The sequence below is a fragment of the Nuphar pumila genome, chromosome 2, assembly GCF_984573655.1.
Source record: "Nuphar pumila chromosome 2, dmNupPumi1.hap1.1, whole genome shotgun sequence".
NCBI lineage: Eukaryota > Viridiplantae > Streptophyta > Magnoliopsida > Nymphaeales > Nymphaeaceae > Nuphar > Nuphar pumila.
In genome coordinates this window covers 79194597-79333519 of record NC_143250.1, presented here as the reverse complement: position 1 = coordinate 79333519, position 138923 = coordinate 79194597, and the positions used below count along the sequence as shown (strand labels likewise).

Below are 138923 nucleotides of genomic sequence, written 5' to 3'. Positions count from 1 at the left end.
GGGACTCTATGGGCATCCTATTTTTATGATTTAATCAAATAAAGCCTCAAATGAATTCTAAAATTCACAAAAATTAACATGGATACTTATAATAACCCTAAAATTAAAGTGCAATAAAAAACATATATTTTTGGTATTATTTTGATATAAAAATTGAATAAATACCTAAAAATATGTGATTTTGCCTATAGGCACGTACCTGTCACAATATCAGACATGAATCGGGTATCAAACCACCATAGAAATTTATGAAGAGATATTAGATAGATAAACAAAAATTCCCATTTTTACAGATCGAAAAAATCATCTTCAGTTAGGGAGATATCGTTCCGGCAATATATGTTTGATTCTGGCTTATACATAGCAAGTTAAAATAAATAGATCCAATTTCGGGTGCAGAGAAATATAGAAAACTGTGTTAAAAAATTATAAAATTTTTGCAGATGACAGTAAACACAAGATTAATCTACTCCTTTTTACGGATCATCGATCGAATCTCTGATTAGAGGGATACAATCTGCCCAAGTTGATCTAGGGTTTAAACGAGGCATAACGGGCTCTGTAAAACCAATTCTGATTTCTGACAAAGGTAAAATAGCAAACAAATATATAAAAAACTAAAAAATTTACAGAAAATACTAGACAGGATAACAAATACACTACAACTTATGGATCATCGGTCGAATCTTCAAAAAGGGAGATATAGCATCGACAAGTCATTCCTGAATCCACACAGCGTTTTCACGATTCAAAAGGCATAGTTTAGTTTTTGATTTTTTTGACAAGGTTACAGAACCCAAAATAATCTAATTTTTTAATGAAAAATCACTAACAAATGCATGGATCAACCCTAAAAAAATTGTATTTTTTTGACAAAAAATCAAACATAAAATAACATGGTACTCGCATGCCCAGGATCAAGATTTACAAATTATCGATAAAACATAAATAACCTAATCAAAACATGAAAAATAATAAAGGAAAAGCAATAAATAATCCAACAAATTTAGATTTGATGCTTGATCACATAAAATAAACATTAATATGATGAAATAAAAAAAATCAAGGAAAGCATGGTTGGGATTTGATTTAGCCTCTAAAAGAGGGATTCGACCATCGAAGGGTTGAATCTCGATCTTTTTCGAGCGTTTAGCATAATGAACCCATCAAAAACGATTTCAATGGATCAAAAACATGTAAATGATCATAGGTAATCTGTAGATCACTTTATTGAATCATTTACATGGTTCTTGAACAAAAAAAAATGATAAAAATCATGCATAGAGGGGTGGCTATGGTGAAAAATACCAAATAAAATAATAAAACTAAAAAAATAATGAAAAAGAGTTAGAAGTTTTACCTTGGGGCTGCTGCAACAATGGAGGAACTTGAGAGAGGAATTGCTGGAGGAGAGAGAAGGAGAAAGAAAGAGGAGAGATCCTAATGAGGAGGTCGATCCCCTGATTCTGTTTTTTATAGGCATTAATTAGGGTTAGTTTGACTTTTAAAATTTTTATCTAATAAAACTAATTAAAGGTGGCAATTTTGGGATAGACTTCTAACTTAACTAAAACCCTAATTACTATCCTAATTGAGTCCTGATTGTTTAAAATAAATCTCAAATGTGGCGCCACCTCCTGTGGGTCCCACTTGTTTTTTGGAAAATGATTTTAAAACTTTTAAGACAAATGGGTTAAAAACATTTTTTCCTTTAGAAACTTCAAAAGGAAAACTAACTAATATATATTTTTTATATATATATATATTAATATGAAAGATGTAAAATGAAATAAAATTGAAAATTAGGGTTTTGCACCCCTGTAGGGTGGGCCCCGTTGAAGAAAGTTTGAAAACTGATTTGAAAATCAAGCTTTTGAAATAAAGGGTTTTAAAAAGAAAAGTTTTTTAAAAGAAAGTTTGAAAATAAAATTGAGGTTCTAAATCAACCAGAGTCCTAAATGGACTAAAACTCTTTCAAATGTGGCACCAACTGTGTGGGCCCCACATTAGGGTTTTGAAAAAATTGAAATAAAGGCTGAAATGGGTTTTGAAACAGAGTTGAAATCACCAGATGAGAAACAAAAGTTTGAAAACAGAGTTCTAAACTCACTAAAACTCTGGGATAGAGTCATAAAATTTTGAAGCTCTTAAATTTGGGTTTTTGAAAGACAAACAAAGAGATTTTGAAAGACCTTCTCAGGAATCAAGATCAGAGTCCTAATCAACTAGGACTCTAGGATAGAGTCCCAAAAATTTGAAACTCTGAGAACTGAATCTGTTTTTGAAAAACAAGTGAAATAAAAGTAAAAAGAGAAAATTAGAGTAGAGTTTTGGACCGATTGAAACTCTGGGGTAAAGTCATAAAATTTTGAAACTCCACAACGAAGTCCTGAAATTTTGAAATTTGATTGCTTTGAAAGATAAATAAAGAAATGAAGTCAGGATTACAGTCCTAATCCAACTGGGACTCTAGAACAGAGTCCTGATCCGACTAAAACTCTAAAATTTAGACTTCTTTTAAAAGATTTTTTTTAAAACGGGTATAAATAACAATGAAAGATAGAGTCCTAGTACAACTAAAACTCTAAAATTTTGACCCAAATGAAATATTTTGATAGATTTTGTTGAAAACAAGTAAAAATAGTGATGAAAGACAGAGTCCTAGTCCAACTGAAACTCTGTGATAGAGTCCTAGTTCGACTGAAACTCTAAAATTTTTATCTTTTTGAAAGTCAGATGATAAGGTTTTTGAAAATAAGTGAAAAACATGAATAAATGATCAAGTTGGGATAGAGTCCTAATCTGACTAAAACTCTAAGACAGAGTCCTAGTCCAACTGAAACTATAAAATTTTGGCCAAAATGAAAGATTTCGAAAGGTTTTTTCAAAAATAGATAAAAGAAGAATTGAATGGTAAAGTCCTGATCTGACTGAAACTCTGAAATAGGATCCTAATCCGACTGAAACTCTAAGATTTTGGCCAAAATGGAGGAATGAACAAGGGGTAGGACTACTTCTAGTTTAAAACAGAAATGGGATTTTGAAAAAGGCTTAAAAAGGTGAAAAGAAAGAGTCCTAATTCAACTAAAACTCTAAAATTTGAGAAATTTGATAAATGAAAGAGTCCAAAAGTGACACCACCTAGATGGGTCTCATCTGAGAATTGAGACCAGTTAAAATTGAGTTTAAAACGAATCTAGATCGCTTTCTAAGAAAAATATTTTGAAATATAAGATCACGGGGGTTGACAAAAGGCAAATATTGATCTAAAACCCAGGTTTTTGAAGTTGATTTCGAAATAGGGTTTTAAAACTCAAATCTGGATTGAAAGATTTTGAAAAAGCCAGAGTGTTGGATCTCGAAAATGTCATGCAATGCAATGAAATGACATAAAATGATATGAAATGATATGGAATGTTATGAAATGATTGCAAAAGGCAAACCCTGGATAAGGGATTTGAAGTCCCGGACCCCTGGCAGAGATAAAGATTTGAACATTTTTGTTCGAAGGCAAAAATTGATGATTAAAATTGGGCCAAAATGGAGATTGAATTTTGATTGCGAGATGAAATATTTGGATTTTTATGTAAAACTTAGTTCCCGAATAGCCCTGGTTTAGATGACAACCAATTGGTCGTCTGAAGGCATCAGAGAGTGGGCCCTAGTGGCAGAAGGCAGGTGTTTGTGAATGAAGGTAAAAATTTGGGGTGTTTACACTCTCCTACCAACATGGTATACTCATTATCATCGATATCATCCGATTTTGCAGAGTCAACATGATCGATGTTATCACTAATTGACTATTTGATTATACCAATTATATCAAAACTCATTGTATCTATCGCTTCATCTGCTTTCATGCATTTCCAACATTCAAGATTAATCATCAAAATATCGCAATCGTCATCACACCTACATTTCAAACATAAATTACATCAAAATTATAACTTGTGCCTAGCATTGTTTTATGCCCGAAAAGGCTGCATGTCATTCAAATTATTGTGATGGAGATCACTAGCACTTTTTTCCCCACGTAGTTTCATATCCTTCGCAATGATTCGTTGATCATGTATAACATCAGTGTCGTCTACTGTTTGAGACAGTTGGCTAATCAGCAAAGGACTCAGATCGATAGATGGTGCCTGAGATATATGCACATTCTTCATGAGATTTACATCATTCTATTGATCAACTACCCCTTATTTAACTACTCTATTAACTTTTCATACTTTCAAGTAAACATCACCACTAAATAACATCGATTTTACATCATTATCATCATCATCTACCCACATTTGTTGGTTGTTTGGAGAATAATTGTATTAGAGGGTCAAAGCCGCATATCTCATTTTACGCAACATCAAATCCATAAATTTTCTTAAAGGTAATGTTTTTGGAGACCACTATAGATTTTTAATTAGTGTAATCATACCTACGATAATGTACTTTCGACGTTTTAGACACCATCATTGACTACCTACAACAATTATGATAGTATACTTTAGCCCTTTTAATGCTTGTGCACAATGAACACTAACCCCATTACATTAAAACAAGAACAACAAATATTATCTGAAGGACAAGCAAACAATCATAAATAATCTACAATAATATATATTTTTATAAAAAAAAGCCATAAACATAGTAAACCTTAAACAGAAGTTTATCACAAGAATGATACCACAACCTCCTAGAAAATATGCATGGAGATACACAGGTATATATTGTATGAAACTCACCTTTTGAACTTGTAGATGGGTAAGTCGATCACAAGTAAGATACTGTGACCTCCTCAGAATGTAGGAATCGCCGCAAGGGTTTTACAGAAAAGTTCTTTGAAGACACAAACGAGAAGAAGAAACCCTACAATAAAAACAAGTATATATATGATTCGATAAAATCACAACTATTAAGAAAAATCGCATATAATAAAAATTATATATAAGTAGCATATTTGTGATTTTGTTGGTTCTCTTTAAGTGGAGTTTTGAACATAAATTTTTGTAATTTCAATATATATATGCAAAAAAGTATATTATTTGTGAAAGATGTTACGACAATGAAGCCATACATGATACTTCAAGTACAAGGTTTTGACGATGAGCAAGTGGAATCAACTGCATTTCAGCCAAGGCTATGAAGAAATCGAAGAATTCGATGAAGAATCTTTGAAGACTAGTGTGCAAATGTTTAATTCATTAAAAGTCTTAGATTCTTGTAAGAGCCTTACTTAGAGTGCATATTTAGGTTGCATTTCACCTTAAAAGTCTTTAGAAAAACTTTTCTAAAAGAAACCCTCTTGAAAATCTTTTTAGAAAACTCTTTTCTTAAATTTTCATGTTTATTAGTCGACCAATAGACTTACCAGTCGACTAATCCTTTCGCGCCATATTTTCTAAAAAGTCATTTTTGTCAAATTAGTCGACCGAAGGTTTTATCAGTCGACTGGACAGAATGTCTGTTTTCTGGAAAATTAGCAGCAGTCGACTAATGGTTTTATCAGTCGACTGAACAGAACATGTGTTTTCTGAAAATTTAGCAGCAGTCGACTAATGCTTTTATCAGTCGACCGAACAGAATGTTTGTTTTTCAGAAGAATTTTTAGCAGCAATCGACTAAAAGGTTTTTCAGTCTACTGATGATATTATCAGTCGACTAACTTTTCTCAAGTCGACTAAGTTTCAAAAGTTCAGATTTTCAAACGGCTCGATTAATAGATCAGTCGACCGACGATAACTGTCAGTCTACTAATAACTAACTATTAGTCGACTAACTGATGTTTCAGTCGACTAATTTTGTTGTTTTCCTGAAACTTTAAAAAAAAGGCGTGTCTTTTCATTTTTCAAACGTTTTGATCGTTCGAAATGGACAGTTTTGATACCCTTTCATACTCTCAACGTATGGAATCTTTGAACTATAAATATGAGTGCATTGTACACTCAAAAACAATAAGAATTCAATCGATTTGAATCATTTACTTATTGCTTTTCACTCCTATTCATTCAAGTATTTGTTTTCTCACTCACTTGATATTTTCACTTCAGTTTTTCACTCAAATCCCTTTGAGAGATAGTGAATTCGTGAGTAGAGTATTTCAACAACCTCAAAAGCCAATTGCATCTCATTTGCATTCAAAAGAAAGGCTCATAGGTTGTATTGTAAGTTGTTACTTATTTTTCTGTAAAAAAAAGGACTCCTTGGTTTAAAGGAGTTGTTTGCTTTCAGTAGGGTTGTTACTGAAAGTGGGACCGGTTTTGGTCTGTGTGATCTTATAGTTAACAAGGTTGATAGTGGAAATCTCAAGCGGGTTTTGCTTGGGGACTGGATGTAGGTCGGGTTAGACCGAACCAGGATAAAATCTTGTGTTCTTTGTGTGTTTGCTTTGAGATTTGTAAAATCATTAAATATTCTGCAGACAATTTTTTAAAAACACTATTCACCCCCCCCCTCTAGTGCTCGTTGCCTAGATCCTAGTGCACTTTCATTTGGTATCAGAGCACAGGTTTGCTATTACTTTGATTTGACCATCATCTAGCATGGCAACTACAACATCTCAGCACAAAGAAGGAAGCTCCTCTGTTCGTCATCCTCTCTTCGACGGAACAAACTATGGATACTAGAAAGTAAGAATGACAATATTCTTGCAATCCATGGATCTCGATATCTGGAGAGTTGTTTCAGAAAAGTACCAAACTCCATCAACTGATTTCAGCCAATGGACCAATGATAAAAAGAAGACTGCTTCACTGAATGCCAAAGCCATGAATGCATTGTACTGTGTCGTTGACAAGGTAGAGTTCAATCGCATCTCTTAATGCTCTACAACAAATAAAATATGGCATACTCTTCTCGTGACACACGAAGGTACGTCAAAGGTAAAGGAATCTAAAATTGCTTCTTTAGTTTATAAATTTGAATTGTTCAAAATAAAGCAAAATGAATCTATATCGGACATGGTAACTAGAATGACCAATATAACTAATACTTTGAAATCACTTGGAAAAGAATATTCATAAGTGGATTTAGTCAGAAAGATTCTAAGGTGTTTAACTCCTGAATGGGAGAGAAAAACTACTGCTATTGAAGAAGCAAATGATCTCAATACTCTTACTCTGGAAGATTTAGTTGGTAACCTTATGGCATATGAAGTTCAACTTCAAGACAGACAAGAAGAAGAGCCCAAAAAGAAGTCTCTTGCTTTTAAGGCTACTTCTGACTCAGAAAATTCAGAAGAAGATGAAGATATTGCCTTCATCACAAGGCAATTCAGAAGATTCATCAAAAAGGAAAGATTTCAAAGAAAGGTAAAGAAAGCAAATTCTTCAAATCCCAATGAAGTCAAATGCTTTAACTGCAAAAAGGAAGGACATATCAAGAAAGATTGTCCTCTTCTCAAAATCAAGCCCAAGGACCAATTCAAGAAGAAAAAGGCATTTCAAGCATGTTGGGATGATAGTGACTCCTCTTCCGATGAAGAATCAAATGAAGAAGTTGCTAACATGTGTTTTGTAGCAAAAGAAGATTCGGTAAGTCAATTTGACTATGATGATTTATATGCTAAATTTAAGAGTCTAAGTTCTAAAAATAAAGAGTTAAAAACTGAAAATTTAACTCTTGGCTCTCAAAATAAAGTGTTACTTCAAGAGATAGAAGATCTCAAGAAGGAAAACTCTTGCCAAGCATTTGAGATAAAAGAAATTGGAGTTAGAACCAATCTCTTACAAAAAGAAATATCTAGTCTTAAAGAAAAATCAAATGATCTTCTTTCTATAGTGACCAAATTCACAAATGGACAAGAGAATCTAGAAAAACTTTTTGGTTCTCAAAGATGCTTGGTTAATAAAGCCGGATTGGGATATAGCTTTTTCGATACTCAAAATAGACCAAACTATGTGGTGAAAAATCAAAGACATTATTCTCAACCATTTGTTCATAGAACTAAACTTTCTAGTTCTAATAGAAATGCATCTAATCATGGAAACTATAATGCTTATTATTCCAGACATGATTATCCTAGACATGATTATTCTAGACATGATTATTCTAGACATGATAAATCCTTTTATAGAAAGAATATTTATTATCAAAGGAAACCAAAATCCAAATGGATATGGGTTCCTAAGACTAACTCTCATGGACCCGAAAATAGAAAGGGGTCAAATGCTCTGTTTTCTAATTTTGTTGTAGGTACACAACATAAGGAGCAAATGGATATTGGACAGCGGTTGTTCCAAACATATGACTGGAAGGCCGGAGTTATTTTTCACCCTCCAAAATAAGGATGGAGGAACCGTCACCTTTGGTGACAATAACAAGGGAAAAGTAATAGGTATTGGTAATCCAAAATTTTCCTTGATAGAAAATGTTATTTTAGTAGATGGTTTAATGCATAATTTAATATCTATTAGTCAATTATGTGATAAAGGTTTTCATGTTTCTTTTGAAAATGATTTATGCTTAATTTCTGATTTTCAATCTAAAAATATCATTTTTAAAGGTAAAAAAAGGAACAATGTGTATGAACTATATCTAGATGAATTATCCACTTTTAATGAAAAATGTCATTGTTTCAAATGAAATTCAATGGTTATGGCACAAGAGACTTGGACATGTTAACTTTAAAATTATTTCAAAGTTATCCAAGAATGATCTTGTAAGAGGCCTACCTAGAATACCATATAAGAAAGATCACTTATGTGATGTTTGCCAAAGGGGTAAACAAATCAAGAGTTCTTTTAAAGCAAAATATATAGTTTCAACAAAACGTCCTCTTGAACTTTTACATTTAGATCTATTTGGACCATCTAGAATTCAAAGTTTGAATGGTAGCAAGTATGCTTTTGTTATAGTAGATGATTACTCTCGGTTTACATGGGTAATTTTTCTAAAAAGCAAAAATGATGCTTTTTCGGAATTTTCTAAACTTTGTAGGAGAATTACAAATGAAAAAGTTACATCTATTATTAAAATTCGTAGTGATCATGGTGGTGAATTTGAAAATGAATCTTTTCTAAATTTTTGTGATTTACATGGTATATCTCACAACTTTGCTTTTCCTAGAGCGGCTCCTCAAAATGGAGTTGTTGAAAGAAAGAATAGAACTTTGCAAGAATGTACTAGAATCATGCTTCAAGATAAAAATTTACCAAAATACTTTTGGGCTGAAGCAATTAATACAGCATGTTATGTTCTAAACTGTGTTCTTATTCGACCAATTTTACATAAAACATGTTTTGAATTGTATTATGATCGTATACCAAAGATCTCATATTTCAAAATTTTTGGTAGTAAATGTTTCTTGTTAAATACCAAAGATAATCTTGATAAGTTTGATTCAAAATCAGATGAATCAATATTTCTTGGATATTCTTCTAGAAGTAAAGCTTATCGTATTTTCAATAAAGGACATCTTGTATTGAAGAATCTTTACATGTTGCATTTGATGAGAATTGTGAGCAGGTTATACCTCTAAGCGAAGGAGAAGAAGTAATACTTCAAGAAGAACCCTTGATAGAGAGTACTTCTCAAGAAAATATTCCTCTTCAACCGGTTTGGAAAGAAGTTCCTAATCATCCACATGAACAAGTTATTGGTGAAATAAAGAGTGGTGTCCAAACTAGAAGGCAATTAGAAAAATATATTGCAAATATTGCTTTTATATCTAAATTAGAACCAAAGAATATCAATGAGGCTTGTGATGATGAATTTTGGCTTTTGGCTATGTCTGAAAAACTTAACCAATTTACTAGGAATGATGTTTGGGATCTAGTTGATAGACTAAAGGATCATCCAGTAATTGGAACAAGATGGGTCTTCCAAAATAAGCTGGACGAAAATGGTGAAGTCATTCGTAACAAAGCAAGGCTAGTAGCACAAGGCTATAATCAAGAAGAAGGCATAGATTTTGATGAAACCTATGCACCAGTGGCTCGATTAGAGTCAATTTGAATGATGCTTGCTTTTGCTAGTTACATGAACTTCAAGTTATATCAAATTGATGTTAAGAGTGCATTCTTAAATGGACACATCAATGAAGAAGTTTATGTAAAGCAACCTCCAGGCTTTGAAAATGAGAAATATCTAGAAAAAGTCTACAAATTGAAAAGAGCTTTGTATGGACTCAAACAAGCACCAAGAGCGTGGTATGAAAGACTACGAAATTTTCTAGAACAATCTAGTTTTTCCATTGGTCGGGTAGACTCCACTTTATTTATTAAAAATCTTAATTCAGATATTCTTATTGTGCAAATTTATGTTGATGACATAATATTTGGTTCTACTAATGATTCTCTTTGTAAAGAATTTGCTAAAGCTATGCAGGAAGAGTTTGAAATGAGCTTGATGGGCGAATTAAACTACTTCCCTGGACTTCAAATAAAGCAAACTGAAGAAGGAATCTTCATCAATCAGGCTAAGTATACAAAAGAACTTCTCAAGAGATTTGGGATGGACTCATCGAAATCAAGAAGGAATCCTATGAGTACAACTACTTCTCTTGATAAAGATGAAAATGGTAAAAGTGTAGATACTAAGCTCTACAGAGGTATGATCGGATCTCTATTATACTTAACTGCTAATCGACCTGATATTATGTTTAGTGTGTGTATGTGTGCAAGATTTCAAGCTAATCCAAAGGAATCTCATTTAACTGTCGTAAAACAAATTCTTCATTATTTGAAAGATACTTCAAATTTTGGTTTGTTTTACCCAAAATCATCTTCCTTTGATTTAGTTTCATATAGTGATGCAGATTTTGCATGAAGTAAATCTGATCGCAAGAGTACTAGTGGAACTTGTCATTTCTTAGGAAATTCCTTAGTCTTTTGGTTTAGTAAAAAGCAAAATTCAGTATCACTCTCAACAACTGAAGCTGAATATATAGCGGCTAGTTTAGCATGTTCACAAGTACTTTGGATGAAACAGACCTTAAAAGATTTTGGTTTGAATTACTCCACAACAACTATTTATTGTGATAACACTAGTGCTATAAATCTTTCGAAAAATCCTATTCAGCACTCAAGAACTAAGCATATTGAAGTTAGACATCATTTTTTAAGAGATCATGTGTTAAAAGGAGATATTTCGTTAAATTTTATTTCCATAAAGAACAACATGCTGATATCTTCACTAAACCTCTTAAGAATGAAGATTTTATGAGAATTAGGAGAGAACTAGGTATTTGCTCGTTTTTAGATTTGTAAAAATGTTGTTTTTTGAACAAAATCTCAAAATCGCACTTTATTAGTCGACCGATAAAATTCTAGTCGACTGATGTTTTAAAATTTTAGAATGAATCGCACCATATTAGTCGACCGATATATTTCTAGTCGACTGATGAGATTTTTAGAATGAGTCGCACATTTTTTAGTCGACCGATAAAGTTTTAGTCGACTAAAACTTTTAAAATTTTTAAAAAAATTTAAATGAAGGGACCTGATACCGCTTGGATTTTTTTTTACCCGTTCTTTTTAAAATAGGCATCGTTTCACTTCGTTTTCGTACCTTTTCGTTTTTCTTAAAAACGAAACCCTTAAAACGAAAACCCTCTTTCTCTTTTGCCTCTCTCTCTTCCGGAAAACCTTCGGAGTGTCATTCGAACCCATCTTCGCCGGGATTTTCTTGTCGTGACAAGGAGACGCCGGAGTCTTCTGGCCGTGATCTTGAAACGCCGGAATCCTCTTGCAGTAACTGACGCATCTTCAAAACACGTCGGAACTCTCTTGCCGTGACAGTGTATTTTCCGTCATTGCCGGAATCCCCTTTGTGGCAGCCTTCACACTCATCGTTAGCCATCGTATTATCCTTCGTTTCTGAACGCCGGACAGCATTTTCCTCTACCGGAAATCGTTTGGAAGCCAACATTTTTTTGGTAAATCTGTTTTTTAATCATGCCTCGTACGAAGTCTGCATCTGCAAAAGGTTTAGGTTCTCCTCCTCCTACACCTACTTCAAGACATGATTTTTCACTCAGATTACTCTGAAATCCTCTTTTATATGATACTTTTGGATCAATTTCTGCACTACCTATTTTACCAGGCTGAAATGTTCTATTTCACTTATTTTCTTGTTACAACATAAGAGAATTATTTCCTGGAATTTCACATCTCTTTGATGCTTGTGCAGATACTCTTCACTATCCTTTTCTTATTCACTTGTTTTACACAAATCTACAAATGGATCATGAAACTGGAATTTTTTCCTCTCTTGTTCATGATGTTGAAATCGAGTTTGATTCTAAACTACTTGGAGAAATTCTTGAAATTCCACCTTCAGACACTCTTTTCAACACTATTGAATTAAATGATGAAAGAGTTTTTGAACAAATTCTTCTTCCAGGTGCACCTCACTACCCTCCTTTCAAAAATACTAATCTTCAAACTTGTGCACGCATTGCTGGACGAATCCTTGCCCACAATGTTCTACCTAAAACTGGTTCTTTTGATTATTATTCCACAGATCTATCTACGGCTCTTTATGTTTTATTTGGAAATATTTCTGTCAACTGGGCCAATGTGTGTTTTACAAACTTGTGGAAACAAAAACCATTTCTTCCTTATGGTTGTCTTTTAACCCGTATTTTTAGACATTTCAAAGTTCCTTTAACAAATGAAAAATACATTGAGCAAAAAGAGTTCTTTGATCAAACAATTTTTAAAAGAATGAAAATTAAATATCTGCCTTCGTTAAATGTTGATCAAACTGAACCATCTGATCCTAATGAACCATCAATTTCTGAACCTTCACCTTCTGCGACACCTTCATCTCATGCAAAAAGAAAGAAATTTTCGACAAGTCAAGACCATGATGAAGTTATGCAGAGACTGGAAGCTTTAGAGCTGCATCAACATACTTTTCGTGAAGATGTGACTCAACAACTATCTTCGATTCAGAAAGAGATTACTTCAATCAAGGATTTGCTTAACTCACTTTTCTAATCTTTGTTGTCTGAACTTTCATACTTTATGGGTTGTAATATTTTAAACTTGTATCTCTATTTTGCTTATGCTATTTCTGCCCTTACTCTTTTTTATTCTGACAAAGGGGGAGAAAAAGATGATAGCAATTACATTGAAATTGCAAGAGATCTTGCATGAGAAATGCAAAATTAAGAGAAAAAGAAAGCTTTGAATGAATGTATTTCTAAATGCATGAAGAAATGATGAATGGAAAATGTATTTCTAAATGCATGAAGAAATGATGAATGGAAATGCAAACCAATCAATATGTGATATATGTGCTTTAAATGTGCTAATTTTTAATGTTTTGCAGCATATTGATAGGGGGAGTAAAATCTCCATCTATGCATCTAAATGCTTCATCTTTGATTAAGTTTGTCATCATCAAAAAGGGGGAGATTGTTACGACAATGAAGCCATACATGATACTTCAAGTACAAGGTTTTGATGATGAGCAAGTGGAATCAACTGCATTTCAGCCAAGGCTATGAAGAAATCGAAGAATTCGATGAAGAATCTTTGAAGACTAGTGTGCAAATGTTTAATTCATTAAAAGTCTTAGATTCTTGTAAGAGCCTTACTTAGAGTGCATATTTAGGTTGCATTTCACCTTAAAAGTCTTTAGAAAAACTTTTCTAAAAGAAACCCTCTTGAAAATCTTTTTAGAAAACTCTTTTCTTAAATTTTCATGTTTATTAGTCGACCAATAGACTTACCAGTCGACTAATCCTTTCGCGCCATATTTTTTAAAAAGTCATTTTTGTCAAATTAGTCGACCGAAGGTTTTATCAGTCGACTGGACAGAATGTCTGTTTTCTGGAAAATTAGCAGCAGTCGACTAATGGTTTTATCAGTCGACTGAACAGAACATGTGTTTTCTGAAAATTTAGCAGCAGTCGACTAATGCTTTTATCAGTCGACCAAACAGAAAAGATTTTTTAGCAGTAGTTGACTAAAAGGTTTTTCAGTCTACTGATGATATTATCAGTCGACTAACTTTTCTCAAGTCGACTAAGTTTCAAAAGTTCAGATTTTTAAACGGCTCGATTAATAGATCAGTCGACCGACGATAACTGTCAGTCTACTAATAACTAACTATTAGTCAACTAACTGATGTTTCAGTCGACTAATTTTGCTGTTTTCCTGAAACTTCAAAAAAAAGGCATGTCTTTTCATTTTTCAAACGTTTTGATCGTTCGAAATGGACAGTTTTGATACCCTTTCATACTCTCAACGTATGGAATCTTTGAACTATAAATATGAGTGCATTGTACACTCAAAAACAATAAGAATTCAATCGATTTGAATTATTTACTTATTGCTTTTCACTCTTATTCATTCAAGTATTTGTTTTCTCACTCACTTGATATTTTCACTTCAGTTTTTCACTCAAATCCCTTTGAGAGATAGTGAATTCGTGAGTAGAGTATTTCAACAACCTCAAAAGCCAATTGCATCTCATTTGCATTCAAAAGAAAGGCTCATAGGTTGTATTGTAAGTTGTTACTTATTTTTCTGTAAAAAAAAGGACTCCTTGGTTTAAAGGAGTTGTTTGCTTTCAGTAGGGTTGTTACTGAAAGTGGGACCGGTTTTGGTCTGTGTGATCTTATAGTTAACAAGGTTGATAGTGGAAATCTCAAGCGGGTTTTGCTTGGGGACTGGATGTAGGTCGGGTTAGACCGAACCAAGATAAAATCTTGTGTTCTTTGTATGTTTGCTTTGAGATTTGCAAAATCATTAAATATTCCACAGACAATTTTTTAAAAGCACTATTCACCCCTCCTCTAGTGCTCGTTGCCTAGATCCTAGTGCACTTTCAAAAGATGCTTCACAAATATTTTTATGCAAGATTTTTTATTACATGTGAAACAATATGATATTTGTGATTTGGTGGTTTCAATTTTAGATAGATTTCACAAATAAATTTATGTGAGTTCATGAGCTCTTAATTCACATAAAAAATGTGATTCCGGATTTAAGTGGATGTTGGACATATTCGACAGGCAATATAATTTTATCGCAAAAATGCCTAAATTCGTAATTGCAAAGAAAAAAAGGTCCCGACGATGTCAGATATTTACGCTTTTGGGCATCGAGAGAATATAAAAAATTGTAAGCTTTTCAGGGAATCGGGTCGAATTACCCATACAGTATGATCATTTTCTGAATTTAGTTTCTGTACAATGGAAGTTGTGCTTGAACCACAATCTCTATTAGAAGGGAGAGACTTGTTTATATTCATATATGGTTATTTTCTCCAACATAAGCAGTTTGAAAACCCGTTGCTTAGATTTTGAGAGTGGTTTGCAGGTTTACTTCACACTAGAAATGTGCTGAAGCTCAGCAAAAATACAAAGAGAATGAGATGTTCAAGAATTTAAAGGAGCTTTTTAGAGAAACTCAGTTTTAGAAGATAGTGAACATGGTGTTTGGCCAAACAAAGAGAGGGGGGTATTAACTTTCTATTCTAGTCTCATGATCCCAACATTAGTGAACCATCATCAAATAAAGAAAAAAAAGCAATCACATTTCCAAGCAGCCACTAAAGACCCACGAATTGGAAATTTTTTAAGGAAGCACAAAAAAAATTGTAGAGAAAAAAGACTAAAGAGGACTCACAAACAGAGTTGCCCACATGGAATCCATTTTGTGATGTCCACTTCTTATACATATCCATATAATTCCCAATGGGCGAGATCCATCCTCTCAACCAACCGAAGTGAGAGGATTTGGGTGTCGAAAGCTAAAAGAGAAGAATGTTAAAGTGCAGTTGGCGAATGAATCAAAATAAAAAGAAGGTAGTCTTGAGGAGTTTTAAATATTTTTTTGGAGGCAACAAGTGATTACATTTAAGGTGCCTTTGAAGGCATCAAAACTTTATTTATTTTTTGAAAAGTGGCATCAAAACTTTATCCCAAGCAGAGACACTTTTGTTTTCTGTTTAGGTACAACACATGAAAGTTTATCTGCCTTCTTTGGGTGGTTATTCTCTACCTTTTCACCTTAAAACATGGACAAAAAGTAAGGGGCAGGACGTCAAACTTTTTCTCTATGAGTTCACCAAGACAAGTTATCTGTGATAATTTCTACAGAAAATTATCATAATGTATGGCTAATTTTACACGTTTTCTAAAATGCTTTTTAATTTTTTATATTCTTTTCATGTCCAAAATCATAAATATCAAGATTTGAAAAGACCTCTTTGTTCTTCGTACATGCAAACTTCCTCTTAAATGTGTATTTTTTTTGCAAAACAGTCTTTTTTCTCATATTTGTATCTCTCTTATCTGACATTGAAAATTTGTGTTTTTATAATCGTTGAAATTTTGAGACATAGTACTATAACTTTCATGTTTTGAGTTAGAACCAAAAAGCCCACTAGGGTTCATGTTTCTGAGTTCCAAAACCGGAATGAAAACATACTCTACATACTGGAATAACCAAATAATTTATCTTTAGAGGATGTTTCGACTAATAAAATAAAAGAATTCAGAAAAATACCAAAAACAAAAAAGAATCTAAACAGAAATACATTTCCAACGACACCTGATTTGCTGAAAAATAATGAACTGAGATATAACCTCGACAACATTCCTAAAACAAGAGATGAACATGCACAATTGTGCCTTTTTTGTATGTTTTATGATATTTTTTGGCTACCTGTGTCAAAAATCTAAAAAATAGCAAAAATAAAAAAAAATATATCAGGAGGTTAGCTTTCCAACGTCACCAAGATCACTTTGATCTGATAAGCGATTAGGGAAAAACATTCATTGAACAGTAGACCATTCAATATAGGCAAGGATGAGGAAGTCCGCATAAAATATACGCAAGGATGAAAAATTTTGCATAAAATATACGTGAGCATGAAGAAGTTTGTATAAAATAAGAAAGTTCACACAAAATATAAGCATAAAATGAGGAAGTTTGCATAAAAGTAAGTACAAACATCCTATTAAACTCAAACCTCGAAACTTCACAAATATCTGACTAAGTTTGCTACCTCAGAAATTTGCATAAAAAAAAGTGTGAACATCTTGTTAAACTTAGAAAGTCATATGTATTTAATAAAAAATTGCATGTTTAAGAGAAAAATCATATATATAGGAGAAACTCTGCATATATTTAAGAGAAAATCACATATATAAGAGGAACTTCACATATATTTAGGAGAAAATTGCATATTTAAGAGGGAAGTCACATATATAGAAGAAAAATCATATATATTATGTAGTTCAGTATTTGTTCTTATATATGTGTTTCTCTAATATGATGTCAAAAACCTGCATTCTTATAGTCGTTGGAAAGCTAAGATACATGCCTCTAATTTTTTTTATTTTGAGTCAAAGCTGAAAACCCCTCTAAAGTTCTTGTTTTTTTGTTTTAAAACTGGAATAAAAGCATGTTTTGCATACTAGAATAGTTGAAGTCTATCTTGCATATAAAGTTTCTCCCCAAGAGTTCACCACATTAAGATGATCTTGGTGGTATTGAAAAGTTTACTCCTCGATCGATCTCTTTTCTTTTTTAATTTTCTTCATTTTTATCGCAGGTGGCCAGAAAATAACATAAAACATATAGAAAAGGCACTGTCGTGCCTGTTTCAATCTGTAGAACATATTTCTATTCCGATTTTGGAACTCAAAAATAGGAACCCTAGAGAGGTTTTCAGTTCTGACTCAAATAAGGAAAGTTAAAAGCATGTCTCAAATTTTCAACGACTATAAAGATGTAAGTTTTCAATGTCAGATCAAAGAGAGAGATATCTAAAAATAGAGACTTTTATGCCAAAAATAGTTACATATTTGAGAGAAAATTCACATATATTTATGAAGTTCGCATGTGCGAAGGGTAGTAAGAATTTTTTAAAACTAAATATTTGTGATTTTAGACATGAGGAGATTAGCAAAATTGTGAAGCATTTTGAAAAATATGTCAAATTAGTCGTACAATACAATCATTTTCTGTAATTTTTACCCATAGTCAAATACACCCTAAAGGGAGAGAGAGAGAGAGAGAGAGACGTGTTTTGATAGGTGCATGTCTTAATGCAATTAGGCTTGGAGTAAGGGTAGCAACAAATGAAAAATTGCTACTTTAGATGTCTTAGGCTTTGGTGCATATGTGCAACACATACGTTATCAATGATCTGCCTCATCTCATGCATTTTCAAATGGATCGGACTATAGCGATGGGCTTGCCAATGTTTATTTAGTATATGTCATGTATTTAGTCTTAGAAATTTTGGATGTGAAAATATTTTTTCTTATTGTTATATTTTGGGCAATCCAGGCCATTTATTTCTATACTTCATTTACATATATTTTAGCATTCAAATGTATTAATTCAAGGTGTGTTCTAAAGTAAATTTCTGCATTCACACCTTTATATATAGGCGTAACCTCCGTCGTCCCTTTGGCATCCTCGATTCCTCATGGATACCATCGCGAGCAGGTCCATTGATTTTCGAACGTTTATGTTGATTGTTCTTTGTATTTGACCAAAGTTGTGACATATATGATCCTTTAGTGTTGAACATCCATTAGATTAAGAGTTTTTTGTACGAATAAAGATTTTTAATGGAATATAAAAACCAAACGGTTTACAATGAACCAAAGTTCTTCAAAAAGGAAAGTTAATTTTCACATAAAAAATGATTATTTTCCAAAAACATATTTCTTACTGGACAGTCCAAGACAAACATCTGATGGAGATTTTGACCACTCATTAGTATTATATCCCAACAATTTCTTTACTTCTTTTTAGTAAAGGCCTAAGTGAAAGTATTTGGTATCTTCTGGGCTCTCACTTGCACACAAAAGAATTGCTCAAGATATAAGCGCATAACCTCAATTTATTGGATAATACTCTTTACTCATACTCAAATTACATAACTCATAGGTATATATAAAATTGGGGGCCCTTTCTACATAGTGCTCATGCATAAATGATAGGGGCTTTCACTGGCACACAAAGGAAATGCTTAAGATATAAGCACACAAGAACATCAATTTATTAAATAATACTCTTTACTTGTACTCAAATTACATAGCTCTAATTGGGGACCTTTTCTACCAACTGCTCATGCATAAATGATAGCTTTTGAGCTTCCTTTTTATCTTTCATGGGCTCCATCATTAACTACAAAATTCTGATTTAATGACTCACTAATTACAAGACAAATTCAACATTTGAATTTGACTCACAATTGGAACTTATATTGGGAGGTTTTTTTGACCTAATCTAACCCCATGGATCTATTTGGCATGATCAAAATGGTAGCAATTCTTGGATCATATTTTTTGGGCGTAAAAATATAATTTTAATCGTACATTATAGGCCATTGATTTTTCAACTCTAATAAAATCTTACATGCACATTGGAATAATATGATTCAAGCACTGATTTTTACTCACCCGTGCACATCTGAAGGGACAAACATGCAAAAATACATTTTACATCTTTTTTACTAGGGAGTTCTTTACTATATGATTAGTTGGTTTGCTTAGTAAAAAGCATATTTATGTTGCCCAAATGTTTTGCATGTTCTTATCGAAAAACTGTATTGCATATGCAGGCTATTTCAGAGGTTTATAAACCAACTGTCTACAATGTGCCAAAATGTTACAATTGAAAAATCATAATTTTTATGTTGAAACTATTTGATTCACAGTACAATTACTATTAAATAAATGGATCATGTTGAACACATCCTGGGGCCAGCTGGTAAGACAAAGTTGACATCTATAACGTATGCAACAAAGGAGTCGAAATATGTGTAGACGGACTTAGGTGCAAATTGCATATAAATAGGGGACATTTGTTTGTTTGTTTGTTTTTTCTTTTTCAAATATAACCATGTATATGCATTCACCATGGTCTGTTTGATAGGAAAATGCTAGAATTATGTTTCTCAATGAAACAATATAATGTTTTGAGCCTCGAATATTTATGAAAATTTTGGCAATTGACTTTTAAATCCCTATAAAAACTTATCTATCTTCAAATCATACAATCTAAGAATCAACTTTTATAAACCAAGCATGTAGATCACATCTGTATAGTTAGATCTCGAAAAATGATGAAAAAACCTCAAAAATTCACTGTTCATATGTAGTTATCACTACACCCTACTCCACATGTATACCGGTTTGGTGTGAATTTGATTTAACGACATTGGTATTTTGTTGTCAGTGTAGGGGTATTTGAAGCTTTCTAAAGAATCTAGTGCACGTTAGTGGCATGTTTGCAATGCCATGTGATTCTTGGATCTTGTGTTTGTAAATCACAATCGCCATACTTTCTCAAGGTTAGTGAAACATGAAAAAGTGCAAGCAGTGATTGTGATTGTCAACTGTGATTGTTTTTGCCATAAATCTTGTTAAACATGGACAGATCTGGACCTGTTGATATCTAGTCCAGATTTGCTGATTTATAATTATTATCAAATTGTGCATAAGACTGCCATTAAAAAATAAAATTTGTTTCCATACATGCTGAAAATCGTGGGCTGTTGACAGTTTTGGGGTTCATGCACATGGCCAGAACACACACATTATATATATATATATATATATATATATATATATATATATATATATATATATATATATATATATATATATATATATATATATATATGTATGGTTCTACTGGCTGCATCACAACCCTGGTTTGGGATCATATCTGACCCAAACCAGGTTTGTCACAAGCCCTAATTATATATAGATATTTATATATGTGTGTGTGCGCGCATGGGACTGACCATGCCAGATCTGATCCAGACCAGACCTGTTGCAGTTTCAAGCATGTTGTCACGACTGATTGGACTGTACAAAAATTTATTTACGAATGTTGTTTCTGTTTAACATATATCAAGTATGCAAATTTAGATTTATTGCAAATGTAGTCCATGTTTATCATGTATCGATTTAATGGATATGCATGATTGTTTATGAGAATTATATATGCATGTTAGTCTATTTGAACTGAACATGCATGATTAGTTTTTTAGAGTGATAATCATGTCCAGATTTGAATGCATATGAAGCTTTAATATTTCTTTTATCATGCCCCATTTCTATTAATGAAACATGTTTGGATTTACATACTTATGCAGTTTCTGATTTTATCATGTATTGTATCCATTAAGGAAGCATTTCGGGTCTAAATACATATAAAATTTCTGATTTGGATCTGCCAAGTAGTAGTACATGCAGATCTGGTCCAGATTTGTGGTGTACTCACTCTTTGGTTGAACTGGACCTACTGAACACATGTACACGCAGATCTGGTCCAGATATGTCGTGCACCTCTGTTTTGTCTATGATATGACTGTCTTGAAGTTGTTTGATGTTGCCATATAGGTGGGCATCGAAACAGTCTTGAGATTTTGATTTTTGATCTATGTTAGCACTATGTCAGAAACACTTTTCTGCATGTTGCCCTAATTTGACTGATTTTTGTTTTGTTTTTATTGCTGCCATATGATCTATTATCATGTTGTTAAACATGTGATATGAGTGTGTTATGTGGGTTGTTGTAAGACAGGGTAGCGTTGCACACTTATGTGCAAAATTGTCTATTGTCCATTGCTTTGGCTGCATGCTTATGCATGAGAAACATATTGTCAATAGCATGCTAGTGTTGTCCTGTGTACGAGGGTAGAATAACTTTGGCTCGATAGTTATGATATGCATCCCGAGCATGCCCGAATTGGGAAAATTGTTTGTTGTTTACATATGCTCATGAAATTGAATATTATGTTGGCATAAATATGCATATCATGAACACGTAAATTCTAAAGTTATTTTAATGTTGCATTAACATGATCATGTGCATGTTTAGATCTTATACATGAGATGAATCATTAAAGAAAAATGCATGTTGCAAGCAAGTGTTCATATACATATACAAATTGTTTTATATATACATTCTTGTTGTGTATGAATGAATGTGCATTGTGGACATGTTTGAATAATTGTGTGATTACATGTTCATTAAAGATTTTTGCATAAGATGCATCGGTGGTCAGATGTGAACCACTATAGGCCATGTGGGACACGAGCATGTGTTACTCTAAAATTTGTGTATATGCATTACAAAATCCAGTTTGAAATTATTGGCTTTCTAAATTAATTGCATTGTTGAATTATAACGGGCCAAGGTCTCGTGTTGTGTTTTGCATTTGATTTACAAAATGATTCTTTTGGTAAAGAATTTGATTATTGTTAAAAAGATAAAAGAGATAAACAATATAATTAATAATTCTCTTCTTGCATATCCCTTCCATAATATGGAAATCCTGGATGGTAGTTTTGGGGAAACCGTGAAGATACTAAAACTTCGTGTGTGATTGTGCACCTGAACCCGATATGATGATTCGTCTCCCGGCCACGGTTTTAGAGAGTTTTCCGCCACTTTGCTTGGGGGTGGTGTTGTAGACACAGTTGTTGTTAATGGTGTACTAAGAAAGTGGTATCAGTGGATGTTGATTTTTATGGTATCCGAACATTAGATAGTGATTTCTAATGTTCTGATGGATCGTGTTGATTACTGATATCGGTCGAGGAATAAGTGTGAAACCCAATAATAAAATACAAATTATGTGTTAAGCTATAATTGAAAACCTATCTTGGACTTCAAAAATTTTTGTGCCTGTTTTGAGTATCTGTGGGTTTTAATGAAAAGTGAAACTAAACTTGTGTGTATTTAATAGGGACATGTATGTAAAAGAGAACTCTGATAATAACTTAATAAATTGTTCATGCATGTGCATTGAATCATGCATATTTATTGTTCTGTATTAGTTCATGCATTCTTACTTTATGTTTCATGTGAGATATTGTTGTTGCATGATAATTGTTGTTAAATACATGAATGGCTAATTGAATTATGAGATTGTTGTAGTTATGTTCCTCTGAAAACTTGCATGAATTTGATTTATGCTTTTTCTTTCCTATTTAAATTTTTAGAAGAATTCTTACTCAGTACTTCCTATGTTTTTTTCACAGGATCCGAAAGTCAGTGATGAGGACGACTGCACAGGAATCCTACGAGATTATGTCTGTTATTTTTTTATAGTGTGGCTCTATGATTTTAAATTTTAATTTTATTTTATTTTCAAACTTTGATTTTTTATTAATAAAGTTAGTTATTTTGTTTGGATGGTTCAATGTAGAGATCCCTTGCGGTTTGAAAGTTGTTAAGTCTATGAGGCTCCAGATCCTTGAGTTTTGGTTTCCGTAATTGTTTAAAAAAAATCATTTTTTAATGGGAATGAGTTGGGGTTGTTACTTTATCGGCCGTCGTCGGAGTGTCTTCTCCTTCCTTCTTGCTCGGATGATACCACCACCACTGGAGTATCTGCTCCCTCCTCTCTCTGCGATCTCCTGCCGTCGGGCAGCCCTCCTCTCCTCCTCCTACTGCAAGTACAGGTATCTCTCTCTCCTCTTCTTCCTCCTCTTCTCTTTCTTCTTCTTCTTCTTCTTCTTCTTCTTCTTCTTCCATCTCCTTCCTCCTTGCCCCGTAGCCACAGGTATGGAACCCAACACAAAGGGTTGGGTTCGGTTTTGTCAAACCCAACCCTACTAGGCTAGGTTCAGCTCTGTCTCGGACAGAAAGCGGAGAAAGTGGATTGAATGTCCAACCCTACTATGAATCAATGGATGTCACACATTTTTAGATATGTTATAGAAAATGGGGTTTGATGCATGATTCAATATTGGGATCATATTCAAGTCCATCTTGTAAAGATCCATAAAATATGTGGTCTTGTCTTTGAATCTGGTGGGTGCTTTTTTATTTTCTTTTTCTTTTTGGGAATTTTATGGTAGTAGTTACATTTCGCATGTTTGTGATCCTCTTCCTCAAGTTTATTAGTGGTTTTGAAGTACAGTTGGTGGAAGAATATACCCTGATCATCTCTGCAATGTGTGATCATCTATGGAACATCCAGTCATTGACACTATTAGAAATTAGAATTCTCATTTTATGATATTTAGGAGGAAAAGGCCGATTCGGTATACCAATATTACTTTTAAAAGAAGTCTTGGCTCGATCCAAATCGCTGTGGAGAGTTGCATTGGCGAAAGAGTAGGGATTTGGATTCACTTTTCTTCCAACATGCTATTTCATTGATGTGTTGGTGGTATTAGCATGTTTGAAGTCGTTATGTTTTTATATATTGCTAATTTATGTTTAAGTTGTTGTGGTATGACCTCTATTGTCACTTAATATTGTTGATATAAATTGACGACATCGTAATAATTTGGTGATGAATTTTCATATTTTGATTGAAGACCTATTTAATAAATTCATTTAATTTGGCCATGTGATTATGCATTAACATCATTTTTCATGTGAATTTTCATATCTTGGTGGATTCAAATTTTATAGGGCCATATCCAAACTGAATTTCCACCGAGATATGAAAATTCACATGAGAAATAATGTCAATGCATAATCACGTGTTGGAATTTGGCATTTGATAGAAGTTGGGGGTTATATACAAAGTGTGTATGATGCAAGTGGTTATATATATTGAGCAAACTTGCCATATCCAAACTGATTGGTTTGATAAGAGGCACATACGTAAGGACCAATACTAATCAGAGGATAATTGATAAATATTTTGATGAGTTGAACATCATTTTATTATGAGAACTTTTGTGGACATCCAAGTTTGTTCTAATTCTTATGATCATATACATATTTTCGGTATTAAGACAACTCTATGCTATACCAAATTTTGTGAATCTGAGTATCACATTCATGATTTACCAGTAATAGTGCATGTTATATATAGATCTTCTATCGTATGATATGGTGATGTGATCTACAATTGTTTGGATCTATCTGAGCATTCTAAATCTAATGTGTGGTCCAACTTGACCCATATATATAAGATAAGACTATATAATGTATTCAATAAAAGATATAGTTGATTACATGTCAATCATCACAATCTATTTGTAGATGTTTTGTTTTATTTTTAAATTCTTACTGTATAGATGTTGTCAAAAAGTCCTAATTGTTTGGACTCATGGCTAGACCCAGAAATTGATATAAGTACAATTGAACATCTACCTATTAAAGAGTTAAAAAAACATCTAGGGTCATAAAGGAAGTGTAATATAAGTGCCTTTGTATTCTTTTTTTCTCTTGAAAACAAGTTTAAAATTGTATATGGCCCTTGTTTATATTTCATAATTGTGTGTTATCTTAACTCTATGATCTTGTTATTGTTGTTCATTTGATTTAATGTTGTTCTTGTAACATAGTGAATATTCTTGTAACATAGTGAATATTCTTGTATAATTCAATTTTGTACAGAGTAGTTTGAGTTAATATTATTTGCCACTGCAGCTCTAGAGCCATCCACATCGGCCTTAGAAAGTATTTCTTTAGTATAATTAAAATTTATTATTTTCATATTAATATTTGTTTCTTACAATAAATTTACAAATGCGGAATCTTCTCAACGCAAACATGGGAAGAACAAATGTGTAGTCTACCAGAAGCAAATCAAGCAACAAAAGGCTAGGATGCAAGGAGTCGTGGGTGCAAGCTTGCGAGGCAAAGAGTCGTGGGTGAGGTTGCATATATATTCTCTAGGAGGCTTTTGTGCATTGCCAGAGAGCGGGCCAACATCACTCACAATTCATGGATAGAGGTCCCAGATGATGAGAAGATGGTATTGCGTGAGGCAATTTATGTAAGTATATTGCCTAACTATATTTTTATAAACAGATTAATCCATAAAAAAAAAATTACTAACTGTATTTTAATAATTTGGTGCAAGCCGAGTTTGATTTAGACAATGATATAGGATAAACAACTTCAGTTATCATACTCAAGGGTGCGAGAAGGTTTTTACAAGCATTAAAAGATATTTAAAAACCATGGCGAAGCAGGAAAACATCCTTCTAAGGAAGTCAACTCTAAAGTGTGGAAAGGGATTTGCAATTTTTTTACCGGAGACTATTGGATGATAAATATTGGATATATATTCATAAGTAAATAAATGTTCAAATTTTTAGATTTTAGTGAACTAATTAATCTTTCTTTGGTTAACAATGGACATCGGAGAAAAAAATTGTGAATAAAGTAAAATAGACAGTCCAACATACTAGTAGATCGTCTTTATATATCCAGAGGTTTTATACGAGGGTAAGTTTCTTAGTTTCTAAGTTTATTTTTTTCATATAATAGTATAGTGCTAAATATATTTTATTTAATAGATTCTAAATTTGTTATTTGCAAACTGAAATGAAAGAGCACAAACTGATAGCGAGTTAGTTATACAAAGAGATGCACACACATTCAGATTGCACGACATTTATCTGCAACGAAGCAGAAGACACCTTTGTAAGTAACTCACACTTTGTAGCAGTGAAGCAGAAACCATATTTATTCATCCTATTTTATATATTATCATTAGTTATTGATAACCAAATATTAATGTCGTGCAAAACAAGTTGCACTCTATGGAGATTGAAAGTGATGAAACATGCTCTTCACAAGGAGGCCAATCGATGTCACAACGAGACATCTTTGCCAAAGTTTTCGAAGAGTGATCTGGACATGTGAGAGGGATGGGTGCATTTGTTATTCTATCTAAAGGCAATGTCTGTATTTCAGAGCTATTTTTTTAATTTGAGGTGACACAGTCAGAGCTCCAACAACTAAGAGAAGAACAAATGATGGACGACCTCAACGAGAGCGAAAGAGAAGAACATGAGCGACTCCTTTAGCAACTAGAGCGAGAGAGAAGTCCGGAAGCAAGAGAGAAGAAACTAGGAAGCTCAAAAAACATATGCAGACCTTCATAGATTTTCTTAAACAGAACCCTCCATCCTAGATCTCTCTTATTTTTTCGTAGATAATACCGCCAAATGTCTATTTATTGGATGAACATGTCATAGTTTTTTATGTCATGTTATGTTCTAAGGACACATGTTTGTTTATATCTTGTTTTTCTGTTTGGCTTGTATTAATTTTTACTATAATGAGATATTGTACTTAGTGTGAAACTGATTATATATATATATATATATATATATATATATATATATAAACTGATATTTATATCTATATATATTTATTGAATTGAAGTTAGCATCCTCTTGAATGTGAAAAGATGTTTTGCTAAGGTTATCTTTATGCTTTTTCAGATTCTCATGGAAGTCATGAAAAGACGAAAGCATTATCGAGTCTTCAATCGTAATGTGATTAAAATATATGTAAGTTATCAGACTGAATTCTCATACTACTATCATCATCATTAACATTGTCATAATTGGTTTTTTTTTTAATTATTAGATTATACTCATTCTTGAAGTGTGTTTGTTGTAGGTTTAGAGAGGATGTAGGAGAGGATGAATATTTGTTTTTTAAAGTGTGTTTGTTGCAGGTTTAGAGAAAATATAGGGGAGGGTTGGAGAGGATGTATGTTTGTTTTTTGAAGTATGTTTGTTGCAGGTTTGAAGAGGATATAGGGGAGGGAGTTGAAGAGGATATATGTTTGTTTTTTAAAGTGTGTTTATTTTTTGAAGTATATGTTTATATTCGAATGTATGTTTGAAGTTGAATATTTGAGAGGGTTGGAGAGGTTGAATGTTTGAGGAAGTTGGAAAAGTGTATATTTATATTTAAATGTATGTTTCAGAATATATAAATACTAGTGTATGTCTATATTTGAATTGATGTTTGAAGTGTATGTTTATATTTGAATGGATGTATGTTTGAAGTATATATTTGAATTGTATTTGTCATTTTTTTAATATAATATAAAAAATTTAAAACTAATATAAAAAAATTAATTTTGTAGGTTTAAGACCTATGTCATTGTTACAACCTATAATGGCGACTAAATTGTTGCCTTCATAGCCTATAACAATGGCTTACTTCTCGCCATTATGCCATTATCGACTATAATGGTGAGTTAATTCTTTCCATTACAGGCTATAAAGGTGACACATAAATATCACCATTATAGATGGGTCACTGCTATTGGAGTTTATAAAGTTCACATAAAAAAATGTGTGATTCTAGATTCAAGTGGGAGTTTGCACTAGCCAACGAGTAGTACAATTTTATTGCAATAACCCATCAATTTGTAATTGTGAAGGGTAAAAAGGTTCAAACAAAGTTGGGTATTTACAATTTTAGACAACATAAGAATAACAAAATTGTAAGATTTTTAAGGAAATGTGTCAAATTAGACTTAAAGTACAATTATTTTTTGTATAAAATATTTGTGAATTCATTATCATAAGAAGGTTCACAAAACTTGTTTTGGCACGCTTCATGAAAGCCATAAAAAAATAGGTGTGAACATACACTTAAGTGATGGTTAAAGAAAAGAGAGCATGATTTTTCATGATTTTGGTATAAAATATGTGATTTTATTAAGGTATTTGCAATTTTACGATTAACAGAAAATACCACATAAATAACACAATTTTTGCACGCTTCTTAAAGACCGCAAAAAAAATATATGCAAATATACATTTAAGTGAAGTTTTGCCTTAGCCAATGCACAAAACAATATATCGTGCAAACTTCATGATGTTGGCTTGTGCGAAGGGTAGAAATATCCTATTTGCCGTTTTGAACAGCGGGCGGATTTAAAAAAAAATTAAGACATTTAGAGAAACACATCATTTTTGTCACAATACAGTCTTCTTTCGATAACAAATTGACCACTAATTGCTCAAGCCATGAATCGCTAAAAAAACATAGGTCAGCAACATAGGGGTAGTGAAAAGCTCACACTCAATTAAACTCTCATGATCAGCTTGCTAAAGGGTTTGCTTTGGGTTTACGTGTTGAATACACGACCCAAGCTCGAGCTTAAATAAAAAAGCCTTTTTGATTGAACATATCGAACTCAAGCCCAAACAAAAGCTCATTTAAATTAAGAAATTAGAATATGCTTATCTATGACACACACAGGTTATTTTATCACAACAGCCATCATGCATCAGTAAGCTACAGGCAGGCCGAGGTCAAGCTCAGTTAGTCTCAACCGAGCATTGCTTGAGCCAAGATCCAACTCAAAATACCATTTCTGAACCAAGACAGTATCAGCCTCGTGTACAGCCCCATCCACACCGGATAGTAACCCATCCTTGGGGATATCATATGACGTATCAAGCAAGGTAAGCACATTGGACGAGTACCAAACTGCCAGGGTTGAATGAGATCAATAACTGAGGGGTCTCGGGTTCAAATCCCATGGGTGCTATGCCCCAGCTTGACTGAAAAGAAAACAAAAGGAAAGAAAATCGTGCCACACCCCCTTGTCGGTTACCCATACGCTGCTTCCTCAGATCCTACCATGTAAGCCCTCATTCCAATCTTTCATCTTGAGTTGGCTTCAGTTTTGAATTGGAAATGATTAAACTAGAAACATGGCATTTGGTATTAGCACCAGTTTTCAAATTTGTAACCACTGGTCTAGTAAATACAATGACAAGCATCTTAAGTTTTCAAATATTAGGGTGCAAGCAGAACTTAGACATGTTTCTTCAAACTCAGGTCAGCTATGTATTATTTCCATCTTATCTTCAGACATGAAAGACGTAAGGTTTCTTTCAGACAGGAGGGGGTCATATCATGTAACATAATGCACTTCAAGCTTTTCTCCAAACGTGAATTTTGATTCATATCATACAGGGAAGCTAAAAGCTGTATATCTTCATAACATAGCAAAAAGTTCGAACTAGTGATATTTAGACTTGTTAAGCACACTAAATGAATCACTAATTTCTCTATTTATGATTGCATTTACATCATGACAGGATAGCTACAATAACATCTTGGACATGCTGCTGGTTTCTGATGAAGAGTCTCTTGCAGCTACTTTCTTCTCCCCAATAGCCTGACTATAAGAAAAACAGAACGACCTTCCTAAGTTCCTCTCCTATTGTTAAGCAAAGATTTACAAGGTGAGGCTCATGATATTAAAATAAATAAATTTAAAAAAAAAAATCAAAAAAAGTTTATCCAGAAAATTTGTAAATTCGAGAGAGAATGACATACCATCACGTGGATTTTCAGGTGTAGAATGGACACTCATTACAATACATGAAATCTTCCCTCCATTTTATATCATCAAAGTCCCCAAGCACGTATTTGACCACCATAACCATAGTCTCTAAGCAGTCCTTCATCCTGCCGCCAGTTTCCCTTCACCTTTACTTCCACCTGCTTAAAAACTCTACGAACTCAGTCAAAGCAGCAAGCATGGCATAGCAGTTTTTCTCTTTATTTCTTGCAACAAAATACACAATAATCTCCAAAAGAATAATTGGTCTTGAAACCATAACCATAAGTTTGTTCATTGAATCTCTTATTAAGCATTTTGATGCGGACTTATCTCATACTTCTCAGCCAGGCTTATGATAAAAAAGACTTAGAAGTCAACGGACAAGTTTTCTGATTTGTTCAAATTTCATTGTTCCTTCTCTGATCTGATGCTGATGTTCATCCCATCTTTAAAAAAATAGGTGTCACCTGCAAGAGATAAGCCCCTTGATTTTCCAATAGAAGTTCATCCTTTTTTTCTGATTTCATTTTCACGTGGATCATTCTTTCTGACCAATTTATGATAAAAATGAACAAAGTTCTTTTATTAATTTAGGGAATTGAACTCTCTCTCTCTCTCAAATCTATAGTTTCAGCATGAGCACACAAAACAAAAGAAAAGAAGTTTGAAGTAGCAAGAACACCCACATGGGAAATGAAATCCAATGGCATTATGGTGGTTTTACCTTTGGACATCCTTACAGTGTCATGATTCTAATTCATGACACATTTGCTAATTGTTGTGTAATAAGTAGACGAGGGTAAGTTAATGTTCCTGTTTCTTGCTAGCCAAGTATTGTCCCTCAATAAATAATACGATGGGACACCCTTGTTGGCAGCTTCCATTCCTTGGTCTCTCTCTCTCTCTCTCTCTCTCTCTCTCTCTCTCTCTCTCTCTCTCTCTCTCTCTCTCTCTCTCTCTCTCAAAACTAGTATTGAGTATTGGTGTCATAGCACTAAGCTCTTGAGAGACGCGATGATGATCCAATCTTGGTTCCTAAGGAAAGCCTCTTCTTTCATCTTTTCAGGTTATCCTTTCTTCAATCCCCCATCTCATCTATCTCCTATAAATACTTTTCCAATCTTCCCATCTATCCCTTTTTTCTTCTACCTTCTCTTTCTTCCTATTCTCATTCCAAAAAGGAGTATTGACACCGGTCCTAATTCGGTTTCTTTCTTCCCTCCATACCTTTTGTTTGCCAGGTTGTTTCACCATTATTAGGTATCCATGGCTTTCAACAACAATACCATATTCTCTATAAATCAGTCATTGTTCTTGACTCTACCTTTTCCCAAGAAATTGGATTTAACCAATTTCTTGTGGAAAAAACATATTGTTCCTTTTATGCAAGGCCACAACCTAATGGGCATACTACTGGGTCTGAACCTCACCCACTAGAGTATTTGGTTATAAATGAGCAAGATAAGAAAGGGGGGACCCGCTAATCACTAGTCGGAGCCCTGAATATGTTGCTTGGCAAATGCAAAATCAATAGTTGGTGGCATACATTACATCCACTCTATCCCAAAGGGTTCTTTTACAAGCACCATCAGATTATACTGCAGTGGAGCTGTGGAATCACTTGCATAAAAGATACATGCAAGTGTCTAGTCCTGATCTTATGCATCTCAAGACCTCCTTGTAAGCTTTCAAGAGAAAGAGTGCTCTGCAAAAGAGTTCTTTTGCAACATTCGTGTTGTTTTCGATCAGCTTTGATTCCATAAATCATGCAGTACCAGATGAAGACCTTATTTGCATTGTGCTGAATGGCCTTGGAGAAGAATACCAGAGTAATGTAGCATCCTCAATGGCACATGATCTTCTGCAATCTTTTAATCAGTTGCCTATTCTATTACGATTAATGTTGTAGAAAGTGTCAGAGCCTACATTGGCTGAGCTCAAAATAGGACATAATATGGTATTGTAAAAAAAACTTTTTTTAATAAAAATAAAAAATCAGGAAATTTTCTAAAAAGTTCGTAACAAAAGAAGCATTCATGAATTGCAAAAGATAAAACCATAGTATCACATATCAAACAATTATGATCTGCATAAGACATCAAACATCCAATACTAAAGACAATATATGCTATGAATGAAGCATATCAACATGAAAATGCAAATTATGAAATAATATAAATATTAAACAGCTATCATGTCACAAGATTCATTCATACAAAGTGTTTTTTAAATTCCAATACCTAAAGTTTTACAAAAGTCTTCATTCTTGTGCCCTTAACACTAGTCACTAATAACTAAATTACTACAAATACTTCAATTGTGGCAGTAGATATGCAACATTTTCTTTGTGGCAACTAAAGGATCCTCTTGCAACGGGTGTTATAATGTTGATGGACCTTCATCGTTCTTTTTTTTTTTATCATGTCATTTTCATCCTCAAAATGTAGGATGATTATGTCATTTTCATCCTCAGAATCTAAGATGATTATGGCATGCTCCATAGGTTGTAGCTCTCGAGCATGCGATACTCCCTTCATCTAGATACTAGTAAACCTTTCCTTATTTCATCCCTACCACTCTTTAGAAGAAGCGAAGAAGGACATCCTCTTGTGAGATAGCATTTAAAATTGTTGATTTTATCAATGATCTTGAGATCACAATTGTAACGACCCCAACTCGTACCCATGAAAAAGTGGCAAAAAAAAAATCTCAAGTGCAAAAACATTCCTAAAAACCTCAGTTGCAACACATCCACAACCACGAGGGATCTTATACTCATCTTTCAAACTAAACCAAACTTTATTTATTAAAGTGCATATAGTCTGAGACATAAGCAAATAAAATATAAATAAGGCAGAAAAAAGAGTCACGTTGTCCAAAAAGAATCTGTCAAGCAGTCGTGTGGTTCCCTCGTAGCCCCCTCGAAAGCAAGTCGCCTCACTGGGCCTTTGAGGCTATAAAAACACAAAAGTAGGGGTGTCAGTCAGAATCCAAAGAATTTTGTTTACGAATGTAACGCCCCAAAATTTTAACCCAAATTTAAGAGGATTTTTTTTTAACAGCGAAAACAAGTAATAATATGGGGTTAAACATTCTAGAACATTACCGTGGAGATAAAACCCAAAACATTCATTTTATTTCAATATCAATGAAAATTAACATTAGAGTTTTAAATGATATGAACAGTTAAAAATTACAATAAACCCAAGCGATCCCTGGAACAATAAATCCAAAAATCTCGATCTGATGCCTCATCCTGCAGCCGCTCATAAACCATATTCTTTATCTGAAAAATAGTAAATTGATTGGAATTAGACTACCACGTCTAAGTAGGAAAACTGTAATTTTTCTTGCAGGTATATCATGTATCAAGTATGTGATGTGAGTGTCAAGTGTGAATCTTTAGCATATACCAAAGCGCGTAAAGCAGACTATGCAATAGCAATAACAGACATACATCTAAGTAAGTAAGCAGGTTATACAATAGCTATAATTAAGCAAGTAAAGCTTTTATGCAACAAGAATAACAGTAACATGCACAACTTTCAAGTAATGATCACAATATGAATTCAATTACTTCATATCCACACATTTCAGGATTTGCATTTCATCACAATTACTTCATATCCACACATTTCAGGATTTGCATTTCATCACATGCTCAGAACATAAAGCATGCTAGAAAGAATATGAAATTGTCTCTTTAGTAACTCCACTCACTGGGATACCTAGCTATTCTAATTGTTTATCTTTTCTTATCCCGTGGGTACACACAGGCCAAGGCAATCATCACAGAAGAGAACGTTCGGGGGTATATTATTCAAAGTTGTTTTATTAACCCGAACATTCTAACTAAGACTGAAAATCCTAAGGGAGCGGTCAGTGACCGAGAGAACCTCCCAAAGGCCAAAACCAAAAACAGGATGCATCCCTAACTTCTGTAGAAGAACAAAGAGCTACCACCTAGGACACATTGGTAGTCTGGGTCCCTCCAACTCCGAGGACTGGGGACCAACGAGTCACTTTAGCTCAAAACAGATAAACATGTCCCCAGAGTTTTGTACCACCTACCCTCTCCAAGATAAGCCCAAATCTGAGTGGGTTAATCTTTTCATTTAATTTATTTCCCGAAATACAGGACATTTCCCCAACTTCTTTCTACTACCACAGCAGTAGAATTCCCAACCTTAGTCATTTTATCAAGGTGTATAGAACAGTCCCAATCCTTTGTCATATTGATTGCATAACCCACTCAAAGTGCTTCGGTGCCTTTAAACCAGTCAAGCACGAATGCCCCGGTGCCTTTAAACCAGTCGGGCAACAATATTATATTTTCATTTTCATGTGGATTCACATCATAACTTCGATGGTCTATGCATGACCCTCAACACACTGGCTTGACATTCATATGTCCACAACAAACCGACCCATAGGTTCGGTTATCAGATCATCATTCATCATCATTATTATTATTTATTTATTCTTCAATAGCAAATTGCCACAACGTACCATTAGGTTTTGACTTGTAACATTCCAACACAAGGTGGCATGTATTAAAAGCTCCCCAAACAAACAAAGACATTGTTGGTGTCCTTTATTAAGCATGCAGTGTAATCCTAGAGATTTGATAATACAACTAGATACTTTTCTCTAAACACATTCTCATTTGAACATTCCACAAGATATACAGCTTAGTTGGCATTTGATACTTTCAGCAAATATGTAGTGTTAGGCAATAGTACTTCAGAAAGATATACAACTTAACATGCATAAGAACATTGGAGAATAAACATCTTAATGGCCATTTGAACCTTCTAGATGATATACACTTAATATGCATTTGAACATACTAAATTATGCAGCTTAATTTGAACAATAAAGATTTTGTCACTTAATATGCAATTGAACAAACTTATCATCAGCTAAGTACACACATAAGGTATGGCTTAATATACAATCGAACATCAACCTTATATGTGATTAAATCTCCGGATTTGAAAATCACATATTTCCCCATGGTGACCACAAGGATTGATTTTACTGAAAACGTACCTGTATCAGTCGTGGCTTTACCAATAAGATCCATTTTTTATATATATATATATGTCCTATGACAACCACAAAATACAATACTATGCATTTAAACCAATATTTCCACGTGTGTAATGTTCTTACAATCTGATCAGAGATTTACCTATTTATGAATGCGGAGTATTTTTTGCATTTTCTCTATAGAAGCAGAGTATTGTATTTAAAGTATGTATTATCTGTGTATTCATAATGTAGGTGCAACCCATGACCCTTTGGGGAAGGCCACTGCATCTTGCCATATACCAGCACCAACACCTATATGATGCAGATACTTGCTGCATCATCTCTATTACCGTACTGACTCACTGTATTCACACAAACGCCAGCTTTGAACACTTTCCATGTGGAGAGGTAGCTTGACCACAATCTAGGTACCCAGATTTATTTGGCAAGATTTTGTGAAACAATATACCCGATTATAGGTCATGCACGTCTATTAAACCAACAGTCCACAGAATCAAAAGACATCCTCTAGGTTGAGTTGTCACTTAATGGAATGGAAAAGTATGCAAAGTACCCAACATAACATAGTAACACCGTTACAACATAGCCTTGAGCACTTAGAAGATATAACCGGAATCGAGATCCTATATGCAAATCATTTATGAAAATATCTTTCCATGACAAACAATAATCTGTCGGACAGAGGCATACGACCTGCAATTTCAGGATATATAAGAATATATATATATATATATATATATATATATATATTCCATTAACATGCATGATTAATAGTATTGAATACACAGAACCAGAGTCATGAATAGCATTAGACAAACGTAACACTCAATCATATGCACCAGACTTACATCAGGGGACTTATTCATACTCGAGGACCTATATAATACTGTTTTCAGAAACATCCAGGTTCATAAACAGGGTGTATACCAGGAATGCAGAGGAAATCCTATCATTCCAAACCAAAACCTTCATTCACAGCACTAGGCATATAAAGTACCAAAAAAAAAATGACACAACAGGGATTTCCCCTAAGATCCATACTTACTGAAAAGTAAATTTGGGTAGAGCATGCTTACAGAACCAATCACACAACTTACGTTATGCAGAAAATAGCAATTTGAGAAATTAAAACTTTTAAGAGAGACGTATATACAGACTCGGTCACGCCGATTGGTTGTGCAACAACCCATTCCATTATTTGCAACATAATATACTACAGAATCATTTAAACCCCCCCCCCTTTTTTTTTATAGCCGTTAATGAAACCCTATAGCAGGAATCGAAAACCCCTTCCCCCCCCCCCCCCTTTTTTCAGAAAAGGGGAAACCCACCCTTAACAGCAAATCCGAAAACTGAGCAAAAGGAGGAACTCGATTTGGGGTTTTCCGCGGTAATCTAAATCCCCAACTTGATGGATTTGGGGGTCCGGCCAACCCATATAGCATGCATGACCCCATATTATACTAGAAAGAAAAATACAGTACCCTACCTCTTTTTGAAGCATTTCTCCCTTTTCGTCGACTTTCCTATCATTGTGCTATCGATCAGCCATGACTCCGCAAAGCCTCTTCCTTGAATCGTGAAAGAGAGAGATAACGAGAGTACACGAGTGAAGGGGAAATGGCAGCGATGTTGCTGGCGGCTGGAAAGGAAACAGGAGGGGAAGCGAGGGTGTTGGCTGAGGCCATCGGTGAGCGAGAGGGCAGAGAGTGCAAGGGTGAAGGCCTCCCCTCACCCTTGCGTGATTTTAAGGGTGCGGGAGGGTGTTGATCAGGAAACCCCAGCAGAAAGAGGAAGAGGGAGAGCGGTGCAGGGGGAAGTTTTGAAAGAAACCCCTGGCCATGCGAGTTTTAACCCTAATGGGTTGGCAGATCCAGGTCGGATCCGGATCTGACCCGGGTCCAAATGTGTGTGTGTGTGTGTGTGTGTGTTTTTCTTTACTTAATGCACCAGTGGGGTGCGGGCTCAGTTCGACTGGGTCCGCAACCCACGAACCCCATGCATTTGGGCCCATACGGGTCCAACCGCAGATCTAGATGTATATATATTATTACTATGTTTTTATTATTATTATCATTTATTTTATATTATATATATATAGAGAGAGAGAGAGATATTAACACTCCCAATTTGGGTACTGTTTTGGTTTGGCCACACTCATGGCCCTCAACCCAAATCTTTTAATGAAACCACCTAGTTGGGCAATTTGGATCCGTCTGAGGATTCAATATATTACACGCTTTAAAATACTATATTCTTAATACAATTGGTTTATTTTTCGATACGATCTTATGGGTCTTTCATAGGTTAATATAGATCCATTTACGTTATCCAAAAATTAACATAATTTAATATGGATCCAAGATCCATTGTGCTTCGTCAATCCTTTTAATAAATTCGGATCCAGAAATCCGAAGTTTTGATCATACTCTGATTTAGAACTAGGGATCCAAATGAATTATTATGGATCCAGCTAAATGTATGTTGATCTTTATGGTTTCAATACAAGGATCCAGATTAATATTGAAATTGTGATATCGAAGATCCAAATGCAATATTGTGGATCCGAACATCGCCTTAAGCTATACCAATTCCCACTAAAGTGTTGTAGAAATTTTCTCATTAAAATCCGATTTACTTCAATGATCCAAATAGGTTATCCAAGATCCAATTACGAATAAATAATTAAAACAATAAAATATTTGTGTATCACCTTAATGACTTAAAATCTAAATTTATTTATCTGATAAAAATCATGGGTATTACAACGAATCCCTCTAATGAAACAAATAAGTAAAAAGAATATAAATAAGATTCATACAATATTTTAGAGATGCAATTATGACAAATTCATAACTCAATTGACTATTCATGCAATAGAGAATAATTATAGGACATGAGAGAACAATTTAATAAACAACAGAGACCACAAGTTAAGCAATAAAACATTTAACATGCATTAGGGAACAAACATCATGCATTCACCAATATATAACAATTAAGGGAATAAGTAAATATGTATGATCTAATGCATAGCATGAATATGCATGATTTCTATGCATATACATGAATAAATTATTATCTTTTATCAGAGTTTTCTTTGCATATGCATATTGTAATAACCATAATTTTTAAGCATTTATTTTAAATATATTATGATATATGGGTGATTTGGGCCTGGGATCCAGTTTCGGATCCAAGACCCATAGAGGGGTATTTATGCTTAAATAATGGAGTTATATTAAAATAATATTAATATTAGTAATAAAATAGAAATATACATATATATATGTATATATATTAAGCGAATTCGAGGATCCACAGTTGGATCCACTTGGATCCAACTTGCGGATCCATATTGATGGGGGTTAAAATTTTATGTATAATGTGAAATTCAAATTTAATGAAATTTTATTTTTAAAAACTTATCCGAGGATCCACAGTTGAATCCATTCGGATCCAACTTGTGGATCCATATAGATTGGGGCCGGGTTACGGGTCTCGGGTTCGGACCCGAGCCCCACCCCATGTAACAACCCTTTTAAAGAAAAGGGCAACCCGATAAGGGTTGCCCGATAGTGTGTAACAGAAATAGAAGGAGGCAGGGGGGGGGGGTTACGCAAGGCGTAACCGATCTCCCCCCATCTCGGCATGGAAGGGGGGGTCTTGGCCGATAAAAGGGAGTGGAGAGGGGGGCCCTCTTCACTCGTCTCTCTCCCTCGTCTCTCTCTCTGTCTGCGTGCGCATCGGAGGAATAGGGCACGCCGGAAAAAAAGTTGCGGCAACCCACAGCCACCGCAGCTCCAGCGAGCACCCCTCTCCACGGCAGTGAAGAAGAGCGACACCGCAGCCCCGTACGCACAATCTGCAGCTTCCGATCGCCGGAAAGATCGCCGGAAAAATCTTCAAGAGGTATGGTGCTTCTAACGAATTTGGGTGAGGGATCGAACATGGGTTCGATCCCGTGTGAGGGGTTTGAGGGGAGCATCCAAGGAAGGTTGTCGATGGAGGTATTCCCTATTTTCAAAAAAAAAAAGGGGAAGAAAGTTTTGTTAAACCCTAGATATGCGATTAGGGGTTTCTTATTTTTATGCAAGAAGGGGAAATCTGAATATGGAGGTTCTTAAATGATGTTTTTTTTTTATAACCCTAACCTGCCGAGTTCCCAAATCAACCCGATTTGGGTTTTCTTGATTTGGAATTGAGGCATGATACATGTTAAATTCTGTTTGGGGATATCGTTCTGGGTGAAATCCCAAACCCAGAATAGCAGTAAGACCTTACTGCATATTTTGTCACTATGCTACTCTGCTTAAAAAAAAAACTGATTGTTTGCTAAGTGGGACTTTAAATGAGAACTCTATGGACCGATCCCTTCTTTTAGAAAGAAAAAAATTTCTGTGCAAGTTAATGAGCCCAACCTAGTTTTTGCTCATGTTGAAATCTATGCATTTGATTTGCTTTTGCTCTTGCTGTTTCCATTTGGGGTTATCAAGCCTCAGAAATCTATTTCAATTTTTGTTTTGCCATGTCATATTGTGATGTGCCAAATAGAAGGACAAAATTATTAGGTACACATAGCCGACCTCCACTCTTTTGTACAGTCCCCCATTCATATTCGGCATATCATGTAAACAGGGCACATTTGTTATCATTAGTTCACTGAATTTTTGTTTGTTGCAAGATCTTATTGAAAGTTCGACTGTTTTCAGTAATGTGTTCTAAGTTATCCATTTAAGGAAGTATTGGTTATCCGCACTGATATTTCAGGTTATTCATTAACGGAATCTTGAATGGGTTCATTAGTATTTTATTTCTGTCAGGCAATCTATTGATAGAAATTGGAATTTCTTCACTGTACTTTTCATTTTCACATTGACAGAATGTTTCACCTCAATCTAATATCTTGTAGCTTGAGGGTTATTAGTGGTGTTATCCCAACACCATTGTCGTTGGGATCATCTTTGTATCTCTGATCTGCAACATTTGGGAAGTCATTGATGACATTGACCGTGCGGTTTCAGCATGATCGATGGATTCGTATTCGGCTGGGTCAAAATGATTTTTATTGCACCATTATGAATTTCTTTCACAGCTCTGATTTTCTTGAAACAGTAGGGATTGACTTCAATTGATTAAAGTAATACTGACTATTGGTTTTTGTATTAGGTTACACCGATCGTTTACTTTTCCCTAATTATGAATATTTAAGATACCTTCTCTTGAATGTATCGTTCTGTTATTGCAAAATTGGTTGGTGGAGGTGCATACATGATAGGAATGCGTGCATCCCTTAAATATAAATTTCTAGATCCGGTTTATGTGCATGGGTGTGGATGATAACTCATGTTATGAATGGAAGGTTTCATGTATCTACATTATAGGACATGTTTAATTATCATGCATGTATGATTTGGTTTCAAGTGCATGTGCATATATGGGATCGAAGTCTATTGGCATGTATAATCATGCATAAATATTCTCATATACTTATGAAACTATGGACAAATGCATGTGTGTTAAGTGATTACATGAAAGCACTTACACATGGATGGTTACACATGCATATGACTGTGGAAGCTCATGCACATTGTTAAAATGGTATGAATGAATGTGCATTTTTAATTATGTTGGTATTATTGCATGCATTGTAAGTTATGATTTTGGTTGTGGGATGCACCGATGGCCTAATTGGACCATCATCGGCCTGGAGAGTCGTGGGTTTGGTTTTCTTTCACATATGTTTTTAACTACATCACTTGAACCACATAAGATGGTTTGACACTTTACTACACTGTTCTATGTGTTTACATAGGCTGGAGTCCCGAATGGGTCCCCGCAAGGGAGGATGCGGGTTTTCACTTTACTTTTGTATATGGTGTTGCAAACTTAAAGAATCAACTTTAATAAAGATATAATAAGAACAGTGTAATATACATTCTGGGATATCTCATCTGGAGTATGAGAATCTTAGATATCCGGTCTTGGGGAGACTGTGAGGATACAAAAACTCTGTGTGCTGTAATTTGGTCTCCTGAACCCGATATTTAGGTTCCTTCTCCTGGCCACGGTTTTAGGGAGAGTCCGCCACTTTACCCGGGAGTGGTGTGTTTGACACAGCTGTTGTTTATGGTGCCAAAAAAGTGACACTTGTGGGCGTGGGCTGTCCCTTGTGTTCCCGACATTAGATGTGGAGGTCTAATGTTCCGATAGATGGTGTTGTTTCCTGATATCGGTCGAGGGCTAAGTTGGAACCCAGTAATAAAATACAAATTGTGTGTTAAGCTACCCTGAGAACCTACTTGACCTCGAGGTTTGTACATGTTTGGTGTATCCGCGGGCCACGGTAATTAAAAAGAGGAACTTAAGGATGTGTGCATTTAATAGGGCATGCATATGGAAAAGATGAGACTTAAATGAAAAATAATAGAAGAAATCATGCATTGCACATAATCATGCATTTTTATGTTATGCATGTTTGAAATATTATCTATATCATGACATGAGTTGGTGGTAGCATAGGATTTTCTTATTGAAATCATGCTGTAAGATTTGGAAATTTAGTTCTTGATATATGGTACTGAGTTACTGTTCTTGATTGGTGAGCATATGCAATTATTGGTAGTCATGGATATTTGAATGTTGTATATTTTACATCTGCACTCACTCAAATCATTGCATGAAATCTTATTCATGTTCTTTCTCTCACCTGGTTTCTTTAGAAGTAGTTGTGCTCAGAATTTCGGTTCTGACACCCTACTTTATTGGTTTTTCACATGTTATGGTGAACAGTGAAGTTGGACATGCATCTGGGGATGGATGAGAGTCATACTTGAGCCTGACCGCTTCAACAGAGAACAGAGTGGCTCTTTCTTAAATTCTTCTTTCTTCTTTCTAGTTGTCGCTTTATTTTCAGTTGAATAAAACTTTGTCTTTGAAATTTTCTTACTCATTAATAAAAGAATTTTAGATGGTTGATATGGATGATGATTGCAACTTCGTTTGTGGTGGTTGGGCTATCCAATGGAAAGTGGAACTGTGAGGACCCCAGATCTCTGGGAAGGTTTCCGCAACTCTTAAAAAAAAATATATTCTGCATTTTAAAAAGGGTATGGATTGAGGTCGTTACACATATCCCTATTAAATGCACATAATTTAAGTTCCTCTTTTTATTACCGTTGCACGCAGATACTCCAAATGGGTAAAATTTTCTGAGGTCAAGTTAGATCTCCAGGGTAACTTAGCACACAAGTTATATTTTATTACTGAGTTACAAACTTAGCCCTAGACCGAAACAGCCTTTGGAACATTAGACATCCAAATCTAATGTCTAGACACCAAGGACATCTCAATCAATAAGTGTCACTTTCTTGGTATACCAAAACAACAGTTGTGTCTACACACCACCTTCTAGTAAAGTGACAGATTTTCTCTAAAACTGTGGTCAGGAGAAGAACCTCAATATCGGGTTCAGGGGCAACAACAACGCACACGAAGTTTTAGTATCCTCACGGTTCCCCAAAACCGTAATGTCCAAAATTCTCATACTATAGAAGGGACGTCAAGGAAACATAGATTACACTGTTCTTTTAATTTCTTTTATCTTGTTATTAATTCATTTTTTTTTAATTTGCAATTCAGCATGCAGAATTAATAACACAAGCTCGCAAATCAACATGTGCAGTTCTTCACGAGACCACAGCCCGTGGAAACATAGAATAGTGCAATTAGAACAATAATATCATATTTGATTTTTGTCATGCACAAGCAATTAAACAAGGAGCGATGCACGCTCAAGGCTCACACGGCCCACGATGATCCATTATTTGATCATCGATGTATTCATACGCAAAAATCATGAATCACATGTCATTATGCATTCATTCCACATGTCTTTCAATGCACAATCATGTTTGCCAATATAGAGATGTGCATGAAACAACAATATTCATGTGCATATGCATGAGTTCACACATTCATGTTTAAGTGCATACTTTCATTCAATTCACATATTCATGTCAAATACATGCTTTCATTCATGAATCATTTAGATCAAACATGTGAACATTCATACAATCATTTTCATGCAAAAATACCTCAATTCAAGTATGCTCATGCACATGAAACAAATTTGCCATAATACTTTAATTATGCATAACTTAACAAGCCCAAGCCTGTGAAGAAAATTATTCTTTTGCACACATAAAACCCAATCTATTTTCATAAGCACAAATCTGAAAATTTATATAACATAAACTTTTATTCCAACTTCCACTAAGTGCATAGATTAGGTATAGCCCGAAAAAAAAAATTTAAGACATGTGACCCAGCTGACCCAGTCAACTCGGGGCTGACTGCCCCATGGCCTAGCCGACTGTGGCTCGGATGAGGCCCAAAAGTTTTTTAAAAATAAAATTTAGTATTATTATTATTTATTTATTTTTGCAAGCACCTGCCCAGCCGAGCCCACTCGATTGGGCCCCTGCGGCTCGGCAGGCCTGGCAGACTTATTCAAGTGAGTCACGTAGCATAGTAATATTTTGTTTATAGGCTTATTCAAGTGAGTCAAATGGGCTTGCAAAGCCGAGTATGCTGTGTTTTTTCTTTTTCTTTTTGACTAGGCTAAGGGAAAACCTGGTTCTCATCAATCACGACTCACGACCAGGATGGGTGTGAACCCATCTGGCCTTGGTTTGTTTTTCCTTTGAGGTTGTCGATAATGTTGGGCAAGACCCAGACAAGGATTACGTGGTTCAACTAGGTTCTTTCACTTTAGATATATAGGTTGTGTGCTATGCGCTGCAGAAATGTCAACTAGTAACGTATAGCACGGTTGGTCAGCATCATTATTTTATACAGTAAAATATTAAGAAAAAGTGAGCACGTGGATGGAGCCTAAGCTTGTGGCAGCATGTTTCAAGCTCCAACAGGAATTGAGCCTAAATGAGCCAAATTTGAAGAAGCTTCATTAAAGATCCAGCATGAATCTAGTCTGTATCTGGTAGGAGTTGTTGACTATTGAGAGCACCCTTCAGCTCGGTATAGGATATGCAAGTACTGTTTAAGCCAGGAAATGGGGGGGGGGGGCGGGGGAAGGAAAAAAAACAAAAGAAAACCATGTCTATATTAACCCTGCATTGCCACACTTGTGAAGCATTCTGTGAGTTCAGAATGTTGGGACGTGAAAGAAAGTGTTCAAATCCAACAACGTGTCCAACACAAGCTAACTATGCCAAACCCAACATTGTGTCCAACACAAACTAGCTATGATCAAGGCTGAGATACCTCTTGCAAAAAGGCAAGCTAGCTCCATCTGACACTTATGCTCTATGGCAAAAAAAGTGCATCTCAATTATGTATTCTCTTTAATATCTCAATTGTATGGATTCATATATCGAGTATGCATATATCCATTCAGTTATTTATGATTCACAACAAGCAAACATAATTTTACAGATTTTCAGATTAGGCACGCATCTATCAACAAATCAAATTACAAGAATACATGTAACTACTTATTTTTGCATCCCATTACCAAAATTGTACATGCACTAAACCTGGACCAGATTTGTGCATGTTATAAACATGACAAATCTGTCCCGATTTAGGGATCCACAAATACAAGCATTTTTTTTTAAATAAACCCCGAAAAGAAAAACATAGAACCCATATTTGAATAAATATTCAGATTTACTCTTTTTCCAAAGATTTTTGCTAAAATATTGCATGGAATACAAATCCATTCTCTTTTTCTCATTCGATTCAAGAGAAAGACTCGTACCTTGATTGTAGATCGAAAGAGAACAAGAAAACAATGGTAAAAAACGTCGGACGGTTAGAGAAGAAGTCTTTTTCTTCTTCCTCTTTTCCTCTCTTTTCTATCTTTTTTTCTCCCTATTGAGTTGACATTTTTTTTTGTACTTTGTATAGACTATAGGGGTGACCACCCCCCCCCCCTTCTCCAGCCCCTTCTAAATGGGCTGGAGAAGAGAGTACATCCCCATATGGGACTCTCTTCTCTCTTGAGAGTTTCAAAATTTTTGACATTCTAAAGTTGAGTTTTCAAATTTTTAATTCATTTGGACTCTAAATTTCTCAAAACTTCTTAGATCCTTCTATGTGGGTTTAAGGACTCTACTAAGAATCCTAAAAAAATATCAAAATAACATTTCAGAATTAAATAAAATTAATTAATTATTAAATATTAAATAATAAATATTTAGAGGCTTCCAAAAGTTGCCATATTAACTTGGGAGACTTCTTAACATTAATTAACTTCAATTTAAAGGTATCTAATGAATTTAAAGTTGGAAATTTGTTGGGCATGGATTTGGATCCAGAGATCCAAATCCATCTCCAAAAATCCAAATGGGTCTAAGGCTGGATCAAATACAGATTAATATGGGTCTTGGATAGAGTCCAAATCCATATTAATTTGGATCAAATCCATTGGATCCATTCGGATCCAAATTCGGATTTGAATCGACAAACTGCTCCTTTTTTAAAAAACACGATTTTTGGGCCAACCGTAGCCCGAATCCAAGAAAATAAAATATCGTTACGCTCAGAATTTTGAAACGCATTCAACGATATATAACTTGAATTTCGCTTCCAAAATTTGCCCAAAAATAACCCAAATTTCGCTTGAATTTAAAGGTTGAAAATAAAACTCCTTCTCACGTTTTAAGTGGCTTGTTTATGCCTTGACAATGAGACCTGGGCCAAGCCCAGACTCAAAAGCATCGGCCTAAAATCGAGATTTTACAGATTTTTCTTTTATACTTAGCCAAATTTTCGAAAAATCTCAAAATGACTAAGTGTGAAAATACGCGATATTACAACAATAGATACTTTCCTCCATCAATTAATTTGTTGTCTCCTTGTTGGGTCTCTATTATTTCCCCACATCTCTAAATCTAAGTAAAAAAATGAAACAAAATCAATTTATCTCAAAGCCTTAAAGAAACGCTTTACAACATACAACATCAAGCTGGGATGTGTGGATGCTAAACAGGACATGTAATGAGATGAGGGGTTCATGTATGTCGTAGTATGTAATATCCCAGGTTCAAGCAAAATGGCTGGATACGCAGCATACATTAATTCAAATCTAGGTATAATGCGGCAAAAAAAATGAATGTAGAACAGGGAGTGTGCTGCAAATATGCAAAACAAGAATGGGATGGGTACAGAGAATGCATAAATGAAAATTAATAAGATCTATCCACAGTCTAAAGAACAAATCTAAGCATAAAAAAAAACGAAGATACAATATTATATACACGATGAACAGAGAGATGAAATAGGTATGAATGTGTTGCTGGATATCGGTTTGATGCAAACGATATATTGCGACCATATACAAGATCTAGATGAAATGTTGAATCGGCCTGAGATGCACGGGTTCAAAATATAATGAAAAGGAAAAATAAAGGTAGATGAAGTGGATGGGAGAGTAACAAGAAAACATCAGCAGATCAAGCCCCCAAAACAAAATGTACACAGGAAGCAAAGTATCAAAGTGTAAGCTGATTGAAGAGAAAAAAAGGAAGAAAGAAATGGAACTAAATTCTGATACAAACAATGAATTGAAATAATGAGAGGAAATCTGAAATAGCGTCCACCATGGATTCGAATGTAACAAAATGTGAAATACAGAAAAAAATTAAATATGTTGGGAATATACAATTCCATTAATGTCGCTCTGTATGAGCCGAGACTGCTATAGGCAGACCGGTATCATACGTGAGGCATGTTATTTAAACTATGCAAAGAAACTCAAAACTCAAAACAAATAAAGAAAACAAGGAGGTTCGGGGAATTCAAAGAAAATAAGATCGAGATGACGATGTACAATGAAAACAAGAAATTGAAAACTAAAGAAAATTTGTAACCAGAAAAAAAATTGTTGGAATCCTAAGATTCCTATCGATATTGCACCTAGTGGGTCGATCCTGCTATATGCAGGACGATTCCATCCTTCGTGCTGTAAACTAAAATAAAATAAAATGAAAATGAAAGAAAAGAGATTCAGACGATAAGCAGAGGGATAACATTTTGCAGAGAATCCAAAAGAAGAGAGAAGGAAGGCTACTCACCTGATTGTTGCAGGGGTTTTGATAGCACTTCAGCTTGGATTGCTGGAGGGTTGATTGATCGTGGCCGTTACTGGAAGTTGAATTTCCTTTGTTCGATTAGGGAAGATCCGAGAGGAGGAGGAAGAAGGGAGAAGGAGAAGCAGAAGAGAAAAGGGGAAAGGAGGAAATGAAGCGTGAAGAAGAAGAAGAATGTGCTGAGGTAAAAGAAATGGATCTGAGGGAAGAAGAAGGAAGAGAAGCCCGATGATGGGGTGAAGGTCGATGATGGGAGCCCCTCCTGCCCTCTCCTCTTCTTTGTTGGCAGGCAAAGGCACGCTCCTCCTGTCGCTTCCTCTTCGCTGTTAGCAGGCAGGGGCGACACCCCTCCTCTACTTAGTTAGCAGGCAGGGGCGTAGCCCCCTCCTGCCCTCTTCTCTTCCGCCGCACCCACCCCCCCCCCCCTTACCTTCTCGCTCGCCTCCCTATTAAGGCATGGCAGGAGGATGTCGGCCCTCCTGCCCTCTATCGTCTCTCTTTTGACAGCAGCAAGAGAGTGTCGGCCCTCCTGCTCTCTCGTCGGTGGCCAGCAGGAGGGTGTCAGCCCTCCTACCCTCTCCTATTCCTTTTACCGCAGGCAGGTGGAACGGCCCACCTACCCTCTCTCGTTCCCTTGTTTCCTTCAGCTGCAGCAGGATGTTGGAGCTGAGGCATGACAACGAGCTGGGCTCGGTTTAAACCGAGCGCAGCCCGGTCCTCTCAATTGTAGGACCGAGCCTAGGCTCGGTCCTGTCCAGGTTTGGGGTCAGGCTCGACTCGGCCTAACCGCCGAGCACAACCCCCTCCCCGCTTGGCCGAGCTGAGCCCCGACAGGGGCAGCCCCTGTCGCGCCTCTTGAACCAAGTTCGGCTCAGTCCGGTCGGCTTGAACTGGGTTCGGGTTCAACCCCTGCGACACAAGCATCGCTTATTCTATTAAATTAAAACTTGTTTTATCGTTCTTTCGCTGCATGATAAAAATACCTTTTAGCGCACCCCATCGACACAACGGATGCAGCATGTGCACCAAGGCACGTGCCCTTGATAACCTACACTCGAAATCATCAACGAATCCGACCATCTTTGAGGTAAGAGAAAGTTGCATACAAGGACAATGGTAGAACGCCTCTAACACACACACACACACACACACACACACACACACACACACACATATATATATATATATGCTTTTAACTCAAGGACGCAGTTTTGTGTATTCTTGTTCATTTAAAATTTATGTTATTTACTTTGTCGCCGCGTTGTTACGTGTATGGGCTATTGCTTACGCCATTTATTTAGCCGATATACGATTTCGTAAATTGTGCATCGCTTACGCTGTTTATTTAGCTCGATATGTGATTTTGCACATCGAATCTTGCTTTATGTCATTTACTCGCCGCTGCGCTGTTACGTGCACAGACTACTGCTTACATAATTTATTTAGTCAATGCACAGTTGCATACATCGTGCATCGCTTACGCAGTTTATTTAGCTCGATGTGTAGTTTCGCACATTGAGTCTTGCTTTATGTCATTTATATTGTAGTTGCGCTGTAATGTACACAAGCCTATGTTTTGATATATATGTATTATATATATATATATATAACTTAGTTTGTAAGGTACGCAGTTTTGCGTACTCCTGCCTTCCTTGCATTACGCTTGCTTTTAAATACGCAGATTTGTGCATGCTCACCAAGACTTAAAGAAAAAGAAAATTTCATGTGAGATTCCAATGTTTGTAATATTCGTTGTTTCAAAAAGCGAAGACGAATATCTAGTGGTTGCTTATTCGTAACCAAGTCTTTCCCTCAACCCTGCGTAGCCCTAAGAGATACATACGGTCTTTTGTTCTAATATCCAAAAATGACTCGAATATCCCTGACCTAGAGTACGGAACGTTGAGATTTTTTAAACAAAGTTGGGGTTTCTTTTTAAGAAACTGAACCCCTTTCATCGTAGCGGTGCTATCAGACATGCGCGGCATGTTAGTACTACAATGATTGGATGAAAGTTTTATGGTAACCTCGTCGCGTGCAAATGCACAATGATAAAAAAAATCACATAAATGGTGATGATCACCTTCACAGGCAAGATGCTCGAGCTGGTTTGAAAGACCAGAGCATGTAGAATGGGTAGTCAGTTAAAATAGAACCTGACATACGCAGTCGTCTATTTGTTTCCGTTAAGAGAAAGGATGGGATGGTACAAAAACTTTGATGGATAAGTTGTTAACAACTACGCTCCTCGAGTAGCAATTGACTCGGTATCCCCGATCATTGGAGTCAAAGGACGGGGCTATCGAATATTATCCTAGGTGATAGACTTCATGGACTTCTGCAGAAGTTGGATGCATCCCTTGCCACGAATGCCTCTGGGGAATTCTCTCTCGGTCATTGGTCGTCCCTTTTGGAACTTACTCAACTAGCTCTCCGGAGTATCAAAATACAGAGAATAACAAACCCCCGAGCAGTCTTAGTTGTTTTTACGTTTCTCCTGTGCGTACCCTAAGGACAGTTAATATCGAAACAAAGTTATCATGTTCATTTTACTTATATCAAATTGCATATCACGAATGGAACAATGCATGTGTTAGTTTTGTTCTAAATTGTTATATTTATGCACCTACCAGATTTTCATCAATCTGACTCATTTCATGGGTACAGGTGATGATTACATCAGAATGGCAGGCGATGGAGCGATGATAAAATGACATCAAGATCCCACTGTTTTTCTGGCATTTTATTCCTAAAACATGTCCCTTTTGTAAATTTTGTATAAGGGTTTCCTCAAGAAATTTCGCTTTTGTATGAACTCTAAATTATCAAAAACCTAATTTTTTAATCTATATGGTTTTAATGTTTGTACAGAGATGCAAATCCGTTGCGTAAAGGAAGGTTCACCATAATGCGCCTAAGGTCCGTCGGCTTGTTATTTCAAATATCATTTTCCGTTGAACTGTTATTTTAAAACTCTAAAAAAAAGGAAGGATTACAAGACTTTTTCAAATTTTTCCTAAAAGTTACAAGTCTGGGATTTTGGGGCATTACCAAAAAACCCCAAAATAGAGGCCGGTCAAATTTGAAAAATGTATTTTCTAAACCAACCCATATCTGAATTTGATAAAACAGACCTCTCCTTGTAATATCGCGTATTTTCACACTTGGTCATTTTGAGATTTTAAAAAATTTGACTAAAGGCCGATGCTTTGGAGTCTGGGCTTGGCCCAAGTCTCATTGTCAAGGCCTAAATGAGCCAATTAAAAGTTGATAAAAAGTTTTATGTTCGACCTTTAAATTCAAGCAAAATTTAGGATATTTTCTGGCAAATTTCGAAAGCGAAATTCGAGTTATATATTGTTGGATGCGTCTCAAAATTTTGAGCGTAACGATATTTTATTTTCCTTGATTTGGGCTACTTTTGGCCCAAAAATTACATTTTTTCAAAAATTGAGCAGTTTGTCGATTCAGATTTGGATCAGACCGGATCTGATGGATTTGATCCAAATTAATATGGATTTGGACTCTATCCAAGACCCATATTAATCTGGATTGGATCCAACTCAAGACCCATTTGTATTTTTTAGATGAATTTGGATCTTGGACCCGAATCCAGATCCAAATCCATGCCCAACAGTTTTTTGAACTTTAAGTTCAAATGGGGGGAAAAGGGGAGGCAGGAGGTCGACGACCTCCTGCCGGCGCCTCCAGCAAAATTAGAGAGGGGAGAAAAGAAAAAGGAGAGTGGGGGGTACCTGGGAACCCGACGTTGGGATTCCAGCGAGATGCGACGTCGGACGAGGAGTGCCGATGGAGAAGCTGTCGGTACCAAGGTCGGACGAGAGAGGGGGACAGCAGGGAGGTTGGCGATGCTGTCGCTGGTGGTTGAGGTTGTCGGAGGAGCTCTGAGGCTGTCGACGGTCGGACGGAAGGTCACAGGTGGCGACGGGTTGACAGGGGTCTCCAGGCTGGCTCGTCGATCGCAGAAGAGAAGAGGGAGAAGGTGGTGGTCGGCGGCTTCGGTCGTTGGCGCTTGCTTGGAGGGTGAGAGGCGGTGAGGAGAGAGAAGGGGCAAGAGTGAGAACGAGAGAGCAGAGGGGAAGGGGGGTTTCGAGAAACCTCCCCCCTTTGTCGTTGTGTGCTTTTATAAGCACGCAACCGACTTATCACCCGGGTCGAATCCGGGCCCAAATCCACCTGGACAGGTTATTCAAAAAAAAAACGTATGTAAGCACTTGGTGGGCTGGCTGGCTTGACTTGCCAGGCCCCACCATGGTTCGACTGGGGTCTAATCGGACTAGACAAGACCCAACCTGGTGCTGGTTGGCAGCCTGGTAACCCAGCCGAGTGGCTCGGCTGTGCAGGTTCTTATCTTGAAGAGAAAAAAAATAAAGACATAAATTTAATACAGAAGAATGAAAAAATTGTGCTCTCATTATTAAATTGGAATGTTAAATGGTGCTTATAAATTTTGGATATCAGCCATGTTATCTATGATCATGAAATGGCCCATGTGGCTGATTTGCACAGTTTAGTACATGCTTGAATTGGTGCACCGTGTTATTGAGGGTTTAGTTAAATGCACTAAGATTCCAAAATTTGATCCTTTATGGGTAATTAGACTATGTGCATGCGAGAAGTAGATATTCGCATGCTCATGGTTGGTTTCCTATGTGTGCACATGAACTCTAATGTTAGATTTTCTTTTCTTATTCATGTATTGAGCATGTGCGACTCCGGAAAATTAAAGTGTTGTATATACGCGTTTGCATGAGTGTCATCACGCTTAAGTTGAAATGATTCATGTATGAAAACTTGCATTGGAGATGAATACGTGTACGAAAGCATGCATCTGACATTGATATGTGAACTTAATGGAAGCGTTCACTTGACGTGATCATGTAAGTTGATGCACATACATGTGAATATTATTGTTTCATACACATCTCAAAAGGGTTTTGCATACATAAGTGTGCAATTGAAAAGCATGTGAAAGGAATGCATATTGGCATGTGAATGATGATTTTTGCTTATGAATGCATTGATGATCAAATGAATCATTCTGGGTTGTGTGAGCCTTGAGCATGTGTTGCTCTTTCTTTAGTTGACTTATGCATTGCAAAAAAATCAAATGTGATGTTATTGTTCCTATTGTACTGTTCCATGATGCCACGGGTTGTAGTCTCGTGAAGAGCTTGGCATGTTGATTTGCAAGCTTATGTAAATTAATTATGCATGCTGATTTGCAAATGTAAAAGAGATGAATTAATAACAAGATAAAAGAAAGTAATTTATGTTACCCTGGGAACCCTACTTAACCTCGAAAATTCTTACCTGTTTGGAGTATCCGCGGGCAACGGTAATTAAAAAGAGGAACTTAAATTGTATGCATTTAATAAGGACATGCATATGAAAAGAAAACTCTGATAAAAGATAATAATTTATTTATACATTGCACTGAAATCATGCATATTTTTGCTATGTGTTAAATCATGCATATTTACTTATTTCCTTAATTTTGATGTATTAGTGAATGCATGATGTTTGTTCCCTAATGCATGTAAAATGTCTTTAATGCTTAAATTGTGGTCTCTATTGATAGTAATTGTTCTCTTTTGCTTTGCAATTGTTCTCTATTGCATAAATAGTTAATTGAGTTATGAATTTGTCATAATTGTATCCCTCTAAAATATTGCATGAATCTTATTTATGTTCTCTTTACTTATTTGTTTAATTAGAGGGATTCGTACACAGAATTCTTTGGATTCTGACACCCCTACTTTTGTGTTTTTCGCAGCCTCAGATGCCCAGTGAGGCGACTTGCTTTTAAGAGGAGCTAAGAAGGGACTACACGATTGCTTGACAAATTCTTTTGAACAGCGTGGCTCTTCTTTTTGCTTTATTTATATTTTATTTGCTTATGTCTCAGACTCTATGCATTTGAATAAATAAAGTTTAGTTTGGTTTGAAAGATGAGTATAAGATCCCTTGTAGTGGTGGTTGTATTTAACTGTAAAGGCCCCGGGTTTCTAGAAATGTTTCCGCACTTGTTAAAAAAAATTGTCACTTTTTCACGGGTATGAGTTGGGGTCGTTACATTAGGAGCTGACTCAGCTAGTTATTCGAGGTATCAAAATACATAGAATAACAAACCCCCGGGCAGTCTCAGTTGTTTCTACGTTTCTCCTATGCGTACCCTCAGGACAATTAATATTGAAACAAGATTTTAATGCTCATTTTACTTATTTTAAACTACACATCATGAAAGGAACAACGCATATGTTAGTCTTGTTCTAAATTTTGATATCTATGCACCTACCAGATTTTTATAAGTCTAACCCATTTTATTCGGTACAGGTGATGATTAGATCGGTACGATAAGTGATAGCGTGATGACGTGATGATATCAAGATCCCACACTTTCTGACGTTTCATTCTTGAGCACATTTTGAAATTTTGCATAAGGGTTTCTTTTGAAATTCCTCTTTTGTATAAACTTTAATTATCAAAAACTTTGTTTTGAATCTGTGGTTCAATGCTTATACAGATATACAAATCCAATGTGTATAGAAATGTTTGCCTGTAATGCGCCCAAGATCCATTGACTTATTATTTCAAACACTATTTTTCCGCTGAACTGTCATTTTAAACTCTGAAAAATGATTGATTGCAAAGCATTTAAATTTCTCCTAAAAGATTATAAGTTAGGGATTTTGGAAAGTTACAGTGTGAATGATTTGGATTTCTTTATTTCAAGATCTTTATGAATCTTGTTTGTGGATTTGGTGGATTTATTTCAAAATATTTAACTTTTATATCAGTGTTCATTACACACTACTATATTAAAAAATAAAATGATAAAACCTCTAATTTTATTAGAAAAACACATCAGTATCAAAGTAAACCTAGCAAAAACAAGACAAGAAACAGAGGTCATAAGGAAAAGCACATCCATGAAATGAAAGAAGGAAAAAAGACAGTACCTCAAGATAGACTTTCTTTTGAAGAAAATCTTCAATATCAAGACGTGCAGCAGTAGCTAAAAGTTTAAGGGCTTTGCCTTCCTGAATTGATGCAAAACCACAACATAAGAAAAGGAAAAAGAACTCACATTCCCACAGTCATATCAAAGTTCCAAATACAGTTACAGAAAACCATAAAACCCGTCAAAAACATGTTAGTTCCAAATTGATAAAATTTTGAGCAAGAGCATAAAGGATTCAGAAGTCATTTTTGCTATGTTTATGGAGTCGTGATAAAATATTAATAATGTAGAAGTCCAAGTCCTAACCTAGGGATAAAAGAACTACTCTCACTGCAGACATTACTGAATCATGATAAGATGTCCGCAATTTGGAAGACCAAACCTAGGGATAAAAGAACAATTCTCATTGAAGCATATCACATGTATACGTTTTCAGGAATAGGACATGATGTGGATAAGCTTGGTAGAATCCAATATTCTCAAAGATCAGGATGGGGACAGACCCGTAGATACATTGATTTATGTATGTGCATATACAATAACCCTAAATCACCATAATTATGAACATCAACTAATGAAACTAAGTTGAAATTGAAATGTAATATACTAATGACAAATTTCCAAAGAAAAAGAACTCAAGTAAATTCAAAATAAGTAAATAAGATTGTAAAAGGCAATTGATAAATTTAATGGCACAATGTTGACTGTGTGCGAAACTGGTTTAACCACCCATGAAGTATCCTAGAGCGTTCGAGTGTCATACTGTCATGTTGTGATACACATGCTAAGTGAAGTGTCTGTGTGACAGCACTGAAAACTTATCCAGTAAAGCAATTAACTATAATTTCTAAAATATTGCCTATAGAGGCACTATTAGGAGCTCCACGTTAGCACCCTTACCTTTCCCTATAGTACCAAAATCCTATCAATCAGCAGACATTCTCTCAAAGGCCCAAAGCATAGACAAAGTTCAGATCTTTCCAGATAACAACTCATTATGCAAACTGTTGATGCATTTAAATTTTTTTGAGATAGTATATCTATACTAATGGAAATAACTCTATGGCTTCCACTATGATAAAATTCAGTTCACTATGCAATAACAGTATCACTTTTCTGTAAATTTTATTAGGTACGTACTCTTGCAAAATGCAATTATGTAAGATACTGAAGCATTACTTTCAGAATACCAAATTATTCTTCAAACTTTCTGTGAATATCTTTATCCTCTAATTGTCAATGTGCAACCACAAAAGGTTGTATCATTGATTCAAAATGAACTTTTTCATTTTATCATAGTAAGAGCATTGACAATAGCAGTCCAAAAATAATGGTCTCAAGTGTTGATGTCATTACTTGACTGCCTCAGGAAACTAAAGAGTAAAAGAAAAATTCACTGTTGACCGGTGCAGTTACATGTAACTTACCATCTATCAATATTAAAAACATCTTATGACTGGAATTTGATGCCATGAGCAATCTTCTTTATAATTAATATAATAGCATTCTCCCATATGTATTTTTTTCTAGAATTTCTTATTTTTTAACAAGGTTTTATGAATTCATTTCAAGCTAACAATGGAGAACCGATGATATCAACTGTACATGTGATTGACTCACCAGCAAAGTTCATAAGTTTCTGTCATCAGATAGAGTAATTGACATTTTTGTCTTCTGCTGTTTACAGTTCCAGCACTGTTAGTGTCAAACATTGTGGCTAGATGGTAAAGTCGCTCTTCTTTCTTAGATTAATTGAGAGTCTTATCATACAATGCTGGTGTAAACCCAATTGCATCCAGGGAGCAATGATAACTTTATTTGGGTTGTTGGTGCTATCATTAATCCTAAATTCATAAAGAAAGAGTTGAAATATGATAAATGTGCCCCACAGAACTTCCAATTCATCTCCAAGGTGCCTTCAAACATTTCTCTTCATAATTCTTTAACAAAAAAGCAATCTGAAGGAAGAGGCAGTGTCACCTAAGTATGGGTGTGGACACGCTATGACACAATTTTCAAAAGATATATATATATGTGTGTGTGTGTGTGTGTGTGTGTGTGTGTGTGTAACATACATAAAAAATGCATAATTATATTACATTTTACAAATTCCTCTATATATGAAGTTACAAACTGTCAATAATGAACTAAAAGTTTAAAACAAGACAACAAAGATATACAGTTAACAATTAAAAAACAACAAATAGGTAGTTAACATTGCATACTTTTCTTGACCAGATGATCAAATGGAAAAAATGGGTGAGATCGAGTCTGAAACCTAATTGATCTCTACCCCTTACCCAGAGACAGTACCCATTTTGACACAAGTTTGCAGTCCTGGTAGAAGTACCCACGTTACATAGCAAAGGTTATAGGCCGCAAGAATGAAGACTAACAGAGATTAAGAGCACATAGTTCATGGGTGATAATGACCTCAAACTATTAATACAGACTGCATCTTCAGTGGGTCTTAATGATGACATCAAACTAGAGAAATATAAAAAGGCAAAGGAAACACAGGACTTCTTTGTGCATACAGTTGATCTAGTGTCATGCTAAACCTTGTCACTTCAAGCAAGAAAAAAAAAAGGTACATTAGATGGAGTGACAGACATCCAGTATTTCCATTCACTGATTTCAGATACATGAGATTAAGAATAATTTTAGGTAAAAACTCTGTCCAATAAGTGAACAAATGTAAGCAAGCATATTCTTTGGCAGCCTAAGAAGGTTTGGTTGGACATGTTGCTCAGCATCAAAAAGAAAGGTTGTCAAGTACTGAATAACAGAAAAAGGGAAAGCCAACCAAGACTCAGATGGAAGCAGGAGGGTATGTATAATACCAGTGAATTTTTTGGTATTTAATTAAAATTAATAAAGATGAATTTTATGTCTCAATTATGGATCTAATTGTATTTGAATTTATATTTGAATGTATATGTCAATTTGAAATTGAATCTCAAGTGAATTTGAATTTTAATTGAAGTTAATTTGAAGTTTGCGCCCCTGCCTTCCGAAAAATCGGACAGAGGCAGGAGTTGCGCCCCTGCCTTTCGAAAGCAAGAGTAGGCAGGGGTTGTGCCCCTGCCTGACAAGGTGGAAGAGAGGCAGGGGTAACGCCCCTGCCTAACAAAAATAAGGGAGATAGGGGGCTTCACCCCTGCCTGCCGAAGGAGCAAGGAGGCATGGGCAAAGCCCCTACCCGTCGATCACAAAGGGGGAGGCAGGGGGCTTCACCCCTGCCTGTCGAAGTTAGTGGAGGCAAGGGCGACACCCCTGCCTACTAGAAGAAGAAGGTGCAGGGAGGGGGCTCGGCCCCTCCCCTGCAAAACGAGTGCACAGGGAGGGGCTTGGCCCCATCCCTGCCAAAGGGTCCGAAGGAAAGGGGCTCAGCCCCTCCCTTGCATACAGGGTACAGGGAGGGGGGCTATGCCCCTTCCCTATCGCTGGAGGGTGCAGAGAGCAGGGAGGGGAATCGACCCCTCCCCCACCATCAAAGGGAGCAGGGAGTAGGGAGGAGGTTGTGCCCCTCCCCTGCTAAAGGTGGTGCAGGGAGGGGGTTCGACCCCTCCCTTGGCCACAGGGAGGGGGTTCGACCCCTCCCTTGGCCGCAGGGAGGGCTCGGCCCCTCCCTTGCCTACAAGGGTGCAAGGAGAGAAAAATGAACGAAGAAGAGGAGGAGGAGGCGCGTACCTAGAGGGTTGCCGGAGGGAAGGTCGTCGGCGTGCGAGCGTCGCCGGAGGCCGCTGCTCTGCAAACGAAAGAAGAGGGGGAGAGGGGGCCGGGTACCGAGAGAGATACGAGAGAGCGAGAGGCGGTGGCGAGGGTGCAAAGAGAGAGAGAGAGAGAGAGAGAGAGAGAGAGAGAGAGAAAACGGGAGAACAGAGGGGAAGGAGGCTTCGAGAAACCTCCCCCCCCTTGTCGTTGCGTGCTTTTATAAGCATGCAAACAACTAACACCTGACGGATCTGGGTCGGGTCCTGGTCTGGATCCGGCCCGGGTCCAAATAATTTTTTTTATTTTATTTTTTTGTGGGTTTTACAATGGCTTATAGGGATACTGAGAGATTAGGGGTAGATATCTCTACCACGACACTTCTGTGACAAAAAATTTACAATCTGTATTGCAAATGATCCAGTACATCATGAATGTATGAAGCACATTGTTATTGAGTGTTATTTCTTCAAGAAAAGATTGAGAAGATTTTTAAGGTGATATACACTCATATAGGAAACCAGCTGACAGATATTCTAATGAGAGCATTGTGCAAAGAAAAATCATGATGATCTCATGAGCAAGTTGGGAATGATAGATATCTTCCATCCCAACTTGAGGGGGGCTTTTATAAGATAGGGATCTATTTTTGTCTCTATTTATATTCAATGTGTCTCATCACGCTTGCACACAGACTGCATATACTCTCTGTGAAGAGGGCAGTTTTTCTTATTGTACCCATGCATAAAGTAATTAGAAAAGGAAGGGGGTAGGTCAAGCTCTCAACTCCACTTTTTTCTCCATCTCCTCCTCTCTTCTTTCTCTTCTCTTCCTCTTCGCTTTTTCTCTTTATATTTTTCTTAATTTTTTTGGCTTGAGAGTGTAGGAAATTACTAAAAATGTAGTAGCAGGTTGTAGAACAAAAAATTATGGGTAATTCGCTTGTCAATGTTTCTTCTCTAAACAAGGGATGTGCCCAAGATTTGTAGAGTTTAACATTGCATACAGATACAATCATCCTATGTTTAAATTTGTCCATCACCCCAACCAACCTTCCCACATCTCCAAGCCTATTTTCCATTTTAAAGAAGGGGGCCAGCTACTATGCAAGCTGATCTGACATTATTTCTTCTATGTAAGAATGGCCGCCAATTATCTTCTTTGCAATAAGACACCATCATTTAATTGAAAGGCATATTAAGGTACCAATCCTTCTTATTTCTAAACCATGCAAATGGTACCCGAATGCTGGATGAACCCACACTACATGTAATAACCGGGGAAAAAAAAACTTATAAGCTTGGATTCGGGTCGGATCCGGACTCGGACCCGACCCGACCCGAAGCCAATTGAGGCACCGCCTCTCGTGTATTTTGAAGACAGTGAGGCAGGGGTTACAAAGAGAACCCCCGTCCCCTTCTTCCTCTCTTGTTCTCTTTCCCTCTCAGCCTCCCCCGACTCCCATCTCTTTGCTCTTTCCTCCCGACCCTCTCTCGTTGGAACTCACCATCGGAGCCGACCACCTTCGACATCCACGACCGTTGCCGGAGACCTCCTCCGCTGTCGCTGACGCCGGCGACCTCCAGGTATGCAACCCTCGCCCCTTCTCTCTCCTCTGCTCCGTCTCTCTCACGCTGCCGCCAGCAATTGGAGACGCCGGCGACCAACTCTGTCCGGTCGCCTCCTCCTCTCTGAGTTCGGCAGACCTCCCGGCGGCCTCCAAGCTCTGGCGACCGACCATCTCCTCTTGTTTCCCATGCGACCTCGTCGGCTGCGCCAGAGCCCCCGACGTCGAAGTTTTCAACCATCGCCGCCTGAGTTCCTCGTTGTTGCCGACCACCGAGCCTCGACGACCTCTGTCGTCGTCGACTCGCCGCCGGCCACCACCCTCCTTTTCTCTGTTGTGTGGGTGCCAGCAACCCCTCTGCTTTCGTCACCTTCGTCCCGGGTGCTGCAGACGTCGGCGATCGGAGTCGCCGGCGACCTTCGACTGCACCACCGTCGTTGGCCATCTCACTCTTCGAGCTGGCATCAGCGACTCGCCGTCAGCCACCATCTGCTCCCTCTTGGTTGTGTTTCCGGACGATCGCCGTCGTCAGGCACCCTCTCCCCTGATCTCCTTTTTCTTTCCTATCACCGGCAGGGAGCTTCGCTCCCTGTGTCGGCTCGGCTTTCTGGGAGGGGGCGTCGCTCCCCTGCCTCTAACAGGTTTTTTGGCAGGGGCTTCGCCCCTGCCTCTTTCCGTTTTTCCGGCAAGGGACACAAAGCCCCTTGCCTTCTGTTGTTTTTGGCAGAGGGTTCTGCCCCCCTGCCTCTTGTGGTCTTCTGTCAGGGAACTCTGCCCCCTACCCCCATCCTGTTTCCGACAAGAGGCTTCGTCCCCCCTGCCTTGTGTTTCTCGGTAGGGGGAGAGGTCCCCCTACCTTTGTTTTGCTTCTCGGTAGGGGGTTTCGCCCCTCTACCTTGATCTTGCTGCCTGTCTCGTTTCCAGCAGAGGGATGCGCCCCCTGTCCTGCTTCCTGTTGAGGCAGGTTCAGCAGGGAGTCTCTGCTCCCTCCCCTACCTCCCCCTTAGTGGCTTGCAGGGAAGGGCCTCGCCTCCTTGCTCTCTTAGCAGGCAGGGCAAAGCCTCCTTCGTTGTCTTCTTCAGGCAAGGGTACAGCCCCCTACCTCCTTGTTTCTCGCTGACAGCAGGTCGGTAGGGGCTCGCAACCCCAACCCCTGTCCTTGCTTCTTGCGTTTATGGCAGGTGTGCAAGGGCACGATGCCCCTGCTTCTGCTTCCTTCGCGTTAGGTCAGTGGCAATGACTCTGACATTCTGTTTTGGTCTTAGTGTGCTAAGATTGTCACTTTTGCAGCTCGTACGATAGATCCCGCTCGCGCTCCGCGACCCGAGCCGTCCATCGCGTACACCCGCAGACGCCAACCAGCTTGCAACTCTTCAAGATAGGGGAAGATTGCACAGAAGACTTGGACAATTGAATTGAGTTCAATTAACTAAAAAGGACAATTAAATAAATATATATGCATATATATATCATATATATTTATACGAGTAAGCATTTAACTCAAGGACGCAGTTTCGTGATCCTTGTCCTTTACTTTGCCGTCGCGCATCGCGCAAAGGTTCTGCGTTGCACTCCTGCTTACAGTCCTTTACTTTGCCGTCGTGTATCGCGCAAAGGTTTTGTGTTGCACTCCTGCTTACAGCCTTTACTTTGTCGTCGCGTATCGCGCAAAGGTTTTGTGTTGCACTCCTGCTTACAGTCTTTACTTTGCTGTGGCGTTTTGCGCCTAGGCTCTTGCTTTTGCAATGTGTTATTATTGCCTTGCTATTGCAGATGACGCTCAGGTTTTTGCTCATTGCATACGCGTTTGAGGCATCCTCGTGGAGGATGCAAGACACATCTACCACTCTCCCTCTTGCGACAAGAGTTCAGTCGGGAGCAAGCGATACATCCTCGTCTAAGGAGAGGAATATCTCGCAAGGATCTTGGCTCTTCGTGTACGCAGTCCTGCAGAGTCGACTTGAGATTTTAGGGAGCTGCGCAAAAGCATCAAAGACTGCCCAAATTGAAGCATTTAGAAGGATGTGATTGGCTGGTTCTGTTGAGAAACCAGTATCCCGTCTATCGAGGTCGGTATCGAGTCATGCGAGGCATGTAGATACCCCAATAGTGGATGAGGTATCGAGTCAAATGTGGGTACAAGTTGTTGGTTGTTTCAAAAGACAAAGAATGTCAAAGTATAGTTTGAGAAGCATTACATCTTTGTGAAACAGTCCTGTTGAGGCTTCTATTGAGGAGCTATACCCCCTTCATCCTAGAGTACTTGTAGTCGTGCACGACACGTCTAGTACTGCGATGATCGGATGAGACGGTTGTGCGACCTCGAACAGTGTTAAATGCACAATGCTGTAATCACATAAATGGCCTCACATTCGCCTTCACGGGCAAGATGCTCGAGTGGTTTAAAGACCACAGCATAGGATGGGTCGTTAGTTAAGCAACCTCTAATGCACCCATTCGCTTCTGGTTGTTCTGTCAAGGGAGAGAACAGAGTGGTATAAAACTCCAATGGACAGGTTATTAACAACCACCCCACGGGCAATGATCCGGCCTCCCCAATCATTGGAGTTAAGGGAAAAGGGGCTACAATAGTTAGCTTAACACTTCTGCAGAAGTTGGATGCATCCGTGGCACTGCTTATCATCCTTTGAGGAATCCCCTCTCGGCTAAAGTCGTCCCTTTAGGAGCGGACTCAACTAGCTATTCGGGTTATTGAAAATACATAGAATAACAGACGCCCGAACTAGTCTCAGTTGTTTTTACGTTTTGCCTGCGTGTACCCACAGGCCAGTAATATTGAAACATAAAGTTTGTTCACATTGGTCGATTGCTTGCTTGCTCGGTAGTTCAGTATACTACTCGTTGAGCTATGCACGCCTGTCAAGGCGTTACTCTATTTGGTTAAACTACTTACGCAGTTCTTTGCTGAGTAATAACTAGCTTATCATACTAGTTAAATGCTTATAATAATAGCATTATGTCAGTTGCTACATATTAGCATGTGACTTACTTTACCCCTTGGTTGAATTGTTCGGTGCTTATTGTAGTGTAGCACTTGTTGGCTTGCATCTCTTATGATTGATGTGATTGCTTACAGCTCGTAATCTACGAACTGGTGGCAACTAGGATTGATGTGGCCGTTTGTCTTATAAGCTGCTTACATATTGTGATATAACTGCTGTCATATGATTGCTTATCGTGTATAGCTTATGAATGGCTTGCGATGCAATGGTTTATGCCTTACGATTAATTTAATTACTTGTTGATGGACTGAGCCATATTATGGTAATTGTATTATTACGAGCATTACTATGAGTGCTTGTCTTATTCAGTCGTTTTGTTTGGCTGTCAGATAGAGTTAGTTACTCTTCGCCTATAGAATCAACCGGATTGCCATATCTGCGTGTTCTCATGTGTCGTTTACGCATGCTTTGAAGTCCTATTTGAGGATTGTAATAGTGGTTATCGACCCTAAGAGCAGTCATTTGCGTTGATGCGTGTATCGCAATGATTTTCATTAGATATGGCATTTGTTGGGGACCGGCTTCCCAAAGGTTTCGCTGTGAGGGTATGTATGATCAAGACCAGGTGACCCGGCTAGAGTGGTAGATTCTCTGTGAGGATGTACACTATCCACGAACGGGTAGCCGCAAAGACGATGAACTCCTGTGAGGAAGTGTATGGTCCAAGACCAGGTATATCAGCTAGGGCGGTAATTCCTTATGAGGTACATTTTTCAGATCGGGTAATCCGACTAGAGCGGTAGAATCTCTATGAGGATGTACACTGTCCACGAACGGGTAGTCACAAAGACGGTGAACTCCTGTGAGAAAGTGTATGGTCTAAGACCAGGTATACCCTCTAGAGCGGTAATTCCTTGTCAAGTCGTATATCTCCCGGACCGAGCAATCCGACGTGGATCTTGTGTTTTTACTTACCATAAAGAGTTATGGTGAGCTGTGATGATCGTCTGAGATTATTTGAGATAGCCACTTATAAATCTATAGTTTTGGCTTTCTGTTTTAGCATGATTACATGTTGATCCCTGATGTGAGAATCAGATCTTTAGCGATTTTAGATCATGATCATATTTTGGACCTTCTACGGAAGGGTGGGCTTTTTCTGACAAAGTATGACGCCTTAGTGAGTCATAACCGGTGACAGTTGGCCGCGTAAGGCCTTGAGAGATGGGAATAGTTTAATGTGATTCAGGACAAGCGTTTGTTAGAAGTAGTGAAGGCGACAAATGATGACCTGATAATGATTAGATGCAGAAACCCTGTTCTAGGAACGAGAACAAGCTAGTTGCGTGGTGGTTCACAGCCTACGATCAATTGAATCGTATGTTGCGTTTGTCAGTTGCACTACTTACTTGCTTTGAACTGCTTACTTGCTTTGTATTGCTTACTGTTTGCACTACTTACGCATTTGCACTACTTACGTGCTTGCACTACTGACTCGCTTGCACTACTTACTCGCTTGCACTACTTACCCGTTTGTACTGCTTACCTGTTTAACTGCATATCTGCTTTTAACTGCATAATCTGCTGAATTAAACGTACTTAATTCAGTTTCTTGTAGTCTGTCTTGTGCACCTACTAGTTTTTCACGAAACTAACTCATTCTATGGGTACAGGTGATGATTAAGTACACTACGGGCGATGGCGCGATTGCAAGATGGCTTCAAGACTTCTTCTTTCTGCTCTTAGCTCGCGTCCTGGACGTTTTGGGTTTGTAACGGATTTTCCTTGGGATATCCGAATTTGTGAGTTTTGGTTTTTTTAGCTAACGTGCCCAAAGTTGTCAACTTGCCTTCTGTATTAACAAAAGAATAGTCTTTCACTGATTTCATAAACAAACTCTGAAGGAAAGAGATTTTTCTTAATCTCTTGCCTGTTTTCTGAAAGGTTCGCAAGTTTGGAATTTTGGGGCGTTACACCACAAGCTAAGTAATCAAAGGCGCTAGTTGGTGCCTAAGCACCAGCCCCTTAAAAGGCCTAGCCAGGACCAAAAAAATGAAAAACTTACAACAAATTCTTAAAAATAATATAAAATTCATATTCAACACAATTAAGATGGTAAACAACTGAAACTTTAAAAAAAAATATGAATGTATCTAAATAACTAAAAGATAATTGTGTTTCTAATATTCAATTTCATCTAAACAAATATTTGTTTAGCTGCATCACTTAGAGATGCATAAAAGAATAAAAATATAAAAAGCATAAAAATGAGAGAAAACAATGAAACACTTAAATATTTCAAAATACTCAAACACAACATGATTATAATGTTTTAAATATTATAAAAACAAATGTAAAATACCAACCTTGATGCCCCTCCTCCAATCTAGATACTTGTCTAGGCACGTAAGCCTCCTAGGTGGTAGACTTGTGCCGAGCCTAGGTGGCCTAAGCGGGATTTTAACTACATAAACTAAAAAATATAACCCTTGGTTTCTCTAACCCACCTCTTCTACCATGGTTTCTATACAATATTTGGCCAAATTCGATGAGCATAAAAACTCGAGAAAGCATCTTGTTGTTGACATAAGCTTCAGAAAGCAAAACAAGACTTATAGAAACAAGAACCAAATTAATGTTCATGGATGTTTACCTACAGAAGACCATACCTTTCCAATGATAATAATCTTTTGAGAATTTTTTTCAACTACTATCTCAACTTCAATAAAGTCTTTTGAGGTTGGTCGTGTAATATAATTTACAACATTGACCTGCAGAAAACAAAAGACGAACACATAATGATCAGTTCTTCAGAACAGATTCATTAAATATCAAAATTTGCATGAAGTTGAAGTCTCTAGCCTATGCAAGAACTGAAACTAACAAGGCAATAAGTATCAATGATGCCTGAGACTCACTATAGAATGATACCTGACATGCATATGGCACCTCATTTCGATACTGCATGAAGATTTTCTCCCTCACAATTTCAGCTACAAAGAATCTTTCTGGGTGCTCACTCGCAATATCCTAAAATCAAGGGTACAACATAATATTAGTGTGTGTGTGTGTGTGTGTGTGTGGGGGGGGGGGGGGGGGGGGGGGGGAAGAGGAGCTGATTGCCACATGCCATTAGTTCAAGCTTATGCGTAACTTTAAATAGTCCATGCCCATCAAGATGAGTCCTACATATTCAATAACTACAATTCTGCATACAAAACCAAGGTAGCAAGAAAGGGAGGTGGAATCTTGAAGTGAGGGAACTGAGGGCTTTTTAGGTCCATTTGAATTGGGAAGAATGAAATTTGCTAAAATTCAGGAGTCATAATAGCCATACTATAAGATCCTAATAAATATCCAAGATTACATAACAAAGGTTTCTTTGAAAAACACGAATTATTTTTATAATGTTTATTGATACTTTCCAACTACACAATTACAAAACTGGTTTATTGTATACAAATCAGATATGAAGAGAAAAACTAGTATGAGCATTTTAAATCCTATGTAGTCAAATGCGCTAGTCAGCGGACCCCTAAAAGGACTATCATGGACTAGGTAGGACTAGTCATCCTAGTCGAGACCAAAAGATCAAAAAATCAAGAAAATCACAAAAAATACAATATATTGTTAAGATCAATGGCAAACACATGAATATAGTTGTGATGAAGCATAAGTGTAACATATCATAAAATTCATGAAATTTCATAACATTCAATATAAGAACAATACAATGATGAATGAACTAAACAATAAAATTCAAATTCTAACATCATACTTCCTTTAAAATGTCATAACGCATAGAGCATTTCAACAATATCATAAATCATATACATCTCTATGAAAAACAGACAGAAAAACATGTATATATATATACATATATATATAGGGTAACTACAATATGTAAACCTGTCAAACATGTAAACTGGTATGCACCGAGATTTTCATAGGCTTTTTTGTCTAAAATTTCACCGTACAGATGCGATCTAGATGCATGGTTTTATAGAAACAGGCGCTTGGATCATCCGATTACGACGTATAGGAAGGATCTTATAAGGCTTGACAATCAACGGCTCAGAATTTTTATAAATATGCAAAGCATAAAAAATCACTTTTCTTGGTCCGATTACGATGATCCAATAGTCATTTTCAAGCAAATGGACCACGCCAAATGCATCTACAGGGTTAGATTTATAAAAAAAACTATGAAAATCTTTGTTCATACCAGTTTACATGTTCCAGTTTCCCTATATATATATATATATATATATATATATATATATATATATATATATATATATATATATATATATATATATATATATATATGTGTTGTATTGAAATAGGTCCCAAAAGAACAAAGCCACAATATGCCACGGACATACTACCATCATGGCATAAGAGCACAAGGCACTAAGGCCACGAGAGAACACCAAAAAAAAATATTAAAATTTATTATTTTCAAGTAATGCACAAAATATGCATAGTGTACAAGAGGGATTAAGTAAAAGTTTATGCCACCACGAGTTCCAATGTTGATGTAATAGAGAAAGGAAAAGAATAATGTTGAGAGAGCAGTTAAACCCCATGTTATTTTCTGTGTGGGTCACCTCAATCAGCAGCTATATAATGTTAACATTAGAGTTAGACAAATGAGCAGTCTACCCTTGAAAAGAATACAATATGATTGAAGTACAGAAAATACAACAAATGCACAATATACCCTTAGATCAATATAAAATACAACCAGTTATGAGAACATGTCATTCCTAAAAGCCTCCCACAAGCTGTATATATCTTCTTGATGATGGAAAACTTGCCTAATCAAAACTGCTAGAGAGACCCTTGGTGAAAATGTCAGCCACCTGATTTTCTGATTCAACAAACTGTGCATCTGTAATAACCTTATTTTTTTCAGTAATTATTTGAATTTTTTTTAATGCATAATTTGTTTGATTTGGGCCTGGGATCTGTGTTTAGGATCCAGGATCCACAATGGAACTATATATACATATACGTATAAGATTATATATATATATATATAAAAGAAAAGAAAATTTTCTATAAAATAAATGAAACTACGCGAGGACCCGCAGTTGGATCCATTTGGATCCGACCTGCGGATCCATTTCGCAAAGATGTTGCAGATCCATAATCCAGACCGCATCTGGATCCCGGATCTCGATCTCGGATCCGGCCCGCGCCCTGTTAAATGAACGAAAAAAAAGGGGTTATAAGGTTCAGCCGCTACAGGGCTGATGTAAAATCCATGTAAAAAAACAAAAAAAAATTAAATTAACGGAGCCGGGCCGGGTCGGGTCCGGACCCGACCCGGGCCCGTCCTCGTTAGGGTTTTAAAAACCCGACACAGGAGAAAGGGTTTTTAAGAAAACCCTTTCCCCTGTGCGCCACACCTTCCCCGTGCCGCTCCTCCCCCGTCGACTAGATAAGGGAAACCCCTTGAGGGTTTCCCCGAAGATCGCTCCCACCCCTCGAGCTCTTTAAAGAGCAGCGCAGGAGGGCAGGGGGGCGCCTCCCTCTCAAGTCCCCTCTCTTCCGTCCTCGTTCCCTGCACGCGACAACCCCGCCAACGCTTCCTCCTGCTGGTCCGATCGTCGCCGCCACTGCGACCACCGCCGGCGACCTCAAAGGTACGCCTTTTTCCCCTTCTACCAATTCATCTGTGGAATTTACTCCTACTTCTGTCTTTGTCAAGAACCTTCAAACGAAGGAGATGTTCGCTAAAGGAGAGCGACGTGGAAACATGTATGTCTTCAGTGAAGATCCAGCCTCCAGTGTCTTGAAGCCCAAGCCTGATCACCTCTCTGAAAACGTCCTAAGTTTATCCAAATGTAATAAGCCAGATCTCTGGCATTCTCGTCTTGGTCATTGTAGTCAAGTCTTTATTGAAAAGTTAGTGTCCAATGGTTTTCTTTCAGAGTTTGTTTCACTTTCATTAAAGAATAAAATGTGTTCCAGTTGTCAAGTTTGCAAGAGTCATGTACTTCCCTTTCATCAAATAAATAAAAGATCTTTTATCCCTTTTGAGATAATATGCTCTGATGTTTGGGGTCCAGCTCCCAATCCTTCTTCTTCAGGAAGTAAATACTATGTATCTTTTATTGACAGTTTCTCTCGTTTTACCTGGATATTCTTCATGAAACACAAATCAGAGGTTTTTCTTATTTTTCGTCACTTTCATGCCTATGTTAAAAATCAATTCTCCCAAAATATTCAAATTCTCCAGTGTGATGGAGGTGGTGAGTATTCCTCCAAAGAATTTTTAGATTTTCTCCAAGATAATGGGATACATCGTAGAGTTTCTTGCCCGTATACTCCACAACAAAATGGAATTGCTGAACGTAAACACAGACATATTGTGGAAAGTGCAATGAGTATGATGCATGGTTGTAATTTGCCTATCAACCTTTGGACAAAAGCTTTTCACACTGCCACTCATGTGATAAATCGTCTTCCTATGCCTATCCTTGAAAATCAGTCTCCCTATTATGTTTTCTTAAGAATACAGCCTAATTATGATGAGTTACGAGTTTTTGGATGCACATGTTATGTACATGTTGACAAATCCATGAGAAACAAATTTCAAGACAAAGCCTCTATATGCCAGTTTGTAGGTTATGCAGATGAACACAAGGGGTACGGGTGTTATGACCACATCAATAAGAAGAACAGAATTTCCAGAAATGTTGTCTTTGATGAAAGTAGCTTTCCAGAAAATAAAGCCAACTATGATCGTGAATGATCATGCATATATTTCAAGGTTAATTAACATTAAAATATGCATGTTTTAATGAAAAAAATGTTTTAAAACCCCAAGTTTATGCTAGTTTTCGTTAAATGAGCTAAAATGATTTCAAAACAGAAAATGTGTGAAAAATAGCTTTATTTGTATATTTTAGTACATATTTTAATGTTTGATATTAATATAGTAGTTTAGTTTTAGTTTTCAATAAAAATAAAAATAAAAAAATTAGAGAAAAATAGTTTTATATTGTTAATAAAATCATTTTAGTTTGTTTTTTTTAGAAAAGAAAAAAAAAATTAATAGTTAGAGTAGTTTTAATTTTTTTTTTAAATGAGTTTCTTTGTAAAATAAATAAGTTTTGTTTTCAAAGTTTTAAATTTTTGAAAATTTCTAAACAAACCGGTGTAACCGGTTTGGGTTTTTTTAAAAAAAAAACTGAAAAGAATCTGTAACAAACTGGTGAACCGGTTTGCTTGTTTTTAAAACTAAACAGAAACAAACCGGTTCAAACCGGTTTGTTTGCTGTTAAAAACCCAAAAAAATGAAAAATCACTGGTCTTCACCATTTGCGCCAGACCCTGCTTCTTTTCCCCTCTTTCCCTCTCTTCTCTCTCTTCTCACCCTTCTCCACCATCACCGGCCCTTCCTTCCCCTTCTCCCTCTGTAAAACCCAAAAATTTTGAGTATAAAATTTTCCAATTTTTTGCAATTTGGGCCTTGATCCACATTACGGATCTAGGACCCATAAAGGGGGGTAATTAGGATTTATTTATTTGAAACCTCGATTTAATGATAATAATAGATAAATAAAAATTTTCAATTTTAAAAATTTAATCTAATTCGAGGATCCACTTGTGGATCCATTTTAACTTGGGGCCGGGTTGCGGGTCTCGGGTTCGGACCCGAGCCCCACCCCATATTACTACCCTGTTAAGTGAAGAGGGCAACCCGATAAGGGTTGCCCGATAAAACCCTTGCAGGATATGGAAGGGGGGCAGGGGGGGTTACGCAGAGCGTAACGACCCCGCGCCCATCTCGGCAATGAAGGGGGGGCCTGGGGCCGATAAAGGAGGGGAGTGGAGAGGGGGCCTCGCCCTCTTCACTCAGCCTCGTCTCTCTCCCTCGTCTCTCTCCCTGTCTGCGTGAGCGCACCGGAGAAAGAAGAGGTCGCCGGAAAGAAAAAAAACTGCGGCAACCCACAGCCACCGCAGCTTCAGCGAGCCTCCCTCTTCACGCCAGCAGCCGTGAGTGGAGCTTTGGCCACCAGCCACCACCGAAGGCCACGGCAACAGTGAGGTGCGTCAGCCATGATTCCAGCCTCCGATCACCGGAAAGATCGCCAGAAAACCAGCAAAAAAGGTACGGTTCTTCTTCGAACCTGGGTGAGGAATCGAACAGGGGTTCGATTCCATACGTTGATTTGGGGGTTTTCTTGATAAACCCTAAATACCCAAATCAAATTGATTTGGGGGTTTTCTTAATATGCCCTAAATCTTGAAATCGGAACAGTTTGGGGGTCTTTCCTTCCCTTAATTAAGTCATTCTCTAGAAAACAGTAATCGTATATGCTTATGAAAAAAAAATGTTGTTTCATGTTGCTGGCCACCAGTGCATTGGTAGGAGGCGACAGGCCCAGCCGACCCAGTCGGCTGGGAGCTGGCCTGTAACTCGCTTGAAAAAAAAAAAGGGTAAATAATATTCACACGAGTTATGTTATGTATCAAACCTGGGTAATTTTTGGGTTTCTACTTAAATCTGATACGTTGGGTCTCCACTTATTTTCATGTGAATCAAATAGTTAATGAGAATCTGATATGTAACAAAGGCGAAATATTTTTGTTAGCATGAACTTGATTTTAAATTGCTGATTTGCTTAAGCATTGATTAAATGTGTTGTTGAGAGATGGAACACGCATATGTTTTCCTGTGTGTGTGTCGACATATACCACACTCAATCCTGTCATCTTTTTCTGTGTGAACGGGAACCACACATAAATCTGTATAATTTTCTGTGCACGAGAGTGTCAAAAGAAAATTAGGTTCAGCGCGTGTTGTTTTGAGAAATATGTAGATGCACAAGTTCAGATGCATGTGATTAGTTAGAAAAAAAAATATATGGTTTTGATTCCTTGACCTAGAGTTTGTTAAGTTTTAACAGTAATACTGACCGATCTTGGGGCTGACAGATTCGAGGTAGATTCTTGAATCAGCCAATATATATATATATATTTATATATATATATATATTTATATATATATATATATATATATCAGTATATAACCATATGAGTATAAACACTGGATCAGATTTCGAAAGAGGTTTTAACATATTGAAATTTATTTATGATGTCCCAAATGTTAACTTCTTTTGGAACCACAAAATTTACCCGTCTTGAATAGTCAACTAACACTAAACTGAATGATTGTTGCAATTTGTTTTGTTGTAGATATTTAATTCAATCTGATTCTAAAAGGAAATTAAATTTCTGGCATGTACAAGAAACTTGTTTGGAAACTCAAATGGAATCTGAATTTTTGTTGCCTCTAACTTTGTTTAGAAAGTGGAAAAAAAAAACGATTTGTCTTGGACAGTCAACTAAATCTAAGGATAGTAGATGTTGAATTTGAATGATTATAAAATTTTGTATTTTTAGTTGTCATGGTAAAATTTATATGCTTAGTTCAATGTGCATATCTTATGTTCACTGAAATTTTGCAATATCTTATTAAATTGTATAGTGATTGTGTGTGCGGACCACTCATAGGAAGCATGTGTTGCTCATGAAATAGCAAATTGTAAATGCATGTCCATGTATGGGATTGAAGTCTATTAGCCTGTATAATCATGCATAAATATTCTCATGAAACTATGAATGAATGCATGTGTGTTAAGTGATTACATGAAAACACTTAAACATGAATGGTTACACATGCATATGACTACGAAAGCTCATGCACATTGTTAAAATGGTATGAATGAATGTGCATATGGAATTATGTTGGTATGATTGCATACATTGTAAGTTATGATTTTTGCATACGATGCATCGATGGCCTAAATGAACCATCATCGGCCTGGAGAGCCGTGGGTTTGGTTTGTTTTCACGTATGTTTTTCAATGCATCACTTAAACCACATAAGATGGTTTGGCACATTACTACACTGTTCTAGTGGTTTATACGGGCTGGAGTCCCGAATGGGTCCCCGCAAGGAAGGATGCGGGTTTTCACTTTACTTTTGCATATGGTGTTGCAAACTTAAAGAAATTGACTTAATTAAAAATATAATGAATAAGAACAGTGTAATTTACATTCTGGGATATCTCATCTCGAGTATGGGAATCTTGGATATCCAGTCTTGGGGAGACTGTGAGGATACAAAAACTCCGTGTGCGTGGTTGCCCCTGAACCCGATATTGAGGTTCTTCTCCTGGCCACGGTTTTAAGGAGAGCCCGCCACTTTACCCGGGAGTGGTGTGTTAGTCACAGCTGTGAGTTTATGGTACCAATGAAGTGGCACATGTGGGTGTGGGGTGTCCCTTGTGTCCCCGACATTAGATGTGGAGGTCTAATGTTCCGATGGATGGTGTTGTTTCCTGATATCGGTCGAGGGCTAAGTTGGAACCCAGTAATAAAATACAAATTGTGTGTTAAGCTACCCTGTGAACCTACTTGACCTCGGGGTTTGTACCCATTTGGTGTATCCGCGGGCCACGGTAATTAAAAAAGAGGAACTTAAAGATGTGTGCATTTAATAGGGCATGCATATGGAAAGATGGAACTTAAATGAAAGATAACAGAAGAAATCATGCATTGCACATAATCATGCATTTTTCTGTTATGCATTAGATCATGCATGTTTGAATCATTCTTGATATCATTTGGTGGTAGCATATGATTTACTTTGTGAAATCATGCTGAAATGTTTGATTATTTAGTTATTGATATATGACACTGTTTATTGTTCTTGACGGGTGAGTATATGCAATTATTGGTAGTTATGGATATTTAAATGTTGCAAATTTTATATTTGTACTCACTCAAATCACTGCATGAAATCTTATCCATGTTCTTTTTCTCACTTGGTTTCTTTAGAAGTAGCTGTGCTCAGAATTTCGGTTCTGGCACCCTACTTTGTTGGTTTTTCACAGGAATTGGTGGACAGTGAAGTTGGACATGCATCTGGGGATGGATGAGTTATACTTAGGTTTGTCAGCTTCAGTAGAGGACATAATGGCTCTTTCTTTTGTCTTTCAGTTCTTTTAATTTCTGCAATTGTTATTTTACTTTCAGTTGATAAAAACCTTGTCTTTGAAATTTTCTTACTCATTAATAAAAGAGTTTTAGTTGGTTGATATGAATGATAATTGCAACTTCGTTTGTGGTGTGTGGTTATCCAACTGAAATTGGAACTGTAGGGACCCCAGGTCTCTGGGAAGTTTTCCGCAACTCTTAGAAAAAAAAAATATTCCGCATTTTTAAAGGGTCTGGATTGGGGTCGTTACACCCTCTTCCTCTAATGATACTCCCGCCGGTTGTGGTGGTGGAATCGCTTCAGTCCGGCGACGGCGTGGTGGTGGAGGCCGCCATTTCTCTTCTAACCCCTCTGGTACGGTAAGTCATCTTCATTATTCTTCTTCTTCTTCTTCTTCCTCTGATTCCTCATCTGCATCTTCTTCTTCTTCCATTAATTCTGTGTAAAACAGAATAAATAAAAAACAAAAACAAGAGAAATAAAAATAAAAAGAAAAATATAAATCGAATTAGGTATTAGGCATTTGTTTTTTTGTTTCCTGTATTAAGCATCTGCAAATTTGTTCAACCGATTCTATCATTCTGTGTTTGTTTCAGAAAAACAAAAAGAGAAAAAAAAAGACTTTCGATCATTGTTATTTTCCTGTTTTGATTTTTATTTCTTGATTTTTCTTTAGTTTTCTGTGTGTGTCTGATTTCTTGATTCATTAGTTTTCTTTCACTTAGTAATTCTGATTTTCTGTGTGTCATTCATAATTCCTTAGTCTTTTGTGTCTAATGTGTAATTCTGAATATTTTGATCTTTGATTTTCTGATTTTTTTGTTTCACTTCGTTCATTAGTTGTTTTGATTTGAATTCTTGTTTTTTTTTAATCTTGTTTTCATCTTTAGCATAGATCTGATTTTTTATTTTATTTCTTGTTTGCTGTCAATTTTTTTTAATTTCTGTTTTCAATTACGAGTGTTTCTGTTTTCAGTTCAGCAATGTCTTGTTGCTTTCATTCCACGCATGAATTCTTATTTTGTTTCCATTTCTTTTACTTGTTCATTTATTTTGTGTTTGCTTAATTACGTAGTCTTTTTAATTTCTTGTTTGTTCAGTTAAATTTTTCCTGTTGTTAACATTCATGTCATGTTTTTCATTTCCTGTTTTTAAACAATTCAATTCCTGTTTTTCTGTTTTGTCATCTTCCTGTTTTTCAATACATTCATCTAAGCTTAGTTTTTATATTCAATTTCTTGTTCTTTTACATTCTGATTTTCTGATTTTTTACATTTTATTTCCTGTGTACAACTTATTTCCTGTTTTCATCATTTCAATTCTAGATAATATTTTTTAGTCATTTTTCTGTTTTCTTCATTCTCAGCCTGTGTTTTTCTATTTTTCATCACATTAATTCCTGTTTTGCTTAATTTTCAGGTTCAATCAGTAAGTAGTGTAGTGTGTTAGCTGTATAGCATTTAATATTTTTACGTTCTCATTAGGTTGTCATTACATTGGCATTACAAATTTTCAATACTTGTTACTTAGTTGTTTACCTATAATATAAGTTCTTTACGTAGTTTTATCATTTTCTAGATTTTAATTCAATTTTTAGATTTACATTTTGTATAACATACCTGTTAGTATTTGGTACTGCTCGTGTTCATTTGATTTGTGCAGGATAGCACGGGATTGGAGCGGAAGCGATTACGTGACACGAAGTACGAAGATAGAAGATTTTTACTTTTCAGTTTAGAATTAGGAATTTGATTTTTTTGGGTTTGTAAATATTGCACTTTACGCCCTCTGCGAAGGGTATTCATTTGTTGTAATAGTTAGTTGTTTTTACCTTTCTTGAACATTTTACATTTTAATAATACGGCAATAAATATTAGTTTAGATTTGCGTGTTTGAATACGAAATATTCCCGTTCCCTGAGTTCGACCCGGTCTCATCCACTAGTGAGAACCGGTTTTTATTATTTGATGTCTGGTTTTCACATGTTTTTCATATAAAAATCTTTTCAAAATTACAACGATTTAAAAGAAGACATCAAATTTTTGGCGTCGTTGCCGGGGAACGGCGTAATATTAGTATTCACTTTATTGCCCAATGTTTGCTTGCATTTAGGTTTAGAACCACGTATGTGCATATCTTAGAGACGAGCTTACTTTTCTGCACAGCCTACCTACTAGGATCCCCTTAGAGGTGACTGTGTACGATTGGTACCGTACACATAGATTTTATATTTCTTTTACATAATCTCTGTTATGTGTACTTGCGTGGTGTTTGTTTAGTTTTTGTTGTTTTTAGTTTACTCGCTTTGTGGTTTGCGTGGTTTGGCCGCTTAGTGCGTTAGTTAGGTAGAAAACCCAAAGTTAGGACGTGTGCTACACCGGTCTACTCCAAAGTGTACGCAATGGCTGACGATTATCAATTGATCCGTCCTTTGAGGGAGTACTTCATGCCAAATACGTATACTCCCGCCTCCTACATCACGAGACCTGATGTAAGAGCGAGCCATTTTGAGATTAAGGCCAGTGTGATTCAAATGTTACCCTCGTTTTATGGCCTTAGCAATGAAGACTCATATCGTCATCTCGACGAATTCCTTGAGATTTGCTCGACTGTGCGAATCAATAATTTTGGAGACGACGCTATGAGGTTGACTTTGTTTCCGTTCTCTCTCAAAGATAAAGCCAAGCACTGGCTAAAATCTCTTGAGACGGTTCGTATTACTACTTGGGAAGGAATGCAACGCGAATTCCTCAAAAAGTACTTCCCAATTGGTAAAACGAATCAGTTTCGTAAATCTATAACCAGTTTTTCTCGAATTGAGGGAGAACAGTTTCACGAGTCTTGGGAGAGACTGAAAGATCTTCTCCACAAGTGTCGCCATCACCAGGTGCCTCGTTGGCAGTTAGTGCAGTATTTTTATGACGGGCTTACTGAGAAGCACCGTCAAATGGTTGATTCATCTTGTGGGGGCACTTTTATGCTCAAGAGTGAGGACGAGGCATGGTCTCTATTCGAGACTTTGAGTGAAAACACGATGCATCATACTATCAGATTTCATATCTGGTATAGCGTTAACAGGAAACAGGGCGAGAGAGAAAGAGAGAGAGAGAGAGAGAGAACACAATGGCTGGGGCGGCTCACAATGCTCTACCTCCAAGCCCTAACCATATTATATATAACAGCAAAAATACAACTATCCTTGTAATATCAGAGATATTACAAGGATGCCATTAATGAGAGTAAAACAGCATGTGTTTCATTAACATACCATGCGTATGGATCGGGATCCAGATCCATACGCAAGCTATATTTTAACACCCTCCCTCAAGTTGTACGTGATTTTGGATCATGTACAACTTGCTCTTCAATAGCCAAAATTGACGTCCTGTTAACCCCTTGGTAAACAAGTCTGCCACTTGATCTTCTGTTCGAACATGACGTAGTTCTATCTTCTTCATCTCGACTTTCTGCCGTATGAAATGTTGATCAATCTCAATGTGCTTCGTTCTGCTATGCTGGATAGGATTACATGCAATGTTTATTGCGCTTTGATTGTCACATAGAAGAAAAAATCGAATAATTGTCTCCCCAAGATCACTCAATAAGTGTCTAATCCATGTGGCTTCTGCCGTGCCTGCAGCCATCGATCTGTATTCAGCCTCTGTACTCGATCGTGCCACTGCCTTTTGTTTTCTGCTGCTCCAGGACACTAAATTGTGTCCAATATATACACAATATCCAGAGACAGATCGTCTCTCATCTGGATCCCTTGCCCAATCTGCGTCTGTATAAGTGATGAGTTCATGTCCTCTATGCAAATTATCGTTCTTGCGATAAACAAGTCCGTCTCCTATAGTTCCTTTTAAATAACGTAGAATGCGCTTCACAGCTTCCATATGACCCTCCGTTGGAGCATGCATAAACTAGGATACCTGATTGACAGCATAAACTATATCAGGTCTGGTAAAGGTCAAGTACTGTAACATTCCCACGAGACTTCTATACATTGTAGGGTTGACACAAAGATTACCATCTTCAGAGCTCAGCCTTTGGTGTAATACACTAGGAGTACTGACTGGTTTACAATTCGTCATCCCGGCTCTTTCCAGAAGGTCAAGAGTGTATTTTTGTTGCATGAGTGTCAATGTGTCTTGTTGTCTGTCAACTTCCACACCAAGAAAGTACCTCAACTCCCCTAAATCTTTCATTTTGAAAGTTTTCATTAAAAACTGCTTCACGCCTTGCACATGATTATCTGAACTCCCAGTGATCACAATGTCATCAACATATATAAGAAGAAGTATAACAATGTCTGCCTTTTGGCAAATAAAAAGGGAATGATCCAGAGAGCATCTTCTAAAACCATAACTCTGAATTTGCATAGAGAAACTTTCAAACCAGGAACGGGATGCCTGTTTCAACCCATACAGAGATTTCCTTAGTTTGCACACCCAGGCAGTAGGGTCCTTCTCGGCATAACCAGGAGGTTGCTCCATATACACTTCTTCCTTTAAAGTTCCATGCAAAAATGCATTTTTAACATCCATCTGGCTAAGGCTCCAACCTCGATCGACTGCTAGGGATATGATGACACGAATAGTACCCATTTTGACTACCGGACTAAAAGTTTCATCGTAGTCTTCACCATATTGTTGTGTGAATCCTCGAGCAACAAGTCGTGCCTTATATCTGTCAATGCTTCCTTCAGGCTTATATTTTGTTTTATAAACCCATTTTGAGCCAACTACATTCTTTCCTTCTAGCCGAGGGACTATTTCCCAAGTCTGGCATTCATAAAGGGCTTCCATTTCTTCATTCATAGCTTCAGTCCAATGACGGGATTGAAGAGCTTGAGTAAAACAAGTGGGTTCAGCCTGTTTTGTGAGCTGAGACATAAACAACTGGAAATCAAGAGAGAAGGTCTCATAACTCACCCATCGTTGAATAGGATGCTTAATGTGTGACGGCCTTTGAGCCGGATCATTGGCGATGCTTTCCACATACCTCGGCTCTGTATTTTTGTCCCGTCTAGTGTATACCTGTCCAGAGAAGCGTTCTACTGGGGTTGGCTCAACTGGAGATGATTCAACATGTATTTGTGAGTCATTCAACTCCCTACTCAAGTCGAAGGAAGGACAATTTGTCTGACATGTTTCTCCTGTATTAGCAAAAAGATTTGCGCTCATCCATGGATCATATACTTCTAATTCTCGAGATGGCACCGCTGCAGAGTCATTGACCTGAAAATTTCGTTCGTCAAAAACAACATTTCTGGAGGTCCTAATATGTTTTGTAGTAGGATCATAGCATCGATAACCTTTGTATTCATCTGCATACCCAACAAATCTGCACTTGACAGCCTTGTCCTGAAACTTATTTCGCAGAGATGAATCAATATGTACATAACATACACAACCAAAAGCACGCAGTTGATCGTAAGAGGGATGTTGCCCGAATAAAGTATAATAGGGAGATTTACGATCCAAAAGTGCCATAGGAAGACGATTTATGATATAAACAGATGTGTGAAAAACTTCTGTCCAGAGACTAACGGGCACATTGCTATCATGTAACATGCTCATCGCGCTCTCAACAATATGCCTATGTTTCCTCTCTGCAATCCCATTTTGTTGAGGAGTATGAGGGCAAGAAACCTGTCGACTTATTCCTTTATCCCGAAGAAAGGCAATAAACTCGTTCGATGAATACTCTCCTCCACCATCACATTGGAAATGCACAATATCACAAGCAAACTTTGTTTTGACCATCGAATGGAATTCCCGAAATATTTGAAAAACTTCATGCTTGTGTTTTAAGAAATATATCCAAGTATAACGGGAATAGGAATCAATAAGGATAACATAGTAACGACTGCCAGAAAGAGAAGGAATAGGTGCGGGTCCCCAAACATCAGAACAAATAATCTCAAATGGCTTTGAAGCTCTTTTATTTATAATATGAAAAGGAAGAACATGACTTTTGCAGAGTTCGCATGAGGAACATTTATTATTATTATCAGAAAATGAACATAAACTAGACTCTGGAAGGAGACCATCAGATACAAGGTTTTCAACGAAACCTCGATTACAATGTTCCAAACGATTATGCCAAATATCTGGCTTATTACAATGCGATGAATTAAAAACTGCCAATGAAGGAAAAAACAAAGACTCTGAAGGCGAAGACACTGAAGAATGCTTGGAAGACTTCAACTGGAGAACTAGGACTGAAGACGAAGACACTAAAGGAATCTCCTTGAAGACGTACATGTTTCCTTGTAGCTCCCCCTTAGAGAACGTCTCCTTCGTTCGTAGATCCTTAACATAAACAGAAGAGGGAGTAAATTCGACAGAAGAATTCATATCGTCAACAAGTTTAGCTACAGAGACAGTGTTCTTTTTAATATTAGGAGCAAGAAGGACATTGGACAAGTGAAGTGAGGACTTTAACATAGGGATATGTGCATTGCCAGTATGACTGATGGAGTGATAAGTTTCATCTCCCGTAACTATACTACCTTTTTCAAAATAAGGCAATAAGTGAGATAACTTACCCGCATTACCCGTAACATGCGTGGCGGCACCTGAATCAACATATCATTCGCCTTGTTCATTTTGCTTGATCGTCATCTGTGACAATGCTGATAACAAAAGTTGTTGCACATCTGTGGATGGCCCTTTTGTGTCCACAGCAGTAGCGGATTTATTTTCAATTTTATTTATTTTTCCTCTATTTTGTAGGTTGAACCAACAATCAGCTTTCACATGTCCTCTTTTGTTACATAGGAAACAAGTGGGCACTCTCCTCTGATTCCCTGTGTTAAAACCCCCTGAAATATTAGGTGTAGGCAAGATACCACGTCCTCCCTGCCCAAAACGTCCGCGGCCTCTGCCTCCTTGATGCCCTCCATTCCATCGTCCAAAACCTACAGAAGTGTCCATGGCCAAAACTGAATAAGGACGAGTTGATTCATTTCCTTCTGCCCTTTGCTTCATAACCATCTCATGCTGGAGAAGTTTCGCTTGGAGGTCGTCAAAAGTGGGCAAGTGAGGAAGGCATGATAAAGCTGTGGTAAACATGTCAAAGTCAGGACCCAATCCATTGAGGAGTTGTTGAACTTTATCTTTATCTGCAATAGCACTTCCAACAACAGCCAATTGATCAGTAATACTCTTCAAGCGGCCTATGTATTCCATGACTGTCATGGAGCCTTTCTTCAAACTTTGAAATTCATTTTTTAAGAACATAACTCGGGATTCTGATATCTGAGAGTAAGTCTGTGACAGTTTACTCCACAGATCCGCCGCAGTGCAATCATCTGAAAGAGTAACCAACACTTCTTGAGAGAGTGTTGACGTAATATAAGCAACTAAAGACTGATCCCGCTTCCTCCAAACTGTATATTCTGGATTCTTAATGGAAATGGTAATTGTGTCACCTTTCTCATCCTTGGTTTCCTGCAAAATAAGTCGTGGTGGTATAGGGACTAAACCATCCAAATGTTCATCGAGATCCTGACTCCGTATAAAAGGAAGGATTTGCCTTTTCCACGTCAAAAAATTAGAATGAGTAAGTTTTTCTGTAACAAGCTGACTCAAGAAATTGGCAGAGGGACCGGATGATGAAGACCAAGAGTAATCCATATCAGTAGAATAATGAATAAGCAAACAAGATGAATGAAAAGAAATAAACAGATTTAAGATCACTCAATTAATCAGAAACACTGTAATAAGGCAGATACTTGTACGACCAAACAAGGTTGCACAAAGAACACTAAAACAGCAATGAAGGAAGGAAAGGAAACTTAAGGAATCAAAACTGATTTGAAATAAAAAAAAATTAGAACCAACACAAATGATAGAGTAACAGAAAAGAGAGAACTTAGGATGAACACAGTCTATGAGCACGCTGAAGGAGGAAACGTTGTTTCAGAAGGAGGAAACGCTATTTCAGAAAGGGGAGATCACACTGCTGCTATTCCAGAGAGTCTTCACGCTGAAGGAGGAACACGATGCTGCTGTTCCAGAGATTTCAGAAGAGGAGGAAACGTTGTTTCAGAAGGAGGAAACGTTGTTTCAGAAAGAGGAGATCACGCTGCTGCTATTCCAGAGAGTCTTCACACTGAAGGAGGAACACGATGTTGTTGTTCCAGAGATTTCAGAAGAGGAGGAAACGTTGTTAGGATGAACACGCTACTGCTGTCAGGTGGAACACGCAGAAGGGAGTTCTGTTGTTCACGCACAGGGGGAGATCACGCTATTTCAGAACTTCTTCACGCACAGGGAGTTCTGTTGTTCACGCTGAAAGAGGGTACACTGTTTCAGAAGGGGAAGATCACGCTGCTGTTCACGCTGGAAGAGGATACGCTGGGGAAGATCACGTTGTTGTTCACGCTGAAAGAGGATACGCTGTTTCAGAAGGTCTTCACGCACAGGATGGCCTGTGCTCTGATACCATATCAGATTTCATATCTGGTATAGCGTTAACAGGAAACAGGGCGAGAGAGAAAGAGAGAGAGAGAGAGAGAGAACACAATGGTTGGGGCGGCTCACAATGCTCGACCTCCAAGCCCTAACCATATTATATATAACAGCAAAAATACAACTATCCTTGTAATATCAGAGATATTATAAGGATGCCATTAATGAGAGTAAAACAGCATCTGTTTCATTAACATACCATGCGTATGGATCGGGATCCAGATCCATACGCAAGCTATATTTTAACACATACCTTGTCTTCACGGCTCGATAGGACTACATCTCTGTCTAGTGGTCCTAGGAAAATAGGGATTTCTGAAGTAGGGTCCGAGTTAGAATTGCGTACCAAGGTTGACCAGTTGACTAGGAAGTTAGATCAATTCCTAGCCAATTCTTCGAGAAGTCCAGTAGAAAGAGTGTGCGAGCTATGTGCTAGCCCTGCACATTGTGTTTCAGATTGTCCGGCAGCGCCATTATATCCTGAATTCGTTCAGGAGCAGGTGAATGTTATCCAAGGTTTCGCTAAACCCATGCCTGATTCATTTACACCATCATATAACCCAGGTTGGCGAAACTATTCCATTTCCCCATCCCATCAGCCCTCCCAGACACAGTATAGACACAGTAACCCTTCACAAGGTTACTCGCATCCCATTTTTTCACAGGTTCATCCCCAGTCTAGTCTACATTCTCTTCAGGAGCCCATTCCAAGTTCATCATTTCAGGAGAAGATGTTACAGGCATTTTCTAATATCAAGGCCACTATTTGCTCCCATACGCAGTCGATAGCCAAGCTAGAGACTCAAATGGGACTGTTAGCTCAGACATTGAGTAGACAAAGCGAGGGGAACCTTCATAGTCAGTCTGTTGTCACATCCAAGGGAGAGGAGTCCATGTCATTTGACTTGCAACCCACTGCTTCACATCCTGTGCAAGTCAAATCCGATACCTCCCTTCAGAGTGGGAAGGTGTATCATCCCATTCAGGAATCGACTCATGAGCCCCATATCACTTCTACTGACGAGTCGATTTTCATGATACCTAAGCAGAAGGGGAAAGGCCCTCAGTTGTTACAATCTTCACATAAAGCCCCATTTTCTCAGCCTTTAGGATCATCGATTTTTAGTAAGCAAGAGGTACAGATGCAGAAGGTGCTTGACCAAGTCAAGCTTGATCATATTCACCACTTGTCTGAAGTTGCATTCATTGATACTCGGTCGGTCCTAGACTCTCATTTCTTGACTAGTCTCTCAGATGAGACTAATCTCTGTTCTTCATGTCGAAAGAGATTTGATACTACATTTAGAGGTAGACGGGATGGAAACACAGTGCGCAGTGTCACAGATGACACTCTTTTCTACATAGAGCCTGGTTGAGCCTGACTTCATGTCCATTGATCTCATGGACGATGAAGGTTTTTCCAGGGATCCGTCTGGCTGGGGACGTGAAACTTAGCGCTTTATGGGAGGCAACCCATATCTTGTATATTATTAGATTTGCTTAGAATTTATAGATTTTATTTTGTTTTTACTTTTTAGTTTTCTTCATGAGTTTTTCATATTCTTTTTGTTTCATTCTATGAGTTTTATGTTTTGTCATGTATACATTGCATTCATTACATTCATAGAACATGCATTTTTAATTCATGTCAAGTTGTTTCTACTCTTTTCCCTCATTTATTTCCTCTCATGTGCATTCACGTAGTTTCATATAAGCATGGGGGAGTGTCACTGGGACAGTGTCATTCAAGCATGGGGGAGGGTGTAGTTTGCACACCTTGATATTTCTGTTTATGTTCTTGCACATGTTTACACATCTCTCATGAAAAGTAGATTTTTAAAGAAAGAGTTTGAACTTATATGAATGTTATTTCAAATCTGATGTTTTTAGAGGATTTTTAAGCCCCACAAAAAAAATTTCTGACATAGATCTAAAAATTATGGTTGTTTATGCGAATTTCAAAGAAATGATGATAAATACATGTTAGAATTTATTTTGAATTGCAAATATGAATATGCACAGTTGTATTTTTGAAAAACTAAGCAAATGAACAAAAGCGTAAAAAAAGAGCTCAAAAAGTGAAAAAGAAGCATGCGTTAGGTTGTTTGGATAATTCCACAATCCTTAGTAGATGGAACTTAGATGTAAGTTGAAACTTTTAATTCCATTTCGAAAAGGAGAGTGGAAACTTCGTGATCCTAAGTAGCTGAGAACAGATAGAAGTTGAAATGTTTGACTCTCACGTTATAAAGGTAAATGAAGGAAGTCACTTTTATGTCTTAGTTGATATCTTTTGGTATGTATTGAAAAAAAAAAAGTATAGAAGATATTGACATTGCACAAGGCATAAAAGCATACCACACGCAAGCTATAAGAGAAGAATGAATACGCAAAAAGAAAAAGCGTGAAAAAAAAAAAAGAGAAAAGAGCTTAAAAAGAAAGAAAAGTTCAGTGCTTAGAAGTGTGATTGAGAAAACCTGTGTAGAAAACATATGAGTGAGGATAAGTAAATAATAATATGTTTTTATTGGATTTTCTAAGAATAAAACATAAATAATTGTGATATTTAGAAAAGTGAAAGAAATTCTTTTTCTGTGGTGGTACATAAAAGACTTTAATTATGTTTTGATTTTTTTTGTAACATGAAATATTTGTGAAAACAAAGTCTTTAATTACCTACTACTTATGAGGATGTGTAATATTATGCATACATGACAGAGATGTTTGTGGGTAGCATCACTGCAAACCCTCACGAGACCTTACTCGTCCACTGGGTAACTCAGGGGTTGAAAGGGCTTGTTGCATGAGCTAAATGCAACCGTGATTCCTACGAAAGTGAGTTAGGTGATAGTTTTCATTTCATGCATTTGTCTAGTTTGCTCGAGGACTAGCAAAACATAAGCATGGGGGTATTTGATCATGCATATATTTCAAGGTTAATTAACATTAAAATATGCATGATTTTATGAAAAAAATGTTTTAAAAACCCAAGTTTATGCTAGTTTTCGTTAAATGAGCTAAAATGATTTCAAAACAGAAAATGTGTGAAAAATAGCTTTATTTGTATATTTTAGTACATATTTTAATGTTTGATATTAATATAGTAGTTTAGTTTTAGTTTTCAATAAAAATAAAAATAAAAAAATTAGAGAAAAATAGTTTTATATTGTTAATAAAATCATTTTAGTTGTTTGTTTTTTTTAGAAAAGAAAAAAAAATTTAATAGTTAGAGTAGTTTTAATTTATTTTTTTAAATGAGTTTCTTTGTAAAATAAATAAGTTTTGTTTTCAAAGTTTTTAATTTTTGAAAATTTCTAAACAAACCGGTGAACCGGTTTGCTTGTTTTTAAAACTAAATAGAAACAAACCGGTTCAAACCGGTTTGTTTGTTGTTAAAAACCCAAAAAAAATGAAAAATCACCGGTCTTCACCATTTGCGCCAGACCCTGCTTCTTTCCCTCTCTTCTCTCTCTTCTCACCCTTCTCCACCATCACCGGCCCTTCCTAGCCCTTCCTTCCCCTTCTCCCTCTTCCTCTAATGATACTCCCACCGGTGGTGGTGGTGGAATCGCTTCAGTTCGGCGACGACGTGGTGGTGGAGGCCGCCATTTCTCTTCTAACCCCTCTGGTACGGTAAGTCATCTTCATTCATCTTCTTCTTCTTCTTCTTCCTCCGATTCCTCATCTGCATCTTCTTCTTCTTCCATTAATTCTGTGTAAAACAGAATAAATAAAAAACAAGAGAAATAAAAATAAAAAGAAATATATAAATCGAATTAGGTATTAGGCATTTGTTTTTTTGTTTCCTGTATTAAGCATCTGCAAATCTGTTCAACCGATTCTATCATTCTGTGTTTGTTTCAGAAAAACAAAAAGAGAAAAAAAAAGACTCGATCATTGTTATTTTCCTGTTTTGATTTTTATTTCTTGATTTTTCTTTAGTTTTCTGTGTGTGTCTGATTTCTTGATTCATTAGTTTTCTTTCACTTAGTAATTCTGATTTTCTGTGTGTCATTCATAATTCCTTAGTCTTTTGTGTCTAATGTGTAATTCTGAATATTTTGATCTTTGATTTTCTGATTTTTTTGTTTCACTTCGATTCATTAGTTGTTTTGATTTGAATTCTTGTTTTTTTTTAATCTTGTTTTCATCTTTAGCATAGATCTGATTTTTTATTTTATTTCTTGTTTGCTGTCAATTTTTTTTAATTTCTGTTTTCAATTACGAGTGTTTCTGTTTTCAGTTCAGCAATGTCTTGTTGCTTTCATTCCACGCATGAATTCTTATTTTGTTTCCATTTCTTTTACTTGTTCATTTATTTTGTGTTTGCTTAATTACGTAGTCTTTTTAATTTCTTGTTTGTTCAGTTAAATTTTTCCTGTTGTTAACATTCATGTCATGTTTTTCATTTCCTGTTTTTAAACAATTCAATTCCTGTTTTTCTGTTTTGTCATCTTCCTGTTTTTCAATACATTCATCTAAGCTTAGTTTTTATATTCAATTTCTTGTTCTTTTACATTCTGATTTTCTGATTTTTTACATTTTATTTCCTGTGTACAACTTATTTCCTGTTTTCATCATTTCAATTCTAGATAATATTTTTTAGTCATTTTTCTGTTTTCTTCATTCTCAGCCTGTGTTTTTCTATTTTTCATCACATTAATTCCTGTTTTGCTTAATTTTCAGGTTCAATCAGTAAGTAGTGTAGTGTGTTAGCTGTATAGCATTTAATATTTTTACGTTCTCATTAGGTTGTCATTACATTGGCATTACAAATTTTCAATACTTGTTACTTAGTTGTTTACCTATAATATAAGTTCTTTACGTAGTTTTATCATTTTCTAGATTTTAATTCAATTTTTAGATTTACATTTTGTATAACATACCTGTTAGTATTTGGTACTGCTCGTGTTCATTTGATTTGTGCAGGATAGCACGGGATTGGAGCGGAAGCGATTACGTGACACGAAGTACGAAGATAGAAGATTTTTACTTTTCAGTTTAGAATTAGGAATTTGATTTCTTTGGGTTTGTAAATATTGCACTTTACGCCCTCTGCGAAGGGTATTCATTTGTTGTAATAGTTAGTTGTTTTTACCTTTCTTGAACATTTTACATTTTAATAATACGGCAATAAATATTAGTTTAGATTTGCGTGTTTGAATACGAAATATTTTCGTTCCTTGAGTTCGACCCGGTCCCATCCACTAGTGAGAACCGGTTTTTATTATTTGATGTCTGGTTTTCACATGTTTTTCATATAAAAAACTTTTCAAAATTACAACGATTTAAAAGAAGACATCAGTGAACATGGTGTTATGACTGATAATTGGTATAATCCATGGCTTAGTGCTGAACTTATTTCACATGCCGCTGAATGTACCACTTTGGCTCCTAAAAACATACATGATGAGACGGTTCCAGATAAGATGTCGGAAACAGAATGTCAGAGATACAAAGGGAACGTCTACACCAGAAGACCCAGAGTGCAAACAGATGCACCTGTTGGAGAACACATGACATTCCCCAATAACATAGAGGCACCAAGAAGATCAAGAAGGATAAGACATCCAATTGAAAAATGGGTAAGTTACGATAACTTCTCTATGGATTTTCAAATTTTCCTATCCAAGGTTAAAAAACATGAAGAACCACTTGGGTTTTGTCAAGCTGCTCAATCTAACAAATGGATTGAGGCAATGAATGAGGAAATAGAGGCACTTCATGAGTGTCGAACATGGGAGATAGTTGGTCGTCCCCCAGATAAAAATATTGTTGGCTCAAAATGGGTGTATAAGATTAAATATAAACCGGATGAGAGCATTGAACGATACAAGGCACGTCTTGTTGCCAAAGGTTTCACCCAAGAATATGGTGAAGATTATGATGAGACCTTCAGCCCAGTAGTGAAAATGGGAATCATTCGTATTATCCTCGGCTTGGCTATTGAACATGGGTGGAGCCTTAGTCAACTTGACGTCAAAAATGTGTTTCTTCATGGAGACTTAAAAGAAGAGGTTTATATGGAGCAACCTCAAGGTTACGTAGAGGGAGACCCAAAAGCATATGTATGTAAATTAACCAGAGCATTGTATGGTTTAAAACAAGCCTCCAGGTCATGGTTTGAAAGCTTCTCCTCAGAGATTCAGAACCACGGTTTTATTCGTTCCCAACTAGACCATTCTTTATTCATATACAGGGATGGAACCACTGTAGTTTTCTTGCTTATATATGTTGATGATATAGTGGTCACTGGCAATGCTCCAGAGCATATTCAACAAATTAAAGTTTTGCTGAATATGCGATTCAAGATGAAAGATCTTGGAAAGCTAAGATATTTTCTTGGTGTAGAGGTGGACAGACAGGATGGAGAAATGTCATTAACTCAACACAAATACACTCTTGATCTTTTGGCCAAAGCAGGAATGACAGATTGCAAACATGTGCCTACACCGAGTGTTGTCAATCAAAAACTCAGCATTTGTGATGGTGAGTTGTATCCTGATGCAAACAAGTATCGCAGTTTAGTGGGCATGTTACAGTACCTTACTTTTACTAGACCAGATATTGTATATTCTGTAAATCAAGTATCTCAGTTTATGCATGAACCAAAGACTGGTCATATGGATGTCGTCAAACGTATTCTCTGATATCTAAAAGGCACGGTGGGTGATGGACTCAAATATGCTCAATCTTCGTGGGTAACACTGAAACATGACATATTGGCCTATACAGATGCAGACTAGGCAGGAGACCCAGATGAAAGGAGGTCGGTTTCAGGATACTGTGTTTTCATTGGAAGCAATCTTATCTCATGGAGTAGCAGAAAACAGAAAGTTGTGGCAAGGTCTAGCACAGAGGCAAAATATAGATCTATGGCAGTTACCACAGCAGAAGTAACCTGGGTTAGGCATCTCCTTAGAGAAATGGGAGAGAGTATCTCAAGTTCAATCCTCATGTGTGATAATAGAAGTGTTGTACAAATTGTGTTCAATCCTGTTCATCACGGTCGGACCAAACATATTGAGATTGACCAACATTTCATCAGACAAAAGATAGCAGACAAAGAGATTGAACCGGTCTATGTGCCTTCAGAAGACCAAGTTGTTGATATGTTCACAAAAGGTCTCACAAGTAACCGCTTTTGGTGTCTGAAGAACAAGTTGCACATGGTTCAATCCCATGCACAACTTGAGGGAGGGTATTAGAATATAGATCGGATATGGATCCAATTCTGGATCCATATCCATATACAACATATGCACGTGTATGTTACCATTATAATGTATTTTACATTACTAACCAGGGGCAATCTTGCCATTGTAAAAAGGTGATTGTAAACCTATTTTATTCTAATGATGTTTAGTGCAGCACACAGAAAATCAGAGTGGCTGCCGATTACAAAGGAAAATCCCTCCTCCTCTCTCCTCTCTTCTCCCCTCCTCCTTCTACGATAAAACAGCCAACGCAAGCAGTTTTAACACTCCTGAACCCCTTTCTCCCCCTCTCGTTCTTCTTCCACTCTCTCTCTGCCTCATGTGCGACGCACGAAGCTCCTCCTCTCTGCCCCTCCTGCTCCTGTCTCCGTCGGTGACCCCGACCTCTAGCAATCGCAGCCGCAGGTGTACTAGGGAGGCCGACGATCGCGTCGGTGACCTTCCAGCGACGACACCTCTCTCTCCCTCTCACGCCTGTCTCTCTCTTTCTCCCTCGTTTTCTCGCTCTCCCTCTTGATCGCCCCTTCACGGCAGAGGATCGGGGGCCAGCAAATCCCCTTCCCGCAACGACAGCAGCCCCCAAGCGTCGGTTTGAGGTACGAGTCTCCTCTCTTGATTTCAATTGAGAAATCGAGTATAGGTGGGATTTCCGTGTATGTTTTAGATGGAAATCCATTGGAAAAGGGGTAGATCTCTAGGTCTACTCTAGGAAACATAAAAGGGTTTTCGTGACAGTAGCAGGGGGGGTCGGATTTCTGCATTGAAGAGGGTTTTCGATTTCGGCTAAAAGGGGGCTTTCAATTTTCTGTTAAAGGGTTTCAGGTTTTTATTTAAGAAGGGGCTGTGAGGGTTGGCGGAAACCTCAAATTGCTCGATTTGGGGATTCCGACTGCCAAGGATTGATTGAAAAAAAAAGGGGGGGGGGGGGGGGGGGGGGACTCCTATGTTATGCATAATCGAATTAGCATGTTCAGAATTTAGATTTTTAGCATCTGTATATGTTCTTTGATACGCAGCCTGTCTGATTAGTTCTGGTAGATGAATGACGATGAATGGGTTGTCTGCTGTATATTTCTGGAAATTTGATGCAAAAGAGTTGTTGATATGTATGCCTGTTTGTGCACATGTAACTGTACACTTCACCTTGCGCAATTGGGCAAATTTGCAACCTTTATGAGAGTATAACCGGACTCAATCAAATCAATTAACCAACCTCTGTCTCTTTGTAGGGTTCGGATAAATCTAAATAGAACATATTGCAATGTTTGAGTTCCTTTTTTTGTCTAATGATAGTTTTTGATTATCTGATGGAAATGCATGATTAGGTCCTGTGCATATTCATTGGTTAACATATGCATGGTTGATATTGCAATATGTTGTTTAATATGTTGTTCAATATGCCGTAGCATATTAAGAGTAGCGCTAGCTGAATATGACATTACATTGAAGAAGCCTACTTGTAATTGATGCCTATACATTGTTATACTTTTCCCATGCTATTTTGGCTCTCAATTTGCTAAATTATGAAAAGAACATTCACAAATTGCAACTTTTTATAAGCATTGCAAACAGGTTAACCTAGAAAACAATTTGACTTATGGTACAGTTTACTGCTACACTACGGTATTTTGATATGTAAAAAGTTTCATGTTCCTTTGTCATGAGAGAGAGAGGTGCAGCAAAGTTTGGGTGGGGTGTGTGTGTGTGTGAAGAGTGCACCTTGTAAATTGGTTTCAGTTACTGATCATGATGTTTGCTTGTTCTGAATACTCAGAAGTCAGAACCATGTTATGTTACCTTTCATGATGAAGAATGGAGAGTGTCGGTTCATGATGATAAGAAGTTTTTTGAATTGCTATCCCTGTCAGGAGCACAGGCTGAACTTACATGGCCGGCTATCCTTTGAAAAAGGCATATATTTTGGGAAGTGGTTGCTGGTTTTGACCCAACTATGGTTGCCAACTGAGTGAGAAAAAGGTCACAGCACCAGGAAGCATTGGAAAATGCTAGGCAAATACTGAAGGTTGTTGAAGAGTTTGGAAGTTACTAAGTGTATGCATTTTCAGTGGAACACATGCCGAAAATGGGACTGCCTTGTTCACATGTCTAGCTTGACATGACAATGCTTTAGTATTATGTTAGTTCTAGTTGTTTTCAATGCACCTGCACACGTGAAATTTATGTGGGTTTGCGTGTAGGCAGTTGCATGATTGTTCACATGTGGGAGATTGCATTGACATGAATATGGTGCATTTAGTGAACAAGTGCACTTGTCATAAGTGTATGAATTGCATAAAAGTATATGCATAAATAACCACACTTAATACACTTGCACATGGGATAGCAGATACATGCATATCGATGTTATATTCCATGCACATTTTAATTTGTTAAATTGGTATATATGAATGTACATTTTAAAAACATGTGTCTTATTTCATATGTGGCATGTGGTTATGGTTTTTGCTTATGGTGCATCGATGATCAAAATGGATCATCATGGGCCGGTGGGCCTCGAGCTGTGGTTTGCTCCTTTATTTATTCTAAATGCATTACAAAAATCACATTAATATTTTTGCATTGCATTGCACTGTTCTGCGTGTTTCCACAGGCGAGAGTCCCACGATGGCCCTCGCAGGGGTAAATGCAAGTTGTTGCGTTTGTTGCATGTTGAATTTGCATATTAAAGAAATGGGATAATAATAATCTAATAAAAATAAAAGAACAGTGTAATGTACTTTCTAACATGTTTCGTCGAGAGTACGGGACTCTTGGAGTTGCGGTTTTGGAAAAACCGTGAGAATACAAAAACTCTGTGTGCGTTGTTGTTGCTCATGAACCCGATATTGAGGTTCTTCTCCTGGCCACGGTTTTAGGGAGAATCCGCTACTTTTTGTCTGGGGGTGGTGTGTTAGGCACAACTGCGGTATTGGTATACCAAGAAAAGTGGCACTTGTGGATGGGTGGTCCCTAGTGTCCCCGACATTAGATGGGTGGTCTAATGTTTCGAAGGTTGTTTTGGTCGAGGGCTAAGTTTGAAACCTAGTAATAAAATACAAATTGTGTGCCAAGTTACCCTGGGAACCTAATTCGACCTCGGCAATTTTACTCGTTTGATGTATCCGCATGCAACGGTAATTAAAAAGAAAAACTTAAATTGTATTCATTTAATAAGGCATGCATATGGAAAAGAAAAACTTTATGGAAAGATAATAAAGTGTTCATGCATTGCACATAAATCATGCATATTCTTATTATACATTAGATCATGCATATTTACTTATTCCCTTATTTGTTAAATGTTGGTGAATGTATACTTTGTTCCCTAAAGCATGTTAAATGTCTTGCTTACTTAAATTGTAATTCTTGTTATTGAGTAATGTTTTTTCATCCTTAATAAATGTTTTATGTTGCATGAATGCTTACTTGAATTATGTAATTGTCATAATTGCATTCCTCTAAATTATTGCATGAAATCTTATCTGTATTCTTTATGCTCATTTATTTCATTAGAGGGAGCAGAATTCTTTGGATTTCTAACACCCTCTTTTTATGGTTTTCGCAGTCGTAGAAGATCAGTGAAGCGACTAGCTTCTGGTAGAGCTACGAGTGTCAAACTTTTGTTGGACGGTTCACAGAGAGACAGTGTGACTCGGTCTTTTTCTTTATTTACTTTTATGTCATTAAAATAACTCTGATATGTCTCGCAATTATTGTTAGAAACTCTTTCTTTCATGATTAGTAAATAATGAGTTGCTATGGGTTGGGATGATAAGTGTAAGCTTTATTGTGGTTGATTGTTTTATCTAATTGGGAGTGGAACTGTAAAGGCCCTGGGTTTCTGGGAAGACTTCCGCAATGGGTTTTTTTTTTTTTAAAAATCACATTTTCAAGGGGTATGAGTTGGAGTCGTTAGAGCATCTATCTCATGATCCTCTCTCTACCTTCTTATAAAATGTTGATCAATTTGAATATGTTTTTTTTTCATGATGATTGGGATTCATGGATATTTTAATCGTGTTGGATCGTGATTTGGGTATGATCTGGATCTAGATCAGTGATCCAGGTCCCACAATGTTTAGGTTGTAATGGATTCTTGTTTGTAACAGATTCATGTCACTTTACTTGTTTTCCATTATTGCCCTTTCAAATGTAATTATAGATTGTATTTTTAGTAAGGGCATTCTTGTAATGTACCATATTGTAACTGATTTCTATTATTAAGGAAGGAAGAACTCATGGTTTTCCCTGTTGAGAAAACGTGAGGTTACAGCCCCAACTTGTCTTCTCTCTATCTCAGGCTAAATTCACGTGGTTTCAGAGCGGGGTTGGAATCGACTTGCACTCACTGGGATCGGCCTGAGGGTTGGCTGTTCTTTTCCTTTCTCCATTCTTTGTTCTTCTTGCTTTCTTTCTTAATCTCTTGTCAGATCAGATTATATCAGATCTGGGTTTTCGGTATCTCAAAATCTGATTTCAATCTTTTGATATATCATCTTTTCTAATATCACGTCAAATCTGATCAGATCTGAGCTTCTGTTTTCTCAAACCCTGATTTCAATCTCTTGATATCTCCTCCTTCCTAATTTCATGATAGATCTGATGGGTTTTCATTTTCTCAAACCCTGATTTCAATCTAACTCTTCCTTTCTCTTCATTTCCCTATTTCTCTTGTTTTCTTAATTCTCCTTCTTGACAGATCTGATCACCTTTGATCTGGAAGATCATCCCTGAGTTAATCACGTTAGATCTGATCTATTTTCATGTTGTCTTGATTGATTGGTATTTTAGACTTCGTTTCAGATCTGGTTAGTGTTACCAGATTGTTTTGTCATTTTCTTCCTAAATACTCCTTAAATTTTATTATATAATATTTGGAGTTGCCAGAATCTGGTACACATTCATATCAATTTGAAAAACATATTTCTGCTGTAGTTTTGTTCCCTGTCATCAGCCAAAAAAAAACGTGGCTGAGTAACTTAATATTTTGCAGCATATTTTTTTAATATGGATGTAAACTCCTCCCAGTCCATTTTGTCTTCCAATTTCCTTAATCAACTGCGTTTCTGAAAAACTAACCAATTCCAACTTTTTGACGTGGAAACGTCAAATTGTTCCCTTCACCTGGAGCCATGATCTTTCAAAGCATCTCAATGGGTCTGTTATGATTCCACCAAAATACCTCATGCAGGAGAAGAATGATGAGAAAGGGATTGTAGTGTCTACTACTGCTGTTAGAAATTCAGAGTATGTTTTCTGGATGAAGAGAGACCAGGCCTTAGTAGCTTACATCACCTCTACACTCTCCCAGGAGGTTCTTTTTGCCATTCCTAATGATTGCACAACTCTGGTCTCACTTGGCACATACCTACTCTCAGATTTCAGAATCTAGAGTAATGTTTCTGAAAAAGGAATTTCATAGTCTTAAGAAAGGGATTATGAATATTATAACAAAGCAAAATCAGTGACAGAACAGTTGGCTTTGGTGGGGTTAGAAGTTTAGGAGAAGGGGATTGTGCAGCAGATTTTGCTTGGATTGGGACCTGAGTATCACATGTCCACTACCCTACAGAATTTTCCCTCATTTTCTACTTTAGATGATACAAGGGCAAAACTTTTCAGTTATGAGAATACCCTTAAGAGTTTAACTGAAAAAACATATACTAGGCAAAGGTAAAGACAAAAGTGTAACAACCCCAACTTATCCTCGTAAAAAGTGGAAATTTAAAAAAAAAAGTTGCGAAAACAAAACCCAAGGATTTGGGGTCTCACGTATTTAATACGTACCAAACCACAAGAGATAATGCATTGAATAAAAAAAATAATCAACTTTATTAATCACTCGAATAAATGACAAACAGAAATAATGAAATAATCTGTCATAAAGAGTCACTCTGTCAAGAACCCAAATATTTCAAGCAAATCTCGCAAGCTTCAGCTAGCAAGTCACCCCCATCACTAAGCTCTCGAACTTATAAAACAGTTTTGAAAGACGGGGTAAGAACCAAAGTCCTTTGGACGAATTCCTCTAAAAATCCAAAAAGAAAGGAAATAGCATAAACCAAATTCATGCATAATTTAAGAAGAATAACTTAGCAACTATTTTCATAATCAACTTACCATTTAAACAGGATATCATGCAATAGCATATATCATTGAAACAGAATAAGCATGAATGCATGAACTAATATATAACAATAAATATGCATGATTCAATGCACATACATGAATAACTTATTAAGTTATTTATCAGTGTTGCTTTTGTATGCATGTCCCTATTAAATACATATAATTTTAGTTTTTACTTTTTCTTAAAACACGAGGATACTCAAAATGAACACAATTTTTCGAAGTTCAAGTTAGATTCCTAGTTGTAGCTTAACACACAATTTGTATTTTATTACTGTGTTTCACTCTTGTTCCTCGACCGATATCAGAAATCAGCACTATCCATCGGAATATTAGAAATCAACATCTAATGTCGGGACATTAAGAAAATCAGTATCCACCGATGTCACTTTCTTGGTATACCAATAACTACAGCTACGTCAATAACACCACCGCCAAGCAAAGTGGTTGGATCTCCCTAAAACCGTGGTCGGGAGGTGAACCACCATATCGGATTCAGGTGTACAATCCTACACGGAGTTTTAGTATCCTCAAGGTTTCTCCAAAACCGCCATCCAAGATTCTCACACTATGGAAGACATCAAGGAAGAGATTCATTACATTCTTTGGTCTCTTTTACCGTTTTAAACAAATTCAAGTTCTTTACATAAGAATCATTTTACAAATCAACATGCAAAACCAAATTTTGGGTCGTGGCCCGCACAATATAACAGTGCAATTAATTTTGGAAAAAACAATAACTCCATAAACAAATTTAAAAAATGCATAAATTTAAATCAACAACATTGGAGCAACAGATGCTCCTGGCCCACATGACCTGCAGTGGTTCACATATGACCACAAAAGCCTCTCAAGTGATTTATGCATCTTTTTGCAAAATCTCAGTGAACATGCAACACACTTGTTTCAAAACATATCCACAATACACATTCAATCACACAACAAGAATGCACATAAGACCAATTTGCATACGCATGCGAACAGATGCTTGCAACGCCCATTATCATGATCAAATTCATGCATAAACTCTCAAACATGCACATGATCATATTTATGCAAACATCAAATAAATTTCAAAATTTTCATGTGTATGATATGTATATTTACAATATAATATTTAAATACATAAACATGCATAATTAAATCCAACACATCTAAAGCACCCTGCAGTCCACATGAATGCAGGTTTGAACATAACATCACTGTTCAGAAACAGCACACTGCTAACCTGATCGGGATGTACAAACACACAGTATAACTCCGATCAAATTGCACATGACTCACCATTTGACAAATCTGATCGAATTGCACATGTGCAATCGGTGTTTAATGTAATAACCCAAAATTTTGAGTAATTTTATGCATTTTGGGTCCAAGATCTATTACCGGATCCAAAAGAATATATATAATAAAAGATTTGGGTAATTGGGGTTTGGACCCACACTGGAGCCAAATGGACCCAGCCAGTGGATCCTACAGTTCAATGTCGACCCGAATCCATTTGGATCCCTCATTTTAGGTTGACCCGGATCCATGTTAGAATGGATCCAACACTATAAAGTTGACCCAGATCCACGTTTGAGTGGATCCGGCATTGCGGGTCACAGTTCGGAACTGGACCTGGGCTTTGTTTTATAAAACACACGAAAACAAGAATTGTGCCTAGGGCACGATTCTTGCAAGATCGAAAGGGGAGGGGGAGGTTACAGAAAGCGTAAACGACTCCATCTTTCTCGAAGAGATGGAGATTTTCGGCTCGTTAAAGAGGGGAGTCTTGCCCTTCTTTCCCCTTGCTCTCATCTTCTTTCCGTTGTATCTCGCTCTCTCTCTATCTCCCTCCCTCTCGCTCTGTCGATTTGGGCGTGCATCGGAGAAGAGGGTGATCGCTAGATAACTGGGGCCATCGGCTGCCATTGGAGGCCACAACGAGCATCCCTGTCACGGTAGCAGTGAAGGGTGACTTCAGTCGGCTCTGTACTCGCGTCTCCAGCCTCCAATCGCCGGAACATGTAGGATTTCTGTACCTTTCTTGTTTGGTGTTGATTGTATCTTGTGTGTGTTGTGGGTCGGTCAAGAAAGCACACCTATTGCATGCTCAGTCATTCTTGTTAGGGTTCTTGGCTGCCAGGAAGCAAAAGACAGTAGATGATTTGGGGGTTTCATATTCTAGAGTATGATAAACCTAGATTTGGAGAAAGGGCTCGATTCTTGGTGTTGGGAGACCAGAATCGGGGTTTTTTGTTGTGATGACAGCGATTTTGGGGGTTTTCTTGCTAAACCCTAACCCGGCTATACCTAATCCCATCAATGTGGGGTTTTTGTTGTAGTATCAGGTAAAACTTGATGAGGGGTGCTGATTCTTGTTTAGTTTTTTTTTGGTGCGGTCAATGAAAAAAAATATATTGTTTTCGATTGACAAGAAATACCTAGAAATATTGTTATGATCTGTAATATCCCCCTGATTTGCTTTCTTGTGCTATTTGGGTGCGTTGGAGTCTGTTTCATTGAGTTAAACTTAACATGCTCCTGTTAATCGATCTTTTGAGTCTGCTTCCTTTAATATTACATAACATGGTTTATGTAACTCTTGTTATACTAATTTGAGTATGTTTAATTCGGTAGAACTTAACAAGTTCAGATTAATCCCTATTAACCGATTGGTATCTGTTTTATTTAGTGAAACATAACAGGTTTATGTAAATTCTTGATTCACTGCATGTCTAATTCATTTAGTAAAACATACCATGAATTTTTGTTAGCTGAATGGAATATGGTTCTTTCTTTGTTTTCCTACGTAACACAGCATGTTGTAGGATACTTACTTAGTCTGTAAAGTATAGTAAGTGGCTGAACCGATTGTTATTGCACAAGCTGTATACTAGCTGAACTGAAATGTTAAAGAATAGTTAGTTCATATGGCTGAACGAAGTCTAGTTGGCTTTATTGTTTTTCTTGCGTAACTCAGCATGATATATGGTACTTAATTATTCGGTAAAATGTTGTGCAATGACTGAGTGATCCATGTTTTGTTTTAAGAATTACAGTATGTTAGTTAATGATACCTAGTCGTCACTTCTCTTGTGCACTGAATTTCTTGTGTTTGTATAACTGAAATAGGCTGAATGGGTTTACAATTTTTGTTAATTTCGGCCTAGATTCCACATAAAACCGTAAGTTCTATTACATTCCAATTTCTATTTTAGATCAGGAGTTGTACATCAGTGAAGTCAGTGGAATCATAAACAAATGATCGAACATATGCATTAACTGTTTTTTTTTTATCAAAAAATGTGTGATTTGAATTGCTTGTATGCAACATGTTAATTGCATTCGAGAAATGAGGTTGTTATATTGGTTTCAATGATATGATGATGGTGCACTTAGTGACATATGGATATGTGTATTGCCTAAAGGGGCAATATGAATGGGTTACCCAATGCGGGTACTTGTGCTATTGACTTGGGTGCTATGTTAATAAGAGTGATGAAAACTTAATTGTAATTATTGTGTGCTTGACTGGTTTAAAAGCACCGGGGCACTCTGAGTGGGATTAAGAAATCGATGTGGAAAAAGGATATGGATGGTTTATATACCTTGGTAAAGTGACTAAGGTTGGGATCTACTGCTATGGTAGTAGGAGGAAGTTGGGGAAATGCCCTGAACTTCGAAACAATAATTAAACAATGTAATCAGCTTTTGAGGCTTACCTTGGAGAGGGTAGGTGGTACAAAACTTCGAGGACTTGTGTTGTGTTTCGAGCGTGAAGATGCTCGTTGATCCCCGTTCTCGGAGTTAGGGACCAAGACTACCTATGTGTCCTATGTGGTAATTCCATGTCTTCTACAGAAGTTAGGGATGCATCCGGTTTTGAGTTGAGCCCTTGGGAGATTCTCTCGGCTATTAGTCGCTTTCTTGGGGATTCAGTCTCAGTTAGAATATTCGGGTTAATAAAACACTCTTGAATAATATATCCCTGAACGTTCTCTTCTGAGATGGTCACCTATGCCCGTGTGTACCCATGGGGTAAGATAATTTAAACACAATTTAGAGCAGTTAGGTATCACAGTAAGTGAAAATACTGGAGATATTGTTTATGTTCTTTAACATGTTTTATATTCTGAGCTTGTGATGATATAAAATTATGAAATGTGTAGATACGAGGTAGTTGAACAAATATCCGAGAGTTGTGCATGTTAATGCTATGATTGTTGCAATACACATCTCACTTATTAATATACACTCTGTTATTATTATGACTGTTGCATACCATACCCCTTTTGCTTATTAATGTTTCAGACTACGTTTTACCTGCTCAGTTATGGTTGTTGTATAACTGTTCACACACTCATGTATATGAATGTTGGCTTCTGTTGCATAAATTGCCTATTTGTTTAGGCATATGTTGAGAATCACTTTTGACACCCACATCACATGCTAGATTCATGACATACCTGCATTAAAAGTTACAGTTTTCCTACTTAGACGTGGTAGTCTAACTCCTATAATTTTTACCATTTTTAGGTAAACGAGTAGACTTATGAGCGGTTGCGGGATGAGGCATTGGATCGAGATTGTTGATTTACTGTTCCAGTGATTCCTTGGGTTTATGGTAGTTTAAATGTTAATATCATAATAAAATGAAATACATGTGTTGAGTTTTCTCTCAAATGTAATGTTCCGAAATGCTTAACCCTATATTGGTTATTTTTTCCGCTGTTATAAAAAAAAATCTACATAAATCTGGGTTAAAATTTTGGGGTGTTACATTTAATCCGATTAGATTGCATGTGCACAAATAATAAACAAATCTGGTCAGATAGTAAGCCCACAAATAGTGACAAAAACTGATATATATATATATATATATTGTATCATCCTTCACAATGACATGCTCAACAGCATGTCACTGTTGCACTAAAGGAAACAACATGTTGTTGCTGCCAACTGTGCACAGCAGCATGATGTTAGCGAGCAGCAACATGTTGTTGCAGAAACATGTACAGCAATGTGTTGTGAACAACATGATATGGTTGCACAAAGGTGCAGCACTGCTGCCCATAACAGCTCGGTAAAAATGAACTACAAGCAGCCAATAACAGTATAACATGACAAAAAAATGCAGGTTTGCTAACAATTAACCAAACATAAGTATGCATCATCCGTCGGCAGCCAACATAATAAAAATATATTCAAGTTTGATGACCAATGTCATAACAACATAAAATTAAAGTTTATGACAGTCAATATAGTAGTGTCAAAACAGATTTTATAAGGTGAATTCAAGCTGATGACAGTGACATATAACTGGAAACAGATCATGTTTGCTAACAGTCCACAGCTAAACAAGGAATCAGATTTTTTTTGTCTACTTTCTCAATATCCAACTGATTCACCTTATTCAAAATTCTGAACAGTCCATACACAGGAAGAGTTCATATGGTCGAATCAGATTTGATTTCCTAAAATTAAATCTAATGACAAACACATATTAGTGACAGTCGTCCAGAAATCAGATTTATTATAATCTGATCAACTCTGATATTTGTCAATGATATGACCAAAAAAATGAGTTTAATAACAGTCCACAGGAGTAATATATCAAATCTGATTATCAGTCAATGATATGACCAAGAAAATGAGTTCAATTACAGTTTGATAAGTTCACAAAAAAAAGGATTTACAGCAGTCAACATGTTGACATCAAACACTGTTTTGATGCTAGTCTGAATGACAGCATCAAGATAGTTATGATGTCAAACAACATACAACAAAATTGTGTATAAATAAGTGATCACATCATATGTTTGATCACTGTTGAGAATAGGTGGTTTTAAGTTTAAGTCTTTTTATATTAGAGGTTTTTTGAAATTTTGTTTTCATAATGGGCTTAGATGTAATTATTCTTTTTAGCCTCTCTCTATTTAACATAGAGAGAAGCCCTAATCCAAGCAAACGAGTTTTCTATTGTGCAGCCGACTCTCTCTCTCTCTCTCTCTCTCTCTCTCCACAGGTGGTTGTGCATCGATCTTCCTTCTACATGGTATCAGAGCCCTCGATCTCGGGAGCGTGATCACGAGAGGACTGATCTTCACCAACGAGAAAAAAAAACACGACTTCTTGAAATCAGGTTTGTTGTTGTTTGTTGTGGAAGATCTGATAACAGATCTGGGATGTTACCCAGATCTGTCGTCAGATCTAAGGAGCAGATGTGGAGCCGTAACCCTTGAGCTCCTCAGTTTGGAGTTTTTTTTCGTGATCTCCTGTCGTGATTTCCTGGATTTCCTGCCGTGATTTTTTGTTGCCGAGTTCTGTTCCTGTCGTGACGTAATTTTTGTTTGTTGCCGAGTTGTGTTCCTGCTGTTTGAGAGCAACAGAAATTTTTTGTGTTGTTGAGTGTCTGCCGTGATTTCATTTCCTGTGTTGTTGCGTGCCTGCCGTGATTTCCTGCTGTTTGGGAGCAGCTGAAATTTTATTTCCTGTGTTGATTGCGTGTGATCAAGATTTATTTAATGTGTTGTTGCGTGTGATCGAGATATGATTGATCTGTTTAACTGTGCCCTGAAGACTTATTGGCTGTCGTGCCTTATATGTTTGGAGAACAACAGTTGTCGTGATTATTTTTTCTGTGAATGCATATTATCGTTGGTGGTGGTGTGTTTGGGCGCAGCAATGGTCGTGATTCCTGGACTTTAGTTGGTTGGTTTATTTCAGAATATGGATTTCAGCAGTCGTGATTCCCTGCTGTGTCGAGTTTTTTTTTCGTGCTGTGAAAAAAGCATGTTAGTTTAAGTTATCCTTCTGTCGTGAAAACAGCAGGAGTGATTCCCTGCTGTGTTGGAAAATTTCCCTGTTTGTGGGCTGCTGTTTTTTTTTTTCGTGGAAACAGCAGGTTTGATTCCCTGCTGTATTGGAAAATTCTACTTGACCACTTGTTGTTCAAGTGAGGTAATATGATTTTTTTTTGAATTACATCTTCAGTATGGCTGAAACTTCAAAATGTGATTCCAAAATGGAACATATTGGGGAGTATAAGGCTTTTGCCAACCCCTTCTCGTACGGCTCTTCCGTAAGGTTGAATGAAACCAACTATGCCAGGTGGTCCAGAACTTTTATGATGTCAGTATCTGGACATCTTCGAAAACATATTCTGTTGGAAGACGAACTCACTGAAAAATTGGGAAAATATGTTACTTGGGATGAAGATAATGACATAGTTATGTCATGGATCATGAATAGTGTCGAACTCCATATTGCAGATGGTTTAATTTACTAGAATACAACCAAACAGATGTGGGACAATCTTCGAGATACGTACTCACAAGAGACTAATGTGAGTCGTATCCTGCAAGTCGAACAACATATATACAATTTACAGCAGGGAGATCAGACCTTGGCCCAATATTATGCCTCTGTCAAAGCTGTGTTTGAAAGACTTAATGCTCACAGGCCTCTTTGTTGCTCGAAGCAAAAGGATCATCAAAAACAAACCATGGTTGCTCGCTTTATTACAGGTCTCTCTTCAGAATTTTTTGTTGCAAAAGTTCAAATGTTGACTGGATCAGATGTTTCTACTCTTGCTGATGTATATAATCGTCTGAGTAGACTTGCGATCTCTCTTCCACAATCTCAGCCTGTGACTCAATCGTCTGCTCTTGTTGTCTCATCTGGTTATGGGCGTGGAAATATTCAGAATATTAGAGGACGAGGTCGTGGACGTGGTATGGGAGACAGAGGAAAGCTTCAATGTACATTCTGTGGAAAATCTGGACATTTAGAAGATCGTTGTTGGGATAAGCATGGTCGGCCAACCTCTTCTTCATCAAAGTAATATGCTCCTAAAGCAAATGTTACTACTATCGAGGCAACAAATGTACAGGAGAATATCTCTGTAAGTGACTGTAGTATCACCCTCAATCGTGCTGAATATGATGAGTTGATAGCTCTTCGTCCTTTGAGTTCCACCCCTCCTGTAGCTGGTGTTGCCTATTCAACCGGAAATCATCTTCATCCGACTGACAGTAAGTGGATTATTGACTCTGGTGCATCCAGACATTTGTGTGGAAATTCACTTGTTTTCTCAGATATAAAGGATATTAATGCTCATCGAGGAGTCTCATTAGCCGATGGGAGTTCCTCCCCGGTTGTTGGTCAGGGAAATATTTCTATATCCTCCTCATTACAGTTGCAAAATGTTCTTCATGCTCCAAACTTTCCTCAAAATTTACTCTTTGTTAGTTGCCTTATAAGAGAACAAAATTGTAGAGTAATATTTGATATGATGGGTTGTCATTTTCAGGATTTGCTGACGGGGAAGAAGATTGGTAGAGGCTATGAAGAAAATGGAGTTTACTACCTACATCATCCAATGGGTAATGTTCATGCTGCAGTGGAACACCCATTCAGTCCTGTTTAGTGGCATCGTCGTCTTGGTCATCCTTTATTGTCAAAGTTTCGTTCGATCTTTCCTCAAATTCCTTCCACCACATCATTTCAGTGTGAAGCATGTCAGTTGGGAAAGCATCATCAAAGTTCGTTCCCTTCGAGTCAGAGTCAGTCTAGTAATAAAGTTTTTGAACTTCTTCATGCAGATGTAGGGGGTCCTAGTAAGATTCCTACTAGGACTCAGTGTCGTTACTATCTTGTTATTGTTGATGATTTTTCTAAGTTGTCATGGGTGTTTTTAATAAAAGAACGATCTGAAGTTCCAAGTATTATCAAATCCTTAATTCTTGAAATAAAAACTCAGTTTGAATCATGGTTGCCAGTTGAGGAAGCGGGAAGCGATACGGGAAGCGGGAGCGGGAAGCGAGGCACTTTCAAAATTTTAGGAAGCGGGGAAGCGTGGGACCACTTAGGAGCGATTCGGGAAGTGTCTCGAAAGCGACCTAGGAAGCGTCTCGGAAGCGACATAGGAAGCGTCTCGGAAGCGAGGGGGAAGCGAAAAAAACAAAAACAAAAAATAAAAAATACAAAAAAATTGAAAAAAACAGGGGAAGCGTGGGGGAAGCGAGGGGGAAGCGTGGGGGAAGCGAGGGGGAAGCGCGCTTCCCATTAAAGGGAAGCGCGTCCCCCATTGAAGGGAAACGCGTCCCCCATTAAAGGGAAGCGCGCTTCCCAAAAAAGGGAGACGCTTCCCCCCACGCTTCGGAAGCGCGACGTTCCGCGCTTCCGAAGCGCGCTTCCCCTTTTAGCTAGGCGCTTCCGGTAACCCTGGTTTGAATCTATTGTCAAAATTGTTCGCAATGATAATGCTCTCGAGTTTAAATCAAAAGGTCTGTTACAATTTTACCAAGATCATGGCATCCAACCCCAAACTTCCTGTGCCTATTCATCTCAACAAAATGGAGTGGCTGAGCGAAAACATCGGCACCTGTTTGATGTTGTGAGGACCATTATGATTCAATTCAATGTTCCTGCGTTATACTGGGGTGATGCGATTACCACTGCTTGCTATCTGATCAACCGCATGCCTTCGTCTTCTGTGGGTAATCAAATTCCATTACATATCCTAAAACCTAATGCCCCACTCTTTTCTTTCTCACTAAAAATATTTGGATGTGTTTGTTTTGTACACAAACTTGGCTCTGACCGTGATAAATTAGCTGCTCAAGCTACAAAATGCATATTTATAAGTTATCCCAAAAATCAAAAGGGATATTGATGTTATGATCCTATTTCTCGCCGAGAGTATGATAGTGCGGATGTATCTTTCTTGGAATCCACTCCATATTACTCCAGTACCGGTTCCCCGCTGCAGGTTGATCCAGCTGAGTCTTTTCCATTACCTATACCTCCTTTTCCTTTGGAATTTGTGCCCTCATTACCGAACCAAACTTCATCCTCTTCCAGATTTAATAATCCTCCATTGGTATATGTGCGTAGAGCTCCACCTCCGCAAGAGCCTTTATCTTCTTCTTCTCCTGAGGTAAGTTCTACTGACAATAGTGATTTTCATGATGATGATAACAGGCCTATTGCTCTACGAAAGGGGACACAACAATGTACCTTATATCCCATATCTCATTTTGTCTCCGATGCCAAAATTGGAAATCAGATGAAGTCTTTTATTTCAACCTTATCTGCTGAAACTATTCCTCTGAACTATCAACAGGCAGAGCTTGATAATCGTTGGAAGCTGGTTATGCAAGAAGAAATGGATGCTTTAGTATCTCAGCATACATGGGATCTAGTTGATTCCCCAGCAGATGCTGACATTGTTGGATGTAAATGGGTATATACAATAAAGTACAAATCTGATGGTTCTATTGAAAGGTACAAGGCCAGATTAGTAGCGAAAGGGTATACTCAGACATATGGTATTACTTCTTTGAAACCTTTTCTCTTGTTGTACGGATGGGTACCATTCGTCATGTTCTCTCAGTAGTTGTTCAGCATGGTTGGAGTTTGTGCCAATTAGATGTGAAAAATGCATTTCTATATGGGGATCTATCTGAGACCGTTTACATGCAACAACCTCCAGGTTTCAAGGTTGAGGGGGAGTGTCAGAAAGTGTGTAGACTGAGAAAGGCAATTTATGGCTTGAAACAGAGTCCTCGTGCATGGTTTCAAAAGCTGTTTGAAGTGATGTCATGCTTTGGCTTTAATAGGTCAGTGGCAGATCATACTCTATTTATCAAGAAAACTAACTCAGGCATAGTTGTTATGGTGGTATATGTGGATGACATCATCCTTACAGGAGACAATGTGAAAGATATTGAAAACACAAAGGCTCATCTTAAAAAACACTTTGTTACAAAAGACCTTGGTTCACTTAGATATTTCCTGGGTATAGAAGTTGCTAGGAGTCGTGAAGGGATGGTTTTGTCTCAACAGAAGTATGTTCTTGACTTATTAAAGAAAACGGGAATGTTGGGAGCTAAACCAGCAAATATTCTCATGGACCATAAAGTTCAGTTGTTTGAAGAAGGGTCAAAACCAGTTGATAGCAAAAGCTATCACTTCCTAGTAGGGAAGCTATTATATGTAACTGTGACCAGGCCGGATATTGCTTTAGCAGTAAGCAAAGTTAGCCAGTTTATGGACAAACCAACTGAGGTACACTGGAATGCAGCCATAATGATTCTCAGATATCTAAAATCTTCTCCTAGAAAGGGGTTATTGTTCAGGAAAGGTGGAACTCTGGAGATAGTAGCCTATTCTGATGCTTACTATGTTGGATCTGTAGTAGATAGAAAATCTACCACAGGATTCTGTGTGTTTTTGGGAGACAACTTGATTTCATGGAGAAGTAAGAAACAAAATGTGGGTCGAGTGCAGAATCAGAATATCGGGCTATGGCCCAAACAGCTGCTGAATTGATTGGGTTCGCACTGTTCTTCATGATCTTCAGGTGAAGGTTTCCTCTCCTATGACCATGATGTGCGATAACAAAGCGGCAACATATATAGCGAACAATCCTGTCTTTCATGAGAGAACAAAGCACATTGAGGTTGATTGCCACTATGTAAGAGATATGGTTCAAGTTGGTCATATCACTACCAAATATCTAAAGTCGGAAGACCAAGTTGCAGATATGTTTACAAAGCCTCTTGCTAGGCCAAATTTCTCAAAATGTTGTGACAAGCTGAGCATGATTGATATCTATGCTCCAGCTTGAGGGGGAGTGTTGAGAATAGGTGGTTTTAAGTTTAAGTCTTTTTATATTAGAGGTTTTTTGAAATTTTGTTTTCATAATGGGCTTAGATGTAATTATTCTTTTTAGCCTTTCTCTATTTAACATATAAAGAAGCCCTAATCCAAGTGAACGAGTTTTCTATTGTGCAGCCGACTCTCTCTCTCTCTCTCTCTCTCTCTCTCTCTCTCTCTCTCTCTCTCTCTCTCTCTACACAGGTGGTTGTGCATCGATCTTCCTTCTACAATCACAACCAACCAAAACAGTCTTGAACAAAAGAAATCAGCAGGGCAAATATATATATTCAACAAGGGAACAACTACATGCAGAAATAAACAGCAAGTTCACATGTCTATATTCTCTTTGAATACGAGAAATAAGAACAAGTCTATGCCAAAATCGGCAAGGCCAAAATATATATATATATATACACATATTCAGCATAAAAAAATGATTAGATGCAGGAATCGACAGCATATATGTAAACCCAAGAATACTTAATGTTAAACTCATGTTTAAACATAAAAATCATTGGTATGGTTACATCAACCAGGGATATACAAAATCATGATTCAAAATATAAGTTTAAACATGATTTTAGAAATCAGATTTTATTTTTCTCTTGAATTTTTATATGAATTAGATTTAAACCCGTTTCTCCCTGTTTGAATCTAGAGAGGAACTCGTACCTTAGTCGAACATAGAAAAGGATCGGAAAAACGACGGAAGTTCGAGGAGAAATCTGAATTTTTTTCTCTTCTTCTTCTTCCTCTCTTCTTTTTTTTTTCTCTCTCTCCCACAAGTTGGGCTCCCTCTATCTCTAGAATCATGATTCTAGAGAGAGGGGGAATCCAACCCCTTTTATATTGTTTCTAGAATTTTTATTTTTCTCATTTTTTTTATAGCTACTTATCTAGAAGGCTTTTCTAGAGGGTGATGTCTCCTCTAGAGAACTCTCTTTCATAGAGATACTCTTAACCACTCTCCTTTATTATCCTCTTATATATATATTTTATTTATCTTTTTATTAAAGGGTAATCTAGAGGGTGACATATCCCCTCTAGAGGACCCATTTAGGTAGAGTTCTATTTCACGTAGAACTCCACCTTAGCTATTAAATAAATTCAAATTTTATTTAATTATTTAATTCTATTAATTATTTAATTATTAATTATTAAATAATTTATTCTAAGAATATTCCAGATGGTGTTGCCCCCCTCTGGAAGTCCTCCCGTTGTAGGATTCTACTCAATTTAACTTTTAATTTGATTTTAAAGTTTTAAATTGGTCATATTTGGATTCTAGATTCATATTTGGATTTTGAATCCATATTCGGATCCAAATTTTATATCCAAAATCCATATGGATCCAACTTGAACCAAATCCTAGTTAATATGGGTCCTGAACTGGGTCCATATCCATATCAACTTCGATAAAACAGATCGGATACAGTCTGATCTAATCCAGAAAAACGTAAAAATAGAAGCAAGTCATTTTTGAAAAATGTGATTTTCGTATCAGCCGTAACCCAATTTCAGAAAAAAGAAGTACCAACGTTCTCAAAATTATGAGATGCATCTAACAGTATACTTACCTGATTTTCGCTTCCGAATTTCACCTTAATTTCACTCAATTTTCACTTAATTTTAAAGGTTAGAAACAAAAAAAATTACAAATATTAATCGTCTCATTTTGGTCTTGTCAGTGGGCCCTCGGCCACGCCCAGACCTAGCTGACATCACCTTTATTTAAAGGCATTTTTCATGATTTTTATCAATTTCATAAAATACTTGGTCAAAATTTCATAGCTTTTGAATTTAAAAACCATGGAAAAACACACAATATTACATCCCTACCCCTTAAAATAATTTCGTCCGTGAAATTAAAATGTACCGAACAAATGTGGGTAGTGGTCACGCATATCAACATCGGGCTCCTAGGTGCACTCATCCAGTCCGTGATGTTGCCAACGCACCTTCACGAACGGGATCATCCTACTACGCAGTGTCCTCTCCTAGTGATCCACAATCTCCACCGGTCTCTCCTATGTCGCCAAGTCAGGTTGTACCTCGACCGCCTCATAGTGGATCATGTGTGAGGGGTCAGGCACATACTTCCTCAACATCGAGATGTGAAAGACATGAATCTGAAAAAATTGAGGAAGCGTCACACACTAAGCTGACTCGCCAACACGCTCAAGAATCTCAAAATGTACAACAAATCGAGAGTTCAACTTCCCCTTTTTTCAAACTGGAACACACTCTTCATAAGCGAGATCTGAATAAACACGTGATCGACCATAGCAAACCTTAGCTCCCTACATCGTTGATCGGTGTATCGTACAGGCCCATACCATTACTGGCATGGTAGTTGTTGTTGTATGAAAACTCTGCAAGCTTCACATGTCTATCCCACTCGCTTGCCCAATCCAATGGGCACACTCTAAGTATATTCTCAAGCGTTTGTATTGTGCGCTTTGTCTGGCCGTCAATCTGTGGATGAAACATCGTGCTGAACTTCAACGTGGTATCAAAGGCCTTCTACAACTAATGCTAGAAATGAGACGTGAAGCGAAGGTCTCGGTTTGACACAATCAAAGGTGACACCCTGTGAAGTTGGACAATCTCATCCACATAAGGATCCGCTAAGCTCTCCAGACTCTGACTGACCCTGATCGGTAGAAAATGGGCACTCTTCGTCAACCGGTCAGCAACCACTCAGATGGCATCGTACTGACGATGGGTCCTCGGCAAACCCACGATGAAATTCATCGAAATGTCGTCTCACTTCCACTTGGGAATGTCTAACGGCTGAAGAAGTCCACCAGGTCTCTGATGCTCGATCTTCACCTACTGGCAGGTGAGACACCGAGACAAAAACTCTGCAATGTCCCGCTTCATCCCGTTGCACCAATAAGTCCATTGGAGATCCTTGAACATTTTGGTAAAACCAGGGTGAACAGAATACCTAGACATGTGGGCATCACTCATCAGCTCCTCCTGCAGTGCCTTCGGAACCCACCATCTGTATCCAAACATGATAGTCTCATTCTCCTCACAGCGAAAGTGTGCATCAGGCTTCTGGGCACTCATGCACAACCTCTCAAAGTTCGGATCGATCGACTGAAGCTCCTCGATACGGTCTATGATCTCAGGTCACGCCTGCATCTCCGCACAAATGATGTGTTTGAAATCATCTGCAAACGGTTGCCACCGAACAAACTCCTCAATCAAGTCTCAATTGCGACCAATCAAGTTGGTTGCCGTGACTGATGTTATTCTACTCACCACGTCTGTCATTACATTTGCCTTACCAAGGTGGTAAGCGATGATGAACTCGTAGTCCTTGAGGAACTTCAACCACCTGCGTTGCCTCAAATTCAAATCACGCTGCGTGAAAATGTACTTGAGGCTCTTGTGATTAGAAAGGACCTCAAACTGTTCCCCATACAATTAGTGACGTTAGATCTTCAGTGCAAAAACAATAGTCGCTAACTCAAAGTCATGTATGGGGTAGTTCTTCTCATGCACCTTCAGCTGCCGAAAAGCGTACGCGATGACCTTCCCGTTCTGCATCAAAACACAGCCCAGTCTAGTACCCGAAGCATCGCTAATTGTATATTTGTGATATGAACTGAATTGAAAAGAAACCCAAATCTCAACCTGATTGTTGTTTGCTTCTTATAGGTACTTTTCCCTTTGAAGTACAATCTCATTTCATATTAACCACTTTTAACAATGAGAAAGTAGTCATAATACCAGACAAAGAGCCTATGAGCAAGTAATATGACTCAAAAGGAGTCCTTAAATAATGGAGTGCCTATGCATATAGGCAGCCCAACGTGACAAGCATCTTAAATAAACACAAAGAAGTATGATCAACCACGTATAACAAATAAGCATAACAGGTGGTCACTTTTTATAAAATATTAGGATTCTCTGTGGAGCTGTATTTTTATAAAAAATTAGGTTTTTCTGTCATAAATTTATTTGAGTACTATATTTCTCATTAAGGAGCAAGATAATGCTAAATAGTTTCAAAGGCGAAATTCTTCTAAATTGTACTCCAAATATAGATTTTATCATGTGTCTTTAGCATAGAAGAAATGTGCATACCTTTGGATAGTAAGCCGGGCCAAGTGGGAGCTTTGATAATATCCAATCCTTCACATCATCTACTCCATGACCATATTTTGCACTCACAGGTATGATATCATCAACATCAGTGAATTTCTCATACCACTGGAAAAAATGTAAGCATTGTTGGTTTATATGGAAAGAAAAGGATAAAAAGATAAAGGAAAAGAGGAACCATCTGAATTATATACTACAATTTATTGCAGTTGACTGTATATTTAAAAGAATGAGATGATCAAAGACAATTTGAAGTTTTGAACATAATTTGCAATGGTAATACCTCAAGCTTCTTTGCAATTTCACCAGGTTTGATCAAATCCTTCTTGTTCAACACCAGAAGGGTTGGCACTTTTCCATGGTCAGATCCTATACCTTCTTCCAATACTTCATCGATCTATCATGAAATGGTGCAATTAGAATGACAGTGCTTGCATTGGTGCAGATGGGTAAGGTCAGGGCATATGCAACCTCAGTGACAAACACTCAATATAGTAGGACCAAAAAGCTTACCTTCTCAGGCATCTTACAGGCGTCAACCACAACCAGCATGCAGTCTGCATTGATTGCAGCACTCCGAACATTTTTCATCATCATAGTGTCCAGCTTGTGCGTTTTCTTTCCAATGACCCCTGGTGTATCATACAGTATCATCTGCAAGTATTTCAAAGTTTCAAATGTCCCTGGTCATAAGACATAATTTATCACTGCAGATAAGAACCATGATTCCAACAGTAGTGATCAATATCGAAATAATATAAGTGGATTAATCAAGTAGCCGAACTGTAAGAAAATCACTAGTGATGCTGCAAGACTTTAGATATTCATAAATTAAGCTACCACTTATTTGCAGGATCACCAGCTTGGTGGAGAAGACCATAACTAAACACCACATGTTTAAGCAATTAGAGGAATAGCACAATCTGAATGTCAACCCTCACAAATTTCTGAGTTCAAAAAAGAGGAAGACTCGACATCAAGAATAAGGAAATACATGAAAGAAAAGGAAGCCTAGATTTGGGAGGTTGAACATATGACGATCCAAATTTCATCAAAATAATAAAAAGCAAAACAAATAAAGGAAAGATGTGAAAACATGAAAAATTAACTGGACACAAGCATGATTGACAGAGTTTAGGAACTAAATAACCTGATAATCAGCGGTTGAGCAAATGCCGAGGATCCGATGGCGTGTTGTTTGAGGCTTATCCGTAACAATTGAGAGCTTCTGACCTATCATTTGGTTTGAAAGCGTGCTCTTCCCCACATTTGGCTTGCCAAGCACGGCAACGTATCCTGCATCAGCATCCCATTGTATCCAGCTTGGTCACTTGGACAAGATGATAAAAGCAAGCGGACTTAAAATGAAAACCATGGTGATTTAATCAAGCAAAGAAACTTTTAAAAGAAAACCAGACAAAGAACAGAGGAATGCAGAGGATTGAGCACACACAAAATTCAAGAAAGCAAACAAACACAGGAATCAGCGGACAAGTTAGTAGGGAAAGAAAACGATTTCCCAAACTGCCATAGAGTCCACAGGAGAGAGAGAGAGAGAGAGACCGCTACGGTGGTTGGGGTTGGGACCGAGGTCGAGCTCTTCGGCTTCGTAGTCATCAAGCAGCGCCAAGTCCCTCCTGGGTTTGTCGTTCAGGGACAAGAAGGGGGAGCCCTCCACGTCCTGCGCGTCGCTACCACCCACCACCTCCCGGCTGCCCACAACGCAATGTCGGAAACTCGATGGACTCGCAGGGAGTAAATACGACGCTGACGGCGAGCGAGCGCGTATCAGTCTCCTAAATGAATTCACATTACTGCCGACAGTGGTGAGGAGGAAGTGATTGGAGCACGCGCACGGGAACAAGTGTGGTGGTGGTTGTGGTGAAGATGGAGCGCAAGTGAGAAGAGTGAGCTCCATTCAGGCAGGTGGAGTCCGCTGTGCCACCGGAACTTTGCTTCGGATATTATAACTATTTTCGGTATATCCTTTGTCAGGCACTTTCCTCTTGCCGCTGTTTTCCCATGGTCCGTTGGTTTCATCTAATTCCTTCTGTTTCTCTAACTAGTGAAACAAACTTCAAATCATTATGAGATATAATCATGCTTTGGAGACGTATCTCAATATCATGCACATGACACACATATTACTTATTTGTGCTTATGTGTTTGAATAATAGGGCACATTTTTACATAATTATGTTAAGGTATTTGTTTTCCTTGAATAATAGGGATTTGACTTGACTCAACCTTCAACTCAAGAAGAAAACAATGATGTAATACCTAAAAAAAATTGACAATTAGTTAAATAAAGATGATTTATTATTTTAAATATAGTTTTTATTTATTTAAATATGCATGTGAATTAGTATTTATATAGTACATTGATTCTAAATGTAATCCTTGGCGAATTGAAATTTTAACTAACATTAAAATAAATTTTTAATTAAACTTAAGAATAATTTCAAGTAAATTTGATTTTAAAATCAATTTATCATAAATTAGGTTTGGATTTAAATTCAATCAAGTTTGGATTGGGTATGCAGGTTTAGATCCAAAATAGGTTTGAATTTAATTTAAGTGAAATTGAGATTTTATTTAATGTCAATTTAAAATTAAATTTACATGTTAGATTGAAACACAATTGAAGTAGGGTTAAAGTTCGAGTTAGATTTGAAGTTAAATTGGGCTTAATATACATTTAGATTTTAAATACAATGTAATGTGAATTCAGGTTTTTAATTTGGATTTGGATTTTTGTAATTGGGTTCGGATATGTTCATGAGTTTGATCTGAGTTTTTTAATAGGGTTTATATCCTAATTGGATTTGAAATCCAAAAGAGGAACCTATATTATAAATTAATATTAATTAAATTTTATAGAATGGAATTAAATATTTAATCAAGTTTAATAAGGGTGTAGGAGTCCATGTGCTCGATGTAATACCCATAAATTTTATGAGATAAATAAACTTGAAATTTATGTTCTTAAGCTGGTACAAAGATATTTTTGTTATTTTATTTGTTTATTCATATTCGGATCTCGGATATACTAATTGGATCTTCAATATTGGATCCCTAATATTTTGTTCGAATCTTTGATATTTTATTTGAATCTTAGATATCGAATCATAAACATTAAATTGGATATTTAATAAGTGTTTTTTGTCAAATGGATCAGATCTCTGGTTTTGGATCCTTAATATCATGGTCAAATTCGATATTGAATCCAGGACAAATTAAGTAGATCCGCAAATTTTAAACTAAATTTTTAATAAGAAAATTTTCATTTTGGGCCTACAACACCTTACTGGGATTGGTATAGCCCATATGATGTTTGGATTCACAAAATTTCTTTTTGGATCCTGGACATCAGAGATTTAAATATGGCAAGGATCCAAGTAAAATTTTTATGATTGGATCCATATTACTTTAATTGGATCTCGGATATCGAATATTTTGAAATTTTAATAGAGATTGCATATTGAAAGCAATAAGGTCCAAATAAAAATTTACTTTTGGATCCTAGGTACTTTATTCGAAATCATACAGAAAATTTTATATTATTTCGGATCCTTGGACGAATCTGGATTTATTTAGTTGGATCCATACATGTATTGGGTCATGGACCCATAGCATCCATTTAGATGTGGTCCAAATCAAAAGATTTGGATCCTTAGATCCGGATGGTTTTAGTTTGGACCCAAAGTTTAAATGGGTCTCGTGTTAAGGTCGATCCAAAGTTGCATGTACATGTGTGTTAAAATGATGTCAAAAAAAATTGTAAACCCTAAAAAGGGTTTACTTTTGAGTCAAGAAGAGAGGGGTTGTGTGTTTTCACGCAGCCGTTGGAGAGTCATGAGGATAATCGACGCACGGCCACCCACGATCTTCACATCCCTCCAACTCCTCCTCTCATGCTCCTATTTAAAACCCCTCCCCACTCTCACCCTTTCTTTCCCTCTCGTTATCCCCTTCCCTCACTATTTCTAGCACACGATTAGGAGAAGAGGTGCTCGATTGCACCAACAAGCGGTGGAATCAGAAGAAAAAGAAAAGAAGCTGCATAAAAAAGTGTAGGTTTTCTATGGTTTTCCATGTATTTTGTTCCAAGCATGTTGTGGGTTGCAGCACAAACCTTAATAAAAAAATGGTATAGATGCAACAAGAATAGTTGGGTTTGGCTAAGTGTATGTGTAATCAAGTAATTGTTGTGTTGTTCATGTTAGTCATGTTCGGTTCTGACCTATGAAGTCACTTCCCTCAACATGCTCGTGACAAAAAATAACAAGACTTTCTGGACTTGACTTAGGGAAACATGAGCCTGGTCGATTATACCACCAAGTTCCGAAACTTGGAGAGGTATTGCTTCAACTTGTTCACCAACGTCAAAACCAGGGTATCCAAGTTTGTCCATGGACTTAAGGACGGACTGGGATAACGAGTAATGACCAGTCTATCATCCACCTTCCACGAGGCTATAGAAGCAGCTATCACACTGAATAAAAAGTGGGAAAGTCTAGGAAGGATCAAAGCAAACCTTTTGGTAAGTGTGGAGTTAGTAACCAGGGTGTTAAGAGGCATCAACCACCACCAAAGAAGCATAAACAACATGAGGAAAATCATTTCCAACGGGATCAGAATCAAAATCAAAGGTGTCAGAAATGCAACTGATTCCACAACGAGCAACCCTGACCTAGAGATACAGGCGACTGCCTTTATTGTGGCAAGATGGACCATTATGCTCGTGAATGTCACAAAAAGATGACAGATATGCAAAAGCGGAATGCCAGAAGAGAGCAGCCCCAACAACAATCACCTCTACCTCAGCAACATCAACAACAACAAAGCATCTAGAAGAGGGTGTCAGAACATGCTTATGCAACCACTGCTAAGAACCTGGAGGAGAGTAATCTGGTGTAAGGTACAATGTTTGTTAATAGTCACACTTCACTTGTTCTTTTATTGTGGTGTCATACTCTTTTATATCCCTAACGAATATAATTCTTCTAGGTGTGAACGTTGAACCAATAAAGCATCTATTAGACATATATAACACTAACTGATATAATTCTATATGTGTAAACTATATACCAAACACATAAATATTATTGGATGTGAAGAGAATACCGTTGACCTAACCTTACTCGATATGACTAAGTATAAGGACATATTGGATATGGACGGGTTATTTGAATATCACACCAACGTTATATGTCGTCAAGGTTAGATGTCAATATTATGGTACCGACGAAACCACAAAGGAACCAGAGGCCAGTATGCGAGAAAAGTACCCCAGTCTTTTCGTATAATCCTTTTATGTGAATTTTGAGGACGAAATTTTTTTTAGGGGGGAAAGGATTTAATACCCGTAAATCTTATCAGATAAATAAACTTGAAATTTATGTTCTTAAGTTGGTATAAGGATATTTTTGCTATTTTGTTTGTTTATTCGTATTCGAATCTCGGATATACTATTTGGATCTTCAATGTTGAATCCCTAATATCTTGTTCAAAACTTTGATATTTCATTTGAATCTTAGATATCAAATCACAAACATTACATTGGATATTCAATAAGTGTTTTTGGTCAAATAGATCATATCTCTGGTTTTGGATCCTCAATATCATGGTCAAATTCGATATTGAATCCAGGACAAATTGAGTGAATCCGCAAAGTTTAAAATGGAATTTTAATAATAACATTTTCATTTTGGGCCTACAACACCTTAGTGGGATTGGTATAGCCTATACTATGTTTGGATTCACAATAATTTTTTTTGGATCCTGGACATCATAGATTTAAATATGGCAAGGATCCAAGTAAAATTTTTATGTTTGGATCCACATTACTTTAAATGGATCTCGGATATCATGTATTTTGAAATTTTAATGGAGATTTCATATTGAAAGCAATAAGGCCCAAATAAAAATTTACTTTTGGATCCAAGGTACTTTATTCGAAATCGTATCAAAAAATTTATATTGTTTCGAATCCTTGTAAGGATCCGGATTTGCTTATTTGGATCCATAAATGTATTGGGTCATGGACCCATAGCGTCCATTAGGTCGTGGTCCAAATCAAAAGTTTTGGATCCTTAGATCCGGATGGTTTTAGTTTGGACCCAAAGTTTAAATGGGTCACGGGTCACGATCGATCCAAAGTTGCATGTACATGTGCATTAAAATGAAAGATGACTTGCGTTAAAATGAAGTCACAAAAAAATTTTATAAACCCTAAAAAGGGTTTACTTTTGAGTCAAGAAGAGAGAGTCTGCGTGTTTTCACGCAACCGCTGGAGAGTGATGGGGTAACCGACCCATGACCACCCACGATCTCCATATCCCTCCAACTCCTCCTCTCACACTCCTCTTTAAAACCCCTCCTCAGTCTTACCCTTTCTCTCCCTCTCGTTATCCCCCTCCCTCTCTATCTCTGGCACACCATTAAGAGAAGAGTCGCTCGACTGCACCAGCAAGTTGTGGAATCAGAAGAAAAAGAAAAGAAGCTACAAAAAAAATATATAGGTTTTCTATGGTTTGCCATGTATTTTGTTCCAAGCATGTTGTGGGTTGCTGCATAAACCCTAATAAAAAGATGGTATAGATGCAACAAGAGTAGTTGAGTTTGGCTAAGCGTATGTGTAATCACATAATCGTTGTGTTGTTCATGTTAGACACGTTCGGTTCTGACCTGTGAAATCACTGCGAAAAAGAAAAGATGCATATAGGGTTTTGTCTCCTATGGTTTATATGTTTTGACCAATCAAATGTGTTCTTTTGTTGGTTAAATAGGATCTACTTTTATGGTTATAACTGATCTGAGTTTTGATATTACCTCTAATTTTGTATTTCTTTTTTGTCCTTGAAGGATCTGTGTTGTTGTTTGATGTGCGTTAGTTTTGTTTTATAGTCACTTGCCATTTAAGATCCAGATCTTTGCAAAGAAAGGAAAAACCTGCACAAATAAACGTGTATTTTGCTATGCTGGTTGCATAGGAGAAACACATTGGCCTATGATAGACCATGTACATCCCTGCTCTATGCGTAAAAGCACAGGGCTGCTTCGGTAAACCCGGTAATGCACGCATCTAGATATAGTTTTATTTTACTTTTATCCCAGCTTCTTGTGTTTGGGTTACAAAAATTTTCTACAAGATGGGCTATAAAAATATTTTTGATATGCAGGTTAGGCTTAGAAAACTTATGTAATATGTTTAAAACTTTTTTATCTGCATGTTTGGCTAAGTGATTTTTAAAAAAAAAAAGTTCAATCTGCGTGCCATTTCTTTCTGATATTGAATGACTCATTGGTCACTATCATTACAGAATGAAAAAATTTATATTGTGAACAAATAATACTATAGTCTAAAATTTTGTTTCACTGTCTAGCTGCATTCTATGGAGATGAAGTTGCTCCTGACTCATGGATTCTGAATATTTAATGTTTATGTGCCATCCTTATTCCAATTTTTATATGTGATATTTACTTGTCCTTGTGCATGGATTAGCAAGTTAATGGGATGTATTAGGTTCAATGGCAAAAAGCAATTTTTCGTGTTAAGTTTAATAACAGGAAAATAATTTTGGTGCTAAGATCACTACTAGAAATCAAGGTCTGCATGGAAACCATGTTACTTTTCTATGGTAAATGGAAGCATGTAAGAGTGTAATTATTCCATGAACAGGACTTTTACAATGGTTGTGAACTGCATGTGTCCCCCCCTCCCCCCCCCCCCCCGAAGTTATCATGCAGTAATAATAATAACAAACTGGGTTATATATTGTTGGAAAGTCTATTAAAAAAATTAGTATCCTTACATGTATGATTTGGTTTTAAAGGTTGGGTGCCATCTGGTATTACATAAATTGGAAATATACATAGATTGAATAGTAGAATACTTTAATTTCTTGTTTATAAAACTGGCAAACTATATATTATACCAATGGTACTATCATGTTATAAACACCTTAATGTAAAGGATTGACTATATGTGTCCCTATGAAGTGAAAGTCGGTGATTCAAATGATAATAGAATTGAGCTTGATGAAACAAGTATTGGTATGAATCTTTACATTTACCTTTTTGGGGAAGGGTAGCCTTACATATAATTCTCAAAGAATAAATTCATAACCAAGTCTGCGGGTTGGATTGATGCTGGCACATGAATGGCCAAGCCAAGTGCACGAGGGTTCCACGAGGGACCTTGAGTTTATAAAGGGAATACACAAGTAAATTGAAATATAATAAGTTTATCCTAACTAGTTTAAAGGGGCACTTGTGCTTGATAGTTGAAAGGCACCTAAGCACTTTGGGTGGCTCTGCACAATTAAATGGATAAAGATCTGGTTAGCATACCTATTTAAGGTATGGATGGTTGGAGATCTACTACTCGAGTGGTAAGATTCAAATTTTGAGAAACTCCAGTGTCTTTTAGCTACTGGGTTTAGATAAGGAAAATTAATAAGATAGCAACCCACTCAGATTCGGGCTTACCTTGGAGAGGGTAGGTGGTACATAATTCTGCGAACATGTTCTTCTTATTTTGAGCGACAATGGCCCGTTAGTCCCCAAATCTCAGAGTTAGGGGACCCAGATTACCAATTTTGGTTCTAGGCGGTAGCTCCACGTTCTTCTGCAGAAGTTAGGGATACATCTTATTATCTTGGGCCTTTTAGAGGTTCTCTCGGTCATTCAACCGTTCTCTTAGGAATTCAGTTTCAGTTAAACATTCGGGTTAATAAAACACCATTGCATAATAAACCCCTGAATGTTCTCTTATGTTACAGTTGCCTTGGTCTGCGAGTACCCATGAGATAATTCAAGAGAAATATTAAATTTTACTTTTTATCAATCAGACAAAACATTGTGAGCTTTGTACTTGAACTTGTTAACTTGTGTTCAACTAATTGAGCATGTGATTAAGTATTTAAACCAATGTTTACTTATGTGATTAGATGTTAATTATTGTTATATTTTTGTGAGTTAGAATAATGATATGCAATAAATTATTTTCATATTACTTATTTCTTTAAGCATGTTCTGCATCATGATTCACCGTCTATAATTAAGTAAACCCATTGCATACTTGTTACATAGTACATATTCAAAATCATAATATTCTTCTACGTAGACTGGTTGTAGTCAGACATAAATTACTTTGTTATTTTTTAGAAAAGAGTAAAAGATCAAGAGCGGTAGCGTGATGAAGTACAAACCTAGATATATGATCAATTGTGTTTTCGGGACGTCAAAAGTTAATTTAGATATTATTAATTATGTCAACAAGTTATTCAAAAACTCTAGCCTTATGTTTTAAACATTTTATTAGAAATAAAATGAATGGTAATTTCTTTGAGGATTCTTGTGATGCGCCTGAAATGCTTAGCTTGTTTAAATTTGAATATTTTTGCTGCCTTGAAAAAAAAATCTCAAAAATTTGGGTTAAATTTGAGAGCGTTACACTGAACGTCCACCCTAGTGGGCCCTCCATATGTAGTTGGATGTCTACCTTTCAAAACAATAAAAATAAATAAATAAAATAGGCTTAGATAATTATGTGGCCTAGGATATTTTATAAGCTAGATTTGGACTCCCTTGCATAGATATGGCAATATAGCCAAAAAGGTGGAACGTCCTCCCCCCCCCCCCCCCCCCCACACACACACACACCTTGACCTTGCTATATTTAATAAATAACAACAAAAGTCAACTTATCAAATTAGTTTTCTAATTTTAAACAAAGGTTTGATGGTTATTATATTTTAAAGGTTTTCAAATTCATTAAATAAGCATGTTAGCTAATAGACATAGAACTTATGAGAATTCAAGAAGGAAAAAAAATTATTGGAAACACATGAGATGAGGCTTGGCTGGAATGTTCCAGACCTTTCATTAAAGAAGGTTATACAAAAAAAAAAAGAATGAAACAAAAGTTAAAGAAAGAAGAGAAAAGTAAAAAGAAAATATAAAATAGAAAGAAAGGAAAGAAAAATACAACTTATCTTATACCATGGAGAGGCCCAACTGAGGCTATTTAAGCCCATCTAATGCCCCCTTGCCCTCTCTCTTTCTCTCTCCCTCTTTTTTCTTTTTGAGTTTTCTCTTTTTTTCTCTTCTTCTTCTTCTTCTTGGTAGAGGTTGGTCTACCAGCCAATAGTGTTGCAACCAAGCTTAGAGATGTTCTTGTGAATCCAATATGGGAAACAAAGAATTTCGCCGATTTAAAAACCCGAACGAGGTAGGTGCACCAATCGCGTAGCCATATATTGATCCAAACACATGAGTTATATGTAGGATTAATTTTCATTTGTAAACTGTAAACACCCCAAAATTTTCAGGACCATTCCGGACTTCTCCATTCACATATGTCAAACTCCTGCAGGGCAATGCCGAGTCTCACCCCTAGGTTTACCCCAGTCTGAGATCAGTTTACCATATTTTCATCAACAAAATTACCATTTTATCCCTAAGTCACTCTTAGCCTTTCATCTGTCAAACTTAGGCAAGCTCATTCTATAATTTAGAAGAGTTAGAATATTAGTCATTTCCAGCTCCACTGAGCTCACGATGAGCGAATATTGATCATTTAAGCTAAATTAGCTCATTTAAGGCGAAATAAGCTCATATTTAGCTCAAATTTTAGCCAGAATGTCCCCGAGTCAATCAAATCTAGTAGATCCTATCCCCAAGAGTCTAATATAAGTTCATCAAGAGTTTGAATGGTCTAGTTACAGTTTAAAGTTACTTTTTACATACTCAGACATTCGTTTTAACTTATTTCAGCTCAATTCAATCCAAATTGAGCTAACCTCAGCTAGTTGAGCTAGTGTTTTAGCTCCGAATTTAGTTCATCTGAGTATAACTGACCCCATATTCAGTTCACTCAAACCCAGTCCACTTCAAATTAGTTCAGGCCAGTTTAGTACTGTGTTTCCGCCCCTGCAGGGCAAAAACCAAAAAATAAATTTTTTTTTGAAACATCATTTCCAATAATTTTTGAATTGGGGCAAGCCCCAAATTCAAACTCGGATCAATTCTTTCATTTGATATTTCATCAATATCCAAGATCCAATCAATTTCAATTCAAACAGTGGATCCAATGCTGGATCTAATGTCCAATTTCTACCCGAGACCTAGATTTTTTATCAGATTCATTCTATAATCCATATCCACAGTCTAGTTTATTAATTTAACCTGGAATATTCTTTCAAATATCCATGATCCAATTAAATCATTTCGGATCCATTTCAGTCTGGATTCCCCTTCAAATCCATTCAGAAGGTCAATTGAATCAATTTCAGAACTCAAATTAATCTAACATCTAAGATTCAATTCTACTTCTTGGATTCTGATTCTGATCTAAGATTCAATTCCATTTTCTGAGCTGGATCTAAGATCCAAAATCAAAAATCCCAATTTTCATTTTGGATTTTTTTCATTTTTAATTCTTCAGAAATCCATATTCAAGGTTCGATTTTCATTTTAAACAAATTCCCTTCAAATCAAGATCAAGATCCATTTTTTTTCAAAACCTTAGACCCAGATCCTTTTCAAAATTCATTTTTTATTCTAAATTTCAAAATTAATTATCGAATTTCAAATTCAAATCCATCATTTTACAAAAATCTTTTGAAAAATACCCTGGATTTAGTTCAAATTTTAGTTTGGATTTCAAAATATCAAAATGGATCCAAATCCATTTTTAAAATCCAATTTTTATTCAAAATCAATTTGGAGATTTCAAAACAAAAAACAAAATCCATTTTTTATCCCCAATTTAAAAAATAATCTTTGAATTTCAGAATTCAAAAACAATATTTTTATAAAAATTCTCAAAATTCAATTTGGATCTGGTTTTTGCCCAAATTGGATTTCATAAATCAAAATTGGATTTTTAAATCCAATTATTTCCAAATTTCACTTTTCATTTCTCATATTTTATTTCCCTTTTTATATTAATTTCAAAATCAAAGAGAAAAAATATTGTTTTTCAAAGAAAGATCGCCACTTGGCATTTTAAAAAACAAACCAAAGTTGTTTTAAAAACCACTTTTAAAAACCCTTTTACTTTTAAAAACACACATGGGCATCACTTGGAAGGTGATGCCATGTGTCAAAGTTTTGCCAAACTTCCTCCTTTACCCATTTGAGATTTTTTAAGAAAACCCACATGGGCACCCACTTGCAAAAGGGGTGCTACATGTGCATTTTTTAACAAATTGCCTTTTTTCCCATTTATAAAAAGCAAAAATACACGCATGACATTGGCGCCAACTTTGAGAAAATATCTTAAATTTTGATGCCCAAAATGCTCCTATTTCAAGCTATTAATAAACCCCATGGGATTTCACCTTTCACAAGTTGACATTTTGAGAAATTGAGAGAATAAAAAAGAATTCTCTCTTTCTCCTCCTCTCTACTCTCTCTCCCCTTCCTTCCTTATTGGGATTGGTGCCAAATAGGGAGAAGAAGACCCCCTCTTCAGCCAAAGGTAAGTCCCTCTTCCCCTTTTTTGATTTTTAATTTCTTTTTCTCTTTCTTTTCTTTTGTATTTTTTGATTTTTTTTTAATGAGAACTTTTCCTTTCTTTTCTCAATTTCTTTTAATTTCAATGTAGATCTATCTTAGTTCCATGTTAATTTCTATTTTATGCTTTTTGATCAATTCAATTTGATATTTACTTTCTGTATTTTCATTCTAGCTATTTGGAATTGGGATTTGATATTCAATAGATCAAATCCCATATTCAATAGGCTAAATAAATTTCAATTTATGCCCCAATGCTTTCAAATTTTTTCTTAGATGTTTTGATTATGTTTTTGCATCATTTTCATCATCTTCCATAATTTGAAATGATAGATCTCATATTTGACCCTTGGATCAATTCATTAATGAGATTCTATTATACTCAATCATGTTTATATGTTATTTTCGATTCTGGTCTATTTTTTATCTCTGTAATTCACATAAAATTATATATTATTTTGATCTAATTTTTTTACATCTGTTTGCATATGTTTTCTGAATCATCACAAAAAATAAGATCATTCTGAGTTGGTTTGGTCCCTAAAAAAAATTGGGATTCAGACCCTATCATTTGGCCTCGTTAAAATTTGACTCAAAATTAGACCAACTTGTTGGAGTGATTTCTCCCTAATAAGAAATGTTTTCTCAAATCTGTAAAATGAGAAGTCTTCAAAATTGAGTTTAGTTTGTCCATGATAATTTTCATCAATTTGTATGATGCTTTTAAGCCCAATTTTGGTTAAAAACCGTAACCTTTTTATACTGTATCACTCTTTGGGTCCGGTTTTTAGCCCATTTTGTCAGAATTATATCCCTCTAATGGGAGATCATTTTTTATATCTGTAAAAATGATTTCCCTCATATGAGTGTATAGTTAATCTCTATAAAATTTCATTCCTTTCTAATGAGCATTTCTATTTTTTTATATTTTAAATCGAAACTCTACCTCTTTGCAATCTCGGGCATTGCTTAAGCCCAAAATCAACTTGCTGCATTCATATCTCCCTAATGGGAGATCATTTTTTAGATCTGTAAAAAAAAGTTTTTTTACTTAAAAAGACTACTTTTTGCATGTCAATTTTCATAAACTTTCATCAACTTTTTTCTGTCATTCGGATAAAAAAATAAAACCCTATTGATTTTTTTTTTGAGGCTTTTACAGATTTTTCGTCAATTTGATTGGATTGAATCTCCCCGATGGGAGATCATTTTCTTTATCTGTAAATTGAAGATTGCTCCTTTGTATGTCTATTTTAACTTTATAAATTTTAATAATTTTTATGAAGTTTTCATATCTCATTTTGATAAAAAATCGAAACCATGTCATTTTGCCGCATTAAGCATTTCTTAAATTTTATTTCAACTTGTTTAGATGTGTCCTCTCTAATGAAAACTCATTTTCAAAATTTGTAAAAAGAGTTTTTTTTCCATTTTAGTTCAGTTTATCCACATAAAATTTCACAAAAGTTTTACGGTCATTGGTTCTTCATTCATTGTATTTTCCAAAACAAATTTTATAAAAGGTATTACTTTGTTAAAATGAAGTTAAATTAGGCATTTTAACAACTTTAAATTCAATTCTCAAATACAGTTTATAAATTTCATGAATTGCAAATACTTTATATCAATTTAGAATGCCTTACCTTCATTTTAAACAAACTTTAGAGTTTATTTTCCTTTATTTCAATCATTTTCAATGTATTTTTATTAAAACCTTATTTTCAAGGTTAAATTCATTTTTAATTCAAATTTTAAAATAAATTTATATATTTTAAACCGCAAATTCGAAAATATAAAACTTCAAAAACATCATTTTGAAATACTTTTGCAAAGGCCATACAACATTTGCATTTATTTTTATTTTTCTTTCTTTATATTTTGAGACATAAAAGGCTAACTTTGAATTTCCTTTAAATTTTCAATAATTGAAGAAAATCCATAAATGCCTACATTTATAACATGTTTGCTCATTTTTGCAGGTTTTTTTTTATATTTTATTTCTTTTTCAATTATTGTAATTAATTCAAGGTTGTAACAATTCCATTAATAAAAAATTATTTTATACTTAGTTTAAAATGAATGAGCATATTAGTTTAATTTTTAATTTCATTTTGACTTATTGCATTCTTATTTCTATTTTTCCTAAATACACTATGGAAACACAAATGGCACGTGCACCATTTAATAAAGAATAAATAAAATTAAGTAAAGTTTGTATTTACGTCCCTAGTCAGAATATGAATAATACTTAGAGTTATTATTCTTTATTAAATAAAAAATTGACATACACTTTTAGGTCATTTTAGAAAATCATCACATCTTTCATCAGTGATTCTCTTTTTTTTTAATTAAAATAAAGATTAATTCAAAATATATTTGTGTCCCTAGTCATGAATATACTAAAAATTAATCTTGTTTTAATTATATAAAGGCACAAAATCCTTTCTTTCTTTTTCTTTATTAGAATTTTAATAAAAATTAATTTAAAGTATATTTGTGGCCCTAGTCCTTAATATATGAAAATTAATCTTGTTTTAATTCTATAATTATAAAATTTTCCTTCAAATTCAAATGATTTTTCAAAAGAATATCATATTCATCATTTCAGATAAAATTACATCATTTTTCGTTAATTATTCCAGTTATTTTCAAATTTTCAAGTGATTTTTGAAATGATTTAAAAAAAATAATGTTCATTTCTAAATAAAAAGTCATTTTCGATTTTCATTACCAAGTTCAAAGTTATTTTTCAATTTCATTTTCATTTTCAATTTCATTTAATTTTAAATCCTGTTTCAAATTTCTATTTTGAATTTCCAAATTTCAATTTTTATTCTCCTTTTCTATTTTCAAAATTTCAATTTTAATTTCACTTCTCTTTTTAATTCCAAATTTTAATTTCAATTTCCTCTTTGAATTTAAAATTTTGATTTTTATTTTAATCAATTTCAACTTTCCATTTTCGGATTTTTCAAATTTCAACTTTGAATTTTATTTCAATTTATTAATTTCAAATTTTCTATTTCTTTCAAATTCCAAATTTGGGATTTTATTTTCATTTCAAATTTGAATATCAATTTCAAATTTTCCATTTTTAAATTCTAATTCTTAAATTTTGAATTTCATTTCAATTCTCAATTTTGATTCCAAATTAAATTTCGAAGTTAATTTTGGATTTCCAATACTAAATTCCAATCTCATTTCCAACCATTCAATTTCAATTTTTAATTTCCAAATTAATTTTCAAATTTAATAACATTTTCAATTTCAGATTTCACTTCTTCAATTTTAAATTCAAAGTTCAATTTTAATTTCTCATTTGAATTTTAAGTTTTGATTTTCAAATTCAATTTTATTTTCCAAATTCACTTTCGAAATTTGATTTCTAAGTTCAATTCTTAATTCAAAAATCAACTCCAAATTCAATTTCCAATCAATTCAGATTTCAAAGTTCTTAACTTTGAATTCAATTTCAAAACCCTCGATTTCAATTTTGGCATTTTTATAATTTAAACTTTGAATTCTATTTCAAAATCGAATTCAGTTTTTAAACTCAAATTTAATTTAACTTCAAGTTTTTAATTCAAAATCAAATCCAACTTCAAACTTTTCAATTCAAACTCAAATTCATTTCAGTTTCAAAGTTCGAAGTTCAGGTTCAATTTCAAATACAACTTTCCACTTCATTTGTAATTTCAAAAACTTTTACATGCGATTTCAAAATCAATTTGAAGTTATAATTCAGAAATATATCTAAGTGATTTAGATCAATTTCTAAATCATTTCGAGTCATTTCCAAATATACCTTCAAAATCCATATCAAAATCAATTGAAAAATCCAAATTTCTGACATTTCTTAAAAAACATACATATTTTTCAAGTTCAAATTCATAGCACAAGCCTAATTTAATGTGCATTTAGGACTTAGAATAAATTCTTCGGCAAAGCAAAGACATAAATTCGATCCATGGTTCAATTAAACTAATAAATTCATCAGAAACGGTTGAACCTCGTACCAACGAGCAAACCCTGTCTCTCCATTTTCCCATATTTTCTAAAAAAATAGAGGCGAGTAATTTTTTAAAATCTTTTCAAAAGGTCAGGTGGACCTTGCGAGAGTTTTTTTCTTTCCCTAAAAAGGAAAAAGAATGTTTTTTTGCAACGATCATAGTTTTGGCGACCGTGATGGGACTCGTCTCCGTCTGATCGAATTTATGTCTTTGCCTTGTTTAAATTTTTCTAAGTCATTATTCCATAAATGTGAGCTTCATTTCCATGCAAACCTTAGGAACTTAGACTCTAACCCAACTGACATAATGTATATAGGTTTAAGTATGGTTTGGTAGGACCAAATTGAGGAGATTTTATTCATGTTCACTTAGACGTAGGTCTAATACAACTCTCTTCAATCTAGGGATTGAATGCGAACAATGTATGTCAGCCTGTGCTTCTTTATGATTTTCAAAATTCTATCTCTTTAGGACTTTCTATTAGAGACATCTGTTTTCTTGCATGTTGATCATGTTTCTGAAGATATCCCCTACTTATATTATCTCGATCTTCACATTGTTGGGCTTTCTCCATGAACCGTAGTTTGGGAAAAAGCCTCACAACTGGGCCACATGTTTGGGCTAACAACTCTTTTGCCATGTACTAAGAGCCCTAGTCTAAAGTATATCGGCAGGTACTCAAGGATGTTGGAAAACTATTACCTTAGAACCAGAGAAAATTTTTATGCCACGCAATTCAAGCTTCGGCTTGGGTATATCAACATATATTGATTAAATTCATATTATCTAAACCTTAGAGTTAGGATCAGAGTCCTACAACCATTTCAAAATTTGGGCATTTAGAGTCAACCTTTAGGGGGGGTTGTTTTCACATTCGTGTTTGTACAACTTTATTATGATTTTGTGATACTGGCTTATTTTTTATATTTCTATACATTTTCCAGAATAATTTTCTCAAAACCCTAGACATTCTCTTTCAAAATTTCCTCTCTATTTTCAAAATCCAGGTGTATATTTTCTTCTTTTTTTCTTTTATTTCTTCAGATCAATTTTCTAGAAACCCTAAAAATCCTTTTCTAAATTCTCCTCTATTTTCCAAAACTCTAAATGATTTTTCTTTCTTTTCTTTTCTTTCTTTCTTCTGGATCTTGAATTTTCATCCTTATTTTGATCCTGTCTATTATTTTTCTCAAAAATCAAGTATTTTTTCCCTCTGTTTCTTTTTCTCCTGGATTTTGATCCCTATATTTAGACCATGTTTTTAAATCTTTTCACCTTATTTTTCTCATATTTTTAAGTAAATCTCTTGATCATTACAGTGAAAAATTGCCAACCTGATTCTCGAATTTCTATTTCATCATCTCTCTTTCTTTCAGAAAATTTCTAATCTAAAACCATTCATTTATTCAGCCCAAGAGAAAGCATTGGCATTGTGATATGGTTTAGACAAGGTCTGAGAAGAAGACAGTTCCACCCCAGTATAGCAGTGCAAAAGAAATGAATTCCCCCAGATCATCCAGGGGACATGGTCGAAAAGTGAAAGACGATATCGATCCGACCATGTATAAACTATTTTAGAAGATGATGACAAAGATGATATCAGAACAGGCAGGGGCAAGTCCAAGGAAGGTATCTTCCACGAGCAGAACCAGAGGGAAGCCCATAAAAAAGCATGCCAGAATTAGCAAAAAGAAAATTCAGTAAGACAACGCATTTGAAAAGACAGATTCAACAAAAGAAGATTCAAAGGAAGAGCAACCCACATTTTTCCAAAACCCTCTTCATCAGTCTAAGAAAACCATTGAGGAGCCTGAGTCAGTAAACAAACCCAAGTTTCAGATCCCGATGGAAGATCCAATCCAGCTGCAATTGAAAAAGATGGCCCGCATGGTCCAAGAGTTGCATACTTGGGACAAAGGCAAAAGAGTCTACACCAACGAGGATTTCTATAATGACCTCAAAGGGGATGACAGTTTGGAAGACCTACCTCATAAATTCATTAAGTTTCATGGAACTGGTAATCCAAAATCCCATTTGGCCATGTTCTTCAGAGAGTGCATTCGGTTCAAAATGGATAACAAGGCCCTATTCATACGCTTTCCGCGCAATCTGGAAGATACAACAACAAAATGGTATGCCGAGCATATCAATCCTGTAAAGTTACGAGAATTTGACAAAGTTGTCAACTTGTTTATCGAGCGGTTTCTCTTTAACACCGAAGCTCTACCCAAATTAAATCATCTCTACAACTTCAGGCAAAAGAAAAATGAAAAGGCCGAAGACTTTATTCACAGGTGGAGATCCATATGCAATCGGATGAGGGATCTGATATCAGAAAAGCATGCATTGTGAGTGATCCTGAATAATTTCTCCCAACCTCTAAGGGGCCTGATATCTACTTTCCCAGTGCGATTCTTTGTCCAATTGATAGAACGAGTCCAATGACTCGAAATGGGGATAGAAAACAGCATATATAAGAGCCTCATGCTCTAAAAAAGCAGCCCATACGTTAAGGAAAAAGCGCAAGCTAGTTGCACAACAAACAACACCGGCCAAAACAACAACAATAACATGAAAGGAAAAAGAGATAATGCCCTCAAGCAAGACAACAAGCCCGTTGGCTCCCATCAAAAGCCGAATGCTTGAGAAAAGATAAAGCGCGATGAATGGGGTTTTGACAGCAAGTTCATTCCTCTAGGTTAGCCCCTCGAAAAGGTCCTTGAGTATATGTTGAGCTGGGAAATGGTTAAACTCTCGAGAATTGCTTATCCTCCAACCACCCTAGGGAAATGTAAAGATCATTTATGCAAGTTCCACTGAGCTATGAGACACGATACTGAATGATGCTTCATCTTCAAAAATATTGTTCAAGACTGCATTAATAAAAACCTCCTCGTAGAAGAAGAGGATAAACCAGTCATCACATCAACACCTTAAGAGCATCAATGCCAATGTTTTCTCGCTTTCTTTTTTTGTCTTCTTTCCTTATAAGGATGTCGTAGTCCTAATTTCTTCTTCTTAGTTGGTCATCCTCTAGTAATAGCCATCAATAAAATATCAATTTTCTTCGTATGTTTGCTATCCAATATTTCTTTTATTTGCTATACTGGGGCATCTTTTATTATGAAACTTTGTTTTCACTCTAACATCTTGTGTACATGCAAGTCCAAAATCTTTTATCATCAATCTCTATTAATTTTCAGCAAAATTTTGTTCTTAGAAATCCTAACATCATTCATGAGAGCGTTTGGATTATTTATAGGAATTTTGTCCAAAATCGTGAATTTTTTAAAAAATTTGCAAAACTTCCATCATGATCGTTGAGAGCTTTTCAAAGCAACGATCTTTTTCAAAATCATAAGTTGAGTATTTTTTCATTAAAAGTTAATTTTTACCAATCCATTTTAAGATCAATTCCTAGATTTGTCTTCTTTTTCCAAAACTGGTTTTGAGTCAGTCATTTCAAATCAACCCTCCTCTTGATCTTCTTTTACAAAACTGGTTTCAAACCGGTCATTTCAAATCAACCTTTACGTTGATCTTCATTTCTTCAAAACTGGTCTTGAATCGGTCATTTCAAATCAACCCTTGTGTTGATCTTTTTTTTTTCAAAACTGGTTTCGAATCGCTCATTTCAAATCAACCTTCGTGTCGATCTTCTATTTTCAAAACTAGTTTTGAACCAGTTATTTTAAATCAAGCCTCGTGTTGATCTTTTGTTCTTCAAAACTAGTTTCAACCCGGTTATTTCAAATCAACCCTCGTGTCGATCTTCTTTTTTCAAAACTGGTTTCAAACCGATTATTTCAAATCAACCCTCATGTTGATCTTCTTTCCTCAAAATTGGTTTCGAATCGCTTATTTCAAATCAACTCGCATGTTGATCTTCTTTTTCCAAAACAGGTTTGAAACCGATCATTTCATATCAACCCTCGTGTTGACCTTCTTTTTTCAAATCTGGTTTTGAACAAATCATTTTCAATCAACCCTCATGTTGACCTTCTGGTTTTGAACCAGTCATTTCAAATCAACCCTCGTGTTGATCTTTTTTTTCAAAATTGGTTTTGAACCGGTCAATTCAAATCAACCCTCATGTTGATATTCTTTTCTTCAAAACTGGTTTTGAACTCATTATTTCTAATCAACCCTCGTGTTGATCTTCTTTTCTTCAAAACTGATTTCAAACCCGTTATTTCAAATCAACCCTTATGTTGATCTTCTTTTTCTAAAATTGGTTTCAAACCAGTTATTTCAAATCAACCCTTATGTTGATCTTCTTTTCTTCAAAACTAGTTTCAAATTGCTTATTTCAAATCAATCATCGTGTTGATCTTCTTTCTTCAAAATTGATTTTGAATCGGTTATTTCAAATCAACCCTCGTATTGATCTTTTTTTTCCAAAACTCGTTTCGAACCAGTCATTTCAAATCAACCCTCATGTTGACCTTCTTTTTCCAAAACTGGTTTCGAAGTGGTCATTTCAAATCAACCCTCATGTTAAGCTTCTAGTTTCGAACCGGTCATTTCAAATCAACCCTCGTGTTGATGTTTTTTTTTTCAAAACTAGTTTTGAACCGGTTATTTCAAATCAACCCTCGTGTTGATCTTCTATTATAAACACTATTTTTAAACCGATCATTTTAAATCAACCCTCGTGTTGATAATTTTTTCAAAATCAGCCTTTGGGTTGATCCCTTCTGTCAAAAAGTTATATTTTACCGGTTTCTTTCAAAATCAATCTTTGGGTTGATCTTCTTCTCAAAATTAAAATTTTGTTGGTTTTCAAACTGAACATTATGATTTTACTTCAAAGATTCCACAGCAGGCAGGATCAAACAAAATCTTTCATCAATAATTCTTCATTAATTTTCATCAATCTCTTTTTTCTATTCCCATTGAGGATAAGGGATAATCCTTAGATCATTCATAGAAGTAACGTGGTTCTCTATAATGGTTCATTCAAATTGTGAATCTTCTTGAGCCCAAAATTTTCACAAAATTATCATCACAATCATCAAAAATCCCTAGAGCTCCAATATTTTACCAAATTTAGTTTACATCTCAGAAACCAGTTTTCGAACTCACCATTTTCAAGATTTTTTATCATGGATCAACTCATTTTCTAAAACCAGTCCCAACACTGGTGATTTTTAAAATCTTTGATCTTAAATCAAATCCGTATTCTAAAAATCCAATCCTCACACTGACGATTTTCAAAATTTTGATGTTCAGATTGAATGTTATCCTTTGGAAAAGCAAGTTCTCACTCAAACTTTCCCTCAAAACGAGTTCCGTCTCGGATGATCTTCCAAAAATGAGTTCCGACTAGGTCATTATTTTAAAATGAGTTTTGACTCAGACATTGTTTTAAAAATGAGTTCTGACTCAGACATTATTTCAAAAATGAGTTTCGACTCAGACATTGTTTCAAAAAGGAGTTTGATTTCAGACATTGTTTCAAAAACGAGTTCTGACTTGGATATTGTTTAAAAAATGAGTTTCAACTCAAACATTGTTTCAAAAATGAGTTTTGATTCAAACATTGTTTCAAAAATGAGTTTCAACTTGGACATTATTTCAAAAATTAGTTCTGACTCGGACATTGATTCAAAAATGAGTTTTGACTCAGACGTTCCCTCAAAACGAGTTACAACTCGAATGATCTTCCAAAAATAAGTTCTGACTCAAACATTGTTTCAAAATGTGTTTCAACTCAAACATTGTTTCAAAAATGAGTTCTGACTCAGACATTGTTTCAAAAACAAGTTCTGACTCAAACATTCTTTCAAAAATCCAAACTTCCAATTTCCACTTTTTTCTTCAAAATCTAGCTTTTTGGTTGGTTGACTATTTCAAACATCCAATCCTTAAAACTGATTTCATCCTCAAGATTGTGGTTCTTATGTTGGATCCCTATGGAACCGATAGTTCATAGGTTGGACCCCTACTGAACCAATATAATTCTTAGGTTGAATCACTATGGAACTAATTTTTTGCAACCAAACCTTCAGGTTACAATCTTTGTCAATACAAATTTTTCATAACCGAACCCTCAATTTACAATTTTTTCAATCCAATCATTTTCCAACCTTCGGGTTACAATTTTATCAACGTCAATCATTTTCCGACCTTTGGGTTGCAATTATATTATTTTCAAACCTTTGGATTAAATCTTTCTTCCAAACCCAACTTTCGAGTAGGTTCTTTCAAACCCAGTTTAGCGCTGGTCCATCCAAACCCAGTTTAGCACCGGTCCTTCCAAACTCAGTTTAGCGTTGGTATTAGTAAACCCAGTTTAGCACTGGTCCTGCCAAACCCAGTTTAGCGCTGGTTCTTCTAAACCTAATTTAGCGCTGGTCCTATCAAACCTAGTTTAGCGTTGGTCCTTTCAAACCCAGTTTAGCACTGGTCCTTCCAAATCCTTCCAAACCCAGTTTAGCGCTGCTCCTTCCAAACTCAATTCAACGTTGGTTCTTCCAAACTCAATTCAACGTTGGTTCTTCCAAACCCAGTTTAGCACTGGTCCATCCCAAACCCAATCTTCGTAATGATCAAACTTTCAAGGTCCAAACTTTAGCAATGGATCTATCAATTTGGCGTCATGTAATTCTTTCACTAAGGATTCTATGACATTTTGACGATTTGCTATTAAAACTATTTGTTGATTTCAAAATTTTGTTGCACAAGAGAATCACCTAAAATTACTTCTAGTATTTTTCTCAAAAGGGCAAAACTTTTGCGAAAAGAGCAAAATTCAATTCTTTTTACGTAGGTCAGCTGAAAGGATAACGGAAAAATCCTTGATATGACCACAAAGGAACATTTAATGATTTTGAAAAGCAAAAAATGAATTGATATTGATCAGAGTTATGACACATTTTTAAAGATGATTTTTTGACAATAAGGTAGTGGAGATATCCTGAGCGATAAAAAATTCACTCAATTTTCTTGAAAATGTAAGCATAATTAATTATCTGCAAAAGGAATCTCTCAATCATCACCAAGATAAAGGTTGATAGGCGAGTTAGACCCTCGGGGATAAAGAAGATTCAGATCATCTCCGAGTAGAAAGAGCATATGATGTATCCTTGCAGGGAAAGTTTAGACCATAACCATGTTAACGGCTGATGTGGTGAACCTCCTGACAAGCCCTAAAACATATTTGATTTATGTTATCGTTAAAAGATTTTCAATCAAAGAGACAATATCATCAATCTAATTCCTGGGGAGAAACAAAACTCGGATCACCTCTAAGTTGAAGGAGCGTGTGACGTACCCTGTCAGAGAAAATCAGAACATCCCTGAGATAAAGGATAATGTGATGAACTTCTGGCCAAACCCCAAGAAAGCTCAATTTCTATGTCTCAAAAAGAAGGCAAAAAGATCGTCATGGGAAATCCCCATATATCAAACTGTCGAGATTGCCAGGAATTATCGTTACTTATGTGAAATTCTTTCATCAATATTTTTTCATCATTTGCTTTTAGGAAACCGAGAATATTTCTTCTCTTTTCATATTAAGGAAATGGATAGCTTTCTTAAAGAAACCCAACAACAACTAATTTGAATTTGATTCTTGATTCTATGGAGCTAACCTCGTTGGAGGAAATACTTTCAATATTTGAATCAGATACAGTTTTATCTTGTTGGCAAAATTTTTTGGCTATCCTGACATGAAATAAGAACTTGAGTTTCTATTGATACATCATGGCGACTCTATTTATCCTTTTTGAGGACTAGATAACTGTAGTTTTCAAGATCCTTCTCTTCTGTTTGGTCTGAGCGCCTGAGCTCTCAGATCACACATTTTCCTGCTTTCCCCACTATCCCACCATAGACAGTTATTTTCAGGTTCAAGATCAAGACTGGTTATGCAAAAGGCAATTTCAAAAGCACATTTTAGTTTCAGTCATGAGACGCCCCATTCCAATTCCTTTTTCAAAGCTTTAGGGACCCCATTTTCTTTGCCTTTTGCAACCCCTTTCAGATTCTTTGTGCAAAATCCAAAAGTTCCATCATGGTTTCTTCGTTCGAGGTATGTTTTTCATCCCCGTTCAGGTAAGGGTTAAACCTGAGCTTTATCTAATGCAGTATTTTTCTTCCCTGTTCAGGTAAGGGTTAAAAACTAAGCTTCATCCCATGAGGTATATTTCATTCCCCGTTCAGGTAAGGGTTAAACCTGAGCCTCACTCCATAAGGTATTTTTCGTCCCATCAAGCTTAAGGGCTAAAACCTGAGTTTCTGCCAAAAAGTCACTTCAAAAGCTTATTTTGTCTCAATCACGAGACCTGCCTTCTATCAATTTCCCTTTTCCAAGCTTTAGGGAATTTTATTTTCTCACCTTTTACAACCTTACTTATTGAGGATTATTTTTACAATCAATTCCTTCATACCCAGTCAGATTTTTCTAACTGGAGCATTTGATTTTATTTTTAAATTTGGTGTATTTTTCTTTCCCACTAAGCTCGACTTTCAACCTGCTTAGCAACAAAAAGGGGCATCTGTAAACACCCCAAAATTTTCAGGTCCATTTCGGACTTCTCCTTTCACAGATGTCAAACCTTTGCAAGGCAATGTCGAGTCTCACCCCTAGGTTTACCCGAGTCTGAGATCAGTTTACCCAGTTTTCGTCAATAAAATTCTCATTTTACCCCTGAGTCACCCTTAGTCGTTCATCTGTTAGACTTAGCCAAGCTCATTCTAAAATTTAGAAGAGTTAGAATATCAGTCATTTTCAGCTCCTTTGAGCTCACGATGAGCGAATCTTAATCATTTCAGATCATTTTAGCTAAATTAGCTCATTTCACCTTAAATGAGCCTATTTTTAGCTCAAATTTTACCCAGACTATATTTGAGTCAGCCAAATATAGTAGATCCTATCCCCAGAAGTCTAATCTAAGTTCATCAAAAGTTTGAATGGTCCAGTTCTAGTTCAAAGTCTCTTTTTATATACTCGGACCTTTGTTTTAACTCATTTGAGCTCAATTCAGTCCAAATTGAGCTAACTTTAGCTGGTTGAGCCAGTGTTCTAGCTTCGAATTTAGTTCATATGAGTATAACTGGATTCAGATTTAGTTTATTCTAACCCAGTCTAGTTCAAATTAGTTCAGACCAGTTTAGTACCTTGTTTATGCCCCTATAGAGCAAAAACTAAAAAAATCCTCGGAACATCATTTTCAATCATTTTTTAAGAGAGGCAAGCCCCAAATTTGGACTTGAATCAATTTTTTTATTTGATAATTCATCAATACTCGAGATACAATCCTTTTCAATTGGGATAGTGAATCTAATGCTGGATCTGATGTCTAATTTTCACCCCAGACCTGGATTTTGCATCTGATTCATTCTATAATACATATCCAGAGTCCAATTTATTTATTTAACCTGGAATATCCCTCCGTATATCTAGGATCCAATTAAATTATTTCAGATCCATTTCAGTCTGGATCCACCTTCTGATCCGTTTAGAAGGTTAATTGAATCAATTTCTGAACTTAGATTAATCTAACATCTGAGATTCAATTCCACTCTTTGGATTCTGATTCTGATCCAAGTTCCAATTCTATTTTCTGAGCTGGATCCAAGTTCCAAAATAAAAAATCCTAATTTTTATTATGAATTTAAGGCTTTTCTATTTTCAATTCTTCAAAAATCCATATTTAGGGTTAGATTTCCATTTCGAACCAATTTCCATCAAATTGAGATCAAGAATCAATTTTTTTCAAAACTTTGCACCCATATCCTTCTCAAATTTCAATTTTTATTCCAAATTTCAAAATCAATTATCGAATTTCAAATTCGAATCCATCATTTTACAAAAAACTTTTGAAAAATACCCTGGATCCCGTTCAAAATTCAGTTTAGATTTCAAAATATCAAAATGGACCCAGATCCAATTTCAAAATCCAATTTTTATTCAAAATCAATTTGGGGATTTCAAAATTAAAATCAAAATCTAATTTTTATCCCCAATTTCAAAAATAATCATTGAATTTCAGAATTCAAAAATAATATTTTTGCAAAAAATCTTAAAATTCAATCTGGATCCGGTTTTTGCCCAAATTGGATTTCATAAATCAAAATTGGATTTTTAATTCAATTATTTCTAAATTCCTCTTTTCATTTCTCATATTTTATTTCCCTTTTAATATTAATTTCAAAATCAAAGAGAAAAAACATTGTTTTTCAAAAAAAGGGCGTCACTTGGGATTTTAAAAAATAAACCAAAGTTGTTTTTAAAATCCACTTTTAAAGCCCCTTTTACTTTTAAAAACACACATGGGCATCACTTGCATGGTAATGCCATGTGTCAAAGTTTTGCCAAACTTCCCCTTTTACCCATTTGAGAATTTTCAAGAAGACCCACATGGGCACCCACTTGCAAAAGGGGTGTCATGTGCATTTTTTAACAAATTGCGTTTTTTGCCGATTTGCAAAAAGAAAAAATACCCACATGGGGTTGGCACCAACTTTGAGAAAATATCTTAAATTTTGATGCCCAAAATGCCCCCATTTCAAGTTATAAACAGACCCCTTGGGGTCTCACCTTTCACAAGTTAATATTTTGAGAAATTGAGAGAATAAAAAAGAATTCTCGCTTTCTCCTCTCTCTCTCCCCTTCCTTCCTCCTTGGGATTGGTGCCAAATAGGGAGAAGAAGACCCTCTTTTCAGCCAAAGGTAAGTCCCTCTTCCCCCTTTTTTGATTTTTAATTTCTTTTTCTCTTTCTTTTCTTTTGTAAATTTTTTTTTTATGAGACCTTTTTCTTTCTTTTCTTGATTTCTTTTAATTTCAATGTAGATCTATCTTAGTTACATGTTAATTTCCATTTTATGCTTTTGATCAATTTAATTTGATATTTACTTTCTGCATTTTCATTCTAGCCATTTGGAATTGGGATTTGATCTTCAATAGATTAAATCCCATATTCAATTGGCTAAATAAATTTCAATTTATGCCCCAATGCTTTCAATTTTATTCTTAGATATTTTGATTGTGTTTTTGCATCATTTTAATCATCTTCCATGATTTGAAATGATAGATCTCATGTTTGATCCTTGGATCAATTCATTAATGAGATTTTATTCTACTCAATCATGTTTAGATGTCATTTTCAATTCTGGACCATATTTTATCTTATCAATTTGCATATAATTAGATATTATTTTGGTCTAATTTTTTTACTACATCTCCATACATATGTTTTATGAATATTCACCAAAAATTAGATCATTCTGAGTTATTTTGATTCCTCAAAAAAATTGGGATTCAAACCCTATCACTTGGTCTCGTCCAAATTTGACCCAAAATTAGACCAACTTGTTGGAGTAATTTCTCCCTAACCAGAAATGATTTCTCAAATCTATAAAATC

General features: G+C 36.3%; 1 protein-coding gene across 7 annotated transcripts; it reads right to left on the bottom strand.

The window, feature by feature from the left end:
• Window positions 1–29577: 29577 nt before the first annotated feature.
• On the bottom strand, window positions 29578–113057 carry LOC149845802 (GTP-binding protein Era-like protein). Of its 7 annotated transcripts, none has more exons than XM_089996017.1 (11): window positions 112581–113049; window positions 112168–112313; window positions 111531–111671; window positions 111301–111414; window positions 111000–111125; window positions 65338–65436; window positions 65076–65177; window positions 54161–54241; window positions 32880–32963; window positions 30003–30167; window positions 29578–29845 (listed from the first exon to the last, which is right to left on the bottom strand). In XM_089996017.1, exons 1-10 carry the CDS (start codon window positions 112933–112935, stop codon window positions 30075–30077), a joined length of 1341 nt encoding a protein of 446 aa, XP_089852143.1. In that variant the 5' UTR covers window positions 112936–113049; the 3' UTR covers window positions 29578–29845; window positions 30003–30074. The 7 variants fall into 7 exon arrangements, with proteins under 7 accessions (XP_089852143.1, XP_089852145.1, XP_089852147.1 ...); XM_089996019.1 differs by having other exon boundaries at window positions 29578–29841; XM_089996018.1 differs by having other exon boundaries at window positions 29672–29883.
• Window positions 113058–138923: the final 25866 nt, after the last annotated feature.

Coding starts and splice junctions, on each gene's coding strand:
- LOC149845802 (XM_089996017.1), bottom strand. CDS start 112,935: ATGGAGCTCACTCTTCTCACTTGCGCTCCATCTTCACCACAACCACCA. Junction 54,242..65,075: donor AGATTATTATCATTGGAAAG/GTATGGTCTTCT, acceptor GCATCAATTCAG/GAAGGCAAAGCCCTTAAACT. Junction 32,964..54,160: donor AAAAGAAAGTCTATCTTGAG/GTACTGTCTTTT, acceptor GTGTTTTTATAG/CCTCAAAGGCCCAGTGAGGC.